This window comes from Phoxinus phoxinus (genome assembly GCF_949152265.1).
Source record: "Phoxinus phoxinus genome assembly, chromosome: 6".
In the NCBI taxonomy this organism is placed as follows: domain Eukaryota; kingdom Metazoa; phylum Chordata; class Actinopteri; order Cypriniformes; family Leuciscidae; genus Phoxinus; species Phoxinus phoxinus.
The window spans coordinates 40,057,533-40,201,711 of record NC_136881.1 but is presented as its reverse complement, the minus strand read 5'-3'; the positions used below and the strand labels follow the sequence as shown (position 1 = coordinate 40,201,711).

Here is a 144,179-nt window from a genome sequence, read left to right as displayed (position 1 = left end):
CTGTATTTTTCTAATCCCCTTCTTCTCTTCTTTCTCAGGCACTTTGTGGTTGCACAGTTATCGTTCCAACACTGGATAGTCGCACGGTCAACATAACAACTCAAGACATTGTTCGTCCCGGGATGAAACGGCGTGTCACCGGGGAGGGTCTTCCACTCCCGAAATCCCCAGATCGTCGTGGGGACTTGATTGTCGAATATGAGGTCAAGTTTCCCGAAAGATTGAGTCAGAGTGCCAAGGACACTATCGCAAATGTTTTGCTGGCTTCTTGAGCCGTGTAAACTGCAATGCTGGAGCCGTTGCCATTGGGAAATTTTGGTTTCATAGTATTTAAAGGATGAATATGAGGGGCTGCGGGAAGTGTCGAACTGTTATTCTGTAATGTATTGCCAATGAGAGACTATCTGAACCAAAACATTGCTGGACTAGACTGGTTTATGTGTTTATGTCATGTACATTTTGAACCTATGTTTCCTTTGGGTCAAGTCCAGCAGAAAGTCTCTAACCGTGTTTTGTTTACTTATTCCAAAGGTGGACAGTAGAGCATGTTGTGATGTGCGGGGCTACAGTAATATAGTTTTTTATCAGCAGTCTGATCCTTTGGACACCTCAGGGAAGTCTTTCTGTGAAAGCAGCCTGTACTTTTTCTTCTAATATGGTCTAATGTGACCATTCACTTAAAGTCATTTCCAATATAGTGGTGGCTCAAAGTGATGCTTGGATCCTCCCACTTCTAAGCATGTGAAACAACACTTGATGCAGAAGTTATATGGTCAGAAACTCAAAAGCTTAAGTCAGCTAGATGACAAATGTGTAACAAATACTAGATTTATTTTAAATAAATGATTCAAACTACTGATATTGTGGTTCATTTCTTATGCAAAATTATATGGTACCTTTTTATGTTTTATTACAGGTAATTGATGTTATTAATTGTTTTGAATTGTGAAATAGATTTTGTTTATTCACAAATTCTGTGGGATATTTTTGGGTTGTGAGATTATGGGCTGTTTTGAAGAGTTTTGAACAGATTGTTTAAAAGAAAATAAGATTTGAAATGTTACAGATATCACATTGCTTTAATAAAACACTTTAAATATAAAACAATTGCTTTATCTTAATTTTTAAGCGTATTGAAAGTGTAAAACAGTACAAGCCTCTAAAAATCATGTTAGTTCCTCTACCAAAGAAATGTTGCACTTAAAGAAATGTATAGATTCACATAAGTGTGTTGACAGCTGTAAATATATAGCATGTTAACCAGTGAAATTTGTAGCTGAGATGGTCATATAATATCTAAATCATGACAGAATCACGTTTATAATAATGGCACTTCCTTTGCTGAATATGGATGCTATAGTCTTCAGCGTTTCTTGATGGTGTTGGGTTTGAGTCCACAGCAAAGACATCTGAAGAACTTCCTGTACTGCTGCCTGACCTGGACAAGAATGAGACGAGAGAGATTGTTTTAAACTCTGGTTAAACAAAAAACAGAACATGTCCAGCTTATTTTTCAAGAATTTAATTTTAGAAGATGAGAAATGAAAAATTAACTTAACGGGTTAGTTCACCCAAAAATGAAAATTAGCCCATGATTTACTCACTCTCGGGTCATGGTGTATATGCCATTCTTCTTTCAGACGAATACCATCGGTGTTATATTAAAAAATGTCCTGGCTCTTCCAAGCTTTATAATGAATGGCTGTTTCTGTTTTGAAGTCCATCAAAGTGCATCGATCCGTGATAAAAATGCTTCAAAAAGTGGATAAAAATATCCATATTTAAAATTTTATCGACTAAAATAACTAGTTTCCGGCAGACGGCCGTACGCATTGATTTACGGTGGAAGACTAACCCCGACCCAACACACAACGTAATGACGAACACGGAAGCACAGAGGATAGAGCAAAACAAAACACCAGTCACAAATTAGAAGTCTAAAATAATTTTTTTTTTAGAGAAATATCGGAGGAGCTTGAGTTTGTTTTCCAGCCCCGTTTGTTTGAACCGGGAGAGGCGTTAAAGCTCCAACGTCATACATGCGTCACTGGTTACTCTTGTGGCGTAAGTCGACTTGCGCACGGCCGTCTGCCGGAAGCTAGTTATTTTTGTCGATAAAGTTTTATATATGGATATTTTTCTTACACAAACACATCGATTCACTTCAGAAGGCCTTTATTAACCCTCTAGAGCCGTTTCAAGCCCTTTAATCAAGATTAGATGGGCTTTGATGGACTTCAAAACAGAAACGGCCATTCACTTCCATTATAAAGCTTGGAAGAGCCTGGACATTTTTTTATATAACTCCGATTGTATTCGTCTGAAGGAAGAATGCCATATACACCTAGGATGACATGAGCATTAGGATATCATGGGCTAATTTTTGTCATTTTTGGGTGAATAACCCTTTAATATAAAGTAGGTGAGAATGATTTTCTGGTAGACTGTCTGTACTGATGTCTGACCTCATCATTGAGGACACAGTAGACCAGGAAGATGAAGGTTCCCTGCTGGGAGTTCAAGATCAGGAAGAGGATCTCCAGCTCCTCAATGTCATTAGTGAAGAAACCCAGAATCCAGGAGCAACCAAGAACCACAAACTGAGCCAGTGTTTTAAATGTCATAATCCTGCAGAGAAAGACGGAGAGTTAATATATATTTATTGATTATATTGTTGTGGAAAATATGCAATTGTCCTGTTATAAGTATGCCTCTTTATCTGTAGAACACTTCTGTATTGTAATCAACCACACTTGAAACTTATTTATTAAGAAAATGGTTTATGAAGAAAAACTCTGCAATTGTTATTGTAAAATGGTTTATTGAGAAAGTGGTTTATGAAGAACTTAATGTTTTAAGCATTAATTAAAAAGCCTAGAGAGGAACAAAACATGTATTAGAAAGAGCTTTGCTAAAGAAAGAAGAAAAATGCAAGCATTACCGTCGGATGTGTTGCGGACGAAACGCAGAATGCAACAAAGAAGAAAAGTCTGAAGAAGGAAGACTAAGAGGCGAAAGGCTTTATATAGACAGGCCCGAAAGGAATTCCCAGAACTCATGACACCCCAAGACTCAGGATTGGAGAAATTGGATAAATCTGTAAGAGACTGATAATTATGAGGAGGTTTCCAAAGATGACGACCTCAAGAATCAGACGGTCTATAAAAGGCTGAAAGGAGAAGATGAAGTCAGACGCTGAATCTTAGGAATGGCCTCTCCCATTGAAGCCTCTGACCGACAACGCTTGTAAACGATTTAATGTTGTTTTTTATATATTAGTACTTTATATGTAAACTAATTAACCTATAAGTAATAAATCGATATTTAATTGAAACTAAGAAGCTCGCCTGCCAAAAGTCTTTGATTTCTAAAAAAGTGAGCTGAACAGACCACGAAGAAGTCTTCTGACCTATTAATTGTGAGTATGAAAATTCAGATGCTTATGATTTAGGACACATTTGACTTACTTTACCTAACCAGTGAATAATCAAAATAAGGTTAAAGGTGTCTAAATACGCACCAAAAAGCAATATATATACACATTTCATGGAGTGTTCAAATCATATAGTTTGTTACTTGGTTCGTTTCATCTGTGAAACTTCAGCGTTCAGGTTTTTCAAGGTCAAGATCAGATTGATGATGATGATGATGAAGAGAATCATGTTTAACTGCACAGTAAGAGAAACAACAGAAATGAATCTTTAATCACTATTTTCCTTTTAATACAAAGTCATGATGAGAAATGTGCTTACTGCTAGTATGACACAAACAGGTCCCAGAAAACTCCAAATAAAACCTTCATCCATTTTAATCCAACACCTGTTAAGATACAGACCAAAAAAAAAATACAAAATCAATGAACAAACATGAAGGATGAAGGTGTTGATCTCTTGAGTCGCTCAAACTAAACTCACTGTTCACTTCCGTAGCCTTTAGGATCCACCGCAGTAGATACTCCCACCACAACCAGAGCAACCATATAGCCAATCACACACAGGAATCCACTGTTAAGCGCCTCCCACTTTTTGGAGCTGATCTGTGATAGGTTCTTCACACGGATGAAGAGCAGCACAGCTTCAATGAACATCCACACAAAGCCGGAGAGAAAGAGGAAGTGCAGCACACCGGATATCACGGCACACAACACCTGGAGATCATGAGAGAGGGTTATGATGATTCTCAGTGAGACTGTGCTGAGCTGTAGGACTCCTTCATCATTCTCACCTGACGAGGGCGTATGAGGCTCAGGAACTCTTGTGTGAGCAGGAACAGAAGGTGAGCACACAGAAGACTGATGCAGAGGTTGATTCGAGCCACATTATTCACTCCAGGACTCCACTGACAAAGGGCAAAGGTCAACAGGGCCAAACTGAAGAACACCAGCCCCACGGGCACACACACCATATTCAACAGCTCCAGCAGTGAGTCACTCTGAGAAAACATGTCAGAGTACATGAGTGCCAAATCTGTGCTGTTCTTCAATGCTTACTATAAATGTTCTCGTACCTCTGATGGGCGGCTGGTTTGCATGATGAGAGCGAATGTGGACAGATGAACACAGGAACACACAGTGTAGTTGATGTTGGTCTCTAAAACAGAACAACCATCTACAATCCACTCGCTGATATTCCAGTATACACAGGACAGGGAACCACTGGGCTCAAACTCCTGCAAAAAGATGAAAGAACATGAAGAAAATATTACAAAACTGAATATTAGATGTGTTCAGATGTTCATCAGTTCTCAGGTTGGACAAAAACACATGTCAGTCTCTCACTCTGATGTGTTTGAGGGTGAAGTTGACTGGTTTGGTGAGTTTAGTGTTGGTGGTTTTGGGAAGAGTAGCTGAGATCACAGTGGACATCATGGTTTTAATCGTGGCATTTGGTGTGTTGAAGAAGTCTGGCTTCAGTAGATTCTCCATTGTGTTATAACTCATGAAAGCCACAGCAGCTGATCCTGTGTGACAGAAACAGAAGAAACTTGTATTCAACACAATAAAAACCTTTAGTTAAATGTGGTTTAGTGATATGTCTTTGAAAAATGTTTTATTAAAAATGTTGTATTAAAACACATCTCACATACTTGTTTCATTGTTGTTCTTGGCGATCCCAATGAGATCAATGTCCACAGAAGAATTTGTCGTGTCAAGTCGTGGGATTTTATCTAAGGTGACATTGCGTCCAACCATGAAGACTTCAGCCTCTGATTTTGAAAATAAGCAGTTATGCTTTTTTAAATGATTATATTATAATTATAATTCAATCTGCACAAATGTGCAAAAAACAATGAAAAGACAAAAAAACATACTATCTAATAACTAGTTCGAACTAATCAGTTTACTTTGTACACAGCAAAATCCCCAGAGTTAAATTAACTCAGAGCACACATGGTCCACTCTAAAGGGTGTTAAAGTAACTCTGAATCAGAGTTAAAGTTAAATAGATAATTAAGGGATTAATTAAGAGATGATTGAGCATTAGTGATGAACACCTGCTGTTAACAAGCAGAATCACTGAAAGAAAGAGAAACACAAGAACTACAACTGACTTCAGACACAGCCTTAAATGAAATCCACTGAAGAGAAAAGAAGACATTAAATCTGTGAAGATCTCAGCAGAGGAGGAATAAACAACTCCACAAACAGCATTACCAGCTTCACTTATTACTAACCAGACTGACTTTATTTCTGTCAGACGTCTACAGAAGTTCTTATTGAGAAATAACAGAGGTTTAGATGTTGATGTTTTATTGAAAATGTTTGTGTCAGGGTCCTGCCCTGGCAGCTTTGTCTTTGTTTCATGCATCTATGTTTGTGTTGTGCTCAAACATGTGGTTTTGTCTTTGTTTGTGTTGGCCATGTGCTCCTCTGTTCCTGTCTCCTTGTTTCCCTGTACCACACCCCTTTGTCTAGTTTGTCTGAGTATTGTCACCTGTTCCTCATGTTCTCTGCTCCCTTGTTTGGATTCTCGTTTACCTGAGTGTGTTCACCTGTCCCTTGTCTAAGTGTGCTCTCCTGTTCCTCTTGTTCTCTGCTCCCTTTATATGTCTTGTGTTTCTGTCTTGTGCTGCGTCTTACTCAGCTAGTGTCTCTTTAGTTGCATGTTCATGTCTTGTTCTGTGTAAGCTCATGGCTAGCAATTGGTTATTGTTGGTCATGTGCTTGTGTGTGATTTTCATGTTTGATGTGAGCACATGGCTTGTCTCGTTATGCTGCCATGTGCTCTCTTATCTAATGTCTGACCCCGCCCATCTTATCTTATTATTGGTTCAGTTTCCCCACCTGTCCTCCCTCGTTACCTTGTTTGCTGTCCCATTTATTCCCCTTGTGTTTGCTGTCCTGTGCGAGATCGTTGTCACACATTGTCGCATACTATTGTTACCCTGCCTGTCTGATGAGTCCTGTCGTATGTGTTTCCTACCAAGTGTAGTCTATTGTGTTTTCCCTCACGGGGTAGTTTCTGTTTTGTTTTACTTTAATAAAGCTCATATTCCTCTGCATCCTTGAGTCCTCACTTCAACCCTACCTCAACCCGTGACAGTATGGTCACCATTGTGGAGATCAGTGTTTACTTTAGTTGTACAGTTTGACTTAATTTTTTAGATGAGTATAATGTGTTTGTAACAGTGTTTACGAAAACCCATAATTTAATGTAAAGGAAGCCAAATCTAAAGTTGACGAGGTGGTGTAGTTTTCAGAATCAATTCCTAATAATATCCCTGACTAAATGTGGTTGTTTATTGGTGGTCACCAGAAACGATTTACTTTCCTCTTGCGTCTGTTTAATGTAGTTCAGGTTCTATTTTCCTTTTTCATGGTTTATGAGGATCACGGTGTCACACAACCTACAGTATCCAAGTTGACATCAACAACAAAAGTTTTGATAAAAGTTGATAACGATACACAATATAGTTACTGTAGCTGCATTTATCATCATCGCCATCTGTCACCTGTGATCCACCGCTGCTCTATAGACTATATCAACTCCCTGATATCCAATCTCAGATCTATTTCGACCTCACTCAGACCATCACCACGGTCTTACCTTGAATGACGCCATTCTTCCGTCAATCCTCGAGACCTAATATCAACAATGTCAGGTGACTGACTTAGGGGTTGGCTATATAACATCCAGGTGAACCAACCAGTTCCTCTTGCCTTTCTCGCCTCATCTGAGACCGACGCGGTAGAGCGCATTTTTTGATTACAGGAAACACTTGGTGCTTCACGTCCCTGAGGATTGAGGTGGTTTTCTCCTCATTTAAATTTCTCAGCGCGTCGTTGGAACGCACGTCGGTGAATGTTTCTTTATTTATTTATTTTCAGCTTGTTTTCAGGTATTTATTGTTGGTTCTCGGGTCAGCTGTTCGCAGCAGACGAGAGTTTTTCCATTGTATTTACTGCGTGTGCGCACGTAGAGTGATGGATATATAATTTCTAATAGACTATATGATTTTCAAGGAGTTCTGTTCGCAGACTTATTTTGAAAGATGAGTATGAAGAGTGATTCGTCACAATCTATATATTAAGGATATCTGGTTAACTGTGTTTAACTAATACCAGCAGTTTAATTTGAAAGAATTACAGTTTAAGGAAGTGTTTGATTTGATTAATGAATGATGTGATTCGTCACAATCTATGTTAATGGCATTGTTGCTTGTGTTTTTCAACTAAATGCCAGGTAGTTTATTTTAAAATCTTGCAGTTCAACTCCAAGAATTAATAAAAATTCTGTGATTCGTTACAGTTAATCTTTTGTTTATTTATTTTTTCTTATCATAGACTGACTTGACCTCTGGCTTGTTGTCATGAGTCACTCAAAATGTCGGTTTTGCCAAACTGGCATACAGCCAAGAGATGGGCAACGCGAATGTCCCTCCTGTTTGGGTATGCAACATCTGTTAGATGATATTGAAAACCCCTGTGCAGCTGCAATAAAGCTATCTTTGCAGGAAAGAGTGCAGAGAGCCAAACATTTAACTGGTAGCAAAGAAATGACTCCCAGTAGTTCCTCTAACAAACGCAAGAGGCCTGATGAGTCCATCAGGTCTCCAAGTTCTGACATGCCTCAAGATAAACGGGAGAGGGCCACGGTAGTGCAAGAACCCAAAGACGACACTCAGTTACAAATATTGGCAGCATTACGTGACTTAGCTGGTAAGCTTGAAACACGTAACCCTTCAATAAGCACACAGCCATCTGCACTCCCTGCTGCACCCTCTCCTGGAGATGAGTTAACATCACGTCAGGGAGAGAGGAATGATTCTATGGATGCCGTATCACTGCATGCAAATAATTCCCTTTATGGTAGTGAGGAGAATACTGATGAGAATGAGGAAGATGAATCCAAGTCTGAAGTTTCAGATGGAAGCCTGCATTCTGACATTCTTTCACGCATTTTAAGTGCAGCAAGGATCCTGGGCCTTGATGCTTAGGAAGAAGCTACACCTCCAAACCCCACACAAGGTGTATGGACGAGTATTTCCCGTGCACAGCCTACTGTGTCTATTCCTGTGGCTGAGAATTATTCCCAGATGCTGAGGAAAGCCTGGATTAATCCAAAAGCTGCACCCCAGTTTAATACAGGTTGCAGGCGGTTTGTTAAGTCAGATTGTCCCCCGGAGAGTGGTATGGGGAACATGCCATCAGTGGAGCGAGAGATCACAGCCTTAACCACTTTGGGACCTGATAAGGTTACAGACAACCCTCGTTGTCCTGGTAAAGAGTGCCAGAAGACCGATCGGTTAATGAGCCAAGCGTACCCAAGCAGCTCGGGTAAATGCTTTAGCAATAGTTCTGGCTGCTTTAAGGAAAGTTGTTAATAAAGAAGAGCGTGATATGATGAATTTAATTGACACAGCACTCATCACACACTCACAGCTTACTAGAGATATTGGAGCATCTATGTCTTCAGCAATTTTAGCCAGAAGACAAATATGGTTGGCTCAGACATCTTTGCCTGACGCTATTAGGAAGGACCTGACTAATATGCCAGGGGTTCCAGGTCGGATATTTCACACTGATTCACAGTCTCTGCTGGATACTGCTGATCAAGCAAGACGCAGAAGAGAATCAGTTCAGCAAACATTTGGTGGACCTTCCAAATATGGCCATAGAGCTGCTTATTCCTTTCAGCCCCCACACTTTCCTCGTTCAGAACCTTGGGGGTATGACAGAAGCCGAACTAGGGGTTACCAATTCCATGATCGAGGCACCAGACCATTTTACAAGGCTCCCCAAACTGACCAGTCTCATACTCCAGTCAGGGGAGGATCACTTAAGAGGCGTACTACCAGGGGTTTCAAACCCCGGGGAGGCCAGGCATAGCGGTCTCGGAGTCGCCGGAGAATGCTCCCAACTATGCCTGGACAGTTGGGAGAAGGTAACATCAGATCCTTGGGTTCTAGATACCATCAAGACAGGATACAGGATACAGTTCCGGCGGCGCCCTCCTACTTTTTCAGGGGTTGACCATAGTCAGAAACCCAGTCCAGGCACAAATTTTGGCCAACGAAATCACAGTCTTAGTACAGAAAAAAGCAATTGTACAGATAAGCACCAGCAAACAGCTCACTGGGTTCTATTCGAAGTATTTCCTAGTACCAAAGAAAGACGGGGGACTTCGACCCATTCTGGACTTACGACAGCTGAACAGATTCATAAAAGTATTGCCCTTCAAAATGCTGACTACAGCACAAATTCTGGAATCTATAGAACCGGGAGAATGGTTCACTTCCATAGACTTAAAGGATGCATATTTCCACATAACCATCTGTCAGGATCATTGCCCGTTTCTTCGCTTTGCCTTTCAAGATTGGGTTTATTAGTTCAGGGTCCTTCCATTTGGCCTGTCTTCACCAGAGTTGTTTCAGCAGCCCTTCGTCCTCTTCAGTGTGCAGGTTTGAAAATTCTATCATACCTGGACGACTGGCTAATTTGTGCTCCTTCTCGCAGTAAAGTACTGAAGGACACAGAAATGGTCCTTCAAACATGTCCAGTCACTGGGTTTCAAGGTGAACTGGGAAAAGAGCAATCTAAGTCCCAGACAACAGACAGTGTTTGTGGGAATTTCGCTGGACTCCCAACTGATGACTGCATCTTTGTCACCCCAGAGGTTGGTACAGTTGGTCAATCTAGCTCAGTCATTCCGTCTGAACAAGAGAATGAAGTTAATTCAATTTCAGCGATTATTGGGCATGATTGCAGCGGCAGTGACTGTGGTCCCACTCTGCCTTCTCAGAACCCGTCCACTACAACGTTGGTTGAACGACTTTCACTTGCATCCCAAATTACACAGACATGTAAAGATAAAAGTTACACGAAGATGTATCCAAATGTTACACCCTTGGAAAACGAAGACGTTACCATCACAGGGGGTTCCTCTAGGCAACATCCCAGCAAGGCGAACTGTAATAACGACAGATGCTTCTCTAACGGGGTGGGGAGCAGTTTGGGAAGGCAGGTCCATCAGGGGACTCTGGAAATCCCCTTGGACCTCGAAGCACATCAATGTGCTGGAACTCAAGGCGGTCCATCTCTCCCTGAGGGCTTTTCTCCCGTTGTTGCAGAACAAACATGTTTTGGTGAAAACAGACAACATGTCTGCAGTGTACCACATCAATCACCAAGGCGGCACCAGATCAGCGCGATGTCTCCAGGTGACAAAGGAACTACTTTCTTGGGCATTTCTGAAGCTCTCATCACTCAGAGCAGTATACATACCGGGAGTAGCAAACAGAGCAGCAGACCTGCTGTCTCCATCCCGAAGTGGTAAGAATAATATGGAGTCAGTTCGGAATGGCGAAGGTCGATCTGTTTGCGACTACCGAGACAACTCATTGCAATCTATGGTATTCCCTGAACAACCAGGGAGGTCCCTTGGGAATAGATGCACTATCTCAAGAATGGCCAGAAGAGTTGTTATACGCTTTCTCTCCCCTACCCTTGATTCACCTGGTGCTCAACAGGGTAGCGTTGGGCCATCACAAGGTTTTACTTGTGGCCCCGAGGTGGCCAAAAAAACATTGGTTTCCGACCCTTGTACGTTTGGTCCAAGGTTACCCTTGGCAATTACCAAAGAGAGCCGATCTCCTCTCCCAAGCAGAGGGCCAAATCTGGCACCCAAAACCAGAGATACTACAACTGTGGGTATGGCCCTTGCTCAGTCCTTCTCTAAAGACTTAGATGAAGCTGTATTGAGGACAATAAATAGTTCTAAGGCACCATCTACGTGGAGTAACTATTATAGCAAGTGGCGAATATTCTCAACGTGGTGTCAAGACCAACAACTAGATCCAGCCAAGTGTGACACCAGTTTGTTTCTTCGATTTCTTCAATCATTGATGTATTCAGGGAAATCAGTTAATACCATAAAGGTCTACATTGCAGACATCTCCCACTTTCATGCGTCAGTGGATGGTGCAAATATTGGCAAACACCCTTTGGTGTCTCAATTTCTTAAGGGTGCACACCGTTTACGCCCAGGGAGAGTAATGAGATCACCTGCTTGGGACCATTCTATTGTCTTACACTCACTGGCCAAAGCACCTTTTGAACCTTTGGAGCAAGCCGATCACAAGTTCTTGACATGGAAGACAGTCTTCCTCCTTGCGATATGTTCAGCCAAGAGAGTTGGTGAATTACACTCTTTATCAGTCAGTGGAAGAATGTTTGAGATGGAAGGCAGAAAAAGCAGGGGGTTTTCTCTGGCCAAACCCGTCATTCCTACCCAAGGTCCTTAAACCTAGTACAATAAATCAGGTAATTGAGCTTGATGCTTTCCATCCAGATCCCCTTTGTTCAGGTGCAGGGTTAGATAATTCTTCTCTATGTCCTATTAGAGCATTACACACATACATTAAGCGTACTTATCAATTGCGGCAGTGGCACATGCAACTACTCATATGCTTTGACAAGAAGTGTGCAAACCTGTGTCTAAGCAACGATTGTCTACAATTTCACAAGCTTATGTCAACCAAAATCTACCTATCCCTGGTGATCTGGTGGCTCACTCTACCAGGAGCATGGCTACTTCCTGGGCGGCACTCAAGGGGGTAGCACTCTCAGACATCTGTGCGGCAGCCTCTTGGAGCAACCCATGCACGTTCACTAGATTTTATAGGATTAATGTGGCAAATCCGAATTCTTTGGGGTCTGCTGTATCTGTGACTAAATAGACAGGGCAGGGAAAAGATACAAATCCCTCGTGACCCTGGTGGTATAAGTCATCCAAGGTAAGACCGTGGTGTCGGTCTGAGTGAGGTCGAAATAGATCGTAAGTTATGACCGTAACTATGGTTCTATGAGACCGAACGATGACCGTCACCATCCCTTGTCACTCGGGACGAACTGGGGAGTTCCAGGCAAGAGGAAGTGGTTGGTTCACCTGGATGTTATATAGCCAACCCCTAAGGTCAGTCACCTGACATTGTTGATATTAGGTCTCGAGGATAGGCAGAAGAATGTCGTCATTCAGGGTAAGACCGTGGTGACGGTCATCGTTCGGTCTCATAGATCCATAGTTATGGTCATAACTTACGTTTTATCATCAATAATAACAGTTTCTCCACTCACCAATAGCAGCAAGAGTAAAACTGACACTGTCATTTGTGTCTGTCGGCTTCACCAATGTAGAGATGAGTTTCTCGTTGGCTTTTAAGATACGATTTCCATAGGAGGCTAGTTCAGCTTGGCTGACTGATGAAGATGATGATGATGACTCTAAAATCTTTCCTGAAGCGTTGAAGACCATATTCAAAATACTGGTCACAGTCTAATTTGTTGATCAGAAAAAATACAATTACTGTACATGTAAATATTATGAGAGCCAATTAATCAAAACTGCGATGTAAATCATGTAACTGACAATTACATTTAATTAGATTATTTATAAATGTTTGAAGACTTACAATCAAAGGTAGCACTTCATCTGTAATGTTCTCGATCTGCTCTAGAAGATTTTCAAGGCATTCAGTGAGACTCTGAAATCAAAATTGAGAAGACAGAATTTGACGATGTGTGAGCGGTGCTGAGTGCCTCTGAAATGAGACACAGACAGTGTTTTTGAACTCATTTCTTTAATGAATGATTCAATGACACGTAATTTTTTTTTAAATGTGTCGCCACCTACTGGCGTAAGTAAAAATACTGCTTTTCTGTATTTTGCTCACTACCGTGGACAGTGTTTGTATCCAAACTAACAAACTTTTGTCACAGAAGTACTGGGAAAAAAAAGTTTACGTTTGTAAAAGAAGTAATGAGAATGTGTGGTTGAAATGGACAGCTTTGTGGAAAGCTTTCTCTGCGCATTAAATCCCCCATATTGCCAGCAAACCAATGAGAACGCAGAACAATGATGGCGACTCATACAGACAGTGTATGCTTTGAAGAATAACACATTTTACGAATCTATTTCATTTGAGGTATAAATAATGATTATTGAGTTTCCAGCATTTTCCTGGATTCCTGGCAGTTCTGTTCTCTCTATTGTGAGTTAAATGAGTCAGATTACTTAAATATATGCTTCAAAGCTGTTGTGGACCCGCTTACCCGAAACCCTCCGTAACTGGAATAAATTACAGGGGTTTGGCAAATAAATGAATGACAGTTATATTTTCAACATTTTATTATGTAAGCCTCAAATAACAAGGGAAGAATTTGTAGTAATTTATAGTGTTAATTAATTAGCGAGTCCACAAGCTCATTCTTTCAAATTCCCACACCCCTATAAACCACCAGATATGATTAGAAAAGCACATTCATATTTCAGATTACACACATAAATGCACATGTTATTGCACTGCTTCATTTTGGACTATTATTGATAGGAGCTGTGATTCTCTACAACTTCAGAAACTCAACTTACGGTGCCTTCCTGCGGCGTTATATTTATACCTGCAATGACATAAATCAGCATGAAGACAATAATACAATAATCTGCAAAACTTTGAAAAATAACTAGGGGAGGAGGGGGGTGCAGTTGTGGACTAATGGTTAGAGCAGAGCAAACTTTTTAGACTCATCCTGCGTACCCCCTCTTTTCCAGTTAGACTGCAGTCATCTTCTCCATAAAGGGACAATATTTGCCACCTACATTTATTTTCCAGTGCATTTTTTTACCTTTATGAATAACTATAAAATATATATTTTTTTTAGATAAAAACGTGTTCAATAGATCAATATGCAAGGACAGAAAAAAACAAGTGATACTTTGAAATATTAAACTAAAACCGCTAAGTCACTGTCTTAGTCATGAGCGAGTCATTGAGTCATTCTTACATTCAGGAACAAAGCATCTAGCTGTATTTATAATGAATCATTGAATGATTGACTCACGGTTCGTTTAAAGCTGCAGAATTGTTTACGAAACACAGATGTGTGCTGTAGTTCTGCTGTGTCCTTCGTTGAAACTTTTATTTCGTTGCAAAATACAGTAAGTACTGAAAGCCCAGTCAACATGTGAGATCATGTGATGGTCACAGTGACATCACACCATTCTCATCCGATACTCACAGTGTCAGTAATATATATGAGCTCATTGTGAATTCATAATGTTGAGCAGGTTGAGAGACGGTTCAAATATCAGTCACTGGGGGAGATTCTACTTCCTGTTTCTCACTGTCACAGTGATGTTACAGTGATGTCACACAGAGGTGTATAGTCCAGGGGTCAGAAAGTAGAAGTCCTGCCATAGTTTATTCCACCCATGACCTCAGTCAGCTGATTTCACTAATTAGTTCTCTCTCCTAGCCTGGGAAAATCCAGACCACAAATTTAGATTTGCTCTGCAAGTGGGTCTGGCAAAGAGCCCATTGAAACCCATTTCCAATCCGTCGAAATCGCGGCACCAATCAGAAACGTTGGGGCGGGCTTTACACGATGACGACAGAGCAGAGACGGTGACTGACGCAGATTTTGTACATTACAAAGATGGATGCCGCCGTGGAACATCACAACATCACTCGTTCGAATCAGCTATCGCGTCTGTTTCAAGCGATTTAAAATTGTAATTTTCGTTAACACAAACAGAGAATTGCTGAGAGTCTCGAGATGTTTCTCCGTCGCTCTGCATACGGCATGTCATTCATCGCTCTGATTGGTTTTAGATCTATCTCGCGATGCAGCAGCGTGACGTGACGTGAAACGACCAATTGCGCCCAGAGCCATTTGAGCGACGTCCATCGGTGACGCCCCTGTGGAAATGAATTGTCTATGGAGCTTTGCCAGACCCTTACTCAGTTACAACTGAGAGTGGTCTGGGTTTTCCAGGCTATCTCTCTCCTGTCTGAATTAGCAAATCCAGGTGATTGGAACATAATACTGAGGAGGACTTTTACTTTCTGAACCTGGACTTTACACCTCTGGCTACAACTGACTCCAGCCACAGTCTTAGATGAAATCCACTGAAGAGAAAAGAAGACATTAAATCTGTGAAGATCTCAGCAGAGGAGGAATAAACAACTCCACAAACAGCATTACCAGGCTGTGGCTGAAGTCAGTTCTCTTCTTTCCTTCAGTGATTCTGCTTGTTAACAGGCTTATTAAGGCTGAGATGACTCCATATTTAATATACACAGATTTTGTGGCTCAGATAAGGTCCAGTTCTGGTTTATTTATTTGCTCTTGGCTGACATGTGGCATTGCTATGCAGAGGTGTAAAGTCCAGGTTCAGAAACTAAAAGTCCTCCTCAGTATTTTGTTCCAATCACCTGGATTTGCTAATTCAGACAGGAGAGAGAACTAATTAGTGAAATCAGCTGACTGAGTTTATAGGAATAAACATATGGCAAGACTTTTACTTTCTGACCCCTGGACTATACACCTCTTATTATTCCCCGTGAATAATGTGAAAAAATATGAAATAAAGTGACTAAAAGGATTTTGAATTATGAGTGCGTTTCACAGCTGTATCCTATATTGAAACGGTCAAAGATGATTTCTCTTAATAACATGCAGCTTGAGCACAGATGTTCAAGAAAATGTCTGTAATGATGTAAATGCACATTTCAGTCTTTTTTCCTAAGTTTATACTTTGAAACACAAACACAGTCACACATCTGTTCAATTCTACAGATCCACATACATTCAGACAAAACACAATCCAACAGAGGAAACATCCGACTACATTACCAGCTGAGATCGTCTCTGGTGTGTCTGTTGTATCGGTGATGATGATGTTAGTAACGGCTGAAAAAATAATGACTGATGAATACCAATGAATGAATTAACACAAATAACACCAAGAGCTCATGAACACATAACTACCTGCACAGTAAGCTGAAGAACCACGAGTTGGACTGATCAGCTCATAGACATAATAATTGCCTGGACAGGCTTTGACTTTAATGGGAAAAGACCCGTAATAGCAGCAGTAACTCCTACTCTCAGCACCGCAGACATCTCGAGTGACGACTCCTTCTGTTACTGTTGGGTGTCCACCGCGTATCCACAGTGCGATATTAGTGCCACAGCTGTACTGAGGAACACATGTGTCTGGGATATGAGCGCTAGTGCCGTTAATGAAGAGACGATACCAGCCGCTCCAGGAGACAGAGTCGTCACTCTTGTAAGAGTTTGGTGTCTGATTGCTGTTGGCTCTCCATGGATCGTCCAGCTCAGTGTAGTTGTAGCAGGGGTCAACAGAGGGATAAGCTGTTGTGAAAAACATTTTAAAAAAATTATTGCTTAAAAAATAATATAATACTTTTTCATAAAATTGATTGAATTAATTCTACTTCGCAGTGGCTATAATGGCTATAAAACAGTGCTTCTTAACCACAGGCCTCAGCAAACGTCCAGCAAGCTTTAAAATAATATAAAACAACTAAAAATCAATCTGTAAAAACCTTGATATATAAAGCAAAAAAAAAAAGTTTGATTTCTAAACCTGGAAAAGACACAATGTAAAAAAAAATAAAAAAATCCTAATTTTACAGAAAATAACTGATTTTTTGACAATCATTTTCTTTAATTTTAAATGGTACTCAAAATTACAAATAATTTCTGTAAATTAAAAATTCAGCTGTTATTTTTGGTATTGTGACATTAATGACAAATTCCAGTAATTCACATTTCAATAAAGGAGTTTGATCATAATGATTCAGGAAGTATCTGTGAAAATAACAGTGTTTTTCTGTAAAACATTTAAGGAACATTTCTGTAAAAGTTTTTTGCACTTTATTTAAATTATGATATTTTATTTCTTTTTTACGTTTTTTGTTTGGCAGTCGTAGCTGACAAAATACTTGAATCAACAAATTACAAAAGATGCAATATTTGAACCAGAACACTCTAGGTGAACTCTATTAAACTCTTGGCTGTCCAGCACATAATGTCACAGCTCAGTCTTCTGAAAGAAAGAAGTGTGTGTCACATATTAAGGCTGCGTTCAAGTCCAAAATTGTCATGCCCTTCACTCGCTAACTTCCCTCCGTCTCGTTCACTCGGATGTACGTCATTGCTTACGATGCACGAGTGCCACTACTGGCGGAAACTGCAATGGGCTGAACTGGAACGTCTTAACCCATGATCACTTGGAGTCAGCTGTGGAGTTGATTTATTATTGACAAATCTTTTCCCTTTAAGAATTTGTTTAATGCAGCATCCAAATGTATATAGGTGTGTTTGGTTTGTTTTAAATAAATAAAAAATTAATCAATATATCATAGAGTTGTTTGTGGTGGTGATTAGACGAGATCTGTGGTGATCACAACCGTACTGCAGTGTGGGACATTAGGTGTGTGAAGTGTACATATGAAGTAGACTCGCTCCCTCGGTCAAAATCGAGGGAACGAGGGTCTGTCCATATAGGCCCTGTCCCAAATGGCACACTCCGGACTTGTGGACTTCCTCAGAGTCCACACTTTGGTGACGTCATGTAGTGCAGACCTATAGGGCCCTTGGCGCGAGTGCACGAGGGCGCATTGAGAGGTATTTTTGGGACAGACTCGATCGTCACGCCGGAAATAGGAAGACTGTCCGGTTGTTGTTTAAATATTATATTTCTACATTTACATATGACTCAGTAAAGCCCTGATATTCGGTTCTATTTATTTAATGAATCATAATGCGATCGTAGCCTATTATTCAGCAAGCTATTTATAAAATATAAATATATATTTATATTTATGTTTGAGATATCAACCACTGGTTGATGACCATAATGTTTGTATAAACTGTAGGTAATAACTGGTAAAATGTACACATAGGTCATAAAAACCATAATGATATTTACACTTAAATATTTTTTTCTCATCCATGTTAACGTGAGCGAAAGCTCCTCCCATTCGTTGTCTGATTGGCCTTTCGCAAATTCGCAAGGATTCCTGGGTAGTTAAAGTGCGTGAAGCCTGCATCTATGCGGGCTTCGCGGAAGACCGCTTCAAGGGTACAAAGGGGGCGCTGCTGAGCACACTTCAGAGCGTTAAAGTGATGAATGGGACAGCCTACGGACTCGTAGACTCCGCGAGCACGCGCAATTTAAGTCCACGAGACCGAAAGTCCACATCAAGTGCGCCATTTGGGACAGGGCCTAAACTTCCCTCGTCCACTTCACGAAGTGGAACGCACTTCAAAATGGCGGCAGGGATTCCCCCGAGGGGAAGTGCTTAGGGAAGTTCGCAAGTGCGTGTCTAAAAGTGGACTGGGACGCAGCCTAGAGGGATTCATTTTAAGTGTCTGCTCTCCAAAGATCCTCAAACACACACCATTAGATTAATGACGGCCCAATCTTCAAATAAGTCTTATTTAGCTTAATTATTCTGTGTTGACAGTCATTGACCGTTTTTTTTAAAGATTTTATTTTTGACAGTGCATGTAAATAAATAAATAAATGTATTACATGTCTCTCTGAAATGCTTGATTCTGATTGGTCAGTGCAGTTCCTTTAACCAAAACACAGCCCACTCACTAGATATTTTTTGTTTTTAATGGAGCTCTTCCAAAGCTGGAGTCGGCAATGTTTGCACAGAAATCACACGTCATCAGTGTCGTCAGAATTAGACCAAACTGTAAATGTGAATGTGTTCTGTTGGGCTGTGCAGAGTTGTAGACAGACTTAACAATGAGCTTATGCTGCGTTCACTCCATGTATTCATGTTAAAAGGGGCTCAAAGCATTCACTTGTGAAGTGTTAACATTATTTATTATCTACGGTATTAAATGTTAAATGCTAACCTAGCTAGTTCATTTTATAGGTGGTGTTTTATTCAAGTTTAATATTCAAATGTTAGTGAGAAGAAGAAAAAACAAAAAAACTTTAAGATATCAATCTGCCTACATGGACATGTTATGCTCGTCTGTTTTCACGCCTTTGAATGAATCTTGAATAATAAATATTTTAATATTCAATATTTATGCTCAGTATTTAACAAAGCACAAAAGACAGAGCCGGACAGAGGCGCGGGAACGTATTTTATCTAGGGGGTGCTGGGGGCGGGGCTTAATGGGGCGGGGCTTGATAATGCGGGGTGGTGATGGTAGAGAATTTTTTTAACAAAATCATAATATTAAAAAGCCCAAACAAAAAGATGACCATACAAAAGAATGAGGACAGAGTTATGTGAGAACGCTCAGAACTCATGATACATTTTAAAAACACAGCACAAAAAGCTGCATCTTACCTTATGATACATGCTCAGTTGAGTTATGTGCCGGTTCACACAGAATGCATAATCTTTCAAAGCGAAAATGCAAGATGCCAAACGCGGGCAGTGGAAGAGGGAAAAACGCAAGGTCTCGAGGCGCGTTTTAGTTTAACTTATTTTAAGTGCTGCGTTTTGAGAACGCTGTGTCATGCGCGAGACGCGAGCGCAACCAAAAAGTGGGTAAACTATAAATTATGGTGGTGGTCACCAGGTAAGGATGGCCACTGCCTACCGGTGTGTGTATCCTGATGACATCGCTATAGGCTATCATTTGATACTACCAAGGGTATCATGATTCTTCCCTCATCATAGGTCACAAAATCACTATTCAATTCATACATTAATCTAAGTTCTTGTTAAAGAGACTCAAGAAGGAATAATATGGTTGAAATCTATAAAGTTTACTAAATGACAAAACAGAGAGAACAAAAATATTTAAGAGAGATAGAGAGGTAGGCTTATATCCAGGGCACTTATCCAAAACGAAAACGGTTGTTGTATTTTTAAAACGCTAAGTTGACCAACACAATTTTAATTTAAACTGTAGGCTAGACCGAATGCTGCGCAAAAAAAATAAATATAGACGAATTTTTGTTTATGACTTATTGTCCCTTTATTAAACATTTAAAATATTCACAAATTAATATAGCCTAGATTTTTTTTTTGATTTTACTATTTTTCTAAGACAAAATTAGAACCTGGAAATTATATTTTTCCGCAGTGCTGAATGAGAAGAGTCTATGTCTCTGCAACCACAGAAAGGCGATTTATAGGCTAATGATAATAAATGTGTCAGAAAAAATAACGAGGCATTTGAATTGTTTATTAATAAACTATTGTTTTCTAAATCAGTGTCGGCTAAAAACAAATCTCCACACAGCAAAATCCCCAGTGTTAAATTAACACTGCTCAGTGTTTATATGAGTCCACACTCAGAGAGTGTTAAATGAACACTGAAGCAGTGTTAAAGTTAATGAGATAATTAAGTGATTAATTGAGTTATGATTGAGCATTATTGAAGACACCTGATGTTAACAAGCAGAATCACTGAAGGAGAAAATCGTAATTGGTATGTTACCATTATGGAGATCAGTGTTTAGTTTAGTTGGGCTCTTGACCCTTAAACCATTAACTTTAGATTTTGTTTGACTGCTATGCGTGAGTTATAACAGCCAGATGATCAAAGAGAAAAGGTGATATGATGGTATTTATTGTGTTGTAATATTATCATTACTTAACAATCATTTGACCTGAATCACTGAACTCATACAGCGCCCTGTTAATGAGTTACTTCTACTATATTGATTATAGCTGCACTCTCCTTGAAAAGCATAACGTTTTTAATTTTATGATGTAATCCAAATTATTTCTTAAACCTTAATCACATAAAAAAAACAATAAAAAACAACAACAACACAGACATCAAGATACACAGAGATACAGGCTGATCTGTGTATCTCAATAATGGTGACAATTATAAAGCATTTTGCAGTGCATTCTGGACGCCACCAATCAAATCTCATTCATGGCTCCCATCATACATTGCTGCATGAATAAATAATGAGCTTATGTTCAGAGGTGATCTGTTTGTCACCATTGTTGAGATTCATACGCTAATTATTGATATCTGTGTGTGCCTACCTTAAATACTTTAAAGTTTTTTTTATAACTGATTTGATCAATTGGACTTAATTGAAAAGACAAAAATGCATGCTGCTATAATCCAATAGATTAACTTAACTCAGAAGCTTTGCTCTCAATGGGTTCAGTGCTTCTGGCCAGCTATTGATTATGTTAATACACAATCAGATCACATATTCTATTTATTCATCTGACTGATATAACTGAAATACAACAGCCGAATAAAATCTAAAGATAAAAATGTAAGGGTCAAGAGCCCAATTAAACTAAACACTGATCTCCATAATGGTGATAATTTACATTAATTTTCTCTTTCAGTGATTCTGCTTGTTATCATCAGGTGTCTTCAATAATGCTCAATCATAACTCAATTAATCACTTAATTATCTCATTAACTTTAACACTGCTTCAGTGTTCATTTAACACTCTCGGAGTGTGGACTCATATAAACACTGAGCGGTGTTAATTTAACACTGGGGATTTTGCTGTGCATCTCCGCTGTTAAGTGGATGCGCCTTAAGAGAAATGCACCTTTCATACGGATTACATAATCAGAACAAAATGTATTAGCTTTCGATTCGAATTTGTTCGTTTTAAAGTGGATATTTCAAGCTTTAGCCTACATAGGCATAGGCTATATTTTATTTCAGTTCTCGCGCTCCAGTTCACGGACATCATGAAAGCGCGGCATGATTGTTTTATTTTATTTTACAAACGCACAACGTTTTCTTGTTATTATGAGTTTACACAAATAAAAGTAGTTACGAATAATGTGTTATTATTTTCTGTATGACCAGAAATTATAGAGTATTTTCACGGTTAAAAACAACTATAGAAGTTGTTTCACTGTTGATAGGAGTTCGCGCCCGCGCCTCCGTGCCATGCAGTGCGCGCTCCATACTCCACACAAACCCTTGGATATGCGTCAAATCTTGTGTTTATTTGTGATAATCTTAGCCCTGTATTACTATTGTCTAATCCGTATTATGAATGACATTTGACGAATTGCTTTGTTCCTTTTTTGGATAAAAGCGTCTTCTAAATATGTAGCGCAACAGTTAAACACGAGTGCGTTCACACTGAAAAACAATGGAAAAGAGTGGGATGGAAAAACACGTTCTCCTAAAGCCAAAGAATGCTTTAATCAAGACATCTATTAATTTTTTTCACCGACGTCTGAGTGAACAAGATCATGCATTAAATGAGTGTCAAATGAGTTCTGAGATGCTGGTCCTCAGCAGTGTTACTCCATGCGGGATCGGCTTTTGCCTTTTGGTAGGCTATACATTTCTTTTAGTTATAAAACCATATTCGACAACAATATCAAAGCGAAATAATCTTTAGAGTAATTTTATAAAGGTAGAAGGTGTTTTAAAAAACATGTTGAAAGTTATTTAAAGTCATGTCATCTTAAATGCCAATGTAGTGAAACAGCTGTCGTCAGGGGGTGCTGCAGCACCCTCAGCACCCCTACTTCCCGCGGCCATGGAGCCGGAAGCGCTCCTAAAGGGAGAGTTTACAACTTTACTGCATTTCTAACATCTTTACACACACACACGCACACACACACACACACACACACGCACACACACACACACACGCACACACACACGCACCTGAACACACTCACACACAAAAAAAAAAGCACGCGCACGCACGCGCACACACGCGCATTTACATTTATGCATTTGGCAGACGCTTTTATCCAAAGCGACTTACATTGCATTATCCTATACATTTATACAAAGGTATGTGCAATCCCCTGGGATCGAACCCACAACCTTGCGTTGTTAACGCAATGCTCTTACCACTGAGCTACAGGAAAGCCCACACACACACACACACACACACACACGCATCTGAACACACACACACAAACACGCACACACACGCACACGCACACACACACACACACACACGCACACACACACACGCACACGCACGCACGCACACACACAGACACACACGGACACACACACACACGCACGTGCACGCACACACACACACACACAAACACGCACACACACGCACACACACACACACGCACGCACACACACGGACACACACACACAAATACACACACACACAAATACACACACACACACACACACACGCACACACACGGACACACACACACACACACAAATACACACACACACAAACACTCACACACACGCACACACATGCACACACACACACACACACACACACACACACACACGCACACACACGCACACAGACACACACACACACACACACACACACACACACAAATACACAAATACACACACACACACAAATACACGCACGCACGCACGCACACACACACACACACACACACACACACACACACACACACACACACACACACAAATACACACACACACACACATACACATACACGCACACACAAGCACACACACACAAATACACACATACACAAATACACACACGCACACACACACACACACAGACACACACACACACTCACTGACTAAGATCATCACATTCATCAGGCCAGAAAATAAGCCAATAGAGACACAGTGTGTTACATTACCAGTTGAGATGGTCACTGGTGTGACAGTTGTAGAGCTGGTGTTAATGCTGCCAGTGTCTAAAAGTTTGGATGAATAGTGATTAATGAACAGAGACACAAATATCATGAATGTGTAGAAAGAGCTCATGTGAATATTATTACCTGCACAGTATGCAAAATGACAGTGAATTGGTCTGACCAGCTCATAGACATAATAATTGTCTGGACAGGCTTTGACTTTAATGGGAAAAGACCCGTAAGAGCAGCAGTAACTCTCACTGACAGCGTGACCGCAGACATCTCGAGTGACGACTCCTTCTGATACTGTTGGGTGTCCACCACGTATCCACAGTGGGACATTAGTGCCACAGCTGTACGCAGCAACACACGTGTCTGGGATATGAGCGCTAGTGTTGTTAATGAAGAGACGATACCAGCCGCTCCAGGAGACAGACGTGTCACACATGTAGGGTGAAGCATGTGTATTACTGATGGATCTCCATGTATCGTTCAGCACAGTGTAGTTGTAGCAGGGGTCAGACAGATTAGCTGTAGTGAAAATATATTAAGAAATCATGACATGTTATTGTTAATAAAATGTTCTTGCTATAAAATCTACCCAGAAGTGCAGCTTTAGTCATTTCTATCTATTTTAATTTCCAATAAAAAAATTGCTTCATAAAGGAGAACCGCCAATCTTGAGTAACACAGTTATAGCAGCCATTCACACACAGTATCCTTCAAAATTGTAGAAAAATATGACTAATCACCAGAAACACATTGATTTCCAGAGATTTATAAAACCAGTCCAAATTAATATCTGTCTGAGAAAAACTGGTAATTCAGCACAATACATTACCAACGGCGGTCGTCTCTTGTGTGACAGTTATAGAGGCCGAGAGATCTGAAATAAAAAATGATAATGAATATAAATTAATCAACAAATTACAAAAGATGCAATATTTGAACCAGAACATAACTTTATTAAACTCTTGGCTGTCCAGCACATGAATAATGTCACAGCTCAGTCTTCTGAATGAAAGAAGTGTGTGTCACATATTAAGAGGGATTCAATGCAAACATTTTGATTCAATTAGTTGCAAAGAAGTTGCATTGACATATTAAAATCATGTTCAATTTACAAATCAATATTGTACACTGTAAAAATGAAAACATAGATTTTATTTATATCTAATTAATAAAAATGAGGCAACAGATTACAAGCAATATTATTAATTAAATTTAACAAGTTAGATTTGAGTAATAATTAATCAAATTAATTCCTTAAACATTAACCATTTAAAATGAGTAAAAATAACAAAATATATGTTATTGCCAACATTGAAGACACCTGATGTTAACAAGCAGAATCACTGAAGGAGAAAACCATAATTAAAGTCACCATTATGGAGATCGGTGTGTGTTTTAGTTGGGCTCTTCACCCTTAAATTATTAACTTTAGGTTTTGTTTGGCTGCTGTACATGAGTTATAACAGCAGATGAACAAATAGAAACGTTGATCTGATGGTGTTGGTTGTGTTTTATTATGGTTTTCTCCTTCTGTGATTCTGCTTGTTAACATCAGGTGTCTTCAATGTTGGTGTAGTGGCGGTTTTATGATATTCATTGATCCTTAGTAAAATATAGATGATTCAAAGAATGTCACATGTGTGACTCTCACTTGTTAGTGTGAGAAGATTCTTTTTATGTACCTGGGAAGGCAGAAGGGAGAGACACTCCAGAGAACAGACGAACAAGGACCTCTGACCTAGATGTCAGAAGGCCATTTGGTGAAGGAGGGCTTAGGAGTTGGCTCTAGTGACGAATCGAAACTAGTGTTATGGCTTCCTTGTCTATGGAAAACCACTGGATGGAAAACTACTGTGGGAGGAGGGCTCTGAAGAAGAAGACCTTGAATCTTAGATAAAAGCTGGTTCAGTCTGTCTGGGGGTGTGTCACTCTTCTGCACAGGGTAACAACTGTGTATTAGACTGCTCCTTCTTGCAAGAATAAATACTTTTAATTTTATAATTTGACTCTGAGTCTCCCTTACGCAGTGATGTTTGTTTGATGAATTTTTGCCACAACATTGGCAATAACATATATTTTGTTATTTTTACTCATTTTAAATGGTTAATGTTTAAGGAATTAATTTGATTAATTATTACTCAAATCTAACTTGTTAAATTTAATTAATAATATTGCTTGTAATCTGTTGCCTCATTTTTATTAATTAGATATAAATAAAATCTATGTTTTAATTTTTACAGTGCATTCAAATAAAATATTCAAAGCTTACTTGACTTGATTAGATGCATAATGGGTGCTACGATTAAATCATGTTCATTCAACAATTATTTTTTTTGAGTGTACAAATTAATCAACGAATTACAAAAGATGCAATTTGAACCAGAACATTCTGTGAACACTATTAAACTCTTTAATAATTAAACATTACAGTTTTTTACAGTCGCTAGGAGACATTTCTCAATACTTAGAATGAATCAGACATGATGCATATGCTTCAATACATAAATATACAAAAATATATATTTTATGTCTTTTTTTGTAATTCCAAAGTACAAACATTTGTCTACACACCATCCACTGATACGGATACAATAGGAATCAGCTGTTGGTGGTCCAATTGTTTTTATTTGTCTTATGTTCATTTGATTTTTAGGTTTGAAATATATTTCATTATAATATTACTGTAGAAATGTGGCAAAATGCTGTCATATACCGTTTTGTATTATGTTATTGTTTTGAACTTAAGTTTAACAGTTTTGAGAACAGTGTGTAAGCGTGTGCAGATTGGCCTGTAGATACACAGAGTTGTGGCGGTTGTTGTGTTAAAGTGAGAAAATAATTAATGTAATTTGAAAGATGTCGTCATTTAATGCTTTTTGTGCCAAAGCAATGATAAATAATCCACAGTTTAGCCCACATATACTTCTGTTGTGCTCACTGTGAGTTTTGAAAAAGTGCACAGCAAAAACTCCAGTGTTAAATGAGTGTTAAAATATGAGTGTTAAATGAACACTCAAGAGTGTAAAGTGTTAAAATATGAGTGTTAAATGAACACTCAAGAGTGTAAAGTGTTAAAATATGAGTGTTAAATGAACACTCAAGAGTGTTAAAGTTAATGAGATAATTAAGTGATTAACTGAGTGATGATTGAGTATTAGTGATGAACACCTGATGTTAACAAGCAGAATCACTGAAGGAGAAAATCACAAATTGTAAGCCACCATTATGGAGATCAGTGTTTGCTTTAGTTGGGCTCTTGACCCTTATATTATTAACTTTAGATTTTGGTTGTCTGCAGTTACTGATTAATAACAGACAGATGAGCAAAGAATAAATGTGATCTGATGGGTTGGTTATTTCTTGACATTATCTTATTTTTATATGAAAAAAAAACAACTTATTTTGATAGATTGGTTTAACGTGTTAATGCTGCAGCTCTCTAATTCTAAATCTCATGATTTTCAATATTTTTTATATAATACAAAATATTTAATAAACATTGTTGTGATCAAGAGACTTTTAAATACTTTATTTAGAAACACAGACATCAATAATCAGCCTGTGAATCTCAACAATGGTGACAATAATAAAGCATGTTGCAGTGGCTGCCACCAATCAACTCATTAATGGCTCCCATCATGCATTGCGGAATGAATAAATTATGATTTGAATTGTCGAAGTAATTTCCTTTCCCTAATTTAATATTTTGCTCATCACCATTGTTGAGATGCATAGACTGAATCTTCATGTCTGTGTGTGCCTAAAAGAATTAAAATAAATTAATTTAGTTTTTTTCCAAAACCACTTTAAAATGAATTCTTACGTATTTATTTATCAAAAATTCTGGATATTTATGTAGAATCACAGTTATGCTGTAATAAATAACAAAGAGATAAGTCAGAAATTAGGGTTCAGTGATCAAGTTCAAATTACGATTGTCATAACATAACCAACAGATCACTTTTTTCCTTATTCATCTATCTGTTATAAATTAATAACAGCAGACAACCAAAATCTTGAGTGTCTGCTCTCCAAAGATCATCAAACACACATCATTAGATCAATGACGGCCCAATCTTCAAATAAGTCTTATTTAGCATCTTCTGTGTCGAGTTTGTGGAGGATTTAAACGTGGTGAAATGTTTTAATCAGATTGAAAACTTGAAAAAAAATTAGCACAAATATTTCTTAAACACACATGTGGGCCTGCGTGTGTGTTATTATCACAACACAAAATAAATGAGCAAAAAACACTGCTTACTGACTTACACAGCATAACAGAGATGATGGTCTGTGCTCTTATAAAACCTGTCATGAAATACCAAGAAGAAAAAATCAATAAAAGCTAATGGAAATGTATTTGATTACTGTAATTTGCAATTTTGAGTTTGAGAATCATTTGTCATAAAAATTATTTTTTTGCAGCAGCAGTGAGATGCACTTTTATAATATTCACCTTTATGAAGAGAGGAAGCCATTGTCAGTTTGGTCATTCCAGTGTATTTCTCTTTATATACAAACAGTTCAGATGAAGAGTTTCCTTTACAGTTTAGAGAGAGAGAGAGAGAGAGAGATAGAGAGAGAGAGAAAACAAACAAATTACCCAAGACATTTATGCACGACTTTGTTGCATGACTTTAGTCAAACACACTTGGAAATCTCACTGTACTGATGAGTTTAGAGTAGCCTACATGTTGCAACAGTTATAAATGAGGAAAGTCTGTAATCATTTAGAGACACAAGGTGGCGCCATTAAGCTACTCTCTCTTAGTTTTTATTGTGAACAGAGAGAATGAAGAGGTTTGTGTGTGTTTATTGCAGGGCCATCGCTAGACTCTTTTTACAGGGAACGAGTCCCAGTGAAATACTGCTGTCCCCGCAGTAACATTACTGATATAAATCTTAGGTTGATGGTGGAGATTAAATTATACCGTCCTGCTCATAATTTCACTGATAGGCCTATTTTAACTATCGTGTAACTTGTGGGGTTTTTTTCGGAACTAGCCATTCGAGAATAAATCACTGTTGATCTAATTGGGTCCGTTTCCACAACACCGTTTTCAACAAAAAAAAAAAAAAAAAAAAAAAGGAGCATTTTGGGGGACTTAAAAACAAACTTTTGAAAACAGAGAAATTTTCAAAGAGCAAGTTTTTGAAAACGATATCGTTATCGTCTCCATGATGGTAAACTTCAAAAATGCAAATCTGTGTAACGGTGACGGCGTGCACATGCGTATTACGTGTTAGTGTAGTAAAAGAAAGTGTGTGCAGACGTGTAGGTTGCGTCCTATATTGCATTCTCTCTTGAGTCTTTAACGTGTAAACACCCTAAAAAGCATGATCACTTTAGCCTAAACGAAATCTCGCGGGCAAAAAAAGAAGAAAGTCCATTGTCTTGTCAATGGTGTAGCGACGAAACTCACTTTCAAACGCGGGTTTGTATTGAAATGACTGGATTTCATCTGGGAAAATTCGCCAAGCAACGGTAAATATCCAAAAACAGTAACAAAAAAAGATGCTAAAAATATTGAGAGACTTTTTGATAAGAGTTTGTTTCTCAGTAGCCTACTACATGACAGACTAAAAAAGCTCCTAGTTTATAGCTTTGGGAATTTTAGCGTATTTTCTGAAAACAGACTTTTAAAGAGATGTGGCTTAATGACCATAATGAAAAGGTGATGATGTTGTGTGATGTACAGTGCAGTTGTTGTAATCAATTGAGCTGTTTTAACATCAATTGAGTTTTTTTTTAAATAAATAAATGTAGAGACTAGCCTAAGTGAAACTAAAGACTGATGGTGAGAGCTGTTCATGATCTGTGTTACTGTTATTTCCACCAGAGATATTCAACACAGCCTGAAAACTGCGATTTAAGTGCTAAAAAAGTGATTTAGTTTTCACTTGAACACTGATGTCTATATCAATTTAACTTCATGTCTGTCTGTAACCCTTGCAATATTAAACAGTCCTTTGAAATTATGAACAATTACTCAATAACACACAGATCACAGTTCAGATATGATGCAGAACAGTTGTTTTGAAAAGGCTGACGGTTCATCGTCATCATGAATATCAGAGATATGATCTAAAGCTGAGGATTTCCCTGCACAACATGTTAATGTTACTTAAATAACTTGAAACACATATCACAAACAACTAATAAACACAAAACAACTGTGAGATTGACAGTAACACGACAGCATTTTATTCTCATCTGATTTATAAAGTATTTCAAGAGTGTCTTACCTGATGCGAGTTTATCTTTAAATGATCTTCGGTGAAGACACGTACATATTTGTGAGTCAGAAGTGTAAATGACAATGATCTGCTCATCTACCTGAGGAAACTGTTATCTCCTCCTGCTCACATTCAAATTTATATTCAAATTCATACACAAAGACAGAACACATGCCAAGATGCTTTTATACTTATTAAACCAACATCAATACAAAGGTCACGTCTAACAACATTTTCTTTGACCTAGACTTTTTAAAGATTTCTCCAAAAGCTGCTCTTCATAAAAATAAGTCAAATGTCAAATATCTGTGCCCAGAGTGAACAGTTTCATATATGAACCTATTCTTGCTATATTGTAAAATCTTATTAGCAGAAAATTCTAGGAGGGGTTTGAAAAGGCCCAGAGTCTACTGTGATCCTATAGTTGGGATCTTATATATTATTTGAACTGTTTATGATTTGAGTGTGAATTTCACTTATAAGTGAATATGTTGTACACAGCAAAATCCCCAGTGTTAAATCAACACTGCTCGGAGCATATATGGTCCCACTCTACAGAGTGTTCAAATAACACTGAAGCAGAGTTAAAGTTAATGAGATAATTAAGTGATTAATTAAGTTATGATTGAGCATTAGTGATGAACACCTGATGTTAACAAGCATAATCATTGAAGGAAAGAGAAACTCAAGAACTACAACTGACTTTTAGTCACAGCTTTAAATTAAATCAGCTGAAGATAAAAAGAAGACATTAAATCTCTGAAGATCTCAGCAGAGGAGAAATAAACAACTCCACAAACAGCATTACCAGCTTTACTTATTACTAACCAGACTGACTTTGTTTCTGTCAGACGTCTACAGAAGTTTTATTGAGAATTAACAGAGGTTTAGATGTTGATGTTTTAAAGTCACCATTTAAAAATCACCATTATGGTGAACAGTGTTGCCTTTAGTTGGGCAATCTTTTCTTATGTGTTTTCATGATCATTGCAACAGTGTTTACCAAAAAACACAATGGTTGCAAAGAAAAGATGGTCAGGTGATAGGCCTATAGTTATCAACAGCACAAAGTATGAAAAATAATTAGATTAATAATTTACTGAAAATGGTTGCAAAGTATTAATAGGTTATTTTTGATAATATTAATTTCTTACTACGGATCAGTCAGAAAGCAGAATCTTTATTTTTTAATTATTGGGAAAATAATCTTTTGACAAACACTCAGACATCAAGAATCCCCATATGAATCTCAACAATGGTGATATGATTTATGCCGCAATGCATTCTGGGAGGCACCATAGTATAAAGCTCATAGTTCCCAGCATGCATTGCAGCATGAAGCATGTCACCATTGTTGAGATTCATACTCTGATTCTTGATGTCTGTTGTTTCTGAAATAAAACAAGCAATTAAAAAAAAAAATTCAATGTATATAAAAATGTTAATTCTGGATGGCCGCTCCGTATTAAAACAAGTGATATTTATTAATAACAAATGACATGTCAGGGATAAGATTGGTGAATAATTTAACTTTATAATAATGAAAACTATGACACCTGGATATTTCATATTTTTGGCTTCCTTTGTAACATATTATGTGTTTTGGTAAATATTGTTATAAAGACCAAAAAATTGTACTTTAAACGCCATGAGTCAAACTGCCCAACCGAATGAAATACTGATCACCATAATGGTGACAAACATTCTAAACATCGACATCTAAACCTTTGTCCATAGACATAACAAAAATAAAGTCAGTCTGGTTAGTAATAATTGAAGCTGATAATGCTGTTTGTGGAGTTGTTTAATCCTCCTCTGCTGAAATCTTTAGAGATTTAATGTCTTCTTTTTATCTTCAGCTGATTTAATTTAAAGCTGTGACTAAAAGTCAGTTGTAGTTCTTGAGTTTCTCTTTCCTTCAATGATTATGCTTGTTAACAGCTGGTGTTCATCACCAATGCTCAATCATCTCTTAATTAATCACTTAATTATCTCATTAACTTTAACACTGCTTCAGTGTTATTTTAACACTCTGTAGAGTGGGACCATATATGCTCCGAGCAGTGTTGATTTAACACTGGGGATTTTGCTGTGTATGTATTACTTTCACAACACGTTTATGTCCATTTTGGTGCATGAAACCTTTGAACCCAGTTTATATTCACCCTATCTCTTTATTTCCATTCTGCTGTGACAAGATAAACACAGATCTTCCCACTACTTTACATCTTGCATCAAAGATGCAAATCCACCAAGGAATGGGTGACGTCATTTGAGCTAATATTTAATCATTTCATTTTATTTTTTGCTGATGTATAGCTTATGAGAATTGATGATAAGTTATGACAAGATACGTTTTTGCATTGCTTTAAACGAACAGGCTGACTCAGGATGTGGAGGTGGGTGAGGGAGGTGGCATCAGTCGACGAAACAAGACTTATGGGAGGTAATGGGAGATTCAGCAAGAATGTCCAAATCTTCATTATAACTATATTACACAGAGTCCAATTTTAGCTCACCCTCAGGTTCAGGATTTTGGTTAGGATTTTCCTTCGAACCCTCAAACTCCACCATACGTCTCATGGTGATACGTGCCGGCTCACACACCTGCTCAGACTCACATCGGGGCTTGTTCTCCGGGGCAATGGCAGGTCCGTCATCCTTCATCGTTCTTCATTTCTGTATAGCTGTTGATGGGCTCTGGATGCAGCGACGATGGATGATGGGTGGGCGATGCGAAGTTGATGTACTCCTGTACACTTCAGGTATCCCTATTCGGCATAATGAAGCGAATTTCCTCATCCAGCCCACTCCAAAAACCGTCCATGAGGGTGACGTGATCGCACGTCGCTTGGTGGCAGATGTTAAGAGACTCATTCACATAGGACACATGAGGATAAGGATAGTTAAATCTATAGGAATAATATAGAAGACTCTCCTGTGGTTGTTCTTTTTTGAGGCTCAGTTTGTACACAGCAAAATCCCCAGTGTTAAATCAACACTGCTCAGAGCATATATGGTCCCACTCTACAGAGTGTTAAAATAACACTGAATCAGTGTTAAAGTTAATGAGATAATTAAGTGATTAATTAAGTGATGATTGAACATTAATGATGAACACCTGCTGTCAACAAGCACAATCACTGAAGGAAAGAGAAACACAAGAACTACAACTGACTTTTAGTCACAGCTTTAAATTAAATCAGCTGAAGATAAAAAGAAGACATTGAATCTCTAAAGATTTCTGCAGAGGAGGATTAAACAACTCCACAAACAGCATTACCAGCTTCACTTATTACTATCCAGACTTACTTTATTTCTGGTATATGTCTATGGACAAAAGTTTAGATGTCGAGGTTTTAAAAAAAAGGTCACCATTATGGTGATCAGTTTTCCCTTCAGTTGGGCAGTTTGACTCATGGCATTTTAAGTACAATTTTGGTCTTTGTAACAATATTTACCAAAACTCAAAATATGTTACAAAAGAAGCTAAAAATATTAAATGTCCAGGTGTTATCGTTTTTCATTATTATAAAGATGAAAGATTCACTAATCTTATCCCTGACAAAAAACAAAAGTTGTTATTAATAAAAATCACTTTTTTTTGACACAGAGGAGTCATCCTGAATTAAAAATTTGATACACATTTCAGATTTTTTTTGAATATTACTATTTTTATATTAGAAACAACAGACATCAAGAATCAGAGTATGAATCTCAACAATGGTGACATGCTTCATGCTGCAATGCATGCTGGGAGCCATGATTTTTATACTATGGTGCCTCCCATAATGCATTGCGGCATAAAGCATGTCACCATTAATGAGATTCATATGGGGATTCTTGATGTCTGTGTTTTTGTCCAAAGATTACTTTCCCAATAATTAAAAAATAAAGATTCAGCTTAATGACTGCTCTATAAAACTAAATGAATGTTATTGAAAATCTATTAATACCAAATAACCATTTTCAGTAAATGATAAACGTTTTTGATTTTTGTACTTGTTGAACACTATAGGCCTATCACCTGACCATCTTTGTTGCTGGCTTTCTTTGCAACCTTTGTGTGTTTTGGTAAACACTGTTACAATGACAATGAAATCGAATAATAAAAAAGAATCAAATTGTACAACTAAAGGCAACACTGTTCACCATAATGGTGATTTTTAAATGGTGACTAAAACATCAACATCTAAACCTCTGTTAATCCTCAATAAAACTTCTGTAGACGTCTGACAGAAATAAAGTCAGTCTGGTTAGTAATAAGTGAAGCTGGTAATGCTGTTTGTGGAGTTGTTTAATCGTTCACTGTTGAGATCTTCACAGATTGAATGTCTTATTTTTATCTTCAGCTGATTTAATTTAAAGCTGTGATTAAAAGTCAGTTGTAGTTCTTGTGTTTCTCTTTCCTTCAGTGATTCTGCTTGTTAACAGCAGGTGTCCATCATAATGTTCAATCATCACTTAATTAATCACTTAATTATCTCATTAACTTTAACACTGCTTCAGTGTTATTTTAACACTCTGTAGAGTGGGACCATATATGCTCCGAGCAGTGTTGATTTAACACTGGGGATTTTGCTGTGTAGTCATAAATAAAGTTTCACAGGAGCCGATCGAAACAACAAAAATACGTATTTTATTAGTTACAATACAAAGCAGTTAATGCAAAAAGTAAAACTTCAAATCAGTTTAAGAAAGAAAGTTCAATTGTAATATCATTCTCTTTTGCAGGTACTTTACAAGCAAATAGCATTCAAGCATCTTTACCTAACATTAACCCAAAAGCAAGCAAAATAACTTATTTGAAACAGGTATAATTACAATCCAAAATCACCAAAAATGTTAATGAATGTTCATGGCAACTAATAATTCTCGAGAAACTAGAACAAGGGAAACATAACTGACGAGATATAGAATAAAACCCTGACACCAGTAGAGCATATGAAGATACACTGTAAAAAAAATCCCGTATTTTTTACGGAATAATGCTGGCAACTTTGGTTGCCAGAACAATTCTGTAAAAAATACATTAAAACTGTAATCACCTTTACGGAGCAGCATGTAAGTTTTACATTTTAAACTGGTATATTTAACAATGGATTTCAGCAATATTGACATGGCCATAAAGTTATTGAACAAATTCCTTCAGTAAGAATTGAAGACACCTGATGTTAACAAGCAGAATCACTGAAGGAGAAAACCATAATTAAAGTCACCATTATGGAGATCAGTGTGTGTTTTAGTTGGGCTCTTTACCCTTAAATTATTACTTTAAGTTTTTGTTTGGCTGTTGTACATGAGTTATAACAGCAGATGAACAAATAGAAAAGGTGATCTGATGGTGTTGGTTGTGTTTTAACATAATCATCATTTCACAATCATTTAACCTGAATCACTGAACTCATATGAGTTAGGTTTATTTTATTAATTTTAGCTGCATAATATGTTTAGCCTTTTCAATGAAATTCAAATAATCAAATCAATAAAAATACAAATAAAAAAAAATGTATTCATATTAAAAAATGTTTTGGCAACACAGACATATCAAGATTTAGCGTATGAATCTCAGCAATGGTGACAAACAGATCACCTCTGATCATAAGCTCATTATTTATTCATGCAGCAATGCATGATGGGAGCCATGAATGAGTTTTGATTGGTAAAACCCAGAATGCACTGCAACATGCTTTATAAATGTCACCATTGTTGAGATCCACAGGCTGATTATTGATGTCTGTGTGTCTCTTTTTTGAACAAGAGAAACTTTTTAGAAATTATTTGGATTACATTGTAAAAGTTAATAGTATTATGGTGTTCAATGACGGTACCACTATAGATAATAAAGTAACCTAACTCATGAATTGGACTCTATATGAGTTCAGTGATTCAGGTCAAATGATTGTGAAATAATGATTATGTTAGAACACAAACAACACCATCAGATCACATTTTCTCTTTGTTCATCATCTGCTATTATAACTCATGTACAACAGCCAAACAAAACTTAATGTTAATAATTTAAGGGTAAAGAGCCCAACTAAAACACACACTGATCTCCATAATGGTGACTTTAATTATGGTTTTCTCCTTCAGTGATTCTGCTTGTTAACATCAGGTGTTTTCAATTCTTACTGAAGGAATTTGTTCAATAACTTTATGGCCATGTCAATATTGCTGAAATCCATTGTTAAATATACCAGTTTAAAATGTAAAACTTACATGCTGCTCCGTAAAGGTGATTACAGTTTTAATGTATTTTTTACAGAATTGTTCTGGCAACCAAAGTTGCCAGCATTATTCCGTAAAAAATACGGGATTTTTTTTACAGTGTACATAAAACATCTGTTGTAAAAGAGTAAAATCTTTACAGTAAATCTTAAGTTTCTTAATATTTACTAAAGCTGAAAATATAATAAAAGGGAAACATAAATACGTTATATAATAATAATAATATCAATAAGCAAAAAATTACAATCATTTACTGTCTTTGTCACACTAAATATTCTTAAAGTTAACTTAGGGTGCTTTTACACTGGGCTCGTTTGCTGCGGTCCGAGCGCGATTGTTCCCGGCGCCCCCGCAGCGTTGGTCTGGTTTCACGCTCGACTTGATTCTATCGGACCCTGGTGCGTTTGCGTGCATTACGTCATCGCAAACGTGCACGGCGCATGAACGCGGGTCAATATATTGTGTTTTTTATTAATTCGGTGCTATTATGCGCAGATGAGTGAACACAGGTTTACTGTGTGTGTGTCGCATAAGATGGGCTTCCTTCTGCTGCTTGCAAACAAACTTTTTTGAGGAGACAGTGGATTTCCAAATGTGTTGCCCTGATTCCACGCGCTATGCGCGAATACACTCCAGACTCACTCTCGCTCGTATCCAAGGTAAATCATCAACACTATCATCCCTTACATGTGTTTTATTTAACTGAATACATAATAATCCGCTAAAACACATGCGCAGGTCACTTTACTTCCTGAAGCGTGCACCCGAGTCTGTGTTGCTTTCACATTCACGCGAACTGCGGCACGGTTCGGGAGCAACCGAACTCATAGCGCCACCTACAGGTAGTCTCGGGTTCGGGATCCCAGTGCGCACCCGGCTCCGCATGACAACGTTCACATTAGCGATTTTTCATGTGAACCGTGCCCCGTTCAGAACCACCAGTGTGAAAGCCCCCTAAAGAATTAAAGTGCAATAAAGGAAACACAAATCACTTTAGGGGTCTCCAGTCAAATAAATCACACACGTGTCTAAAAGAATGAGGCAACAAACCCTCCACCGAGAAACTAATAGTAAAAAAAAGTAGTAATAGTATTAAGTAGTAATAAAAAGTTAAAAGATTTATAGAAAAATTTATGACATCTAAAAAATAAGACCTGTATAATGTTAGGCTGATTGCTAATTTGCAGGCATAAGCTGAGACTGGCGTTAATATCTGAAATCTTTGATTCTGTTGCATTCATCTCTTGAATATGGATGTACTCCTCAGGATTTTTTCTGGACACTTTTGATGTTGTTGGGTTTGAGTCCACAGCAGAGACATCTGAAGCACTTCCTGTACTGCTGTCTGACCTGGACAAGAATGAGACGAGAGGAGATGTGTGACTTCATGACATACAACCTCGAAAACTCATGAACCACAGTGGAATTTCTTTATAAAAAACAGGCAAGGAAATGTGTTTTGTGAGACTATAGTTGCTCTTTCAAATGTTCTACTTTTCTTTCTTATTTGTCTCTGGAGAGAGTGAAACATTTTCCTATGGAGCGGGATGATAAAATTGCTGAACTTGAGGACAAAACAAAAAATAAAAAAACTTAAGAAAGCTGAGCCTTCAAAGTTTAAAAGTTTGAATTTCTGACAGTTGGAGTTTGAATAGTTTTGGATCATTTGAACATTTCGTCACAGGAAGGAAATGGAAAAATAGTAACAGATTAAACAACTGCCTCTGACATTTCTAAAAGTCATGGATTGCCAAAATAAGAACAGGACTCGCATGAAAACAACTGTAATAGTCTTTTATGTTTTAAATGGAATATGGTGGTAAATTGAGTGATGTCTGACCTCTTTATTGAGGACACAATAGACCAGGAAGATGAAGGTTCCCTGCTGGGAGTTCAAGATCAGGAAGAGGATCTCCAGCTCCTTACTGCCATTAGTGAAGAAACCCAGAATCCAGGAGCAACCAAGAACCACAAACTGAGCCAGTGTTTTAAATACCATAATCCTGCAGAGAAAGAGAAAGAAATATTGAATGTGTCTCTGTTGTCTATTTTGTTCTATTCTACAGTGTCAGAGCAACAAACAATGCATATTACTTGGTTTGTTTCATTTGAGAAACTTCAGCATTCAGTTTGGTCAGAGTTAAAAACAGACTGATGGCGATGCTCATGAAGAGAATCATGTTTAACTGCAGAAAAATAAGACATTATCAGATTAGTTTTCTTGACTTCAACAGCCAATGTGAAATATGTCTAACTAGAACTTACTGCTAGTATGATGCAAACAGGACCCAAAAAACTCCAGATAAAACCGTTATCCATTTGAATCCAGCAGCTGTTTATAGGAAAACACAATATAAGAACTGAATCAATAAGTAAAAAAAAAAAAAAAAAAAAAACATTTTAGGTGTTGACGGTTGAAATACTGATATATAAAAAGTGCATTTTAAAAGTGCAAAAATGAATTTTTATCTTCTGGGTGATTTTGATACATACTGAATAAAAATGACCTATAGCTGTGAGCTGTCAGTCATAAACATAAAATCTTTATTTTATCTAATCCACGGGTCCTCAACACTGGACCGGGAGATCCACTTTCCTGAAGAGTTTAGCTCCAACCCTAATCAAACACACCTGAACAAGCTAATCAAGCTCTTCATACTACAACGTTACATGCACACAGCCACATCCCCTAAATCAACACTGATCAGTACATATTGTCCCAATCTAAAGAGTGCAAAAATTGTTAATGAGAGTTATTGAAAGTAAATTAGGTGATTAATTAAGAGATGATTGAGCATTAGTGATGAACACCTGCTGTTAACAAGCAGAATTACTGAATGAAAGAGAAACACAAGAACTACAACTGACTTCAACCACAGCCTTAAAGGGCACCTATTATGGAATTTTGAAATGTACCTTTCATGTAGTGTGTAACATAGATCTAAGTGAACAAAAACATCCTGCAAAGTTTGAAATATGAAAGTGCACCGTATATAAAGTTATTGTCTTTCAAAAGTAAGAGTCGACTCTGAGTCATTTTTATGAATCGTTAGAAGACCGAAGCTTTTTCTCTGACTAGATGACGTCAACTTGTCAAGTTATTTGAATACGATACGCCCACTTATTGCGCTCCAAGCCCAGGGAAAATATCATGGCGACGAGACACTGTGTTCTGAAGTGCGACAAACTTTTTCATCTGCCCAAGGAGGAGCATTTGAAGACTAAGTGGCTACAATTCATATATACAACTATACCACAGAAGTATAGTCCGAGCCTTGTGCTTTGTTCGCGCCATTTTGAAGACGATTGCTTTACCAACTTAAATGCACTCAAACTTGGATTCGCGAGCCGGCTGATATTGAAGGAAGGTTCAGTTCCAAGTGTATTTGCATCAGCTTCCTCCTCCGTATCACAACCTGTAAGTGTTATTAATAATTGTTGCTTTTATGTTTTATGTAGCATGCTTAAAGGGGGGGGTAAAATACTTAGTTTCAGTCAATCTCATGTTAATCTTGAGTACCTATAGAGTAATAGTGCGTCCTTCATATCTCCAAAAAGTCTTTAGTTTCATCATATTTATAAAATAAAAATACAGCTTTCCGATTCTATCCGGAAAAAGCCGAGGTCCTTGATTCTGGGCGTGGGCGGAGCTATAGAGTCAAGCGGGAGCATCCACAGAACATACAAACTGCATCCACTGCTCCAGTAACACTGGGTTCTCTGGGAAGCTGAACAAGGTAAACTTTCCCTCACATCCCAAAACACACTTTTTTGGAGACATTCTTGACATCAACCATTCCTATTTAGCGCTGTTGATGATGATTTCCGGTAGTAGCGCGTCGATGAGCGCGGTCTTTCTCTCCTCTGGTCGACGTGTGCGTGAACGCGCTTTTCCGAGAGCAATGCTCATATAAGGAGTTCCACTCTGGTCTACGTCATTAGATCTACGATAGAAAAAAACCAGCCGAAACGTGTTGCAACCCGGAAGTATGATTTTCAGCACAGAAATTCTCTGTTATTCGTTCAAAATAACTTTTCAAACTTTGGCCATTATTAGCATGAGAATCCATCTCTTTAACACTGTAAACAACTCTGAATACATGAAACACCATTGTACCCCCCCTTTAATAATTATTTTGTTTGTTGTGTAAGCACCGTTTAGCTTCTAGGTCTTCAATGACAATTGTATTGAGATATGTGAAGTGTCTGTCGTTGTTTTCGGAGTTGTCTTAAAGAATAGAGTAATACCTCGTAGTAACGTCCGTAAGTTCTGCATTTTTTTTATTTTTTTGTAAAAACGTTATGTTTATGCATCGGGCTAACGCAAACAAAGACTGATTGTGCTTTTACAATATGAACTCTAGGCTATGCTCGCTAACATAACATTAAATTCTTTATCTTATTTTTATTTTTTTACTACAAACTACAAAGCAGTGGACTATAATCATTATTATAACACAATTTAATGGATAAAAGCATCATTGTACTCCATGTTAAACAATATAGTATACCAATCACAAATGACTGGGTCATCTAACCAATCAACGCAGATTAGCGTCGCGCAAAGGAGGGGTTTGGAAAAATGAGTCGTTGAACGAATCATTTGGGAGTCGGTGAGCAAATCAGGTAAAAATAAATGCATATTATACGACAACGAAAGTGTTTTTTTGTCATTGCATGCACGTAAAACTGTTGTTGGGGACTCCCTAAACAACATTAGGAACATTTTAAATGTCATAATAGGTGCCCTTTAAATGAAATCAACTCAAGATAAAAGAAGACATTAAATCTCTGAAGACTTTGCACTAATAAATGTTCTGTCATTAATACATTTGAGGGTTTTGCGTTATCAAACCTGTGAAACTAGATCATGAGAAATACGTTTTTCACCAAATACTTATCATGTCACTGTGTAGTGCATAAAATGATTTTGAGTAGTGGTTTCCAAAAGCTGCTTTAGTTCCCCATTAACTTACAAAAAAACAACAACAACAACAACAACAACTCACTGTTCACTTCCATATCCTTCAGGAAACAGCCCGACAGACACGGCCACCACAACCAGAGCAACCGTATAGCCAATCACACACAGGAATCCACTGCTAAGCACCTCCCTCTTTTTGGAGCTGATCTGTGATAGGTTCTTCACACAGATGAAGAGCAGCACAGCTTCAATGAACATCCACACAAAGCCGGAGAGAAAGAGGAAGTGCAGCACACCGGATATCACGGCACACAACACCTGGAGATCATGAGAGATGGTTATGATGATTCTCAGTGAGACTGTGCTGAGCTGTAGGACTCCTTCATCATTCTCACCTGATGAGGGCGTATGAGGCTCAGGAACTGTTGTGTGAGCAGGAACAGAAGGTGAGCACACAGAAGACTGATGCAGAGGTTGATTCGAGCCACATTATTCACTCCAGGACTCCACTGACAAAGGGCAAAGGTCAACAGGGCCAAACTGAAGAACACCAGCCCAACAGGCACACACACCAAATTCAACAGCTTCAGCAGTGAGTTGCTCTGAGATGCATCAAAACAAACATGTTTTAGACAAATTAACTGACATTTCCAATTGTCCAAAATAACAAAAAGCTCCTTGGTTTGAAAATGAGCTGTGAGCTGTGCTTAAAACATCACTACAATGGACACTAGTCACAATGTAATGTACCACTCTTTTACACAAAACTATCATGGTCCTCACAAATGTACATAACAGAATCATCCCACACGGCAGGTGAGCTGAAGTTTGTCTTTAATTGCCTTTAAAGCATTACTTGAATAACCAATGAATAGCTTTCAGGGCTGTAGAGGATATTTTAAAGGGAGTTCATTTGGAGAACTTCTCTGAGGGTTTAGGTACACTGTTAGCCCTTACTGTAGAAAAAGCCCACATTCTTACAATATCATATCATTTTCCATTAAAACAGTAATATACAGGAATATACCTACAGGAATATACTGTGAATTAACAGCACTCAAAGTCGACACTCAGAGGCTGTGTTCCCAATCACACCCTATACCCTCATTCACTATTCCCTACACTAGTTCACTAATATAGTCCACTTGACTGAGTGAATGAAAAGAAGTGAGTGAATTGAGACACTGATGAACTCCTGATAAGCAGAATCACTGAAGGACAGAGAAACAAGAACAGAAAAAAGAGAAACACAAGAACTACAACTGACTTCCAGCCACACTGAGTGTGAAACCAGTTTAACATTATTTATTTCAAGTTCTTGTTGAGAATGAACAGGGATTTAGTTAATAATAAAGTTTGTTGTCACCATGATGGAGATCCGTATTTGCTTTAGTTGGTCTCTTGTACCTTGACTTCAAAACTTCTTACATTCTTCTCTCTCTGGCTGTTGTAACATTGAGTTTATAAAGCACATTTGTTACAGCAAGAAAAAGTCAAGGGGAAGTTGATCAGGAGTTTTTGGTTTTGTGATTTCAAAATTATACATGATTTATTACTTTTTTAATTTATGTGAGCTGTGAATTTCTGGTTTAATACCATATATCTGATAATCTACAACATGAAATACAGCAATATTTCTGTAATCAGGTCAACTGAAAATTTTTGAAATCATATAGTGCATTAAAATTGAATTAACTCCTGCTTGACTCTGACACACACAGACATCAACAATCATCATATGAATCTCAACAATGGTGATGATCAGAAGTTTCATGTCGCAATGCATGCTGGGTACCAGGATAGTATAAAACTCCCAGCATGCTCTGCTGCATGAATAATAATTAAAAATATATATATTCCTACCATTGTTGAGATGCATGTTCTAATATGTGATATTTCTGTGTTTCTACAAGACAGTGTAGCCCTTTTATTTTTGGTTATGCATGTGTTAAATAAATTAGTCATTGTTGCTGTTGTTTCACAGTGGTGGTAATGTAACACTTTTGATTGAGAATTAAACTCTGAATGAGTGAGAACTAATTTCTTAGTGAATGGACAGGCCACATAATGATTTTGTCATGACAGTGAATATAACCACAATCATTCACGAACTGTGTGTGTGCACAAGTGTGACTTGCAAAAACACAGCTCAAGCAGTAAGAGAAAAAAATAATGTGTTGGCATCAGCGACCCAACTAAAGCCAACACTGATCTCTATAATGGTAACTTCAAATCAAACATTTTCAATTAAACATCTCAATAACTACTTCAGTAGATATATGACAGAAATAAAGTCAAACTGGTTAATAATACGTGTAATAATGTGTAATGGCTGGAAGTCAGTTGTAGTTCTTGTGTTTCTCTATTTTCTGTTCTTGTGTTCCTCTTTCCTTCAGTGATTCTGCTTGTTAACAGCAGGTGTTCATCACTAATGCTCAACAATCACTTACATATTCACTTCATTATCTCACTGCAACACTGCGTCAATGTTACTTTTACTCTTTGTAGTGTGGATGTTCCTGTGGGGTTGAAAGGGTTAACAGTGTAAGATAAAAAGACACACCCACAAAATGTATTTTAACAGTAATAAACTGTAAGTTATAAAACAGGTTTATACTGGCAACACTGTTGCCAGTAGTTTACTGTAAAATTTTGTTTTTTGGGTCACCATTGTGCTGAAGAGTAGAGCCTGTGCTTCAGTGCAGGAGAAGATCTAGACACATCGATGATATGCTGCATGTTGCTTTATTTAACAGAGTGTAATTGCTGGTTCAGTGGAAATCTTTTTATGTACTTAAGTTTTTTAATGGTTTCTAATGGAAGTTCTTAACTCTTATCTCACATTATTAATGCATTACACATTTTAGTTTTACACATTTAAATTACAGTTGGTCAATTTAAGGCAGTCGGTTTCTGCAAGAGAAATTAGTTTTAAGTCAAATTTTAATTTAGTGCATTTTACAGTAACAAACTGTATAATACAGTAAATAACTGTACAAATAACAGTAAATTACTGGCAACAGTGTTGCCAGTATTTTACTGTAAAAAAACCCGGTAAGGTCTAACAGTGTAGGGTTCTGACTGTAGTAGGACATAACAGTTTTCTCTCCAAGAAGTTATACCTTTTAATTAATTCATTAATTAATTAATCTCCATCTTGCAAAATATTACAGATAAATCAAAAACTAATATAGAAAAAAATATGTTTTATCATAGAAAGATAAAACAAATATCTACTTTCAAATCAAGTCTGTTGGTAAATATCTAGTCCACCAGACTTCTGACACACAGCATCATAAATCCTACCCGTCTGACATGTTCTTTCACATCTGGTGGGCGGCTGGTTTGCATGATGAGAGCGAATGTGGACAGATGGACACAGGAACACACAGTGTAGTTGATGTTGGACTTTAAAACAGAACAACCATCTACAATCCACTCGCTGATATTCCAGTACACACAGGACAGAGAACCGCTAGGGTCAAACTCCTGCAAAAAATTAATAAAATAAAATTCAGAAACCTGTGCAAGTATCACAGTTCTCTCAGTAATGAATCTCTGCATGGGTACACAATTAAAAAAAGTAAATTTGCACACAATAGAAATAGCTTCCTAAGATAACTGCACGTTCACAACACCTGCTCCCTATAAATGATCTGTATAATTATAATTGCTGTGTTGAATAAAATAGGGAAGAGCAGAAATAGACAAAAAAACAAAAATAAATGTATGGCCCTACAGAACTCTTCAATATTCATTTCCATCAAGTTTCTATTTCTATTTAGTCTAAACAGTCTATGTCAGTCTCTCACTCTGATGTGTTTGAGGGTGAAGTTGACTGGTTTGGTGAGTTTAGTGTTGGTGGTTTTGGGAAGAGTAGCTGAGATCACAGTGGACATCATGGTTTTATTCGTGTCATTTGATGTGTTGAAGAAGTCGGGCTTCAGTAGATTCTCCATTGTGTTATAACTCATGAAAGCCACAGCAGCTAATTTTGTGAAACATGAAAAAGCAATATTAGTGGTTGTATAAATGTTTCTATGATTCTAAAATATCTTAGAAATATCTTATTTTTCAAGTTGTACTGAAACTTTGACCTGTAAATTTACTTTTAATTGTACAGTTCTTTACCGTAATCTACAGTCAGTTACACTGTAAAAATGATCAGAGTGATTCAGGGTAAATGATTGTGAAAGAATGATTATGTAAACACACAATCAACACCATCAGATCACTTTTTCTATTTGTTCATCTGCTGTTATAACTCATGTACAGCAGCTGAACAAAACTTAAAGTTAATAATTTAAGGGCGAAGAGCCCAACTAAAACACACACTGATCTCCATAATGGTGACTTTAATTATGGTTCTCTTACGTAGAGTTCTCTCGTACTGTGTCGAAAGAACGCTACGGGAAAGATATTTCTTTGTCGAGATTGAAGCCTAAAATTAATCCTTAATTTTGTAATATTGTAAAACGCTTTTCTGAAGCATACAACCTAGGCGGAGCAATACAGCTCACCCATTGGCTGCTCTGCCAGAAAAGCACAGCCTATGCGAGGCCAGAGACGCTGACCAATGAGGACGCTTCGCGCCCTTCTGCGTCACCTCCCGCCCAAACAGGCGTGGCCTAGGCCTATAAATACGAGCATAGCTGTCTAACACACCGATTTTCTTTACTTCACGAAGCTACACGCATCGTAGGACCGGATTCGAGCCACCACAGCCGTCTGATACAGCACCTCAGCAGGACGAGCCCTTACCTGAAGCCGCTGGTCATCGCCGCCTTCAGCCGCCGTTCCCTGCTGCGCTTCTCCGGCGTGGAATATCCTTTACATTATGTGTGTGTGTTTTGTGTGTGTGTTCGCCGTCGCGTCACACAGTTTTTCCACACTAAAAGAGCCGAGCGTCTTTTTCAAGATGTCTCGCACCTCCTGTGGCTCGTGTAGAGCCCCGCTCAGCGACGGGGACCACGTGCTTGTGTTTCCTGCCTGTGAGTATCACGCAGCTTCAGCTCTCGTCGATGGCGGCTGCCATCACTGTGATTTGATGCCTACGGTGACTCTGCGGACTCGCCTGGCGTTCATTTACTGAAGCTGCATCTTTTCCGCCCGCTGCAGTGCCGCGCCGTGAAAAGCGCCGTGCTTAGCAGAGCCCGGAACCTCCCTTCACCACGAGGTGCTCGCCGCTGCTGCCGCCAGCTTCTCCGCCCGCTTCGCTGGACTCTATGATCGACGGACAAGGGCCGCTGTGTGCCGCCGCGTCCGTCATGAACGAGGAAGGTGAAGCCGCGTCTGTGGAGGACAACTGCTTTTCTCTCCCGCTTCGGATGGGCGAGCTCCGAGGATCTCCCCTCCCCCGCCGCTCATGAGCGTCGACGGAGAAAGACCAGCATCGATGCGCTTACCGGCTGGATGGCTGTTTTTCTGCAGAGGAACGTACGTTACCGTCCTCACGACCCGCGCCCTTTTCTTCCTGAATTCACGAAGAAAGCGCGGAGTCCCGGAAAGCCCCGTCTTTAGCCAGGATGCGCACTTCTGCTTCGAGGGAAGCTACAGTGTTAAAATCCCGCCGCGGCCGGATTTCACTAAAATGTCTCGCTCGCACAGTCCCAACATACGCGACCGTGCCAGTGTATTTTGCAGTCACCAAATCAGCATCAATGCTCGTTTGCCTGCACACAAACGCCGTTTTCACGACGCCCCAGGTAAATCTGAAAATGTATTTTCTGGTGTCCCGGCCACGGCCGATGATGTGATGTGTGTATCCGTAATGCCCACGACCCAGTGCACATTCGTACACACAAGCACAGCCCTACACAATACAGGGCTTGCACACATAAAATCGACTCGTGTCGATTGTGCAATACATGTAAGTTAGTGAACGTGCCCGCTTTTCAGTGCCCACAATCACTACACACTGCATGTCCCGTGGTTTCTGTAAAAACGAAACGAATGCACGGTCAGTCGGTTCTGATAGACAGTACTCTCTGTGCTACACGGTGTCCCGGCCACAGCCGATGATGTAATGTGTGTAACTGTATGCCCACGACCCAGTGCCCATTCATACACACAAGCACAGCCCCACACAATACAGGGCTTGCACACATAAAATCGACTCAATGTCGATTGTGCATTATATGTAGTGAGCGTGCCCGCTTTCAAGTGCCCACAATCACTACAAGCTACATGTCAACATGGTTTCTACGGAGCTCGCACCGCGTGCTCTCTCTCTCTCAGCTGAGAGAGCTGAGCGCACGCGCGGGCTGCCCGCTCGATAAGCGCGCCCCCACATCACGCCATGTTACAGCACACGACTGCTCTTGTGTCGCCGCCATTTCACGACCAGAGCCCGGTTTTTCAACCCGTGCAAGCACAGCCCCGTACAACACAGGGTCTGCACACATAAAATCGACTCAGGTCGATTGTACTTTACATGTAGTGAGCGTGCCCACTGTCCAGTGCCCACAACCACTACACACTGCACGTTCCGCGGTTTTTCTGTAAAAACGAAACCAACGGACGATCAGTCAGTTCACAAACACAGTATTCCCGGTGTTATAAATGTGCCCGCTACCACGCGCCCACATTTATTCACAAATATACGAGCCCTACGGGCAGCCCCGTTCAACACAGGGTTTGCACACTTAAAATCGACTCAGATCGATTGTGCTTTACATGTAGTAAGCGTGCCCACTGCCAAGTGCCCACAACCACTACACACTGCACGTTCCGCGGTTTCTGTAAAAACGAAACTAACGAACGGTCAGTCAGTACACAAACACAGTGTCCCCGGTGTTATAAATGTGCCCGCCACCAAGCGCCCACGTTTATTCACAAGCATAACGAGCCCTACGGGACTCGTCCCGCGCGCTCTCTCTCAACACAGAGAGCCGAGCGCGCGCGGGATGCATACTGTGTTAAACATGCCCCCCGCCTCACACGCCACGGCGTCCATGTCACAGCACACGGTTGCTCTCGTGTCGCCGCCATTTCGCGACCAGGGCCCAGATTACATTCAACCCCTAGTCACACGTGCAGATGCATGGGAAAGACTTCCCGGGGTCTCAGAATGGGTGCTAGAGACTATAAAAAGAGGCTATTCGCTACAGTTTCATCGACGCCCTCCCCGTTTCACGGAGAAAGTCGAAACCACGGTGAAAACAGAAGTAGCACATCTACTTCGAGCCGAAATAGCGAAGCTATTGAGCAAAGGGGCCATAGAGCCTTTATCTCAGAGCGAAGGGGGTCTGTACAGCAGATATTTTCTGGTACCGAAAAAAGACGGGGGTCTCAGACCCATTTTAGATCTCAGGCATCTGAACAAAGCGCTGACAAAGCGAAAGTTCAGAATGCTCACGACCAGAAGAATCCTCGCGCAAATTCGCCGAGGAGACTGGTTTATGGCGATAGATCTGAAAGACGCGTATTTCACATACAAATTGCGTCACGTCACAGGCGATTTTTGAGATTCGCCTTCGAGGGCCGGGCATATCAGTACACAGTCCTGCCATTCGGCCTGTCTCTAGCACCTCGTACATTTACAGTGTGCATGGACGCGGCGCTGGCACCCCTGAGACTCCGAGGCGTTCGAATTCTGAACTATTTGGACGATTGGCTAATTCTGGCTCAATCGCCGTCAGAACTCGCTCACCACAAGACACTAATACTCGATCACCTCGAGTGCTTAGGTCTGAGAGTCAATTGGGAGAAAAGTTCACTGTTTCCCAGTCAAAGGATCTCCTTTTTAGGACTGGATCTGAACTCACTGTCTATGACAGCACAGCTGTCATCACAGCGCAGGCGAAATACCCTGCAAATGGCGAAATCCTTCCGCAGCGGCCACATAGTGCCACTCAGGAGATTTCAGAAAATGCTGGGCCTCATGGCCTCAGCCTCAACAGTGCTGCAGTTGGGCCTGCTGCGCATGCGCCCACTACAGTTCTGGTTGAGAGCGCGCGTACCGCGCCGAGCATGGTTACACGGTCGTTATCGCCTCAAGGTCACTCAGGAATGCATTTCAGCCCTGACACCATGGAGAGCGTCAGACTGGTACCGGTCAGGTGTAAGCCTGGGGACTTCCTCGAGCCTGAAGGTGGTGTCCACGGACGCGTCCACCTCAGGCTGGGGAGCACTGCTCGACGGCAGACCGCTCTTTGGCCAGTGGGCAGAGCGGGCCAAACTACCGCACATAAACTGCCTGGAAATGATGGCGGTGGACTTTGCGCTGAGGCGCTTCTGTCCCCGGATAAAAGGACACCACGTCCTGGTCCGCTCGGACAACATGTCGGTAGTAGCCTACATAAACCGCCAGGGTGGCGTGAGATCCCGGAACCTATTCAGGTTAGCGGAACGCATACTGGTGTGGGCCCAGCACAACCTGCGCTCGTTAAGAGCAATGCACGTGCCAGGCCACTTGAACGTAGGCCCGGACAGACTCTCACGGAACAACGTTCCTACGGGAGAGTGGTCCCTACACACACAGACAGTGCGTCTGCTGTGGAAAACGTTCGGCAGAGCGGAAATAGACCTGTTTGCAAACCAGGAAAACGCTCACTGCCCAGAATTCTTTTCGAAGAGCACGAACGCGCTGGCCAGAGTCTGGCCCCGCCGTCCGCTCTATGCTTTTCCTCCTGTCTCACTCCTGCCTCAAGTGCTGGAGCGTATCAAGGAGAGCGGATGCTCAGTACTACTGGTTGCTCCATACTGGACGAATCAGACCTGGTTCCCAGCTTTGATGCGACTGAAAAGTACTGCCCCGTGGCCGATTCCAGTGAGGAGAGACCTCCTCTCACAGGCCAAGGGCTCGATTCTGCATCCTCACCCCGAGCTTTGGTCCCTACACGTATGGGCCATAAACGGGTACCCGCTAACCTCCCAAGAGGAGTGTTAGACACGATCGAACAAGCTAGGGCTCCGTCTACTAGACGACTCTACGCTTCCAAATGGTCGGTGTTCTCTGGATGGTGTTCAGATCAAGGTCTGTCACCACTTCAGTGTGGAGAACCGGAGATTCTCTCCTTCTTGCAAGAGCTATTGGATAAGGGAAGAACCCCATCCACGCTCAAAGTCTATGTGGCTGCCATATCAGCGTTCGTTAATCCAACGCTTGGCCGTTCACTAGGCAGGAACGACCTGGTGGTCCGCTTCCTTAGAGGCGCCAGGAGGTTAAACCCTCCAAGGCCTCCTTCAGTCCCCGTTTGGGACCTTTCTACAGTGTTGAACGCTATGAAAGGGGCCCCTTTCGAGCCTATTCACTCAGTTGACATGAAACAACTGTCTTTCAAGACCGTGTTTCTTTTGGCTCTCGCTTCAGTGAAGCGTGTGGGAGACTTGCAAGCGCTCTCAGTGAGAGCTTCTTGTATGGAGTTCGGGCCAAACGACTCTGTAGTCGTATTGAAACCGAAGCATGGGTACGTGCCTAAGTCCCTCAACACACCGTTCAGGGCTCAGGTCATCTCCCTGTCGGCCCTGCCGGCCTCAGAGGACGGAAATAGCTCCCTTTGCCCGGTCAGGGCATTAAGAGCTTACGTGTCCCGCTCCGCTGTTTTTCGACAGACGGAGCAGCTCTTTGTTTCGTTCAGCGGGCGCTCCAAAGGGCGAGCCGCAACGAAACAGAGTCTGTCTCGATGGGTAGTGGACGCCATTGCGCTAGCCTACGCATCTAGAGGTTTGGAATGCCCTTTGGGCATCAGTGCACATTCCACAAGAGGCATGGCCTCTTCATGGGCTTGGTATAGCGGAATCTCGTTACAAGATATCTGTATGGCGGCAGGCTGGGCCTCCCCGTCTACATTTATTAGGTTCTATAACCTAGAGGTTCCTGCGTTGCAGGCTAAACTGCTCTCGGTCTAGAAGACTATGTATAAGTGTTCCTGCCCCGCGCTGCGGCCCAGGTCACTTCAATGTTTAATATGAATAAGTGTTCCTGCCCCGCGCTGCGGCCCAGGTCACTTCAATGTTTAATATGTATAAGTGTTCCTGCCCCGCGCTGCGGCCCAGGTCACTTCAATGTTTAAGCATCACTCACTGACAATGTGTCCCATGAGCATGCTATTACCCCTCATATATATCTATATTTACATATATATGCTATTATGCCTTAAGAGGCACTACTATAAAGGGATGATGCCATTTTAGCCGCTCTCCCTATACTTCTTGGGGTAGGCACTTGTATACCAGGGCGCGCGCGCCCTTAGGTGTCTGTGTCGGTCCAAGAGCACGCACGGCGGTTTACATAGGGTTCCCGTAGCGTTCTTTCGACGCAGTACGAGAGAACTTTACGTAAGAGAACGTACTCGGTTACTAACGTAACCTCGGTTCTCTCTAGGAGAGGGAACGAGTACTGCGTCTCATGGCCGTGCGTGCCCACGCTGCGTCGCTTCATTGACGAAAATCAGTGTGTTAGACAGCTATGCTCGTATTTATAGGCCTAGGCCACGCCTGTTTGGGCGGGAGGTGACGCAGAAGGGCGCGAAGCGTCCTCATTGGTCAGCGTCTCTGGCCTCGCATAGGCTGTGCTTTTCTGGCAGAGCAGCCAATGGGTGAGCTGTATTGCTCCGCCTAGGTTGTATGCTTCAGAAAAGCGTTTTACAATATTACAAAATTAAGGATTAATTTTAGGCTTCAATCTCGACAAAGAAATATCTTTCCCGTAGCGTTCTTTCGACGCAGTACTCGTTCCCTCTCCTAGAGAGAACCGAGGTTACGTTAGTAACCGAGTACGTTTTCTCCTTCAGTGATTCTGCTTGTTACTGCAAAAATAATTAAAACCTGTATACAGTATTTATGTATAAACACATGTATATCAAAAATCAACACATAAATCTCAATAATGGTGGCAAAAAAACAAAGACCATTCAGCTGCATAATTTATTCATGCTTTATTTCCATCAGATGTCTACAGAACCTCTTATTGAGAATTAACAGATGTTTAGATGTTGAAGATTTGAGAATTAACAGATGTTTAGATGTTGAAGATTTGAGCGATTATGGCGATTAGTGTTTGCTTTAGTTGGCCTTTTAACCCTAAACTCTTCAACATTCATTTTATTTGCCTGTTTTGATTGTGGTCAAAAAAATAGTCAATTATGGTCAAAAGGCCAAGAGAAAATGTGATCAGAAGGTTTGTTTAGTTAGTGATCACCATCAAGGGATCTCAGCATCCAGTGTCTAAACATTGGTCATATTTGTTATTAATTTTGTATGTTTCTGGACTTGTCCATGTCTATTGGGAAACTTTCCGCTATAAACTTTATAAGAATGTCAGGGGGCAATGTTGATGTCATCTCTAAACATTTTTTTTCCCTCATTAAAACCAAAGATGTGCAGGCACACGTTTGTCTGCATTTTGTTTTGTGATTTCATCAGTGAAATGCAGTTCATTTTAGAAAGTGTACAGTATGTCTGCTCACTGTCAGTAATTGTGGTGAATGTCAGTTTTTTTTATTAAATAAGTTTTACATACTTGTTCCGTTGTTACTCTTTGCAATCCCAACGAGATCAATGTCCAAAGATGCATTTTTTGTGCCCAGCTGAGGGATTTGGTCGGAAGTGAATTTTGGTCCAATCATGAAGATTTGTACCTCTAAAGAAAATAATGTGAATGGATCTGAACCCTTGTGTCTCCTTTGATTTACTTTTTCATTTACCATAACAAGAAATGCATGAGGAAATATCTGCAAAAAGTCAGATTCTATACAGATTACTAAATATACAGATAAATTCAATTCTATATTGTAGCTAAAATAATTGATTCTTTGATTAGTTCACAAAACCTTTAGAGCATATTCAATTTGTAAAATTGTGTGTAGTTCTAGATTGCGTCTTCACTTACCTACGGTGTCAAGAGTAAAATTGACACTGTCATTGGTGTCTGTTGGCTTCACCAGTGTAGATACGAGCTTCTCACTGGCTTTTATTACACCATTTCCAAATGTCACTAGTTCCTTTGAGTCAGCTGATTGAATCTTTGAAGTGTTAAGAGCCACATCCAAAATTGTAGTCACAACCTAATTGGTTATGATTCAAAAACACTTATGATTGTATATACACACAAGCAGCATTAAATGTTCTGTTATCGTAAATTACTGATATTTGCTTATTTTATGATTTCTCTCTTAAAAAACTTACATCCAAAGGAAGCACTTGATCTGTAATGTTCTCTATGTTGTCAAGAAGACTTTGAAAACATCCTGCAGAGTTCTGACTCTGGAATCACAATTGAGCTTTATAAATGAAACTGAAAGACTGTGCATTTCGAAAATTAAAACATTCAGCTTACCCTGCATTGATCCGGCAGTATGCTATCCAGCACTGCAATGAGGGAATTCATCATTACAACATGAATACAGTAAAATCAAACACCACATTCAAGTCTACATATGCTCACCTGTAGTAGTTGGACTGAGTGTGGTCGGGGGGGAGATATTATACTCGCAGAAGCAGGAGGAGAAAGTGCTTCTATAGCAGGAACAGGTGTCATTATTACCAATACAGTAACAGTTACTACTCCTGCATTCGTATTGATAATGGTTTTGGTTCTGATATCTCCAGTAGAAGAAACTATGCATTCTTCTGTTGCAGTGCATGCGGTATTGATTACCAGTGCAGATATACGTATCATTATAAAGCACACAGCCATAGACTGGAGTAACTGCTGCTGGGATACTATTACTGTGATCAGTACAGAAGCAGGAGGATGAAGTATTGTAGGAACATGTACAGGTGTCCTTATTACCAATGCAGTCACAGTTATAACTCAAACAGTGGTAATGGTTTATAGCATAATGGAAATCATGTACACTTGTGTTGCAGTACATGTGATACTGAGCACCAGTGCAGATGTACATGTCATTATAAAGCCCACAGTCATAGACTGGAGTAACTGCTGTAGTGAGAGCAATGATATTACCGTAAGTCTCACAGAAGCAGGAGGAGAAAGTGCTACTAGAGCACGTGCATGTGTCATTATAACCAACACAGTTACTGTTATTACTTCTACAACGGCGCTCATTTTGGTTGTAATAGAAATCTTGCACTGTTGTGTTGCAGTACATGCGGTACTGAGCACCAGTGCAGATGTACGTGTCATTATAAAGCACACAGTCATAGACTGGAGTAACTGCTGTAGTGAGAGCAATGATATTACCGTAAGTCTCACAGAAGCAGGAGGAGAAAGTAGTAGTTGAGCAGGTACAGGTGTCATTATAGCCAATACAGTTACAGCCATAACCATGTGCATATGTGTTGATACCATTCCAGCATTGGTACTGGTCTTGGTTTTGATATCTCTGGTATGAGAAATCATGCACTGTTGTGTTGCAGTGCATACGGTACTGAGCACCAGTGCAGATGTACGTGTCATTATAAAGCCCACAGTCAGGGTCTGTGACTGGAGTAACTGCTGTGGGGTTAGTGATGTTATTGATGTAAGTCTCACAGAAGCAGGAGGACAAAGTGCTACTAGAGCAGTTACAGGTGTCTATATTACTGACACAGGTACAGTTATTATTCAAACACTGGTATTGGTCGTGGTTTTGGGATCTCTGGTAGTAGAAACGATGCATTGTTGTGTTGCAGTGCATGCGGTATTGAGCACCAGTGCAGATGTACGTGTCTTTATCAAGATCACAGTCCAAAACTGGACTAACTTCTGCTCTAGATTCAGCGTCACTGATGGATATTAAACCTGAAGGCGAGAAAGATGTGATCAAAGTCAGAATACACAAATACCAAACCGGGTGAATTTATCTTCAGCATGTTTAGCACATTTAACTTGAAACGCATGAGTCTACACTGTTTAACAAAACTGAGAAATGTCCTTTTCAATCAACAGTTAGCAACAGTTACGTGACGGAAATCATTAACTCTTGACACTTAAACTCACTTTGTTTATTTGATTTGTGCTCTTATAGAGCGAAGCGGCCATTTTACGTTTCACTCGGCCTCAAGTTGTTGTTTTTTCCAATTGGTGAATGATAGAATGGTTTTAATACTATGTGATTCATTGATTATATTATTACAGGGTTACAGTTTGTATTTTTGATTGAAACTGAAGTTTGTTTACGTTTATTTCTGTACTGAGTTTTCATACCAGAATTACATGGTATAGCTGGTTTACACTAAGCGAAGACAAATTTGTACTTTGTGTAACATAAGTAAATGTTAATTTAAAGAGTGATTAATTTGATGGAAATGTATAAGGTTAACCCTTTAAGTGCCTGTTGTTGTGCACAGATGAGTCAATCTAACACTGTTTTGAAAATACCAGTTTATTCAAAAGTTGGCTGACCAGATTTTATTCATATTTCATTTTAATCGGGTTTGTTAATTCTTTGTTTATTTTCTTTTAAATAAATCCATTGTGTATTTCAGTTATATAGTGTGGTCACTTTATGAACAGATAGGTAGCTGCAATTGGTTAAAAGTGGTTTTGCTGAGATCTGAGTTGCAATTTGTTCAAAGTAGAACCAAGGGTCACAGATTGATTATAAGATCACGCCGAGAGACAAATAAACGAATCTGGGTTCAAACATCCAACATTTCAAAGGGTAGATACACCTAGGACAGTAGGGGGCGCTACATATATATATATATATAGTAATCATCCTTTAAAATGTATAAAATATTTTTATTTATGAGAGTGGCAACCCTATTCTAAAGCCAAATTAATCCCTAAACAAATTAAATACAAATAAAAAAACACAAATTCTGTAGTTTCTTCCAACAGCCCAAATACTGAGGCTTGTAGGAATGTAGATGAACTGGGAATTAGTTACATAGACAATGTAGCGTATTTGACAATGACTAAATACTGAGAAATGAATGTAATCAATTGTATAAAAATAAATACAGTTCACAGGGTCAGCCGAGAGTTTGAAGCAAACACTGACACTTACACAGGATTAAAGTGATGATAGTCAACAGTGACCGTACAACACCTGGCATGAAAAAAAAAGATGACACATATTACAACGTTTAATGACTTAAACATCAGCACAATGCCATGAGAGTTTTCTCATAAAACAAATATTTTGCCTTTTTATGTTTAGACTACAAACAACTAAATAAATTCAAGTCAGATGTTTGCTCTCTCTCTGAACAAAACCAAACACAATAAAATCCAACTTTCAAAACAACAACTATAAGACAGATTGAGGTTTCACCATGTACTCATATAAACTGTCTGACACAGTTATGATTTGAATACACAAGTACTTATCTATGCATTTGCTAATTTTTCCAGTGATTGATCACCCTAGAAATCCTCGCGATTTCTAGAGTTCTCGCGAGAGCACAATTTGAATTTGCTCAGCGAGTTGCTCAGGTGTCGAGTAATAATGCTCATTAAATATGCCCCTGTATCTGAGCTGCACCAATCACATCGGGTTATCTGGTATCGGCGGGCCAGAGGCGAGATGACATTAGTCATTAGTAAACATTGCAAGATGGCTGTGGATGAACACCAGTTGTTTGAAACGGCTCTGGGCGCTTCAATGAAAGATTTAGACTTGCCTTTTTCTCTAAAAGAGGAACAGAAGACGGCGCTCGAATCGTTCCTTTGCAAGAAGGAAGTTTTTGCTGTTTTGCCGACCAGATACGGCAAAAGTACAGCTCCACTCGAGCTAATGATATAATACACATTCATTCATGAATATGAGTGCTATTTTTTAACGTTTAATCTTCAGTGATGCTGAACTTGCTCAGCCAGCTACCCATCGAGTTGTGTGTGTCATCATCTTACCCAAACATTGGGGTGTCCGTGCTCAACTAAGGCAGAGGCGGCATCTATCTAGGTCAGTGGTTCTCAAACCTGTCCTGGAGGACCACCAACACTGCACGTTTTCTTTGTCTCCCTAATCAAACACACCTGATTCAGCTCATCAGCTCCTTATTATATGGGTTATCCAGGACAGGTTTGAGAACCACTGATAGGTGAACCGAAGAATGGTGTAATGATTCAGTTCGACTCCCAACCGACTGGCCAATAGGAACGTGGCCCCGCCCATGACACAATTTTCACAGCGAAAGCAAAATCCTGACACGAGAGCAAGAAATTGCATCGAGAGAAAAGAAAAAAGTTTTGAGAGAAACAATTTTTTTGTGAAAATGTTTTCACACTGATAGCAAAAATATATATATTTAAGTATTTTGAGAGAGATTTTTTTTCTCAGAAATCATTTTAAAAATGTCAAATTTATATTGTTTTATGTTCTATGAGAAAATACTTTCTTTCAAAACTTTTTTTAGTCTCAAATATGATTATTTTTTGCTATTGGTATGAAAACTTTTTCTCTCAAATATTCTTTTTTTCTCTCTCATGAAATGCTTTTTTGCTATTAGTGTGATAACTTCTTCTCTGAAACTTTTTTTTCTTTTCTCAGATCATTTATTTTCTCACATGTAATAAAGACACAATTCTAGCTCCATACAGGAGCAGCGCTATTTATATAAATCACTATTTTTATTATCAGCATCTTTTATAAAAGAATATAAAAAATCGTTTCAGCATTTCGATTCTATTTGTACACAGTTAGTTATAGGTCTACAGACGTGTTCACGTTTAAACTCAATAGATTTAAAACATATATTATTCAATACATTAGGCTACTTCTAGTCTATATAGATTTATGTATTAAGTTGCTCAAGCAAGTGACAAAACATTTAAACATGTACTTATGTTATCATTGCAAACATTTTAAATGAAAACATACAATTGACAAAAACAGCCGTCTCTCATACCTTTTCTTTAGCATTTAAATATTTTCTACAAGAAATATTGTGGTAGATGCCATGTTAACTGACTGAATAACTAAATGCAATTTGTAAGTTTTCTAAAGTAACCTCATCACTTGAAGGAACACTCATGGGAAGTCGAACTGGAAGCCGTGTTAATCTTGGAACAATACAGCCACCGTAGGAGTTAAAACGCCCTCGGAATGGAAGGGGCTTGAAATTAATATTCAGTTGGTAGTCATATACCACTTCACCGCTAGATGGGAGTAAATCCTACACACTGTATCTTTAAACAACCATGTGCGATGATGAACCCTGTGGTTGTGAGAAAGACTATTGGCCTGCATCAGGCAAAGAAAAACACCAAAGTAGACTGTTGAAATCACTAGAATCGGGTTAAGAACAGGGTGGAAAGAGGGGTAGGCCTACAGTGAGAATCCTAGGGTGTCACACTAAAATGAACTAAATGAAAAAAGTGGTAACATGCAACTGTTTTTTAAGGATCTGTTTCTAATGTATCTAGGTTGATGTAGTGAGATTAAATTACAGTTTTTACTTGCTTTTTTATGAAATGTCAATGTTACCACATAGAGGGACCTTTGCAAAAATAAAAACCAAAAAGTAAAACCAACAAAGTTGTGAAGTTGTTGGTCAAACCAAATTTGCTTCAGATGCTCAATTACTCTGTGTGATAATAAAAGATAATTTGGTCTTAGTATGGAACCATTAAGAGTGAAGTACACAGCAAAATCCCCAGTGTTAAATCAACACTGCTCGGAGCATATATGGTCCCACTCTGCAGAGTGTTAAAATAACACTGAAGCAGTGTTAAAGTTAATGAGATAATTAAGTGATTAATTAAGTGATGATTGAACATTAATGATGAACACCTGCTGTCAACAAGCACAATCACTGAAGAACAGAGAAACACAAGAACTACAACTGACTTTTAGTCACAGCTTTAAATTAAATCAGCTGAAGATAAAAATAAGACATTCAATCTCTAAAGATTTCAGCAGAGGAGGAATATACAACTCCACAAACAGCATTACCAGCTTCACTTATTACTAACCAGACTGACTTTATTTCTGGTATATGTCTATGGACAAAAGTTTAGATGTCGATGTTTTTAAAAAAAGGTCACCATTATGGTGATCAGTTTTCCCTTCAGTTGTGCAGTTTGACTCATGGCATTTTAAGTACAATTTTGGTCTTTGTAACAATATTTACCAAAACTCATAATATGTTACAAAAGAAGCTAAAAATATTAAATGTCCAGGTGTTATCGTTTTCATTATTATAAAGATGAAAGATTCACTAATCTTATCCCTGACAAAAAACAAAAGTTGTTATTAGTTATTAATAAAAGTCGCTTTTTTTGACACAGAGCAGTCATCCTGAATTAAAAATGTGATATACATTTCAGATTTTGTTTGAAAATTATAATTATTAAATTAGAAACAACAGACATCAAGAATCAGAGTATGAATCTCAACAATGGTGACATGCTTCATGCTGCAATGCATGCTGGGAGACATGATTTTTATACTATGGTGCCTCCCATAATGCATTGCGGCATAAAGCATGTCACCATTAATGAGATTCATATGGGGATTCTTGATGTCTGTGTGTTTGTCCAAAGAATACTTTACCAATAATTAAAAAATAAAGATTCAGCTTGATGACTGATTTATAGAACGAAATGAATGTTATTCAAAATCTATTAATACCAAATATTTTCAGTAAATGATAAACTTTTTTGATTTTTGTACTTGTTGAAAACTATAGGCCTATCACATGACCATCTTTGTTGCTGTTTTTTTTTTGCAACCTTTGTGTGTTTTGGTAAACACTGTTACAATGACCATGATATCAAATAATAAAAAAAGAATCAAATTGCACAACTAAAGGCAACACTGTTCACCATAATGGTGATTTTTAAATGGTGACTAAAACATCAACATCTAAACCTCTGTTAATTCTAAATAAAACTTCTGTAGACGTCTGACAGAAATAAAGTCAGTCTGGTTAGTAATAAGTGAAGCTGGTAATGCTGTTTGTGGAGTTGTTTAATCGTTCACTGTTGAGATCTTTACAGATTGAATGTCTTATTTTTATCTTCAGCTGATTTAATTTAAAGCTGTGATTAAAAGTCAGTTGTAGTTCTTGTGTTTCTCTTTCCTTCAGTGATTGTGCTTGTTAACAGCAGGTGTCCATCATAATGTTCAATCATCACTTAATTAATCACTTAATTATTTCAATAACTTTAACACTGCTTCAGTGTTATTTTAACACTCTGTAGAGTGGGACCATATATGCTCCGAGCAGTGTTGATTTAACACTGGGGATTTTGCTGTGTAGCTGATTGTAAAATCGAATTAATTAGAAAAATCATGCAAACCGATTGCCTTAAAAACAAGTAAAGTGAAATAGGAGTAGGGTTGTATTGACTAGTTAGTAAAGTTCACTTACACATGAGTTCTAGTAACTAAAAAAGAACAGAGTACTTGATAATTTACTTTAGATTTACTCTTGACTTAGTTTAGCTTCCATTGTTGTGTTTTGCATGTTGAATGTAGAAGTCTGTGTGTGACTCAAGCTTGGTCAATTGCAAGATATTGTCACAAATATATGGGATTTATATCAGCCCAATTAAAACTTTCACCTTTGTAAAGATGCTGATTGTTAGAAGGTAGACTGAGATGGCGAAGGGGAACATGGTTTGTGTAACATCAGCAACACATTATTAGCAGTTTGATAACATAATCAAGCAGAAGGCTGATCATATTAATTACCGTTATGAGCCTTATACGCTGTAGAGAGTGATACATAAAACACATTACCATTCCGATACATCGACTTGTAGACGAGCCTAATTCACTCTTCCACTTCTTCCGAATCAGTTTCTGGATTAAATATATATGGCTGAACTAACCAGTAAAACGACATCCAGCGATCTGAGCTGGAGCGAGTGAGTGGAGGCGGGGCTCATTTATATATTCAAATATGCTGCGTATACGAAATGAAGCAAGGGTGTAGAGTTATATTCAAGCTATTTTAATGCATGAATAATACATAACAAGCACAGGAAAAAAATGTCATTTTTAAGGGATAAAATTGTATAGCAGTGTATAATCAGTTCTGCAGATTTTATTTAAATATGGTTAAATGTTTTAATTGGATTGTACGGTACTACACTCTTATTAACACCCGAAAGAATAACCAGACTGGACAGAATATTAAGACTATTATTAAGCAAATAAATGATGTGTCTGCTTGTGTGTAATATTAACTTCAAAAAAAAAAAAAAGACAAACAAAAATCACAGTTTATACTTTCACAGCAAGAGATCGGTGCTCTTATAAAACCTGACTTTTAATATGAAGGGGAAAAAATGAAAATAAATGAAAATGTGCATGTTTAAAAAAATGTTGCATTAAATTGAGATTCATAATTCGACAATTTTTCTCATAAATGTTTTTGAGGCAGTGTAAACCAACCTGTAAATGCTAAAAAAAAGAGGACAAAATACTCACCTTTTTGAGGAGAGGACGTCATCGTCAATTCTGACAGTCCGATTTATTTCTCTTTATCCAAAAGCAGTTCAGAGGACGAGTTTCCTGAACAGTTGGAGAAAAACAAATGAGCTTTGTCACTGACGCATTCCTGCTGTTTGTTTCCCCTTTGTGTCAAACATTATAAAATTGCCCTGCATTTATGAATTTAAATATTATAAAAAGTTTGAATTATTGTCAAAGAATAATTCAATAAAGCATGAAAGGATTCTAAGATTTTAAATGTTTTCAGGGTAACTGTATAAAATCATAGTAAGCCTAAACAGGTGACAGAAATTCTAAATGAATCATCAAACATGCAGTTTACAAAAACATCACACCTGAAAATTTGAGAAATTCATAAAGATTTATCTCTGAAAAACTGTAAACGGCTTAAGAGTGCTGACCTTGCCAATTTACTGAAAACTCCCCACAAATCACCGTCAGTCCATGATCACATCAACACATGCTGCAGTGTGTTTGATTTAAAGAGACTGATGAGAATCATTATGAGCAGAACTAAGATCTTACCTCATATACAGTGATCCTCACCCAACATGACTGACTGAAGATGATATTTGTGTGTGTTTACTATAGATGTTTATAGAGAAGTTTTATGTTCATCTATCTGATGAGGAAATATGAACCCAAGTCTGTTTCCTCTTCAAATTCAAATTCAAATACAAATATATACCTAAAAATAGCTTAGATGTCCAGTTCATACAATGCATGTTCAGTGACCTTATATAGCATCTTAATGGTAATTCAATTTGAGTTTTAACTCAAGGACTGTGATATTTCTGTAACATTGGCAGCAACTGGTAATTGATCATTCGATTGACGCAACCCTTAATGACTAATCCCAACATTCCCTTCTTAACTTCCTCATTAAGATGGACATTTCAAGTCTCATCCATCCCTCAGACTCTGATTATTAACTCAGGATGTAAAAATAACAGAAAAAGTGTTTACACACACACACACACACACACACACACACACACACACACACACACACACACACACACACACACACACACACACACACACACACACACACAGTACAAAGTACAGAGATAGTAATTAAACAAAATCGATTTAAATAATATATTTAGAGGATTCTCAAATGTGAGATGATCAGGTAAGGAGCCGTATAAGTTGAGTCGTAGTGATCAACAAGACCAGACGATTGTGAAGTGAGGGGTGACTGCTGATATAGTGAGTGCTGAAGAGTGATGACGAGGGTGACGGCTTGCAAATACAGGTGATGGAGGAGTGTGTGCAGGTGATGGAGGAGTGTGTGCAGGTGATGAAGGAGTGTGTCCATGTGATGGATGAGTGTGAGCAGGTGATGAAGGAGTGTGTCCATGTGATGATGAGTGTGCGCAGGTGATGGAGGAGTGTGTGCAGGTGATGGATGAGTGTGAGCAGGTGATGGAGGAGTGTGAGCAGGTGATGGAGGAGTGTGTGCAGGTGATGGATGAGTGTGTGCAGGTGATGGAGGAGTGTGTGCAGGTGATGGAGGAGTGTGAGCAGGTGATGGAGGAGTGTGTGCAGGTGATGGAGGAGTGTGAGCAGGTGATGGAGGAGTGTGTGCAGGTGATGGATGAGTGTGAGCAGGTGATGGAGGAGTGTGAGCAGGTGATGGAGGAGTGTGAGCAGGTGATGGAGGAGTGTGTGCAGGTGATGGAGGAGTGTGAGCAGGTGATGGAGGAGTGTGTGCAGGTGATGGAGGAGTGTGTGCAGGTGATGGATGAGTGTGAGCAGGTGATGGAGGAGTGTGAGCAGGTGATGGATGAGTGTGCGCAGGTGATGGATGAGTGTGAGCAGGTGATGGAGGAGTGTGAGCAGGTGATGGAGGAGTGTGTGCAGGTGATGGAGGAGTGTGTGCAGGTGATGGAGGAGTGTGTGCAGGTGATGGAGGAGTGTGAGCAGGTGATGGAGGAGTGTGTGCAGGTGATGGATGAGTGTGAGCAGGTGATGGAGGAGTGTGAGCAGGTGATGGAGGAGTGTGAGCAGGTGATGGAGGAGTGTGTGCAGGTGATGGATGAGTGTGAGCAGGTGATGGAGGAGTGTGTGCAGGTGATGGAGGAGTGTGAGCAGGTGATGGAGGAGTGTGAGCAGGTGATGGAGGAGTGTGTGCAGGTGATGGATGAGTGTGAGCAGGTGATGGAGGAGTGTGAGCAGGTGATGGAGGAGTGTGAGCAGGTGATGGAGGAGTGTGTGCAGGTGATGGAGGAGTGTGAGCAGGTGATGGAGGAGTGTGAGCAGGTGATGGAGGAGTGTGTGCAGGTGATGGAGGAGTATGCGCAGGTGATGGAGGAGTGTGTGCAGGTGATGGAGGAGTGTGTGCAGGTGATGGAGGAGTGTGTGCAGGTGATGGAGGAGTGTGAGCAGGTGATGGAGGAGTATGCGCAGGTGATGGAGGAGTGTGAGCAGGTGATGGAGGAGTGTGAGCAGGTGATGGAGGAGTGTGTGCAGGTGATGGAGGAGTGTGTGCAGGTGATGGAGGAGTATGCGCAGGTGATGGAGGAGTATGCGCAGGTGATGGAGGAGTGTGAGCAGGTGATGGAGGAGTGTGTGCAGGTAATTAGAGGAGTGTGTGCAGGTGATGGAGGAGTATGCGCAGGTGATGGAGGATTGTGAGCAGGTGATGGAGGAGTGTGTGCAGGTGATGGAGGAGTGTGAGCAGGTGATGGAGGAGTATGCGCAGGTGATGGAGGAGTGTGAGCAGGTGATGGAGGAGTGTGAGCAGGTGATGGAGGAGTGTGTGCAGGTGATGGAGGAGTGTGAGCAGGTGATGGAGGAGTGTGTGCAGGTGATGGAGGAGTGTGAGCAGGTGATGGAGGAGTGTGAGCAGGTGATGGAGGAGTGTGAGCAGGTGATGGAGGAGTGTGTGCAGGTGATGGAGGAGTGTGAGCAGGTGATGGAGGAGTGTGTGCAGGTGATGGAGGAGTGTGAGCAGGTGATGGAGGAGTGTGAGCAGGTGATGGAGGAGTGTGAGCAGGTGATGGAGGAGTGTGTGCAGGTGATGGAGGAGTGTGAGCAGGTGATGGAGGAGTGTGAGCAGGTGATGGAGGAGTGTGTGCAGGTGATGGAGGAGTGTGAGCAGGTGATGGAGGAGTGTGTGCAGGTGATGGATGAGTGTGAGCAGGTGATGGAGGAGTGTGTGCAGGTGATGGAGGAGTGTGAGCAGGGAATGGAGGAGTGTGAGCAGGTGATGGAGGAGTGTGTGCAGGTGATGGATGAGTGTGAGCAGGTGATGGAGGAGTGTGAGCAGGTGATGGAGGAGTGTGAGCAGGTGATGGAGGAGTGTGTGCAGGTGATGGAGGAGTGTGAGCAGGTGATGGAGGAGTGTGAGCAGGTGATGGAGGAGTGTGTGCAGGTGATGGAGGAGTATGCGCAGGTGATGGAGGAGTATGCGCAGGTGATGGAGGAGTGTGAGCAGGTGATGGAGGAGTGTGAGCAGGTGATGGAGGAGTGTGTGCAGGTGATGGAGGAGTGTGTGCAGGTGATGGAGGAGTATGCGCAGGTGATGGAGGAGTATGCGCAGAAGATGGAGGAGTGTGAGCAGGTGATGGAGGAGTGTGAGCAGGTGATGGAGGAGTGTGTGCAGGTGATGGAGGAGTATGCGCAGGTGATGGACGAGTGTGAGCAGGTGATGGAGGAGTGTGTGCAGGTGATGGAGGAGTGTGAGCAGGTGATGGAGGAGTGTGTGCAGATGATGGAGGAGTATGCGCAGGTGATGGAGGAGTATGCACAGGTGATGGAGGAGTGTGAGCAGGTGATGGAGGAGTGTGAGCAGGTGATGGAGGAGTGTGTGCAGGTGATGGAGGAGTATGTGCAGGTGATGGAGGATTGTGAGCAGGTGATGGAGGAGTGTGAGCAGGTGATGGAGGAGTGTGAACAGGTGATGGAGGAGTATGCGCAGGTGATGGAGGAGTGTGAGCAGGTGATGGAGGAGTGTGAGCAGGTGATGGAGGAGTGTGAGCAGGTGATGGAGGAGTGTGTGCAGGTGATGGAGCAGTGTGAGCAGGTGATGGAGGAGTGTGAGCAGGTGATGGAGGAGTGTGAGCAGGTGATGGAGGAGTGTGTGCAGGTGATGGAGGAGTGTGAGCAGGTGATGGAGGAGTGTGAGCAGGTGATGGAGGAGTGTGAGCAGGTGATGGAGGAGTGTGTGCAGGTGATGGAGGAGTGTGAGCAGGTGATGGAGGAGTGTGTGCAGGTGATGGAGGAGTATGCGCAGGTGATGGACGAGTGTGAGCAGGTGATGGAGGAGTGTGTGCAGGTGATGGAGGAGTGTGAGCAGGTGATGGAGGAGTGTGTGCAGGTGATGGAGGAGTATGCGCAGGTGATGGAGGAGTATGCGCAGGTGATGGAGGAGTATGCACAGGTGATGGAGGAGTGTGAGCAGGTGATGGAGGAGTGTGAGCAGGTGATGGAGGAGTGTGTGCAGGTGATGGAGGAGTATGTGCAGGTGATGGAGGATTGTGAGCAGGTGATGGAGGAGTGTGAGCAGGTGATGGAGGAGTGTGAGCAGGTGATGGAGGAGTATGCGCAGGTGATGGAGGAGTGTGAGCAGGTGATGGAGGAGTGTGAGCAGGTGATGGAGGAGTGTGAGCAGGTGATGGAGGAGTGTGAGCAGGTGATGGAGGAGTGTGAGCAGGTGATGGAGTAGTGTGTGCAGGTGATGGAGCAGTGTGAGCAGGTGATGGAGGAGTGTGAGCAGGTGATGGAGGAGTGTGAGCAGGTGATGGAGGAGTGTGAGCAGGTGATGGAGGAGTGTGAGCAGGTGATGGAGGAGTGTGTGCAGGTGATGGAGGAGTGTGAGCAGGTGATGGAGGAGTGTGAGCAGGTGATGGAGGAGTGTGAGCAGGTGATGGAGGAGTGTGTGCAGGTGATGGAGGAGTGTGAGCAGGTGATGGAGGAGTGTGAGCAGGTGATGGAGGAGTGTGAGCAGGTGATGGAGGAGTGTGAGCAGGTGATGGAGGAGTGTGAGCAGGTGATGGAGGAGTGTGTGCAGGTGATGGAGGAGTGTGAGCAGGTGATGGAGGAGTGTGAGCAGGTGATGGAGGAGTGTGTGCAGGTGATGGAGGAGTGTGAGCAGGTGATGGAGGAGTGTGAGCAGGTGATGGAGGAGTGTGAGCAGGTGATGGAGGAGTGTGCGCAGGTGATGGAGGAGTGTGAGCAGGTGATGGAGGAGTGTGTGCAGGTGATGGAGGAGTGTGTGCAGGTGATGGAGGAGTGTGTGCAGGTGATGGAGGAGTGTGTGCAGGTGATGGAGGAGTGTGCACAGGTGATGGAGGAGTGTGAGCAGGTGATGGAGGAGTGTGAGCAGGTGATGGAGGAGTGTGTGCAGGTGATGGAGGAGTGTGTGCAGGTGATGGAGGAGTGTGAGCAGGTGATGGAGGAGTGTGTGCAGGTGATGGAGGAGTGTGTGCAGGTGATGGAGGAGTGTGTGCAGGTGATCGAGGAGTGTGAGCAGGTGATGGAGGAGTGTGAGCAGGTGATGGAGGAGTGTGAGCAGGTGATGGAGGAGTGTGAGCAGGTGATGGAGGAGTGTGTGCAGGTGATGGAGGAGTGTGAGCAGGTGATGGAGGAGTGTGAGCAGGTGATGGAGGAGTGTGTGCAGGTGATGGAGGAGTGTGAGCAGGTGATGGAGGAGTGTGAGCAGGTGATGGAGGAGTGTGAGCAGGTGATGGAGGAGTGTGAGCAGGTGATGAAGGAGTGTGCGCAGGTGATGGAGGAGTGTGAGCAGGTGATGGAGGAGTGTGTGCAGGTGATGGAGGAGTGTGTGCAGGTGATGGAGGAGTGTGTGCAGGTGATGGAGGAGTGTGCGCAGGTGATGGAGGAGTGTGAGCAGGTGATGGAGGAGTGTGAGCAGGTGATGGAGGAGTGTGTGCAGGTGATGGAGGAGTGTGTGCAGGTGATGGAGGAGTGTGAGCAGGTGATGGAGGAGTGTGTGCAGGTGATGGAGGAGTGTGTGCAGGTGATGGAGGAGTGTGTGCAGGTGATGGAGGAGTGTGTGCAGGTGATGGAGGAGTGTGTGCAGGTGATGGAGGAGTGTGAGCAGGTGATGGAGGAGTGTGTGCAGGTGATGGAGGAGTGTGTGCAGGTGATGGAGGAGTGTGTGCAGGTGATGGAGGAGTGTGTGCAGGTGATGGAGGAGTGTGCGCAGGTGATGGAGGAGTGTGAGCAGGTGATGGAGGAGTGTGAGCAGGTGGTGAGCAGGAATGATACTGGGAAGTGTGTGCTGAGGGTGACTGAGCTGGTGACTTTGACAATCATTTTGTAAATTAAGATATTTTGTAACAAAAATGCATTCGAATAATACAAGAAAGCTGGAATGTGACCTGAACAATATCAAAAACTTTCACATGTTTTAATATAAAAACTCAAGACACATATTTACTTTGAATGAGACATTAGTTGCACATTTAATAATTTTTTACAGATCAGTTTTTAAATTTATATCACTATACCGATAAATCCTGGCCCTCCCTCTTGAAAATACATTTATGTAGTGACAATTAAAGTAGTGTACTGTAAAATGGGTCCTTTCAAAAAGAAACAGCTTTCTGAACTTCACAAACAAAAATATAATTTTGCAAGATTAACAAATTTATAACTTTACAACTGTAAATGTAAATTACAATTTAACTCAAATGTAAATTCATTTATTTCCCTTCACCATGCACAAATGCACAAAATCTGTAAAAATATACTTTTCACCCTCCACCAAAAAAATCCTGTTTACAAAAGACAAAATAAAATGTAAGAGCTTCACATCAATAACATTAACAGCAAAATAAGACACAGCTAAATATCATTCAAGTTGAGATTATGACTTCATTATGAATTTAAAATTCCAAAAACATTCACTCTCTTATATAAAATACCCATATAATAATGGCACTTTTTATTTCCTGAGGATGATGCGGTAGTCCTCAGTGTTGTTTGCATCCACAGCAAAGACATCTGAAGAACTTCCTGTACTGCTGTCTGACCTGGACAAGAATGAGACGAGAGGAGATGAGTGACTTCATGACATCCAACCTCGAAAACTCAAGAACCACAATGAAATTTCCTTTTAATAAACACGTAAGAAAACATGTTTAAAGAGACTATTTGCATTTTCAGAAGTTAATATAGATACTTTACTTTTATATACTGTCTCTGAAGACAGTGAAACGGTTTTGGAGTGTGTTGATAAAATGGCTGAACTAATTACGGAGGACAAAAATGATTTTAAACACTGAGGTTTGAAGTAAATGTTTGAGAGGAGTAATGCTATGCATGAAGACAGACAACAGATCCAAGACATTCTGTATTTATATTCTGACAGTTGGAGTTTGAATCATTTTGGCTCATTTAAACATTCCGTATTCCAAATGGAAGAATAGTAACAGATTAAACAACTGCCTCTGACATTTCTCTCTATCATGGATTGCCAAGACAAGAACAGGACCAGCATGAAAATCAGATAATATTCAGAACAGTAATATTCTGAATATTCAGTTTTGAATGGAATATGTTGGTAAATTGAGTGATGTCTGACCTCATCATTGAGGACACAATAGACCAGGAAGATGAAGGTTCCCTGCTGGGAGTTCAAGATCAGGAAGAGGATCTCCAGCTCCTCACTGCCATTAATGAAGAAACCCAGAATCCAGGAGCAACCAAGAATCACGAACTGAGCCAGTGTTTTAAATACCATAATCCTGCAGAGAAAGAGTTAAAGTGTCTTTATTGACTACTTTTTTTCTATGGAGTGTTTGAATCTGAATGTTTATTACTTGGTTTGTTTCATCTGTGAAACTTCAGCGTTCAGATTTTTGAGAGCTGAGTTCAGATTGATGATGATGTTGATGAAGAGAATCATGTTTAACTGAAAAATAGGAAATAATAATTAATCATCTTGTTTTCCCTTTAATATAAATTAAAATAATGAGAAATAAGAAATGTGCTTACTGCTAGTATGACACAAACAGGACCCAGAAAACTCCAGATAAAACCTTTATCCATTTTAATCCAGCAGCTGTTTTAGAGGAAACATAATATAATAATGAATTTGTCAAAAATGTGTTACTACACTCAAAAAAATAAATTGTTGAATGAACATGATTTAATCGTATCACCCATTATGCATCTAAGCAAGATTTGAATATTTTATTTGAACACAATATTGGTTTGTAAATTGAACATGATTGTAATATGTCAATGCAACTTCTTTGCAACTAATTGAATCAACATGTTTGTATTGTGTTAGACTAATCAAATGTATTCTCATTCACTCAAAGCACAGGAAAGCAGAATCACCAAAGGAGAAAATAAAAAATTTAAGTCACCATTATGGAGATCAGTGTGTGTTTTAGTTGGGCTCTTCACCCTTAAATTATAAACTTTAAGTTTTGTTTGACTGCTGTACATAAGTTATAACAGCCAGATGAACAAATAGGAACGGTGATCTGATGGTGTTGGTTGTGTATTAACATAACCATTATTTCACAATCATTTAACCTGAATCACTGAACTCATATAGAGTCCAATTTATGATTTAGGTTTATTTTATTAATTTCAGCTGCATAATATGTTTAGCCTTTTCAATGAAATTAAACGATCAAATCAATAAAAAAAAAAATATATATATACACATTTCTTTTTTAGGCACACACAGACATCAAGATTTCACGTATGAATCTCAGCAGTGGTGAGAAACAAATCACCTCTGATCATAAGCTCATTATTTATTCATGCAGCAATGCATGATGGGAGCTATGAATGAGTTTTGATTGGTGCAACACAGAATGCACTGCAACATGCTTTATAAATGTCACCGTTGTTGAGATTCATACATTGATTATTGATGTCTGTGTGTGCCTAAAAAATAAATGTGTATACATATATATATTTTTTTTTATTGATTTGATCGTTTTAATTTCATTGAAAAGGCTAAACCTATTATGCAGCTAAAATTAATAAATTAAACCTAACTCTATATGAGTTCAGTGATTCAGGTTACATGATTGTGAAATAATGGTAATGTTAATACACAACCAACACCATCAGATCACCGTTCCTATTTGTTCATCTGGCTGATATAACTTATGTACAGCAGCCAGACAAAACTTAGTTAATAATTTAAGGATGAAGAGCCCAACTAAAACACACACTGATCTCCATAATGGTGACTTAAAAATTAGATTTTCTCCTTTGGTGATTCTGCTTTCCTGTGCTTTGAGTGAATGAGAATACATTTGATTAGTCTAACACAATACAAACATGTTGATTCAATTAGTTGCAAAGAAGTTGCATTGACATATTACAATCATGTTCAATTTACAAACCAATATTGTGTTCAAATAAAATATTCAAATCTTGCTTAGATGCATAATGGGTGATACGATTAAATCATGTTCATTCAACAATTTATTTTTTTGAGTGTATTATCTGCAAGAGGATTGAGTTGAATTGATGTTTTGTTAACTCAGTTAAATTCATTTTATTTTTTAGAAACGTTCTTTTTTTATTGTACTAAGAAAATAAATAAGATCACAGTATAAATATGAAATGGCAATTGGCCAATTGACCAATTTAAGATAATCAGTTTCCTCAAATGAAACGAGCTTACACAGTCTTTAATTCATACTGCAGTGATTACAGTAAATAACTGTAAATGCACAGCTGTTCTTGTTTTGCTGCTTTTACAGGTGTGCTGTATTTTTTACAGTTCAATTGTAGTTGATGATTTACGGTAAACTTGTAAAATTTACAGGCTTATTGGCAATCCAAATTGCGGTAAATTTTACAGTATTTTTTTACAGCACACACATGCATGAGATGAAGTTAACAAAAAGATAATCAATGCATCAGCAAATACACAATCACTGCCTTCAAATAAAGAAACATTCAGCATAACATCTATGTTTCTCTGCTCATCCTGGACTGAAGCACAGGCTCTACTCTTCAGCACAATGGTGACACACAACTCAACAGAAACGCTTTAAATCCCAACAGATCATTAAACACTAACATATCTTCACTATATCATTTAGATGCTATAACAGCTGCTCTTGTTTTGCTGCTTTTACAGGTGTGCTGTATAATTTTAGAGGATAATTGTAATTTATGATTTACGGTAATCTTGTAAAATTTACAGGCTTAAATTTACAGCAATTTGTTGTGAAACATTTTTTTTTATCAGATAAGAAATGTCACATAAGACCCTGGCTGCTTTATTTCCTTCTAATCAAATGTACTTAAATTAATAACAACAACAACTCACTGTTCGCTGCCGTATCCTTCAGGAAGCAGCCCGACAGACACGGCCACCACAACCAGAGCAACCGTATAGCCAATCACACACAGGAATCCACTGCTAAGCACCTCCCTCTTTTTGGAGCTGATCTGTGATAGGTTCTTCACACAGATGAAGAGCAGCACAGCTTCAATGAACATCCACACAAAGCCGGAGAGAAAGAGGAAGTGCAGCACACCGGATATCACGGCACACAACACCTGGAGATCATGAGAGAGGGTTATGATGATTCTCAGTGAGACTGTGCTGAGCTGTAGGACTCCATCATCATTCTCACCTGAGCAGGGCGTATGAGGCTCAGGAACTGTTGTGTGAGCAGGAACAGAAGGTGAGCACACAGAAGACTGATGCAGATGTTGATTCGAGCCACATTATTCACTCCAGGACTCCACTGACAAAGGGCAAAGGTCAACAGGGCCAAACTGAAGAACACCAGCCCCGTGATCACACACACCAAATTCAACAGCTCCAGCAGCTTCTGCTTCTGCTGGTCCAGCAGTGAGTCACTCTGAGAAAACATGTCAGAGTACATGACTACCAAATCTGTGCTGTCCTTTAATGCTCACTATAAATGTTCTCGTACCTCTGGTGGGCGGCTGGTTTGCATGATGAGAGCGAATGTGGACAGATGAACACAGGAACACACAGTGTAGTTGATGTTGGTCTCTAAAACAGAACAACCATCTACAATCCACTCGCTGATATTCCAGTACACACAGGACAGGGAACCGCTGGGGTCAAACTCCTGTAAAAAGAAGAAGAAAGAACATGCAGAAAGTATTACAACACTAAATATTAGATGTTTTCAGATGTTCATCAGTTCTCATGTTGGACAAAAACACATGTCAGTCTCTCACTCTGATGTGTTTGAGGGTGAAGTTGACTGGTTTGGTGAGTTTAGTGTTGGTGGTTTTGGGAAGAGTAGCTGAGATCACAGTGGACATCATGGTTTTATTCGTGTCATTTGATGTGTTGAAGAAGTCGGGCTTCAGTAGATTCTCCATTGTGTTATAACTCATGAAAGCCACAGCAGCTGATCATGTGTGACAGAAACAGAAACTTGTATTCAAAACAATATAAAAACCTTTGGTAAATGTGGTTTACTTATATATCTTACCTTACACTTACCATTTTCATTGTTGTTCTTGACGATCCCAATGAGATCAATGTCCACAGAAGAGTTTGTCGTGTCAAGTCGAGGGATTTCATCTAAGGTGACATTGCGTCCAACCATGAAGACTTTAACCTCTGATTAAAAACAGACAAACAGTTATGTGATATATTAATTTATTTACAATATTTATCTTTTTTTATGAAAGTCCAATTCCATTGACTATTCACTATATTTGGGGTTTCATCTCTGATGTATTTTGAACCCTTCAGGTTTACTTATATTTATATTTATTCAGTAAGCAGATTCAATTATCCTCACAATTATCATCACTATTAAAACGGTAAGGTCATCAGGAGGTCAAAGGTTAGATCCTACAATACACTCTATACTCAAGTACTCAAGTACTTCAGTTCCCAACTGGTTTTGCTTCCAAACCCAAATGTCCAAAATGTCCTTAAAATCAAACATTTTTCATGGTTTTTCATTACAAAACCTGTCCATCTGGCATCTGTCTAATTTGATGAGCTTCTACCAAATGATGAATGACTTTGAACCAAAATACTGACCTTTGACATCAATAACAAATGACACATACAGTGTTTTTTGCTCTTTTTAAAACATGTTTAACTCTTCGCAATTATATAGTTACTGTACACTGAAAAGAAAAAAAGAAAAAAACGTGTAGGATTTACTTAATAAAATTCTTGTAACAATTTGCACTAACACATTTTGATGAACATTTTATTGCTACTGCTCTGTACAACTCTTGTTATTATCAAGAAACATCAACTTATTATTTAACTTAACATTCACTTGACATTTAATCCTAAGTAATTAAGTAAATAAATATTACTTAATTATATTTCTCATATAACATCCACTGAACTAAGTTCAGTAAATTTAACAAAAATCCACTTTTTAATCAAACAACTTAACACTGAATTAAATCACAATTTTAAGGTTTATGCTTTACTTCATAACATCGACATAATTAATACAAAAGTTATTGTATAGATTCCAAACTGTTTCTACTCAAAAAAATTATATGTTGGCTTTAATTAACTTTTTCATGTCAACAGGTCCCACATAACTGGATTACTTAAATACAATTTGTTCATGTAACTTCAACATCATGTAATTAAATCATTTTAAGCAACCCAATGTAAATAACCTCAAAAATTGTAAGATTTCCAATTTATTTTCGTGACACATAATTAAATTGATAGACTATAGATAGATAATTGCTATCAGTAGCACATAATATTAGCATGTTAAATGCTAATATTTAAATGCTTTTTCAACAAATGATATTGATAATAATTAAATCAGTCCAAACCCAAACAAAATGCTCCACTCTTCTCCACAATGGTAACCCACTGTAATTTAAATGGTTCTAATAATTCCATTGTAATGAACATTAAACACAATTACACACTATCAAGTCTTCCCCTTTTCTAATTTTCAAAAAAAAAAAAATATATACTAAATTTGAACATTTATTCTATCTTAATTCAACCATATGCAAAGCATTCTGGGAACTAACAAGCACCGCCCAGTTTCAGTTAATGCAACACAAACAGATTAAGTAAACTTAAATTTTACATATATTTAAGCAGATTGAACACAATCAAATTAAATAAAAATTGCATAATGGCAGTCAGCATAATTACAATTATTATAGGAACACTAAATATAAATATATTATGTAAAGTGCACAACCTTCCTAGTTAATTTTTTTTTGAGTGGGACTACATGATACCTGAACACAGAGACCCCAATACTTGGTATACAATAACACTGACTGTAACATTCGATAGATTGTTTTTGAGATTCATTTTGAGTAGAAAATTAATCCAGATGTCATAAAATGGTAAGTTACCAAACCTAACAACAAAAGCAATTATAAAACGGTGTAAATACAGCTGTAAAACTGTGAAAAAATCAAACCTCATTAATTATTCATGCCCCAGTGCATGATGGGAACACAAGTATCAGAAAAGTTGAGTAGAATTTACTTAATTTTATATCGTTAAGATTTATGGTTTAATTTCTACAAGCTTGAATTGAGTACTAATATAGGATTTATTCTACAAGCTTGAATTGAGTACTACTATAGGATTTACTTTGTTTTTGTAATTTTTTGTATTATTGCCTACTAACTTTTTCATGTAGAAATAAAACAATCTAAAAAAAAAATCTGTAGCATTTACTACAGCACAGAATAATTTTTATATATCTGCATTTATCATCATCGGCATCTGACACCTGCGATCCACCGCTGCTCTCTGTTCTAGACTAAATAAAGTCCCTAATATCATACACTATTAATTTCCATAAAATTTTACAATTTTCCATTAAAACAGTAATATACCGTAGAAAACAAAAGTAGCCTACAGGAATATACTGTGAATTAACAGTGCTCAAAATCGACACTCAAAGGCGGTTTTCCCAATCACACCCTATATGTCTGATTCTCTGATCTCATTCTGTATATGAGCTTTGAATTGATGGGTATTTATTAACTGTCATATATCTATTAATCAATTCCATAAACTCCAGCAATATTTCTAGAGGTAGTAGGGGACACCATCTGCACCGCAATCCGGGAGTCTAAACATCAAGTCCCAGTGAGGCACAATATCTCCTTTGTTAGGGCAGGGGAGAAACCTCAGGGAGAACGTAAGGCCTCAACAGGACTGCCTCGGCTTGAGACTGGCAGTTACGGACCTTGGGAGGCAGTTAAAGTTCCCAGAGTACATAGCAAGGACATCACTGAGGCCAGATCTGGTCTTAACATCTGATATAACAAAGCAAGTTGTGCTAGTGGAGCTTACTGTCCCCTGGGAGGACAGGATGCAGGAGGCTTTCGAAAGGAAGAAGGCCAAATATCTTGAGCTGGTTGAGGCATGCAGAGGGAGTGGATGGAGGGCCCCCTGTGAGCCGATAGAAGTGGGATGCAGGGGCTTTCTAAGACAATCTGCGCATCGGGCATTCGGGCTCATTGGCATCAGAGGGTTGCGTGAAAGAAGAACCACTAAAAACATCAGTGAGGCCGCTGAAAAAGCCTCTAGGTGGTTGTGGATCAAAAGGGGAGAAGTATGGAGTAGCGTGCTGCTTGGACACAAACCGGGGCCTGATCAACCCCGGTTGGGTCGCCCAGGTGAGGGTGTCTGAAGATCAAAGACCCTCAACACCCTATGACCCTGGGTCCTTCACTGAAGATGTGTCCAAGTTGCACCTTTAAGGTGTTTCAAAATCTATAATCAGCTATTCTGAAGGATATTAAAATAATATAGTGCATAAAAACATTTGGGTTTAACACATCAACTCTAGCTTGCCTCAGACACACACAGACATCAACAATCCGCATATGAATCTCAACAATGGTGACAATCAAAAGATTAATGCCGCAATGCATGCTGGGTTCCAGAATAGCATGCACTGGTGCATCAATCAAAACATTAATTTTGAGATTCATGTGGTATTTTTTGACATCTCTGTTTTTCTACAAGACAGCATAGCTCTGTTTTTTTGGGTTGTGCATGGAGTGTTAAAAAAAATTGTCAATGAAACTCATTACTATAGTTTCACATTGGTGGGAATGAGATTAGTTAATGAACAAGCTATATGATGATTTTGCCATCAAAATCAATATAAACACAATCATTCACAAACCATGTGTGGCTTGCAAAAGCACAGTTCAAGCAGTCCCAGATCAACTCTTTCCTTCAGTAATTCTGCTTGTTAACAGCAGGTGTTCATCACTAATGCTCAATAATCACTTACATATTCACTTAATTATCTCACTGCAACACTGTCAATGTTACTTTTACTCTTTGTAGTGTGGATTTCCCTGTGGGGTTTGAAAGGGTTAACAGTGTAAGATAAAAAGACAACCATGAAATGTATTTTAACAGTAATAAACTGTAAGATGTACAACAGGTATATTCTGGCAACACTGTTGCCAGTAGTTCACTGTAAAATGTAGATTTGGGTCACCGTTGTGCAGAAGAGTAGAGCCTGTGCTTCAGTCCAGGAGAAGGGCTATAAACTATGACTGTGTAGTTGCTGGTCCAGTTGAAATCTCTTTATTTACAATATTTTTTTTTTATCTCAAATGAAATATGTTCACAGTATTACTTAACTCACATTATTAATGCATTATACATTTAAATGACATTAGTTAACTGAAGTTTTAATTTAGTGCATTATTACAATATCATGCTGTAGATTACAGTAAAGAACTGTTCAATTACAGTAAATTTTACTGTAAAAACCTGGTAAGGTCTAACAGTGTATATAATATCAGTTTCATTAGTTTCTCCACTCACCTACAACAGCAAGAGTAAAACTGACACTGTCATTTGTGTCTGTCTGCTTCACTAATGTAGAGATGAGTTTCTCACTGGTTTTTAAGATACGGTTTCCATAGGAGGCGAGTTCAGCTGGGCTGACTGATGATGATGACTCTAAAATCTTTGCTGAAGCGTTGAAGACCACAGTCAAAATGTTGGTCACAGTCTAATTTATTGATCAGATAAACAGTGTCACAGTCAATGTCAAGAGAGCAAAAAAGATAGCACTGTTTTGTCAATCATATATTATCTACAGTGTGTAACTGACAAATATTTGAATATTTTATTATTTTTCTCTAGAAGACTTACAGTCACCGAGAGCACTTGAGATGTGATGTTCTCAATCTGCTCGAGAAGATTTTGGAAACAGTTCTTACTCTGAAATCACAATTGTGAAAGCAGTAGGCTGTTGATTTTGATCATGATTTTCAATATTAACAGAGACCCAAACATGTGTTGTTACTGCACTGAGGGTCACTGTGAAGGTTCAGTGATGTTAGTACAGACACTTAGCCTGGGAAAACCCAGACCACTTCCGGCAAATTTAGATTTGCTCTGCAAGTGGGTCTGGCAAAGAGCCCATTGAAACCCATTTCCAATCCGCCGAAATCGCGGCACCAATCAGAAACGTTTTACACGATGACGACAGAGCAGAGACGGTGACGCAGATTTTGTACATTACAGAGATGGATGCCGCCGTGGAACATCACAACATCACTCGTTCGAATCAGCTATCGCGTCTGTTTCAAGCGATTTAAAATGGTCATTTTCGTTAACACAAACAGAGAATTGCTGAGAGTCTCGAGATGTTTCTCCGTCGCTCTGCATACACTGTAAAAAATAAAACATAGATTTCATTTATATTTAATTAATTAAAATGAGGCAACAGATTACAAGCAATATTATTAATTAAATTTTACAAATTAGAATTGAGTAATAATTAATCAAATTAATTCCTTAAATGTTACACTGTAAAAAATAAAACATAGATGTTATTTATATTTAATTAATAAAAATGAGGCAACAGATTACAAGCAATATTATTAATTAAATTTAACAAATTAGAATTGAGTAATAATTAATCAAATTAATTCCTTAAATGTTACACTGTAAAAAATAAAACATAGATTTAATTTAAATTTAATTAATTAAAATGAGGCAACAGATTACAAGCAATATTATTAATTAAATTTTACAAATTAGAATTGAGTAATAATTAATCAAATTAATTCCTTAAATGTTAACCATTTAAAATGAGTAAATTTTACAAAATATATGTTATTGCCAACATTGAAGACACCTGATGTTAACAAGCAGAATCACTGAAAGAGAAAACCATAATTAAAGTCACCATTATGGAGATGAGTGTGTGTTTTAGTTGGGCTCTTCACCCTTAAACTATTAACTTTAAGGTTTTGTTTGGCTGCTGTACATGAGTTATAACAGCCAGATGAACAAACGGTGATCTGATGATGTTGGTTGTGTTTTAACATAATCATTATTTCACAATCATTTGACCTGAATCACTGAACTCAAATGGAGTACAATTTGTGACTTAAGTTAACTTTATTAACTATAGAAGTACTGACCTTGTACACCATAATATTTTTATCTTTTACAATGTAATTCAAATAATTTCTAAAAAGTTTCTCTTGTACAAAAAACAAACAAACAGACATCATGAATCTGCCTGTGCAGTGCATTCTGGTTTGTACCAATCACAACTCATTCATGGCTCCCATCATGTATTGCTGCATGAATAAATAATGAGCTCAGATGTTATCACCATTGCTGAGATTCATACGCTAAATCTTGATGTCTGTGTGCGCCTAAAAAAAAAAACAGATATATTTTTTATTATTATTAATTTGATCATTTGGATTCCATTGAAAAGGATAATAATATTATGCAGCTAGAATTAATAAAATAAATTTAACTCATAAATTGGACTCTACATGAGATCAGTGATTCAAGTCAAATGATTGTGAAATTATGAAACACAACCAACACCATCAGTGTTGTCAACATTTCTTTTTGTTCATCTGGCTGTTATAACTCATGTACAGCAGCCACACAAAACTTAAAGTTATTATTTTAAGGGTCAAGAGCCCAACTAAAACACACACTCATCTCCATAATGGTGACTTTAATTATGGTTTTCTCCTTTAGTGATTCTGCTTGTTAACATCAGGTGTCTTCAATGTTGGCAATAACATATATTTTGTAAATTTTACTCATTTTAAATGGTTAACATTTAAGGAATTAATTTGATTAATTATTACTCAATTCTAATTTGTAAAATTTAATTAATAATATTGCTTGTAATCTGTTGCCTCATTTTAATTAATTAAATTTAAATGAAATCTATGTTTTATTTTTTACAGTGTACGTCATGTCATTCATCGCTCTGATTGGTTTTAGATCTTTCCGACGTCCGTTGGTGACGCCCCTGTGGAAATGAATTGTCTATGGAGCTTTGCCAGACCCTTACTCAGTTACAACTGAGAGGGTCTGGGTTTTCCCAGGCTAACAGACACTACTCACAACACAAATATAGCAACAATAAATAGAACAGCACATTCATATTTCACATAATAGATATCTATACATTTTTTGCACTTTGAACTAATTAACCATTTCCAATCCAAAGTTGTTAATTGAGCAAAAAAAAAAAAAAAAAAAAAAAAATATTGGATAAAATATCACCATTTCCATTCCATGTGTTCAAGAGAACAAATTCGCCACTTACTGAAAAACATCAGTAATAAAATGGAAGCTGCTGCAAAGTGAGAATCCTGTGGCTGGCTCTTTTTCGTGCATAAAAATGATTTGCTCCACAAAGCGCAGATGAAACCCAATAATAACCCAGTCAACACATGATCACAGTGACATCACACCATACGATGATTCTCACCATAGACAGTATATAAGATGGACACAGCGACCCCATAGATTTCAACGGAGAAAAGTGAAGCCCATTTGAAGCACTCACTTCCTGATCGCCAGGCGTACTGTGCAGGCTCAAACTGAGCTTGAACACGTGAGCAACGTGTCTGACAGCTGTCAGTCTTCTAGTAGCTGTGCGGAGAGAAATCTGAATCATTCCCTTCCGAATCTCGCAGAGACGGAGAGCGTGAGCATTAGCTGTCCATGAGCTAGCAGCAGGATCAACTTTATCACTCTCTGTGGGCTACTCCCTTGACTTTATCGGACTATATGCCTCAACGTCCCCCCGATTGCCCGCGAGCTTCTCCGCCTGTCCATACGGTAATTTCTCTACAGTGCGACAGAGAGTCGCGTGATTATGACGCAATCGTTAGCCTATTTTTTTTACAAAAACGGCTTCTACGGGGCCATAACGTAAGGTACAAGGTAATGGAGCCTTTTACACATTGTCGAGTTTCTTTAGAAATAAATAATGGACAAATGGAGTCTTTGGACGCCTCAGATGTAGTTATTCGCTGTCAAAGTGACGCCAAAATGAATCGGAGTCAATGGACTGCTAACAGCAGGTGAAGTTCTGCTACAATGGCGGCGCCCGGGGAGGCTTCAGTTTCCGGCGGATGGATTACCCCCTTGATTCTCACAGTGTGAGTAATATATGAGCTCATTGTGAATTCAAAATGTTGAGAAGGTTGAGATGAGGCAGTTCAAATATCGGTCACTGGGGGGAGATTCTTCTTTCTGCTTCTCAACACTATCACTACAGTTGTTGGTTGTCCTGCATCCTCAATAAACAAGCTACAGTTAGTCCAAAATGCAGCTGCTAGAGTTCTGACTAGGTCAAGAAAATATGATCATATAACACCAAGTTGATCATCTCTACACTGGTTACCAATTAAGTTCCGTTTCAATTACAAAGTATTGCTACTGACCTATAAAGCCCTAAATGGTTTAGCTCCTGTGTATTTAAGGGATCTTCTATCGCCCTACAATCCATCGCGTTCTTTAAGATCGCTAAATTCAAGGCTTCTGGTCATTCCTAGGATATCTAAGTCCGCTAAAGGAGGGAGGGCGTTTTCACATTTAACTCCTAAACTCTGGAATGGCCTTCCTGATATTGTTTGAGGCTAGATTAAAGATGCATCTCTTTAGCCAAGCATTCACATAATGCTTATTTTTTATACTACAGTTGAATCAGATCAAATGCATTAATATTATGAACAGCAGCTATGCTAATTATTTCCCATCCGACTTTGTGTAAAGCTGCTTTGAAACAATATGTATTGTGAAAAGTGCTATTCAAATAAATTTGAATTGTATTTGAATTGATGTCACATGGTCAGCTCACAGTATGCACACAACCAGATAAAAGATCTCAGCGGAGGACGACTAAACAACTCCACAAAGAACATGTGATGCATGCTGGGTATATAGTCTTGGTACACTTTGATCTCACACTGAGATCATAGTATGAACACACAGTGAGTGTGGTGTGAGGTTACACATTTGACTCACTGTTACCTCAAATTACTGGAGCAATCTTCTCTTGGACTGAAGCACTCTTCAGCACAACGGTGACCCAAAACAACTACATTTTACAGTAAACTACTGGCAACAGTTTTATAACTTACAGATTATTATTGTTAAAATACATTTTGTGGGTGTGTCTTTTTATCCTACACTGTTAACCCTTTCAACCCCACAGGAAAATCCACACTACAAAGAGTAAAAAGTAACATTGACAGTGAGATAATTAAGTGAATATGTAAGTGATTGTTGAGCATTAGTGATGAACACCTGCTGTTAACAAGCATAATCACTGAAGGAAAGAGAAACACAAGAACAGAAAATAGAGAAACACAAGAACTACAACTGACTTCCAGCCATTACACATTATTACACATATTATTAACCAGTATGACTTTATTTCTGTCATACATCTACTGAAGTTGTTATTGAGATGTTTGATTGTCACCATTGTTGAGATTCATATGCTGATTGTTGATGTCTGTGTGTGTCTAAATATTTTTGTTTTCTACGGTATTTTACTGTTTTAATGGAAAATGGTATAATATTATCCAAATTTGACCTTTTTCTACAGCAAGTGTTAACAGTGTAGAAAAAGGACTAAGTTTACTGTAAAATTTATTTTTTTGGGTCACCATTGTGCTGAGGAGTAGAGTCTGTGCCTCAGTCGAGGAGAAGATCCAAAAACATTGATGATTTGCTGCATGTTGCTTTGTGTAGCTGTTGGTCCAATGGAAATCTTTTTTATGTACAAACATTTTTTAGTAGGCTCAAATGAAATAAGTTCATAATAATACTCTGCTCATGTTATTAATGCATTCCATCCATCCATCTTCTTCGCTTATCCGGGGCCGGGCCGCGGGGGCAGCAGTCCAAGCAAAGATGCCCGGACTTCCCTCTCCCTAGACACTTCCTCTAGCTCTTCCGGGGGGACACCGAGGCGTTCCCAGGCCAGCCGGGAGACATAGTCTCTCCAGCATGTCCTAGGTCTTCCCCGGGGTCTCCTTCCGGTGGGACGTGCCCGGAACATCTTCCCGGGAAGGCGTCCAGGAGGCATCCGGAACAGATGCCCGAGCCACCTCAGCTGACCCCTCTCGATGTGGAGGAGCAGCGGCTCTACTCTGAGCACCTCCCGAGTGACCGAGCTTCTCACCCTATCTCTAAGGGATCGCCCAGCCACCCTGCGGAGAAAGCTCATTTCGGCCGCCTCTATCCAGGATCTTGTCCTTTCGGTCATGACCATAGGTGAGAGTAGGAACGTAGATTGACCGGTAAATCGAGAGCTTCGCCTTGCAGCTCAGCTCTTTCTTCACCACGACAGACCGGTACATCGACCGCATTACTGCAGAAGCTGCACCGATCCGTCTGTCAATCTCCCGTTCCATCCTTCCCTCACTCGTGAACAAAACCCCAAGATACTTAAACTCCTCCACTTGAGGCAGGAACTCTCCACCAACCTGAAGTAGGCAAGCCACCTTTTTTCGACTGAGGACCATTTATAATGCATTATAAATGTTAGTTAATACATTTAAATGACAGTTGGTCAATTTAAGGCAGTCGGATAAGCAGACCCTTAAATTATTAACTTTAAGTTTTGTTTGGCTACTGTACATGAGTTATAACAGCCAAATGAACAAATAGAAAAGGTGATCTGATGGTGTTGGTTGTGTTTTGACATTATCATATTTCACAATCATGTACCACAGTAACATCTACAGTACCATGCAATGAACCATGGTACCATGGTAATATCTGAGGTACTATATAAGCCGTGTGTAGTGGCTATTTTATGATATTCATTGATCTTTAGTAAAATATAGATGATTCAAAGAATGTCACATGTGTGACTCTCACTTGTTAGTGTGAGAAGATTCTGTTTATGTACCTGGGAAGGCAGAAGGGAGAGACACTCCAGAGAACAGACGAACAAGGACCTCTGACCTAGATGTCAGAAGGCCATTTGATGCAGGGGGGGGCTTAGTGACGAATCTAAACTAGTGTTATGGCTTCCTTGTCTATGGAAAATTACTGAATGGAAGACCTAGGAGATAAAAGCTGGTTCAGTCTGTCTGGGGGTGTGTCAATCTTCTGCACAGGGTAACAGCTGTGTATTAGACTGCTCCTATTCTTGCAAGAATAAATACTTCTATTTTATAATTTGACTCTGAGTCTCCCTTACGCAGTGATGTTTGTTTGATGAATTTTTGCCACAACACGTGTTTCCACCGCAATTACCCGGAACAATTTGTCCCAGGAACTTTTTTTGCCCCAGACCGGTTGCTTTCTGCGTTTACACCGCGGCCTAAAGTACCGGGAAGATTATGTAAACTTCGCTCGACTGCTCCTGCCAGTCTGCGACGGACAGTAAAGTTTTAAGCGCCGAATTTATAATAAGTATGGAGGAGATTCAAACTGTACTGCAGTTGTTTGTGATGTATTGGTTTACTAACGAGGAAATTAACAAAACGGCAGAAAAGAGACGAGCACTGATACTAAAGCGTGTTCAGAAAGCTCGTAATGCTAACGTTAGATATAAAATCAGCGTATGTTATTAGCTATTGCGGACATTGACCGTGAGATGGCTGGGACGAACGCGCAGAAAATTTTCTCTTCCGCAAATACGCTTAATAAAGCCTGAACCTGTAAAAAACGCAGAGCGCTCAACGCTTGAGTGTTAAATACTCGCTCAGCGCCTCGTTACGCTCCTGGCGTTCTAAAAACGTGGCGTTCCCATTGAAAATAATTGAAAAAACGCCAGCCGCGTGAAAAAACGCTTCAGTGGACACACAGCCTTACTGCATGAAGCCATGAACCGCAATAGATTTTTAAAAATGCAGGTTAAAATAGAATGATGCGTGGAGTCATCCAATCAAAATGCGGCTTGAACACAACCAATCAGCATGTTCAGCGCACAAGTCCCACCCGCTAAAGTTCCTGAACTTTGAAAAAGTACTACCTCGCCAGCAGGGACTTTCCGAGGGGGAAATATTTACCCGGAAGTTCATTTAGACCCTGTTTCGTGCGGTGTAAACACACCGAGTACCAGCCCAAAGTTCCTAGTTCCTGGGGAAAGTTCCTGGGTTGGAATTGCGGCTATAGTATGTACCATGGCTAATTGTAAGGTACCATGGTACTACTCTGGTATACCATGGTAAGTACTATACTTTATCATGGTAAACTTTCTTATGGGACACGAACAGATCCGTTTCCTCGCTAGAGAAAAGTTCAGACTTTCCACTTCCATGTAAATAGCGAATCAGCGCGAGCGCAACTGACCTTTAAAGATAATGGGAAATGAGACCGCGGTTGGTTTGTTGCATGTTACGCCCAAAACACACACACTACTCATTAAGAGAATAGGGACAACTCTTTTAGACTAGCACCGTGCGCACCGACCATTTATCCCGTCGTTAAACTAGCAAAATTGGATTCAGACACACACTGCTGTGCGCTTTAGACCATGTGTTAATATTGTTAAAATAGGGCCCTAAAACTTTAATCTCAGAAACTCAACTTACGGTGCATCCTTCCTCCAGCGTTATATTAATAACTGCAATGACAGAAACCAGCATTAAGACAATAATAAAATACAACAGCTGCGAATGATAATTCAGAAGGGTCAGACAAAACTTTAGAAAATAATCTCATAAAGTCCTATCCATTTATATTGTTTTATTCATTTTGAACTGAGTCCAGATCGAGTGGAAGTCAGTGTCTCACTTTAAGCCGTTATGATGTTGCTCCATTAGAAGCAGAACTCATGTTACCAGCACATAAAACCATAGAAATCACTGTGCTAAACAATATTAATAGATTAGAAGTAGTCAGAATTAAAGAAAGCAATGATCAAAAATAAAATTATGGATGCAACCATAATTGACCATTCAACACCATATGTGGGAATGCCTGTGGAATTCAATTTTTTCTTCATATATGGACATAACATCTTAATCTATCGTCTAAGTAAAAAAAAAAAAAAAAAAAAAACTCTTTCATTCTTAATATGCAGTATCTTGTGTGCAGACATTAATTTAATGTTATAAAAAAATATATATGCAATGTTCTGCAAATTTACATTTCACACACTCTTTTATATATCTAGAGACACATTCACACACCAATCTTCAGCCAAAACACACTCCAACATATGAAACATCAGACTACATTACCAGCTGTGGTCGTCTCTGGTGTGACTGAAAACAAAAGAGATGAATATTAATACATTTACAAATGCAGAGGAGGATTAAACAACTCCACAAACAGCATTACAGAAGAGATGCTTCCAGATGTCATAGATCCTCTTCTTAATATCATTAATTCATCTTTGTCTCTAGGATACGTACCAAAAACCTTTAAGCTAGCTATGATTAAACCGCTTGTTAAAAAACAGCAACTTGATCCTACAAAACTAGTCAATTACAGGCCGATCTCTAATCTGCCATTTCTGTCAAAGATATTAGAAAAAGCAGTATCCTCACAACTGTGTTCCTTTCTTGAAAGAAATGATATCTGCGAGGATTTTCAGTCCGGATTTAGACCGTACCATAGTACCGAGACAGCTCTCGTTAGAGTCACAAATGATTTGCTCTTATCATCCGATCGTGGTTGTATCTCTCTATTAGTATTACTTGATCTTAGTGCTGCATTTGACACCATTGACCACAACATCCTTTTAAATAGACTCGAACATTATGTTGGCATTAGTGGAATTCGCCTTTGGCTAAGCCACGCCCTAGAATGTAGATTGACCAATCACAGCGCAGCCAAGAACGAGCTCCCACAGAGGCTCCGACACTTTTTCACGGCGCTCCATTGACTTCAACGCAGGAGGCTCATATTTTTGGTCTCGGCAGGCTATTACGTCGTCGTTTTATAAAAAATATGGTTAAACGTTGTGCCTGGGGCATTTGTAACACAGATACGCGTTTCCCAGAGAGGTTGGAGGGGGGTGTCCGTTTTTTCCCCTTCCCAAAACCGAAGTTAAATACTGACAAGTGTCGTCTTTGGATTAAACTGTGTGGACGTCCTCAGTCAGCGAAACCCCTCAAGGATCAACAAGCACACTTTTGTGCTCTAAGATACATTTAGCTTTTAACCTTACTGTGAAGTTATACTACACTGTTAGACCTTACCGGGTTTTTTTACAGTAAAATACTGGCAACACTGTTGCCAGTAATTTACTGTTAATTGTACAGTTCTTTACTGTAATCTACAGTATTTTACTGTAATATACAGTTTGTTACTGTAAAATGCACTAAATTAAAACTCGAGTTAAAACTAATTTCACTTGCAGAAACCGACTGCCTTAAATTGACCAACTGTCATTTAAATGTATTAACTAAAATGTGTAATGCATTAATAATGTCAGAAAAGAGTAAAGAACTTTCATTATACACCACTAAAAAAACTTAAGTACAAAAAAAGATTTCCACTTGACCAGCAATCACCGCCTGTTAAATAAAGCAACATGCAGCATATCATCAATGTTTTTAGATATTCTGCTGGACTGAAGCACAGGCTCTACTCTTCAGCACAATGGTGACCCGAAAAACTACATTTTACAGTAAACTACTGGCAACAGTGTTGCCAGTATGAACCTGTTTTATAACTTACAGTTTACTACTGTTTAAATACTCTTCGTGGGTGTGTCTTTTTATCTTACACCGTTAACCCTTTCAACCCCACAGGAAAATCCACACTACAAAGAGTAAAAAGTAACATTGACGCAGTGTTGCAGTGAGATAATTAAGTGAATATGTAAGTGATTGTTGAGCATTAGTGATGAACACCTGCTGTTAACAAGCAGAATCACTGAAGAAAATAGAGAAACACAAGAACTACAACTGACTTCCAGCCATAACACATCATTCAACGTATTATTAACCAGTATGACTTTATTTCTGTCATACATCTACAGAAGTAGTTATTGAGATGTTTAATTGAAAATGTTTGATTTGAAGTTACCATTATAGAGATCAGTGTTTGCTTTAGTTAGCTTGCTGATGCCAACACATTAATTATTCTCTTGCTACTTGAGCTGAGTTTTTTGCAAGTCACACTTCTGCACACACACAGTTTGTAAATGATTGCGGTTATATTCACTATCATGACAAAATCAAGATATAGCCAGTCACTAAGGAGTTAATTCTCACTCATTCAGAGTTTAATTGTTAATTAAAAGTGTTACGTTACCACCACTGTGAAACAACAGCAATGATGAATTTATTTTTAACACATGCATAACCAAAAAGAAAAGAGCTACACAGTCTTGTAGAAACACAGAGATATCACAAATTAGAACATGCATCTCAACAATGGTGGGAATATTTTTTTTTTAATTATTATGCATGCAGCAGAGCATGCTGGGAGTTTTATACTATCCTGGTACCCAGCATGCATTGTTATATTAAACTTTTGATCATCACCATTGTTGAGATTCATACGCTGATTGTTGATGTCTGTATGTGCCATTGTCAAGCAGGAGTGTATACAATTTTAATGCACTATATGATTTCAAAATTCTTCATTTAACCTGATTAAAGAAATATTGCTTGATTTCATGTTGCATATGACAAGATATATGGTATTAAATCCATAAATTCAAAGCTTACATAAAAAAAAGCAAAAATTCATGAATGATTATGACATCTTCAAAAATCCAACAACACTTGATTAACTTCCCCTTGACTTTTTCTTGCTGTAGCAAATGAGCTTTATAAACTCACTGTTACATCAGCCAGAGAGAGATGAATGAACAAAGTTTTTGTGTCAAGGTACAAGAGACCAAATAAAGCAAATACTGATCTCCATCATGGTGACAACAAACTTTATTATTAACTAAATCCCTGTTCATTCTCAACAATAACTTGAAATAAATAATGTTAAACTGGTTTCACACTCAGTGTGGCTGGAAGTCAGTTGTAGTTCTTGTGTTTCTCTTTTTTCTGTTCTTGTTTCTCTGTCCTTCAGTGATTCTGCTTATCAGGTGATCATCAGTGTCTCAATTCACTCACTTCTTTTCATTCAAGTGGACTATATTAGTGAACTAGTGTAGGGAATAGTGAATGAGGGTATAGGGTGTGATTAGGAAAACAGCCTCTGAGTGTCGACTTTGAGCGCTGTTAATTCACAGTATATTCCTGTCGGTATATTCCTGTATATTACTGTTTTAATGGAAAATGGTATAATATTGTAAGAATTTGGGCTTTTTCTACAGTAAGGGTTAACAGTGTAGTTAGACAGTTTTATGCTGGTTTAGGTCATGATTTCGGTTCTCTGCCCTAATTGTTGATACGCTAGCACACGCTGCTAATAAATAACGTTACAACTTTATACTCGCGTAGTCCGTTTGCTTTGTAAATAATAACGATTATAGAAGTGAATAGAGACCTACCCAGCTTTGCATGAACAGTGTTTCTCCTGATATTGTTAGTCACAGCCTCCGTCTCAATTAGGATATGCGGTGGTTCATTTTTTGACTGTGACCGTTATGCTTTTGCCTCTATTTGGATGCCTTGTTGTTGCTTGCGTTTCACCGTTTGTCTTGAATAAAGCCTTCAAACGCACACTGCGGCCACTTTTGCCTACTTCTATCGAACACTTTATTTGCTGCTTTATAAAAGTTTGATAAAATTTCATTTTGAAGAGCCGTCACAGCATAAGCCATGTTGATACCAAACCAGAGCCCAGATGAAGTTGTCGGAGGTAGCAACAGTAACTAAGGGGGGCGGGGCTTAGCCAAAGGTGAATTGCACTAGTATGGTTTAAATCATACTTATCTGACCGTTATCAGTTTGTAGCAGTAAATGAAGAGATGTCTTATCAATCACAAGTTCAGTATGGCGTACCACAAGGCTCAGTACTAGGACCGCTGCTGTTCACTCTGTATATGCTACCATTAGGAGATATCATTAGGAAACATGGAATTAGCTTTCACTGTTATGCCGACGATACTCAGCTGTATATTTCTTCAAAACCTAACGAAACCTACCAATTCACAAAATTAACGGAATGCATAGCTGATATAAAAAATTGGATGACTTGTAATTTCCTACTACTAAATTCAGAAAAAACAGAGATTCTAATTATTGGACAAAAAACTTCCACACGTAATAACCTAGAGTACTGTCTAACACTTGATGGCTGCTCTGTTAAGTCTTCGTCGTCGGTTAGGAACCTGCACAGCAAAAACTCCAGTGTTAAATTAACACTCCTGGGAGTGTATATGAGTCCGCACTCAAGAGTGTAAAGTGTTAAAATATGAGTGTTAAATGAACACTCAAGAGTGTTAAAGTTAATGAGATAATTAAGTTATTAATTAAGTGATGATTGAGCATTATTAAAGACACCTGATGATAACAAGCAGAATCACTGAAGGAGAAAATCACAAATTGCAAGTCACCATTATGGAGATCAGTGTGTGTTTTAGTTGGGCTCTTGACCCTTACATCATTAACTTTGGATTTTGGTTGTCTGCGTTTTCTGATTAATAACAGTCAGATGAACAAAGAGAAAATGTGATCTGATGGTGTTGGTCATATTATGACAATCATATTGTGATCTGAAATAAACAAAACTTATTTATATAGTTTGGTTTAACTTGTTTATAAAGCAGCTCTCTGATACTAAACCGTATGATTTTCAGTATTTTTAATATAATCCAAAATATTTAATAAACATTGTTCTGATCAAGAGACTTTTAAATACGTTATTTAGAAACACAGACATCAATAATCAGCCTGTGAATCTCAACAATGGTGACAAGAATAAAGCATGTTGCAGCGGCTGCCACCAATCAACTCATTAATGGCTCCCATCATGCATTGCGGAATGAACAAATTATATGAAGTAATTTCATTTTCCTAATTGAATATTTTGCTTGTCACCATTGTTGAGATGCATAGACTGAATCTTGATGTCTGTGTGTGGCTAAAATGAAGATTTTTTTTTTCAAATCAATTTTAAAATAAATTCTTCAATATTTATTTATCAAAAATGCTGGATATTTATGTAGAATCACAGTTATGCTGTAATAAACACAAATTTTAATCAGAAATAAGGGTTCAGTAATCAAGTTCATATTATGATTGTCATAACATAGCCAATAGATCACTTTTTTTCTTTGTTCATCTGTCTGTTATAAATTAATAACAGCAGGCACACAGAATTTAAAGAAAATAATATAAGGGTCAAGAGCCCAACTAAAACACACACTGATCTCCATAATGGTGGCTTACAATTTGAGATTTTCTCCTTCAGTGATTCTGCTTGTTATCATCAGGTGTTCATCACTAATGCTCAATCATCACTCAATTAATCACTTAATTATCTTATTAACTTTAACACTCTTGAGTGTTCATTTAACACTCATATTTTAACACTTTACACTCTTGAGTGTGGACTCATATAAACTCCCAGGAGTGTTAATTTAACACTGGAGTGTTTGCTGTGAACACTGGAGTTTTTGCTGTGTGGGTGTGCTCTTTGATACCAATCTTTCATTTGAAAATCATGTGTCTAGTATCTGTAAAACCGCTTTCTTCCATCTTAAAAATATATCTAAATTACGTCATATGCTCTCAATGAATAATGCAGAACAATTAGTTCATGCGTTTATGACCTCAAGGCTAGATTATTGTAATGCTCTACTGGGTGGTTGCCCTGCACGCTTAATAAACAAACTACAGCTAGTTCAAAACGCAGCAGCTCGAGTTCTTACCAGAACCAGGAAGTATGACCATATTAGCCCCGTTCTGTCAACACTGCATTGGCTGCCTATTAAACATCGTATAAATTTTAAAATATTGCTGATCACTTACAAAGCACTAAATGGTTTAGCTCCGCAGTACTTGAGCGAGCTCTTAACGCATTATAGTCCTTCACGTCTACTGCGATCTCAAAATTCCGGCCAGTTAGTAATACCTAGAATATCAAAATCGACTGCTGGCGGTAGATCCTTTTCCTATTTAGCACCAAAACTTTGGAACAGTCTTCCTAACATCGTCCGGGAAGCAGACACACTCTGTCAGTTCAAATCTAGACTAAAAACACATCTCTTCGGCCTAGCATACACATAACACATTATAGACTTATATAATTAGGCTGCATAGTTTAGAACAGCCGGGACCGGGAACACTTCCCGTAATCCTGATGTACTTGGTACATCATAAGAAGGATGGCGTCTACGCTAATATTAGTCTCTCTGTCTATCCCGAGGTTTACCGCTGTCCACCGGAACCAGGCCGTATCCAGATCTGATGAAGGACCAGCACCAGGACACGACGACGCCGCTGACCTGAAGTGTCAACCGGTCTCTCCTCCTCTCCACTCCGACTTCAACCAACCGGAACTGGACAAATACTCTGATTCATTCTGAACTTCATACACTGTTCACTCATTGGCCAGAGGAGAACTGGCCCCCGACTGAGCCTGGGTTCTCCCAAGGTTTTTTTCTCCATTCTGTCACCTGATGGAGTTTTGGTTCCTTGCCGCTGTTGCCTTACCTTCTGGCTTGCTTAGTTGGGGACATTTAATATTCAACAATATTATAGATCTGCCTTAAAGGTGGACGATGATGGAATTGTTTTTTGTATTATTTTCATGTTATCACTGTGAAGCTGCTTTGATACAATCTGTATTGTAAAAAGCGCTATATAAATAAAGGTGACTTGACTTGACTTGACATTACCAGCTTCACTTATTACTAACCAGACTGACTTTATTTCTGTCAGACGTCTACAGAAGTTCTTATAGAGAATAAACTGAGTTCAGTCAGGACCACTATATGATGGACAATTATAGCAAACAGTTTGGATTGGCGGTGTGGTTCTGTTCTTGGCAAGAACTCCCTGCGCATCCTAGCATGAATGCCTAGCATGAATAAGAGCAGCATAACCCCTTTTAGGGTAAACAGAACAGAACCAACAAGATTGTATTGCAGATATCATTCATTCATTTTAATGTTCAAAATAATTACAGAATTTTAGTCTGATTCAGGGGGAATTGTTTATCAAAACATAATTTGTTGCAAAAGAAAACAAGAAACAAAGATGATCAGGTGATTTAATTTTCAGCATAAAAAAGTAATGATTCACTAATCTCAACACTGACCAAACGTGGTTATTTGTTATTAATAGATTATTTTCACCAACAATCAGTGGTGGCGCTGGACCGAGGCTTACTGAGGCTGTAGCCCGACACATGTGCTTAGCACCGGCGCCCGCCAAGGATTTCCTAATGATTTTCCTGTTTTTTTACTCTCAGGGTCACTTTCATTAAAAGAAAGAAGTCATTAAAAACCTAAAAAAGGGGAGTAATAAATGTTGGAAATGTGGTTTTAATGGTGGAGGAGTCAATTGTACGCACAGGTACAGCGCACGCATTAGCAAACGGTGATCATACTAAGCTCCTCTTCAACAACGATCATATTGGAAAACTTTTGACACATCTCAGAATAGTTCAGAAGATAACAGACAAGGGGTCATATCTCACACCCGGTGCAATGCAGCGCCAGGCTAATTTAGATCAGGGGTGCCCAATCCTGCTCCTGCACAGTTCATCTCCAATCAAACACACCTGCCTTAATTTGTTGCTTCAGGTGTGTTTAATCAGGGTTGGAGATGAACTGTGCAGGACAGTCGATCGGCAGGTGCACCCCTAATTTGGATGCTTGTTTAGTGATGATTTCATCATTATTAACATTAAGCTGATGACACTCAGTCTTTCTGATTTTTGACTTTCTCTGGAACAACAATTGTGTTTCAAACCCACAGTTACCGCAGCCGAAGAAAAAGCTAAAGTAAAATGAAAGGGGTCCAAGAGCCCAGCTAAAGCAAACACTGATCACCACAATGGTGACACTTCAAACTAAATATCAACATCTAAACCTCTGTTAATTCTCACTAAGATCATCTGACAGCAATAGTCAAAGTGATTGGGTCTCATTCATGAAACATTCGTAAATATATGAGTAAATATGTGAGTGATTTGCGCGTAAAGAGACCTTCCCGAAAACTCTTCTCCTGATTCACAAATATTTTGTAAACGTCAGATGTGATAGTGAAATGTGTGTTTGTGTTAATGAATTCCAATCAGTCGTAAATGGGACGCCCGTGCACGCTCATTCTCAATTACCATAAACCCCGCCCAATTAAATCCAACTGACAACCATATATGGGCATCATATTATGACACCAAACGAAGGATTTCAACATGTCTTCTTAAAAGCGAATGAAAAAGAAAAATTTCTCATTATCAGATAATATTTTATTATCAGAAGTTCATTCAAAACGCCACATTTTATTTTCAAGCGTACATAGGTGTATCAGGTCCTAAAAAAAAAGGAAGCTTGGCAGATATTACAGACGCAGTTACTGGAGTTTCATCTGTTAATCGAACAGTCCCAGAAGTGAAAAGAAAATGGTTCGACATGAAGCTCGACTGCAAAAAACGAATTAGTTCACTTCGAAAAAATATAGCCCAGCCCTATTGAAAGCAATTAATTATTTGATTAAAGTGTTCGGTTTGCAGATGCTATCACTGGCTCTCATAATAAAAGTAAAAAGAAAAACCGAATGTAATTACTATATATCATATTTTTTCAAAATGCTGTGTAAATATGTACCCGATTAAGGTGAATTAAAATGCAGCCTTATTAATGAGCAAAACGTTCGGATGTTAAACGCATATTTACGCGTGGCTGAGAGTAGGTGTAGATTTCTTTCGTACCAACTAACATTTGGAAAATACGAACATTTTAATGAATCCGAAGATTTACGCCAGAACCACTTTACACACGATTTACACAAAAATTTTGTTCTGCTCGTGTTTCATGAATGAGACCAATTATGTCTAAATGAGACCATAAATGAGGTTGATAATATGTCCACAATGTCCACATTTGAACTAGTTTTTAATCTTGTACGAAGGTTCGATGAACGTCTAAATCGGACGTGCAGAACACGTCAAAAAAAGACGTCATAAAAACTTTCATTCTGGCTCCTCAGTGGACGTCTTATCAACGTCCGACTTTTGTGACAAAGACGTTAAAAAGACGTGTTTTGGACATCATTTTGCCTGGTGATGAAAAAAAATAAAGAGAACATTTTGTTTTAGATCTAAACATAGAGATGGATGCATTAAACAAGAGTCTTTGGCGTTATTGCATCTCTTTTCTCCTGCTTTTTTCTCGCTCCATTTTTTAAAACGCCTTGTTCAAGTTAAAAGTTCAACTTTTGAGAACACGTCTCGACACCCCCGCTCTTTTCCATAAAGTGCGTTCCTTAATTTACACTGTAAAAAAAAAAATGGTAACACTTTACAATAAGGTTCATTTATTAAACATTAGTTAATGTATTAACGAACATGAACTAACAATGAGCAATACATTTGTTACAGTATTTATTAATCTTTGTTAATGTTAGTTAATATGAATAAAGATGTTCATTGTTTGTTCATGTTAGTTCACAGTGCATTAACTCATGTTGACAAGATTTTAATAAAGTATTAGTAAATGTTGAAGTTAACATTAACAAAGATTAATAAATGCTGTATAAGTGCAGTTCATTATTAGTTAACGTTAACTAATGTAGTTAACTAATGTTAACTAATGAACCTTATTGTAAAGTGTTACCAAAAAAATATATAAAAAAACGGTCAATGACTGTCAGCTACGGCTGCCAAACAAAACCCGTAAAAACAAAGTAAAATATCCTAATTTAAATAAAGTGCCAAAAACTTTTACAGAAATGTTCCTTAAATGTTTTACAGAAAAACAGTTATTTTACAGCTATCTCCTGAATTATTACGATCAAACTCCTAAAAAAAAAACCCATGAAAAACAGTCAAATGTCTGTCAGCAATGCTGCCATTCAAAAACTGCAATTATTGTAAAATATTCTGATTTGCACTCTAAAGTACAAAAGACTTTTACAGAAATCTTCATTAAACTTTTTAACAGATATAGAGTTATTTCACATATTTCCTGAGTTTTTACTAATAAACTGCAGTGTTTGGAATAACGGCGTTTAAAATAACGGCGTTAGGTAACAACGTTATTTTTTTCAGTAACGGGGTAATCTAACTACCCAGTCAACACTTTGATCTCACAGTGATCTCTCCATATGATCACAATGTGAGGTCACAGTGAGTTAAAAGGGTAACCGCACTGTGCACTCACTGTGTGCTCATATTATGGTCACAATATGAGCTCATCCCAGCTAAAAATGTACGGACAAAGAGAAATTGTGATCTGATGGTCTCGGTTATGTTTTGGTATAATCATATTGTGATCTGAAATGTTTAGGTAGTTTGGTTTAACTTGTTATTACAGCAGCTCTGTGTTTCTAAATAATATGATTATCAGTATTTTTAATATAATCCAATAATAGTTGTTCTGATCAGAAACATAGACATCAATAATCAGCCTGTGAATCTGAACAATGGTGACAAGAATAAAGCATGTTGCAGTGGCTGCCACCAATCAACTCATTAATGGCTCCCATCATGCATTGCGGAATTAATAAATTATGATCTGATTTGTCGAAGTAATTTCCTTTTCCTAATTGAAGATTTTGCTCATCACCATTGTTGAGATGCATAGACTGAATCTTCATGTCTGTGTGTGCCTAAAATAAACAGTTTTTTTTTTCAAAACAACTTTAAAATAAATTATTCCGTATTTATTTATCAAAAATTCTGGATATTTATGTAGAATCACAGTTATGCTGTAATAAACAACATACATCTAAATCAGAAATTATGATTGTCATAACCAATAGATCACTTTTTTTCTTTGTTCATCTGTCTGTTATAATAACAGCAGGCACACAACATTTTAAGTAAACAATATAAGGGTCAAGAGGCCAACTAAAGCAAACACTGATCTCCATAATGGTGGCTTACAATTTGTGATTTTCTCTTTCTGTGATTCTGCTTTTTATCATCAGGTGTTCATCACTAATACTCAATCATCACTCAATTATTAACTTAATTATCTCATTAACTTTAACATTCTTGAGTGTTCATTAAACACTCATATTTTAACACTTTACACTCTTGAGTGTGGACTCATATAAACTCCCAGGAGTGTTAATTTAACACTGGAGTGTTTGCTGTGAACACAGTTCTTGCTGTGTATATACTTCACATTTTCTCTTTCTTTGACACACACAACAGCCAAAGAAAAACTAACATCAAATATTCAAGGCCAAAGAGCCCAACTAAAGCAAACACTGACCTCCATAATGGTGACCAAACCAAACAACTACTTTCAAACCAACTTCAACATCTAAACCTCTTTTAAGAGGATCAGTCCTGTGTCTGCTGGGAAACTTCCCGCTAAACCCTTATAATAATGTTAGGGGATAATGTTCTATCAATGTAATCACTAAACATTTTTTAAATGTTTTTAGAGACTGTTATCCTACTTTTTAGGAGAACATTCTGGTAACAAAAATAACCATAACATAATATAATGCTCTCAAAACATTCATAGAACAATAACATTTCTAGCTGGGATGAGCTCATATTGCGGCCATGAGCACACAGTGAGTGCGCTGTGAGGTTACACTTTTAGCTCACTGTGAACTCACATTGCTCACGTTGTGACCACATGATGAGATCACTGTGAGATCACCGTGTTGACTGGGTAATTACTTTTCCCGTCGTTACAACGCCGTTAACGTTACTGGACGTTAAATGCGGTGCGTTATATTGTTGATTGAATAAACTGTGTAATCCGAATTCCGAACGCACCCCTGGCTCACAGCTAGTGAGGAGGTGGGTTAATAACGATGCAAGCGATTATAATTGGCTAAGGCAGAGTCATGTTTCATGGTAGCCAATCAGAGCCAATGTTTTTACACACATGCCAGCACACGCGCCAGACGCCACACAACCGCTAAACAGATTTGACGGAGCAGCAGAGATGGCGAGTCAGGAGCAATCCGATGAAAAGTTGGTGTAGATATAAGCACTACTTCACATTCATTGTGGTTAAAGGCAAGAACGTACATGTAATGTGTACATTATGTCCAGGAGCGAAGACTTTGTCGACATCCGTTGTAAGCAACTCTAATTTAATGAAGCATCTCACATTGACACACGCATCTACAAAGCTAGTGGCAAAAAACACTGATACCTCCACCACAGGTGCTAGTTCGCCAGGTTTTTGTTTTCTTGACCAGTTGTCTCGGGTTGAGAGAGTTTGATTTAATTTGCTAGAGTTAAATGCACTTTATATGGTGTAACTGTTTATTTTTCTTACAAAGATAATACTTGAAAGTGCAGGATAAACCTCTTGCTGTCTGTCGACGTGCAATAAATATTGAAAGTTATGTACAAACACCCGTCTGTTCTACTCATTTCAACCGACTTGTGAAAACTGCTCACAAAAATCCAAATTCTTTGGATTATAGCAACTTTTTTTTTAACAGTAACGCAAATAGTTACTTTTCCTGGTAACTAGTTACTTTTATTATAGAGTAATTCAGTTACTAACTCAGTTACTTTTTGGAACAAGTAGTGAGTAACTATAACTAATTACTTTTTTTAAAGTAACGTTCCCAACACTAATAAACTGAGATATTAAAGTTTACTTTATTTGTGTTACAACAAATTCATTATGAGTGTCTATGAAATATGGTGAAAATCAAGTTAACAGTGTTTCTATGACTGTGTCTATGTGGTAGTTTAATATGTTTTAAGACAAACCAGGTCAACACCATTGCTGAGTATTTTCAAACTGCAGTGAACCAAAGACAGTCTCAAAAACACAGTTAGAAACCAGCCCTGTTTTCCACCGTAACAAACATGTCTCCCATCCCGTCAACATGCGGGATGGGGCTTTTCTCCTCTGACTTTTGATGATGTTCAAAGCGTTTCTAAGGCTACGTTCAGACTGTCAGTCCAAATCCGATATTTGTGCATATCCGATTGAAATCCGATCAGAATTATCAGAATTATTATGTGAACAGCAAAAAATCTAAATCTCCGGTTCTGCCTCTGCCACAGGCGACACACAATCCAGCTAATCGGCTACACATTTCCATGTTGTAAAACTTAAATAAGACAACATCTGTATTGCAAACCCCTGCATGTTGCTGTTGTTGTATTTGGCGTATGCTTACCAACGCAATGTCATTGCCATAGAAACCAATGCAGATATTCCGGAAACAATCAGAACACAGACACATTCTTCTTTAAAGGGGTCATGACATGAGAAACCAAATTTGCCTTGATCTTTTGGTATATAAGAGGTCTTTGTACCATTAAAACGTCCTGCAAGTTTCATAGCTTAAGACTTCCTCCCCATTATAAACGTCTTCTGCTACGCTTTAAGCGCAAGACAGCTACGCTTTAAGCGCAAGACAACTACGCTCATTTCGTATCGTTGTCGCGCCCGCGCGCCTCACAAGTGTTCAGTCGACGGACAGCGAGTGGGTCTGCAGGGAAATGACGATGCCGCAGATGTGCTGTTCCTGGCTGTGGACAAACAACATCTTTGAATACGCTGCGAAAGATCCAGTCGTCAGGGAAAAATGGATGTACTTTATTTTTTTGCGGACGTCTCAGTCACGGCAGTGTTAGTTTAAGCGTTTGTTCTATACATTTGAAGGATGACTGTTTTGAGAACAAACTGTTTTGAGCTTTGCCAGAAAACTGTTGCTCAAAGATAAGTCCGTGCCGACTATTCTGGGCTCAACATCGACGACGCAAACTGTAAGTAATGTATTTAGAACTTTAAACTACTTTTTAAATACGCTGAAAGATCCAGTCGTCAGGGAAAAATGGATGCACTTAATTTTTTGCGGACGTCCCAGTCACGGCAGTGTTCTATACATTTGAAGGATGACTGTTTTGAGGAAAAAATCCCAATATGATGCTTGGCTTTGCCAGAAAACTGTTGCTCAAAGATAAGTCCGTGCCGACTATTCTGCGCTCAATAACGACGACGCAAACTTACTTTTTACCATGGCTAATATAAACACATTTGTATAAGAGAATCTTGAAAATATGTCGCCTTTCTAGTAGGCCTACATGCGATAGAAAATTAAAAATGTTGCCTTTATCAATGCTGCATCTTCTAAGATGGCCTGTGCATTTTTGTCCGTGGTACACCCTATCATTTCATTGGAATTAGTTAAATAATGCTATAGGATAATTATGCAACACTAATCCGTTTTCAAGTGTCTCGGGTTAATTTTTTTTTATTATTTCAAAATAGTTTCACTTTCCACGTGGACACGGGCTGATCCAGTCTTCGTTGTTGTGGTGATGGTTCATTTTCCTCTGATTCCGGCTCAAACATAATAAGGTTTTATCATTGCAAGAGCCATCGCTTCGCATGCATCACCCGCTATTAAACAGTTGCGCCGAATCCGCAAACGTTCTGGCTGGGGGCGTTAATAATTGATGCATAGGCACTGACGTTAGCCAATCATAGCAGTGGGCGTTAACACTGAACTATTAAAAGGGAAACACCCCCAAAACAGACTGTGTGAATCAGAGGATGAGAAACAGGGAAACGGTCATAAATCACTACATTTTAAAAGTTTTTTGTAAAAAAAACTATAGTAATACTATAATTGTACCTAAGGGAACATAATAATAAAATAAAAAAAACCATGTCATGACCCCTTTAAATATAGACCGACATGGAGACACAAATATCACAAATGTGTAGAAATGTACCTGCACAGTATCCTGAATCACAGAGAGTTGGACTAACCAGCTCATAGACATAATAAGTGCCTAGACAGGCTTTGACTTTAATAGGAAAAGACCCGTAATAGCAGCAGTAATTGACCCAGTGACCGCAGACATCTCGAGTGATGACTCCTTTTTTTTTCTTTTTTTTCTGGTAGAGTAAATATTGATAAGCACACATCTATCCAATGGTACAGAGCGGCATTTCCTAAACGTATCATAAGCAGAAGTTGATCAGAGATTGTGTCAGTTGTTCTACAATCTTAGGCTTCTAATGATTTTGGGAAATGCAGCCCTGAAAACATTCAGAAAATAAGCCAACACAGTGTGTTACATTACCAGTTGAGATGGTCACTGGTGTGACAGTTGTAGAGCTGGTGTTAATGCTGCCAGTGTCTGAAAGTGTGGATGAATGATTAATGAACAGAGACACAAATATCATGAATGTGTAGAAAGAGCTCATGTGAATATTATTACCTGCACAGTATGCAAAATAACACTGAGTTGGACTGACCAGCTCATAGACATAATAATTGTCTAGACAGGCTTTGACTTTAATGGGAAAAGACCCGTAAAAGCAGCAGTAACTCCCAGCATAACTGCAGACATCTCGAGTGACGACTCCTTCTGATACTGTTGGGTGTCCACCGCGTATCCACAGTGCGATATTAGAGCCACAGCTGAACACAGCAACACATGTGTCTGGGATATGAGCGCTAGTGTTGTTAATGAAGAGACGATACCAGCCGCTCCAGGAGACAGACGTGTCACACATGTAGGATGAGGGATGTGTATTACTGATGGATCTCCATGTATCGTTCAGCACAGTGTAGTTGTAGCAGGGGTCTGCAGAGAGATTAACTTATGAAAACACCAATGTGAAGTCATGGTCTAAATATAAATACACTCAAAAAAATAAATTGTTGAATGAACATGATTTAATCGTATCACCCATTATGCATCTAAGCAAGATTTGAATATTTTATTTGAACACAATATTGGTTTGTAAATTGAACATGATTGTAATATGTCAATGCAACTTCTTTGCAACTAATTGAATCAACATGTTTGTATTGTGTTAGACTAATCAAATGTATTCTCATTCACTCAAAGCACAGGAAAGCAGAATCACCAAAGGAGAAAATCAAATTTTTAAGTCACCATTATGGAGATCAGTGTGTGTTTTAGTTGGGCTCTTCACCCTTATATTATTAATTAAGTTTTGTTTGGCTGCTGTACATAAGTTATAACAGCCAGATGAACAAATAGGAATGGTGATCTGATGGTATTGGTTGTGTATTAAAATAAACATTATTTCACAATCATTTAACCTGAATCACTGAACTCATATAGAGTCCAATTTATGAGTTAGGTTTATTTTATTAATTTTAGCTGCATAATAGGTTTAGCCTTTTCAATGAAATTAAAACAATCAAATCAATAAAAATTAAATATATATATACACATTTCTTTTTTGGGCACACACAGACATCAAGAATCAGTGTATGTATCTCAACCATGGTGACATTTATAAAGCATGTTGCAGTGCATTCTGTGTTGCACCAATCAAAACTCATTCATAGCTCCCCATCATGCATTGCTGCATGAATAAATAATGAGCTTATGATCAGAGGTGATCTGTTTCTCACCATTGCTGAGATTCATACGTTAAATCTTGATGTCTGTGAGTGCCCCAAAAAAAAAGTGTATATATATTTTTTATTTTTATTGATTTGATTGTTTAATTTCATTGATAAGGCTAAACATATTATGCAGCTAAAATTAATAAATTAAACCTAACTCATAAATTGGACTCCATATGAGTTCAGTGATTCAGGTTAAATGATTGTGAAGTAATGGTTATGTTAACCTGTTAACCTTCACCAGAGCGAGGACGCTCTGAAGCGTTTTTTTTTTTTAATAGTTCAAAGTTACTATCAGATTTAATGTTATTACCTTGACAAACTATACATCATTAAAAATATATAAGTCTCACGTTTCAGTATTTGACCACTATTGTATTCTGAGAAACTTATAGTGACAGTTATGTCTTAATTTGTGTCAGGATTTATGTAATGAAAAAATGAGTCGATACCTTTAATATGAATTATGAGCGTCAGCTGCTCCATTCAGAAAAAAACTCCGGTGCTGTTGTCTTGAGAACGCGTGACAAAACAACGTTCCTCAGGGCTTTTGGCTCAAAAATGTGCAGATTTGGAGAAATATTGATATATTATCATATGTTTACATCATATTTCTATAGACAGGAATAATATTTATTGAATTTATATCCAAATGCGTCGATGTATACATAAAGAGCGCTGGATACTCTGATGTACTGTGTTTTCAATCCATACAGCAGGCTGAGGGCGCCATTTGCACAGTTTTTTCCAAATATGAAAGCTCACGAAGAAGAAATAACCTGTGACCTTCCAGGACGTCACTGACATAAACACAGCTAACGTTAGCTTTCAGAGATCGCTATAACATGCAGATAAAGATGTTTTGAAGACAATAAACATGATTGCAATGATATTTGATTTACCTGTGTTCTTCGAGCCATGTCAGGTATTTTTATAATAATAGATTATATGTATAATGTAATGCTAATCGGTATAGACTTTACAATAGTGCAGAATAATATCAAATCATATATTTTCTGTCTGATTTTCTTTTCTGAAGCCAAATAAGCTCATAGAAGATTATTTAAAACACTCGACTTGCACTATAAAGTAAGTTTGGAGCACAAAAAGGGTTTTAATCTCATAAATTGTCGTGTATTGATGGTGTGCTAAGCTAACATGCTAGCTAGCTCTCTAGTTGCACCTGCCATCTAGCTGTTATTTTTTATGATTTTTTTTCTAAATCGGAATGCTTACTGAAATATTTCTTTATTTACGAAAGGCATTTGATACAGTTTCAAATGTGAAGTGAAGATTATGAAAGAAATTAGGGGGTGAAACACCGTGATTAGCCAGTCGTTAGCGATTATAATGGAGACAAAGGAAAAGAATATTTAGGGCCATAAGCCGGCTGGAAAGGTGTAAATGTGTGCAGGAGAGACTGACACTGAATGGGGCTCGTTTGCACCACAAAACAATAGAGACAATAGACTGAATAGATGCTAATAGATGACAATAAACACAAGTTTGCATTTTAGAGTCAATTCAAAATAAAGTCATTTGAGATGATCTTGAAAAACATTTAACAAAAAACAGAGTTTTAGACTTATCACCTTCAAATTTTAAATATAACATGATCAGACATGTGTCTTTAGCTGGAGTGCATTTCTAGAGTGCTGACGGGCCAACTTCAATTTAATTTTCATGAAGATGTTTCATAAAAATAAATTTCTAATAACTTACACAACTTTGAAGCTATTCATAATTTTTTTTTCATTATGACAATAATTCATTCTACATTTCCAATAAAGTGCCAGGTGTCAGCTTTCAAATGAGACCGTACTTGAGCTTTTAGGACAAAGGGTCAATTAATTGAATCTTTTTTAGGTTGGGTATGCTATTTCTGGGGATTTTTCAAAAGTGGCGCTGAAGGCTAACAGGTTAATACACAACCAACACCATCAGATCACCGTTCCTATTTGTTCATCTGGCTGTCATAACTTATGTACAGCAGCCAAACAAAACTTAAAGTTAATAATTTAAGGGTGAAGAGCCCAACTAAAACACACACTCCTCTCCATAATGGTGACTTAAAAATTAGATTTTCTCCTTTGGTGATTCTGCTTTCCTGTGCTTTGAGTGAATGAGAATACATTTGATTAGTCTAACACAATACAAACATGTTGATTCAATTAGTTGCAAACAAGTTGCATTGACATATTACAATCATGTTCAATTTACAAACCAATATTGTGTTCAAATAAAATATTCAAATCTTGCTTAGATGCATAATGGGTGATACGATTAAATCATGTTCATTCAACAATTTATTTTTTTGAGTGTATGTTCATGAAAACACATCATATATACACCAAAGTTATAGTCTCACAATGAGGGATGATGAGAGATGAATGAGGGATGAATGAGGGATGAATGAGGGATGAATGAGAGATGAATGAGAGATGAATGAGAGATGAATGAGGGATGAATGAGGGATGAATGAGAGATGAATGAGGGATGAATGAGGGATGAATTGAGGGTATGAATGAGGGATGAATGAGGGATGAATGAGGGATGAATTGAGGGATGAATGAGGGATGAATGAGGGATAAATGAGAGATGAATGAGAGATGAATGAGGGATGAATGAGGGATGAATGAGAGATGAATGAGGGATGAATGAGAGATGAATGAGAGATGAATGAGGGATGAATGAGAGATGAATGAGGGATGAATGAGAGATGAATGAGAGATGAATGAGGGATGAATGAGGGATGAATGAGGGATGAATGAGAGATGAATGAGGGATGAATGAGGGATGAATCAGAGATGAATGAGGGATGAAGGAGAGATGAATGAGGGATGAATGAGAGATGAATGAGGGATGAATGAGGGATGAATGAGGATGAATGAGGGATGAATGAGAGATGAATGAGAGATGAATGAGGGATGAATGAGAGATGAATGAGAGATGAATCAGAGATGAATGAGGGATGAATGAGGGATGAAGGAGAGATGAATGAGAGATGAATGAGAGATGAATGAGAGATGAATGAGAGATGAATGAGGGATGAATGAGAGATGAATGAGGGATGAATGAGAGATGAATCAGAGATGAATGAGGGATGAATGAGGGATGAAGGAGAGATGAATGAGGGATGAATGAGAGATGAATGAGGGATGAATGAGAGATGAATGAGAGATGAATCAGAGATGAATGAGGGATGAATGAGAGATGAATCAGAGATGAATGAGGGATGAATGAGAGATGAATGAGGGATGAATGAGAGATGAATGAGGGATGAATGAGAGATGAATGAGAGATGAATCAGAGATGAATGAGAGATGAATGAGAGATGAATCAGAGATGAATGAGAGATGAATCAGAGATGAATGAGGGATGAATGAGGGATGAAGGAGAGATGAATGAGGGATGAATGAGAGATGAATGAGGGATGAATGAGAGATGAATGAGAGATGAATGAGAGATGAATCAGAGATGAATCAGAGATGAATGAGGGATGAAGGAGAGATGAATGAGGGATGAATGAGGGATGAATTGAGGGATGAATGAGGGATGAATGAGGGATGAATGAGGGATGAATGAGAGATGAATGAGGGATGAATGAGGGATGAATGAGAGATGAATGAGCGATGAATGAGAGATGATTGAGGGATGAATGAGGGATGAATGAGAGATGAATGAGAGATGAATGAGAGATGAATGAGAGATGAATGAGGGATGAATGAGAGATGAATGAGAGATGAATGAGGGATGAATGAGGGATGAATGAGGGATGAATGAGGGATGAATGAGAGATGAATGAGAGATGAATGAGAGATGAATGAGAGATGAATGAGAGATGAATGAGGGATGAATGAGAGATGAATGAGAGATGAATGAGGGATGAATGAGGGATGAATGAGAGATGAATGAGCGATGAATGAGAGATGATTGAGGGATGAATGAGGGATGAATGAGAGATGAATGAGAGATGAATGAGGGATGAATGAGAGATGAATGAGGGATGAATGAGAGATGAATGAGAGATGAATGAGGGATGAATGAGAGATGAATGAGAGATGAATGAGGGATGAATGAGAGATGAATGAGGGATGAAGGAGAGATGAATGAGAGATGAATGAGGGATGAATGAGGGATGAATGAGAGATGAATGAGGGATGAATGAGAGATGAATGAGAGATGAATGAGGGATGAATGAGGGATGAATGAGAGATGAATGAGAGATGAATGAGAGATGAATGAGGGATGAATGAGGGATGAATGAGAGATGAATGAGGGATGAATGAGGGATGAATGAGAGATGAATGAGAGATGAATGAGGGATGAATGAGAGATGAATGAGGGATGAATGAGAGATGAATGAGAGATGAATGAGGGATGAATGAGGGATGAATGAGAGATGAATGAGAGATTGAATGAGGGATGAATGAGGGATGAATGAGGGATGAATGAGAGATGAATGAGGGATGAATGAGGGATGAATGAGAGATGAATGAGAGATGAATGAGGGATGAATGAGAGATGAATGAGGGATGAATGAGAGATGATGAGGGATGAATGAGGATGAATGAGAGATGAATGAGGGATGAATGAGGATGAATGAGAGATGAATGTGAGTTGAATGAGGGATGAATGTGAGATGAATGAGGGATGATTGAGAGATGAATGAGAGATGAATGAGGGATGAATGAGGGATGAATGAGAGATGAATGAGAGATGAATGAGGGATGAATGAGGGATGAATGAGGGATGAATGAGAGATGAATGAGGGATGATATGAGGATGAATGTGAGATGAATGAGGGATGAATGAGGATGAATGAGAGATGAATGAGGGATGAATGAGGGATGAATGAGAGATGAATGAGAGATGAATGAGGATGAATGAGGGATGAATGAGAGATGAATGAGGGATGAATGAGAGATGAATGAGGATGAATGAGAGATGAATCAGAGATGAATGAGAGATGAATGAGAGATGAATGAGAGATGAATGAGGGATGAATGAGGGATGAATGAGAGATGAATCAGAGATGAATGAGGATGAATGAGAGATGAATGAGAGATGAATGAGGGATGAATGAGAGATGAATGAGGGATGAATGAGGGATGAATGAGAGATGAATGAGGGATGAATGAGAGATGAATGAGGGATGAATGAGGGATGAATGAGGGATGAATGAGAGATGAATGAGAGATGAATGAGGGATGAATGAGAGATGAATGAGAGATGAATGAGGGATGAATGAGATGAAATGAGGGATGAATGAGAGATGAATGAGAGATGAATGAGGGATGAATGAGGGATGAATGAGAGATGAATGAGAGATGAATGAGGATGAATGAGAGATGAGTGAGAGATGAATGAGAGATGAATCAGAGATGAATGAGGGATGAATGAGGGATGAATGAGAGATGAATGAGGGATGAATGAGAGATGAATGAGGGATGAATGAGAGATGAGTGAGAGATGAATGAGAGATGAATCAGAGATGAATGAGGGATGAATGAGGGATGAAGGAGAGATGAATGTGGGATGAATGAGAGATGAATGAGGGATGAATGAGAGATGAATGAGAGATGAATGAGAGATGAATGAGAGATGAATGAGGGATGAATGAGGGATGAATGAGAGATGAATGAGGGTTGAATGAGGGATGAATGAGAGATGAATGAGGGATGATGAGAGATGAATGAGAGATGAATGAGAGATGAATGAGGGATGAATGAGAGATGAATAAGAGATGAATGAGAGATGAATGAGAGATGAATGAGGGATGAATGAGAGATGAATGAGGGATGAATGAGGGATGAATGAGGGATGAATGAGAGATGAATGAGAGATGAATGAGGGATGAATGAGAGATGAATGAGAGATGAATGAGAGATGAATGAGAGATGAATGAGAGATGAATGAGAGATGAATGAGGGATGAATGAGAGATGAATGAGAGATGAATGAGGATGAATGAGGGATGAATGAGAGATGAATGAGGGATGAATGAGAGATGAATGAGGGATGAATGAGGGATGAATGAGAGATGAATGAGAAAATAAGCCAATAGAGACACAGTGTGTTACATTACCAGTTGAGATGGTCACTGGTGTGACAGTTGTAGAGCTGGTGTTAATGCTGCCAGTGTCTGAAAGTGTGGATGAATGATTAATGAACAGAAACACAAATATCATGAATGTGTAGAAAGAGCTCATGTGAATATTATTACCTGCACAGTATGCAAGATTGCAGGTTAGTTGGACTGACCAGCTCATAGACATAATAATTATCTGGACAGGCTTTGACTTTAATGGGAAAAGACCCGTAAAAGCAGCAGTAATTGTTCCAGTGACCGCAGACATCTCGAGTGACGACTCCTTCTGTTACTGTTGGGTGTCCACCGCGTATCCACAGTGCGATATTAGAGCCACAGCTGGACAGAGCAACACATGTGTCTGGGATATGAGCGCTAGTGTTGTTAATGAAGAGACGATACCAGCCGCTCCAGGAGACAGACGTGTCACACATGTAGGATGAGGGATGTGTATTACTGATGGATCTCCATGTATCGTTCAGCACAGTGTAGTTGTAGCAGGGGTCTGCAGAGAGATTAACTGTTATGAAAATATATTAAGAAATTAACAAGTTTCTGAAAACCATATTTTATTACAAAATGTATCCAAAAGTGCAGCTTTAGACATTACTTTCTTCTTCTTCTTTTGCTAATTCGAAACGATTCATTTCGATCCACAATATTTTTTCAAATGCATTTATAGGATTTTTTAAACATCAATGCATCTTAAAGAAAAATACAATCTTTTAAATTGGAAGTAAACACGTTACATACCAGTATAATCATGTACATATTATTATTAGTATGATTATGATTATTAATATTTAAAGATTTTAGGGAATACCATTGCTAGGTTTTCAGCAGCAATCCTGGTCCATAAACTAATATTAAAGTAACAATCTGGTATTCAGTTTCCTTAATATTTCATATGCAAATAATGATAACTAAATAATTTAACTAAAACAGCAGTATTTTATTTTACAGAAAATAATGACGTTTCTACGCAGCATATGAAGTGTTTTATACTTGTGAAGAGAGAGAGGGGGGGGGGGGGGGGATGAGTTCCATGAGAAAAGGTCACTTGACTTGAGCTCCAGATAAATTGCAAGAAAAAACAATATATTTTTTGCCAACAAGCGAAAGAAAATAGTGGATTCAGAGAGAGAGAGAGAGAGAGAGAGAGAGAGAGAGAGAGAGAGAGAGAGAGAGAGAGAGAGAGAGAGAGAGAGAGAGAGAGAGAGAGAGAGAATCATGGCCCCGCCCCTTCATCTACCCTCTGAGCACTCCAGGCTGATGCTCAGACACAAGCAGATGAAGGAGAGCCCTAACACACTGTTTGGGAAAACATAGATTTTATTTATATCTAATTAATAAAAATGAGGCAACAGATTACAAGCAATTTCATTAATTAAATTTAACACATTAGAATTGAGTAATAATTAATCAAATTAATGATTAATGAGTTTAAAATGAGTAAAAATTACAAAATATATGTTATTGCCAACATTGAAAGACACCTGATGTTAAAGGGATACTCTACCGTTTTTTCACATTAAACTGTTATTCCCTTAACTAAGACGAGTTGATACACACCTCTCTCGTCTCAGTGTGTGCACTCAATCGCTCTGGCGCGCGGCGACACTTTGATAGCACTTAGCTTAGCCCAGTTCATTCAATAGGGACCAAGCAGAGAAGCTACCAAACACCTCCACGTTTTCCCTATTTAAGCTTTTCTGAGCGTGTAAAATGGATAACTATATTGTATGGCGGAATACCATAGCAAGTGCTTCGGAGCTCTTCGACTTGGCGGAGTAATATCTTCACTCGTGAAAAATCCTCTCACCGGCCCCCGCTCACTCTCCCAAGATATTACTCCGCCAAGTCGAAGTGCTCCCAAGCACTTGCTATGGTATTCCGCCATACAATATAGTTATCCATTTTACACGCTCAGAAAAGCGCAACGTTTTGTTTTGTGTCACCGTCCTAGGTCGAGTTACACTACTCGAGTAACTGTATTTAAATAGGGAAAACGTGGAGGTGTTTGGTAGCTTCTCTGCTTGGCCCCTATTGAATGAACTGGGCTAAGCTAAGTGCTATCAAAGTGTCGCGGCGCGCCAGAGTGATTGAGTGCACACACTGAGACGAGAGGGGTATGTATCAACTCGTCTTAGTTAAGGGAACAACAGTTTAATATATATAGGCCTATTTCCTGTCCAATTTGTCGTTAATTTAAAAAAATAATTAATATTCATTAAATTATTGAACTTAATTAAAAAGTTTAATAATAATACAATTCTATAAAAAAACAGAAGTGTAATAAATAATGTAAATTAAATTGTGTGTTAATTTCTTTAACTCAATTAGGTTAGGGTAATTTTTTTTTTTTTTTTTTTTTAGTGCATTTACATCAAGGTTGGAAAAGACTCTGTTTATAACAAATAAACCAAAAAAGAGTATATCATGCTTGGTAAGTAATTTTAACTTTCTGAATAAATCAGGTTATATCTACTGACAGTTATGCTTCAATAAAACCTTTTTTTAGGTTGGTTGAAATCAGTTATAATCAGTAAATATTTAATTTCAACATTTAAACCAGTTATTGTAGATGTTACCACGTGAAGTACATTTTCTAAGTTGAACTGACAAAACGTGTTTTTCAGTGTACATTACCAATTTCAGTTTTCGCCGGTGAGACAGTTGAAAAGGCCAAGTGCAGTCTTAAGACATCTAAAAAATAATTATAAATACAAATAATAAACATGTTAAGGACACAATAAAATAGTCAAATAAACATAAATGTAAGCTTGTACTTAAAGTAATAGTTCACCCAAAATTGAAGGTTCTGTCATAATTACTTTTTCTTTCACAGAATAATGTATTATCTGTCCTAGAAATTATTAATATCCTCATCCATATTTTCCACATAATAAAACTCTCAAGCCTTTTCTGATCAAACTTACAAAAAAGCACCATTGCAGCACTACAGTATCTATAGGAAGTATAATGTGTGTGTCATATTCCCAATCTTCTGAAGTTAAATAGTAGCTTGAAGCCAAAACATTTTCCTTAATTTTGCAATAATGTAACACTCATTGCAGCAGCATGCAGACCAAGGCGAGACAGCTCGCACGCCCATAGGCTTTCCTGCGGCAAATGCAACAGCCTATCGACAGAGGCCTCTCGTGACGTCAGATCCAATGAGGGCGATTCGCGCCCGCTGCGTCACGTCCCGCCGAAACAGGCGTGGCTTAGGCCTATAAATAGGCTCGAGAGGTTGTTACAGACTTATTTTTCATCTCTTCAGCGAAGCTCTCGCATCGCTGGATCCTGAGAGGAAGAAGTATAAAAATAAATACAAATAGCATCACGTCACAGGCGATTTTTGAGATTCGCCTTCGAGGGCCAGGCATATCAATACTCAGTTCTCCTCCCATTCGGCCTGTCACTAGCGCCACGTACATTTACAATGTGCATGGACGCGGCGCTGGTACCCCTGAAACTTCGGGGCATGCGGGTTCTGCATTACTTGGACAATTGGCTGATTTTAGCCCAATCGTGCAAAAATTAAGGATAATTTTTTGGCTTCAGTATCTCGAGAAATTAATCTTTTCCCGTAACGTCAGAATTGACGCAGTACTCGTTCCCTCTTCTAGAGAGAACCGAGGTTACGTTAGTAACCGAGTATGTTTTACACAACCATTGAGGAATTTTAACCAAATTGTTACATGAAGACCATAAAGAATCATACCAACTTGTGGAAAATGGGCATCCGATGACACCTGAAGTGTTAGGCCATGTCCACACGGACACGGGTATTTTTATAACCGGAGTTTTTCCTCCTGCGTTTTTGAAAAAATCTCCGTCTACATGAAAACGCAAAAACACGGAATCAAGCGCCGTCAAGAGCATTCCACACCAGCAGTCGGCGATATAACCCTAACCGTAAAGCCACGTTGGCCAATCAGAAGCCGTCAGCGACGCACAATCTGACGTCAAACACAGCGGATAACGGCGCGCACTTTGACGTCGCAAGGCAAAAACTCCGGTTTTACTGTCTACACGACAACACTGCAACCGGCGTTTCTGAAAATCCTCACCCTGGCAGGGGTTTTCAAAAATGTTCGGTTTCAGTGACCTGATACTGCGTTTCCGTGTGGACGAACGGGCGAACCGCGTAAAAAAAGTCACGGTTATAAAAATACCCGTGTTCGTGTGGACAAGGCCTTAGAGTTAATTAGATAATTAAGTGATTGTTTGATTATTGAAGAAAGAGGATGATAACGAGCAGAATCACTGAAAAAAAGAAAAACACAAGAACTACAACTGACTTCCAGCCACAGCTTTAGATGAAATCAACTGAATAGACACAAAATCTCTCTTATTACAAACCAGCAGAGTTGGGCAGTAGCGTTGCAACAAGTAGTAGCCTAACATTAGTTCAACTACATTTCTCAGTAGCGTGTTGGTAGCGTCGCTGTTTATTTAATCAAATAGCTTTTCAGTAGCGTGGCTCTTTTGCTGATCAAGTATTGTGGTAGCGTTCACACAAGCTACATTTTCCCAAGCATTTCTGAAGCTCAAGCTCCAATCGGAAATACCACTGATCCTGATCCTCCATACGGACCTGTAGCCGGCAGAAGAAAAGGTCAGTCTCAGATGAAATTCTAAAAAGAAACCGTGTTGTTGCTGTTTAATGTGGCGACAGAACGCATGAGAAGCGGCATGTGAACGGATAATTTCCGCTTTAATACCAGAACATGAATGAACAAAATTTGTTCTAGAGAGGAGTCTTTTGTTAAATATATACACCATTATATTCATTATCATTTTTAATGTTCTTCAATTTGGTCAGGTAGCCTAGTACACCTATTCTTAACCATAGGGCCGCGGCCCACGCCACCTGGAGGGCCGCAAAAAACTTTACGTTTTTCACCTGTGGGCCGCGAGGGCCGCGGGACCAAACAAGTTATCAATTGAAGACACCAGAATGACCACTGTTATCCACGAGACAGTTACAATTGGCTAGTTGGACGTGGCCGCGATGTTTGATTTCTGAACAGCGAGTGTGCGGTTAGACACTTCCGGTTTCGCATTACGCCCGGTGCAGGAAGCCGGAGAAAGCCGAAAATGATCTCTAAATGGTTATTTATATAATCAATTATTGTATCACTTTAAATACTAAGAATCCATATTACTATCACACGAGCCAATGGCAAATAAATGCACGGATGCATAGTCAGATTAATGAATGAAATACAACTGTTCACGAACAGAATTATTGTATTGGACTCATGCTGCGTATGCAATGACAATTATGCCAGCTGTAAATATAGTTACAACTACGATTAGAGTTGTTAAATAAAATACCCCGTGAACATTCACACGTTTGCCTTGTGATAGACTACAATTGATCATAAATACTATTTTCTCAATTCTGCGCATATATTTCCACTTACTTGCATGCTCGATCAATATTATCCTCACATATTTTACATTTACATTTTTAACTGAAGGTACCACAAACAATTTAATATAAGTTTGTGTATATTTTACACGTAGTAAAATACTGTATGCGCTGCTTATAAACACCAGGCAGATAATGATGTATGAAACAGTATGCTCTTTACTCATCTCACTTGCACAAAATAAATGCAGCAATAGAAAGCATAGAAACGCACACTCAGGGTTCGAACGTCAATGGAGCACGGAGCAATAACCATCCCACCACTAGTGGCAGTAATGCCTCAGTTAGTTGTTTAAAAATGTAGACTGCTGAAACAACTATCACATTTTTAGCAGATTATAAAGCTATATATTGTTAGCTATATATACTTTTAAAGCTTCACTCGCACTTTATTTAAATTTTCGTTTACAACTTATTTATTATTTATTTAATTTGAAAAATATTATTTTGAATTTATTTATTTTAGCAATGCATTTTATTGTTTTTATTTTATTTATTTTTATACATTTTCTATTTTTTTTGTAAGTAAAATTTTTTCAAATGAAATCTAACTGATTTTTGTGTTAATATACCTGACTTGAGCCTTTAAATTTGTTCTTGATGCAGATTGATTTGTTCCATGAATTGTTGTGTGTTTGGCATCTTGTTGTATGTGCAGGTTTACATACACACGAATAATAAACTGTTAAACTGCAACTGGATTTCATTTAGTTATTGAATACAAATCAAACCAAGGGTGAGATCAATAAACCAATACAGTGCTAATATTTGGATGGGCCCTGGGCCACTTTGTACTGTAAAATTTGGGCCCCGACATCAAAAAGGTTAAGAACCCCTGGCCTACATCCATCATGATAAATAAAAAAATAACTGTCATCACTGTCCAAAAGTGGTTACTTTTTATTGATAGACTTTCACCAACAATGCTTACCTGCCAGAAATCAAACATTTTTAGATGCATCTTAAAAATTGTCTTAATATATGTAAAAAAAATGTTTTGGGAATATCTAATCTGTTGCAAGAAAGTAAATGCAAATCTATTAACAACCAATATCTAGGTTTGGTCAGTTATAGTTTAGTCAGACATTTCTTTATAATATATCACTTGATAATTTTTCTATATTGTTTCCTTTGCAACAAAGTATGTTTTGTCAAAGGATAATTCCGGTATTTAACACCTTGAGTCTATATTGTAGTTTGTTTTGGATGAACAAGAGTGGTGGACAACATTTTTTTGACAATGGTTCCTCTCTCGAGTTTTTGACTATAAAAGAATTGGCCATGGACCCATTTAACATGGAGTCAATGTGCATGTCCGAAAATGTCAATAAAACAGCCAATAATGTTCGTTTACAAAACTGTGCAACTAACCGAGTGATTAGTGATGTTAGTTGATGTTCCAGAAACAAAAAGTGTTGCGAAATACAGTTTCTGTCGTGTTTTATTCGTCATTTTGTAAAATCCCATTGAATTCTGTTGAAGGACTGAGTGCTCGTTAATATAAATGCGCTACCGGAAACGGAAAGGGGGCTGTTTACATTTGGTCATGTAGTCTTTTTGCTCGCTTCCGTTTCTCATAAGGCTAGCGAGCAGAGGAACTGTGCTCCGGGAGAGTAAGTGAAATAAACAAACAAAACCTTGTTATATTGAAAGACGTGACCACTGACCAGTGCAATATGAAGTTGAACTCGACTGTGACCGTGAGTGTCCCGCGAGACATAAACATCAGTTATCGCCATCAAGTGGTCGGGAGTGTGCTAACGCTTCAGATTCAAATATTGAGCGGAAGTTACACGGTTGTGAAGTGTCTGAAAAAATAGTTCCACTATAGCAAAATAAACGGATTGGAATCATATATTGCGACGATATATTGTTTATAATCATCAACGAACACCACTAACCACTCGGTGAGTTTAACAGTTTTGTAAACGAACATTATTGGCTGTTTTAATGACATTTTCGGACATGCCCATTGACTCCAATGTTAAATGGGTCCATGGCCAATTCTATTATAGTCAAAAACTCGAGTGAGGAACCATTGTCAAAAAAATGTTGTCCACCACTCTTGTTCATCCAAAACAAACTACAATATAGACTCAAGGTGTTAAATACCGGAATTATCCTTTAACACTGTTACAAAAAACACAAACTGATATAAAAAGCAAAGCTTGCACAACTAAAAGAAACACTGATTCAATAAAAAACAAATATTTCAGTAAATCATTAACATCTAAACCTCTGCTAATTCTCAAAAAGAGCTTCTGCAGATCAATGACAGAAAAATAAGTTAGTCTGGATTGTAATAAGAGAGATTTTGTGTCTTTTCAGTTGATTTTATCTAAAGCTGCAGGCTGGAAGTCAGTTGTAGTTCTTGTGTTTCTCTTTTCTTCTGCTTGTTATCATCAGGTGTCTTCAATAATCAAACAATCATCACTCATTTAATCACTTAGTTATTGAATTAACTCTAACACAGCATCTGTGTTTCTTTGAACACTGGTGTTTCCCTTATGAACACCAAGCGATGGTAGGGGAGCGCGGGGCACAACCTAACGCGGGGCTAAATGTAACACGGACCTTTTACATAGTTACTCAGGGTCACGCGGGTTGTGTTTACGATCTTTTTCTCTCGCTGCCAGAAGACGGTCTCCCGTGGATTTGTGAATAGTTTTGGGAATATTTTGTAAAGATACGGGACAAAGAGTGTTTTGACACCATTTAAGTATTTTTTTTCATCATACGTATTTTTCTGTTTCTGAGTTGTGTGTGTATGTCACCAAATCTAACTTTATATTGCCTTAATCACTGTCTTGTTGGCTAAAACATGGCATCATTTTGAAACATGTCAGCAACTCCTAGCAACTGTTAGCTAGGTTAAAATATTTTTTACACAGCGGGGTTAGTTGTAGCACAGTGTTACAACTAAGCCGCCAAGTGTTCACAATATTGTAGGCTATGGGATTTGTTTACTATATTGATCACTTGTTTATTTATTAAAAATATTGCCTGTTTTCATGTAATAAAGACTTTAAAATGTGATTTTAAGCTTGTTTTTATTATTATTACTGTTACTATTAATAATAATAATAATTTTGCATGCAAAACTGTGCAGCCCTTTCCTATATCTCTATCCATGATATTGATCCATAATAGAAGGATGATTGGATGAGGGATGGATGTATGGATATCTATCTATACAGATGTACAAACAATATCAAACTATACAGATAAAATAGTACTGAATTATGTGTGTTACACACAAGTGTTACAACTAACCCCGCATATGGGGTAAGTTGTAACATTTGCACTTCTGTCACTTTCAGTGCAACTGTACGAAAATGGAAGGTCCTAGAAAAAAACTTTAAGTGTTCATTTGTAGCAGAGATGTGTATGTTTCTTGTGTAAAAAAAAGATTCATCTAACCTAATTATTTTTTAAATAATTGAGCCAAAACCAAAATGCGTTAGGTTGTGCCCCGCTCTCCCCTAGTTCAACACTGGGGAATTTACTGTGTGAAGTGATGTGAAGGATAAACCAGATCTGATTCAGTTGTCATTACATCAGCATACAGACAAAAAGCAAAAAACACTGTTTAGACTTACACAGAATAACAGAGATGAGAGGATGAGTTTTTATACAACCTGAAATATGAAGAAAAAGTCAATAAACAACTGAAATTGTATTGGATTGAGTCTGAGAAAACTACATTCATCATACGTTCACAGTTAATGTTTTTGGGGCAGAGAGAGCCAACCTTTAAACACAAGAAGAATAGGCTACTCACCTTTATGAAAGGAAGCCATTATCAGTTTATTTCTGTTCATCCACAAACCAGTTCAGAGGACGAGTTTCCTTTAGAGTTAGAGAATAAACAAATTAGCCATTGCATTTATGCCAAAAAAGCTTTTTTTTTTTTTCTTTTTTTTTAACCACACATGTAAAACATTCCACAGCATTTGATTTTGGATTAGAGTTAAAATTGAGACTTTTAAAACCGTTATTGTCAAGCATAATGCAGTAAAGGATGAAACAATTAGATCAATTCCTCATATTTTATGAGGTGGCTGTTGGCTTATTCGTACGAATGACCTACTCCTGACCTACTCCTGACCCACCCCTAAATCTATCCGTCACTGGGGTTTAGACAAATCGGTCGTGAGATAGTGTCGGATGAAATAATGCTCATCCTAGAAATTCACAAATCATCTTAGAATCACAAGCTGTTTCCCAAAAATATCAGACCTGAAAATGGTTGTAGATCTACAAGTGCTCTTCCTTAGTTTCATTCTTGTTAGTAAGAGTCCTGACCTGGTTAATTAAAGCCCAAATTACTCAACTACAACTACACACAAATCAATTATAACTGTAACTACACACACATCAATACATGTTTTTGAAATAAAGAGACTGACGAGGATCATTATGAGCAGAAAGAAGATTGCCTGATGTAATCTGATATAGGCCTACAGTGATCATCACCCAACACGACAGAAGAAAATGTTTGTGTGTGCTGAGATGTTTAAAGATAAGTTATCTGTCAATCATTCTAATGAGGAAATATGAAACCAAGTCCACTGTTTCCTTCCTCAAATTCAAATACATCTTTCCCCAAAAATATGTGTAATTTCCTCAGTTCCCCCATCTCCCTATTTTTCTCAGATCAACGCAACCCTTCATGGATAATCCCAACAGTCTCGTCCATCCCTCAAACTCTGATCATTGACTTGTGTCATCATAAATATAATTTGTGCATAAACATTGTGATCAGATTCTCCGATTATTTCACAGTTAGTAAGAGTCGTATCTACAGTTAAGACTTTTGTATGTTACATTTTAAATATGTTGCAGAAGCTTAACTTCATTTTTTATTTTATAAATTAGGATATTCTTCTCAAATTAGAGTAAGTCTTTTTTACACACACACACACACACACACACACACACACACACACACACACACACACACACACACACACACACACACACACACACACACGCACGCACACACACACACACACACACACACACACACACACACACACACACACACACACACACACACACACACACACACACACACACACACACAGTGTATATAACGGCTGAAGACGCATCTTTTTCGGCAGCACTTTCTCCAGTACTAACTCTTTCTCTTCTATTCTATAACCCCAAAAATTAAAATAAATAAATAATACATGTACTGCGTTAGATTGAACTGAGAGGGATCATATGAACTTACATAATGATAAACCTATTTTCTTTATTGGCTTTTATTTGTGCTTTTGTTGTGATTTTTAGTCTGTTTTGTACGGAGCCCCTGGGGAACGTCGGTCCTGGAGGGCCACAGAGTTTGGCTCCAACCCTGATAAACTCCTGTCTGTAGCTTTCTAGTAATCCTGAAGACATTGATCAGCTGGTTCAGGTGTGTTTGATTAGAGTCCCAGATAGACAGCAACCATTAAAACAATGTCAATGTGTCAATATGATCTCTTTTACTCCCACAATTAATGTTGTTGTTTTTTTGTTTGCACTCTCAGAATATAAAACACAACAATTATAACTGACTTAAAACCACACAGAATCAAAAGTGGATATTGCTTTCTTGCAACCAAATCAAATATTCAGAATTTTGATCTATAAATACATAGTAGGATTTTTTTTTTTTTTGACACACAGACATGAAGAATCAGTATACAAATCTCAACAATGGTGACATGCTTCATGCCAATGCCTGCTGGTTTTATACTATGGTGGCTCCCAGCATGCATTGCAGTATGAAGCATGTCACCATTGTCGAGATTCATACGCTGATTCTTGATGTCTGGATTTGTATCTAAAAACAGTTTTCCTTTAACCTGTTAGCCTTCACCAGAGCGAGGACGCTCTGAAGCGTTTTTTTTTTTAAATAGTTCAAAGTTACTATCAGATTTAATGTTATTACCTTGACAAACTATACATCATTAAAAATATATAAGTCTCACGTTTCAGTATTTGACCACTATTGTATTCTGAGAAACTTATAGTGACAGTTATGTCTTAATTTGTGTCAGGATTTATGTAATGAAAAAATGAGTCGATACCTTTAATGTGAATTATGAGCATCAGCGCGTCCATTCATAAAAAAACTCCGGTGGTGTTGTCATGAGAACGCGTGACAAAACAACGTTCCTCAGGGCTTTTGGCTCAAAAATGTGCAGATTTGGAGAAATATTGATATATTCTCATAGGTTTACATCAGATTTCTATAGACAGGAATAATATTTATTGAATTTATATCAAAATGCGTCCATGTAATCATATGCGCGCTGGATACTCTGATGTACTGTGTTTTCAAACCATACAGAAGACTGAGGGCGCCAGAGATACACAGAATAATCCATATACGGATGCACTGCACATGAAGAAGAGCCCTACCATGTGACCTTCCAGGACGTCACTTACATAAACACAGCTAGCTTTCAGAGATCGTTGTAACATGCAGATAAAGATGTTTTGAAGACAATAAACATGATTGCAATGATATTTGATTTACCTGTGTTCTTCGAGCCATGTCAGGTATTTTTATAATAATAGATTATATGTATAATGTAATGCTAATCTATATAGACTTTACAATAGTGCAGAATAACATAAACTCATTTATTTTCTGTCTGATTTTCTTTTCTGAAGCCAAATAAGCTCATAGAAGATTATTTAAAACACTCGACTTGCGCTTTAAAGTAAGTTTGGAGCACAAACACGGTTTTAATCTCATAAATTGTCGTGTATTGATGGTGTGCTAAGCTAACATGCTAGCTAGCTCTCTAGTTGCACCTGCTGTTATTTTTTATGATTTTTTTCTAAATCGGAATGCTTACTGAAATATTTATTTATTTAAGAAAGGCATTTGATACAGTTATAAATGTGAAAGGTGAGAACTATGAAAGAAATTAGGGGGTGAAACGGCGTGAATAGCCAGATCGTTAGCCATTATAATGGAGACAAGGGAAAAGCATATTTATGGCCATAAGCCGGCTGGAGAGGTGTGAATGAGTGCAGGAGAGACTGACACTGAATGGGGCTCGTTTGCACCACAAAAAAATAGAGACAATAGACTGAATAGATGCTAATAGATGACAATAAACACAAGTTTGCATTTTAGAGTCAATTCAAAATAAAGTAATTTGAGATGATCTTGAAAAACATTTAACAAAATACAGAGTTTTAGACTTATCACCTTCAAATTTTAAATATAACATGGTCAGACATGTGGCTTTAGCTGGAGTGCATTTCTAGAGTGCTGACGGGCCAACTTCAATTTAATTTTCATGAAGATGTTTCATAAAAATAAATTTCTAATAACTTACACAACTTTGAAGCTATTCATAATTTTTTTTTCATTATGACAATAATTCATTCTACATTTCCAATAAAGTGCCAGGTGAAAGCTTTCAAATGAGATCATGCTTGTGCTTTTAGGACAAAGGGTCAATTAACTGAATCTGTTTTAGGTTCAGAATGCAATTTCTGGGGATTTTTCAAAAATGGCGCTGAAGGCTAACAGGTTAATGTATTTTAAAAATAAAAAATCAGAACTCATCAGATTTTCCTCACCACTGAACTCATTCACAACTGATTCCTGTAATATGCTTTAATAATATAACACACTTTCTATATGAAATTAAACATAGTCTCTCCTTCATTAGCATAGAAATAAAGTAAGATTTGCTTTATTTATTTAAGATCCCTTTTTACATAAAGTAAGATTGATTTGTTATTGTTTCACTGTTGATTCGATGTAAAATAAATTATTTCATTTTAATGTCGATCTTGATCTATTCTTTATAATTTAAATATCATTATTTAATTGTGCAAACTTGATTTTTTATCAAGCTTCCTATTTAAATTTCAATCTTGATTCAATGTTGGTCTGTTATCAGCGTTTTTAAAAAGTGCCTCATAGTCCAACACAACTCTCCATAATGGAGACCAGAATATGAGACCATGTTAAAAGCAGAGCATTAATCTAATAGCAGCAAAACTTTCACTGAATTTTAAATTTGCTTTTACTAAATTTCTCCCATAAATACTGTGAAACATGTAGTCTGCAGTCACAAACAGCTATTAATGACAAAACGGCAAAAACGTGTAGATTGATAGAAACACTAAAGCATTTAATTCTCATTTATGTAAAGAGAGACTCACCAGCTATTAGTTTCTTCACCCAACTACCGACTACACACACATATTTGTGTCAGAAGATTATATGACAGTTATCTGTTCATCCAATGAGGGGAAATAACATTTTGTCAACCTTTCCTGATAAAATTCAAATGAATATTCAAATTTAGCCGAATGAATACAAAGATCTCATTTCTAAAAACATGGTACATTTTCTCTTGCTGTTCTAAACATAACAATCAGATACAACTGAGCAGAATAAAACAAATGGTAAAAAGTCAAGAGCCCAACTAAAGCAAACACTGATCACCATAATGGTGGCATCAAACCAAACTATTATTTTCAATAAATCATCAACATCTTAACCTCTGTTAATTCTCAATAATAACTTATGTAGATGTCTGATAGAACTACACTGTGAGATCAATGTGTTGACAGGAACCTGAACACTTTAATTGTTTGTAATTTGTGCAAATTGAACGATTGAATTTGACTTTAATTAAAAAAAGTTAAATATTGTAAATACATTTATATATAACATAACTGTTGTTTTTTTATCAGAGGTTGAAGTCTTCATGGTTGGACCCAATGTCACCTTATCTCCATATGAACACAATGTGAGTTCACAGTGAGCTAAAAGTGTAACCGCACAGCGCACTCACTGTGTGATCATATAATGGCCACATTGTGAGTCACCCCAGCTAGAAATGTTATTGGACATGGACTCCATGCCCAGATAGCAACATTGTTTCGGCCCAGAGCTGGCCCCCATCTGGCACTTGTGGAATACTGATCTGGCCCACATGCAGCGTGGAATGACGGCCCTTGGGCGACTCACTCCTGTTGAGTCCAGGGGCCTCATTTATAAAGCTTGCGTACGCACAAAACGGGGCTGAAAACATGCGTACGCCAGTTCCTGCGCAAAAGGTGGGATTTATAAAGAAAAACTTGACGTGAAAATATGCGCACCTCCACGCAAACTCTGACCCATGCGTACGCACATTTTGAAGACAAAGCAGTTTGGCGACACTGATGGTGAGTTGAGGAATTGTGTCACAGGTCGAGGTGGGCCAAGCCAGACTGCACCCACCCCTAGACCAGGATCACCCTGAGGAGCGTGTCAAAGGAGGAGGCAGGAGACAGGAATAAAAAGAATGACAGGCTTTATTAAATATAAAAACAATTTGAAAATCCTAATCTAAAATTCCTCTTCCTTCCTCTTCCCAGGAATCCAAGGCAAGTGGGGGGTCAGGCTCACTTCCTTCTGGCGCTGGTGCCAACTCGCAGTGGCAGGTACTGAACAGGTGGGTATCGCAGGTGAGTAAATGAGTCAGGCTTACTTCCTTCTGGCGCTGGTGCCAACTCACAGTGGTAGGTACTGAACAGGTGGGTATCACAGGTGAGTGGGGGGTCAGACTTACTTCCTTCTGGCGCTGGTGCCAACTCACTGAACAGGTGAGTATCACAGGTGAGTATCGCAGGTGAGTAGGTGGATCAGGGCTCACAGGAGTTGTAAAGGGCGGGCACTTCGCACCATACAGGTGGGTTTCAGGGCTACAGCAGACTCAAGTCGCAAGCGGAGCGGGGCTTTGGCTGGCCCAGACAGAATCAACACTTCAAATAGAGGTGAATAGCTCTCACATGGGTGGCAGGAGACAGAGTCAATAGCTGAACAGGGCTTTCACTGGGACAGACAGCATTCAAACTTCAAGCAGAGGTAAACAGTTCTCACGTGTGTTGCAGGGGACAAAGTCACAAGCTGAGCGGGCGTTCACTGGAACAGACGGAGTCAACACTTCAAATAGAGGTGAACAGCTCTCACGTTGGTGGCAGGAGACAGAGTCATAAGCTGAGCAGGGCTTTCACTGGGGCAGACAGCACACAGTCTTCAAGCAGAGGTAAACAGTTCTCACGTGTGTTGCAGGGGACAAAGTCACAAGCTGAGCGACGTTCGCTGGAACAGACGGAATCAACACTTCAAAATAGAGGTGAACAGCTCTCACATTGGTGGTAGGAGACAGAGTCATAAGCTGAGCAGGGCTTTCACTGGGACAGACAGCACACAAACTTCAAGCAGAGGTAAATAATTCTCACGTGTGTTGCAGGGGACACAGTCACAAGCTGAGCGACGTTCACTGGAACAGACGGAATCAACACTTCGAATGGAGGTGGACAGCTCTCACAAGGGTGGCAGGAGACAGAGTCATAAGCTGAGCCGGGCTCTCACTGGGACAGGCAGCATAAACTTCAAACAGAGGTAAACAGTTCTCACGTGTGTGGCAGGGGACAAAGTCACAAGCTGAGCGACATTCGCTGGAACAGACGGAATCAACACTTCAAATAGAGGTGAACAGCTCTCACATGGGTGGCAGGAGACAAAGTCATAAGCTGAGCAGGGTTCTCACTGGGACAGACAGCATAAACTTCAAGCAGAGGAAAACAGTTCTCACGTGTAGTGTGCGCACGGGGGCTTTTCCTTCTGACATCCAACAGGTGACTGCAATCGATCTTGCTAGACTCTTATGATGGACGGTAGACCAGCATAACACATGGGGAGTGCACGGCGATAAAAGGTAAATCTTCCACACACACACGACAGTCCAATTCCAAACATGCAACGTGATGGGAAACGTCAATTTCAGCACTACAAATCCACTCTTCAAGTGCAAAGTAAGGCCAACACTCACCCAGAGGTCTCGATCTAAAGAGCCGATGATAGTCAGAGTTGGGACAGATGCGGTGAATAATTTCCCCACCACTACAAGCGGCTTCCCTTCGCTGGTTTCAATGGCCGAGGGGGAGGCTAGAGATCGACAAGGAATCAGTCTATTTCACTCAGTGCGATGCATACAACGTGATCCAAGCACTTCAAACCAGTATCCAATTTAGTAAAAACATGCGTTTATGAGATTCAATTTGTCAATCACTCATCTCACTCTTTCCCAGTCCAGACGACGAATTCCACTCTTCAAAACTGCCCTCGGATCCCACAAGCAACACTCCGCTTCTTTCACGATGGTCCTTCAGCAGCAACACTCCACAAACATTTCCCAACAGGAGAGAACCACACCAGATCGCCGGGGGAAGACAAAGAAACAATCACACAACGCGGAGGGAGAACACACCGCAGCCTTCTCTTCCTCTTGTGTTTTATCCTCTCCAAACACTGGCGCCACCTCAATCAGGCACTCAAAGTGAAATCCCCGCACCTGTTGCCAATCTGCCGTTTAGTTGTCATGACGACAGACGCACACACCAGCCCGGGGACAGTGTTACACTAAAAGTGTCCCGGCGGGAACACTTCTCTGATGGGATTAGTTCCGGGGATTATTTGTCACCCCGTGACATACCCCCCTGCCAAACCGTTCTAGTCCCGAGAACGGTCTCCAGACACCCAGTCTCCATACCTGGCTGGAGGCTGACCCCGATTCTCTCGTTGCGAACGCCGGGGTGGAGAGATGGGTGCTTCAGGTCGTGGTCCTTGGCCTAGGCCCCTCGGGATCACTGCCCATCCTACCAGCGGGGGCATCCAAGGCGTCTCGGCCGGTGGGTCCTCTACCACTGGCTTTGGGTAATTCGGGCAAGGGCGGATCAGGTTACGGTGTAACACCCGTTCGGGGCCCGTCTTCCCTTCGGGCCGTAGGGCATATACAGGTTGGTCCGGATGGGGTTGTCGCTGAACGACATAGGGCTGGGCCTCCCATCGGTTGCTCAATTTTCCCTTCCCTTGTCGACGATTATCCCGTAGCAGCACCCTCTCCCCGGGCAGTAGCGGGGCTTCTCGGGCCGTCCTATCATACAATCTCTTGTTCTTTACCGCCGCCTGATTAATCCGGCCAGCGACCTGTTCGTATGCGGACTGGAGGCGTCGGTGATGGTTCGCTACCCAGTCGGACAGACTACTTCCCTCTTCTCCCCCAGTGGTTCCCATAAGCATATCCATTGGGAGCCTCACATGTCGGCCGAACATCAGGTAGGTAGGGGCATAACCGGTGGTACTGTGTATGCTATTGTTGTACGCCTGCATCACGGCTGGGAGCCGATCAGCCCAGTGGCCCTGCTGCTCTTCCTCCAAGGTTCCCAACAAGCCCAGCAAGGTTTGATTGAATCGTTCACACCCCCCGTTCCCTTGAGGATGATAAGGGGTCGTATGGGTCTTCTTACATCCGTACAGTTGGCATAATTCATGAATCACCTTTGACTCGAAGTTGGCCCCTTGGTCCGAATGGAGGATTTCAGGGCATCCGAATGGCTGGATCACGTACTTCCAGAGGGCGTTAGCAGTGGTCAGGGCAGTTTGGTCCATAGTGGGGATGGCCCAAGCATGTTTGGTGAACAGATCGGTGACAACGAGAATATTCTGGATCTGGTCCACCGGCCGTCCCAGGGTGAGGAAGTCCATTGCCACCATATGCAGAGGTGCCCTGGCCTGAATCGGGACCAGCGGTGCCCGTTTCTCCCTCCTGGACTTGAACAAGGTGCAACGTGGGCATCTCTGAAGGTAAGTCCTGGTGGTACCCTCCATCCCAGGCCAGTAGAAATGTCGTCTCAACAAAGCCAATGTCCTCTCCTGCCCTTGATGTCCCATCCTAGCATGGTACGCCTCCAGTAACGCCTGCCAATGACCTGCAGGGACCACGATCTGACAAACCTCCTCTCCTCGGCCGGGGTCCTGGAGCGTCCTACAGAGCACCCCATCCCTCAAGTAGAGCCTTTCCCTCTGTCCCAGCAGGCCTCGCACACTTCGGGTCTGAGTTCGACGTTCCGCCCCCTCGGGCCAGGTCTTCTGTTCCAACCATGTCCGTACCCGCAACACATCTCCATCTTCGCCCTGCCACAGTCTCCATCGTTGTGGGTCCCACCCCCAACACGGAGGGGGGTCCTCAGGCGTCTGCCCTGGGGCCTCTACAACTCCCACCATCAATCCCTCGTCGGACCCCAGTCCTGAGGCCGGTGTATGGCCTGCCGATCCTTCACCCGGTAACCTGGATAGCACGTCAGCGTTGGTGTGCTCTCTCCCTGGCCGGTACTGGATCTGATAGTCAAAGTTGGCCAGTTGCGCCACCCAGCGTTGCTCCACTGCCCCTAGTTTGGCCGTTTGTAGATGCACCAACGGGTTATTGTCCGTGACAACTCGTACCTTGGCTCCCCACAAGTAATCTTTAAATTTTTCACCCAGCGCCCACTTCATGGCCAGTAGCTCGAGTTTAAAGGAGCTGTAGTTCGAGTCATTCTTCTCTGCGGGGTGTAAGCTTCGGCTTGCATAGGCGATGACTTTCTCCTCTCCTTGTTGTTTCTGCGCCAACACGGCTCCCAACCCCAGTTGACTAGCATCGGTGTACAGGATGAATGGTTGAGTAAAGTCGGCATAGGCCAGTATCGGGGCCTGCAAGAGTTCCTGCTTGAGCTGCTGGAAAGCGGCTTCGCAGGCGGGGTCCCATTGAATGGAAGGGGACCCTCGACCCCGTGCTCGACCCGTGCCTCCCAACAGCTGGTTAATGGGTTTGGCAATTTTGGAGAAGCCCTTAATGAATCGCCTATAGTAGCCCACGAAGCCCAGGAATGACCGAACTTGGCGCACTGTCTGGGGAGCTGTCCACTCTTGCACCGCCCTCACTTTTTCTGGGTCGACGGAGATCCCCGCCGCACTGACCACGTGCCCCAGAAACTTAACCTCCTTTCGGAAGAGCTGACACTTGTCCGGCTGTAACTTCAGCCCATAGCGCTCTAGGGAGCTGAAGACTTGCCCAAGATGTTCCAGATGGGACTTGAAATCGGGAGAGTAAGTTATGATGTCATCCAGGTAGACGAGGGTGGTATCCATCACTTGGCTGCCCAAACAACGCTGCATCAGCCGCTGGAATGTGGCTGGAGCGTTGCAGAGGCCGAACGGCATACGGTCCCACTCATAGAGACCGAAAGGGGTGGTAAAGGCCGTCTTCTCCCGGTCACGCTCGTCCATTTGTACCTGCCAATAACCGCTGGCCAAATCGAGGGTGGAGTACCAGGCAGCTTGAGTGAGGCTCGTAAGCGAATCTTCAACCCGCGGCAACGGGAAAGCATCCTTCTTGGTTACCTGGTTCAACCGGCGGTAATCTACACAAAACCTCCAGGAACCCGTCTTCTTACGGACCAACACTATTGGTGCGGCCCAAGGGCTGCTGCTCTCACGGATAATCCCTCTGTCAAGCATTCCTCGCAACAGGGTACGGACCTCCGTGTACAAGGTCGGGGGTACAGGTCGGTAGCGCTCTCGGCTCGGTGCAGCGTCCCCAGTGGGAATCTGGTGTTTTACCACATCCGTGCGGCCATAGTCCTCTTCGTGAGTAGAGAACAGGTGTTGCCATCCCCTCAAGAATTCTTGCAGTTGTCCCACTTGTTCTTCCTCCAGCCCGTCACCCCGTAAAGACTCTCCCTTCAAGTGAGCAGGCAATCCTCCTATCTCCTCCACTCCTGGACCGGCCCGCGCTAAAGCCACTTCGACCACTGTAGGACTCACCCGCTTAAAGTTGACTTCGCCCTGCTCACGAACCTGCTGCGGTCTTACTGAGGTCACCCGGGCCAAACATTGGTGATGATACAAGTGGACCAGGAAGGGGTTCGTGTTCCTCACCCTTACTGAGACTCGGCCTCCCTGAACAGTTGCCAGTCCTCGAGCTATCTCCACCTTGGGACCCTCTTCGTGGGGCTCCACCATCACCCACTCTTGCGGATGGTAACGTCGAGGGGGCAGCCTGGCCCAGACTACAGCCTCACTTCGAGCTGGGATAGACAGGGCGTAGCGGCAGGCCACTCTTCCCGTGCTCTCCCGGTCATGCTGTTTTTCAGCCAGACATATCCGGCGGCAATCGGCCCTGATACGGTCCCACTCCTGTCCGGCCGGGGTTACAGCTGTTCGCGCCGGTCTACCTCGGAATAGCTCCTCCCAGCAATCCGAGATGACATTCATCCCAATCAGGGCACGATGGGACCCTAGACACGGGTCTCGGACAACTACCACCCCCTTCTGAGGCACTACAACTCCATGGATCTCCAAATCGGTCACAAGGTATCCTACGTATGGTATGTCCAGTCCATTTGCCCCACGCAGCGTCAACCAGGGAGCATCCACAGGCGATCTACCGTTGGTGCCAAACAGCTCATGGGCCAAACTCTCAGAGAATAAGGTCACTTGGGAGCCTGTATCCAAGAGACAATGTATCTCCTGACCATTAACTTGGGCCACCACCACTGGGCAGCGGCCTATCAAGCGACCCTGAGGGGATGTGGAAGAAGAGGGGTCTAATACGGGGGTCCCGACCACTTGACCCACAGTGGCCGGAGACTCTAAAAACCCCCTTGTGATGCCCGTCGGGCAGAGCATTGGCGAAAGTAATGCCCCGACTCTCCACAGCCATTACAAATGGGCCGCCCATGTTCGTCCCACTGGAATCGGGAGCCCGCTGGCCGGGGAGGACGGCGTTCGGAAGGGCGATTCCCGTCGGAGTAAGCCCGTTCCCGAGAGTGAAAAGGTGGCTGCAGGCGCTCCCGACGAAGCTCTTCCATGACAGACTTGGACAACTCGGACATTTGTTCCTGAACATCTCGCCTCAGTTCTTCCCGGAGGGCCTGCTTCCAGTCGGGTGCCGCAATGGCCAAGGGGGATTCGACGACATTGGTAGCCAAACAGCTGGGGGTTTCCACATGCTCCGCCTGGTCGCGCTCAAGAGCCAGGGCTTCTTGCCTCAGCTCTTCGAAAGTCATGTCTGGCCCTCTCCGAAGCTGCACCCGCAGGCTCTGTCGTACGGGACCCTCTCGCAGCCCCAACAGGAATTGATCTCGCAACAACACCTCTCCTTCCCCCAAGCCATGGTCCGGCCTTCCCGTGAGCCTGGAAAACTGCTCCCGCAGTTGCAAGGCGAATGCCCGAACGGATTGTCGGGGACCCTGGCGAGAATTGAAAAACTTCGTCCTCAGAGCAGCTACCGGAGTGGTATCTCCATTCTGCCCCGTAAGAAACTCAAAGATAGCCTGGACCGTCGCACGGTTGGCTTCTGGTGCTGCCTGAACTTCTCTTCTCGCCTCCCCCTCCAGAGAGTTCAAAACGAACTGGACCTTCTGCAGAGCACTCAGACCTTGAAGCCCCGCCAGGTATTCCACCTGGGTCTTCCACAGGGACAGACTTACTTCGGACCCCGGGCCTCCGTACCTCGAGGCCCATGGGGCACCCATGAAAATCGGCATGACAGGTTGCCGAGCTCCAGGCTCTTCCTCCTCCGCCATCTCAACCTCTGATCGCTCAACTCAAGGTGAACCCTGCCGACTACGCCAAAATATGTCACAGGTCGAGGTGGGCCAAGCCAGACTGCACCCACCCCTAGACCAGGATCACCCTGAGGAGCGTGTCAAAGGAGGAGGCAGGAGACAGGAATAAAAAGAATGACAGGCTTTATTAAATATAAAAACAATTTGAAAATCCTAATCTAAAATTCCTCTTCCTTCCTCTTCCCAGGAATCCAAGGCAAGTGGGGGGTCAGGCTCACTTCCTTCTGGCGCTGGTGCCAACTCGCAGTGGCAGGTACTGAACAGGTGGGTATCGCAGGTGAGTAAATGAGTCAGGCTTACTTCCTTCTGGCGCTGGTGCCAACTCACAGTGGTAGGTACTGAACAGGTGGGTATCACAGGTGAGTGGGGGGTCAGACTTACTTCCTTCTGGCGCTGGTGCCAACTCACTGAACAGGTGAGTATCACAGGTGAGTATCGCAGGTGAGTAGGTGGATCAGGGCTCACAGGAGTTGTAAAGGGCGGGCACTTCGCACCATACAGGTGGGTTTCAGGGCTACAGCAGACTCAAGTCGCAAGCGGAGCGGGGCTTTGGCTGGCCCAGACAGAATCAACACTTCAAATAGAGGTGAATAGCTCTCACATGGGTGGCAGGAGACAGAGTCAATAGCTGAACAGAGCTTTCACTGGGACAGACAGCATTCAAACTTCAAGCAGAGGTAAACAGTTCTCACGTGTGTTGCAGGGGACAAAGTCACAAGCTGAGCGGGCGTTCACTGGAACAGACGGAGTCAACACTTCAAATAGAGGTGAACAGCTCTCACGTTGGTGGCAGGAGACAGAGTCATAAGCTGAGCAGGGCTTTCACTGGGGCAGACAGCACACAGTCTTCAAGCAGAGGTAAACAGTTCTCACGTGTGTTGCAGGGGACAAAGTCACAAGCTGAGCGACGTTCGCTGGAACAGACGGAATCAACACTTCAAAATAGAGGTGAACAGCTCTCACATTGGTGGTAGGAGACAGAGTCATAAGCTGAGCAGGGCTTTCACTGGGACAGACAGCACACAAACTTCAAGCAGAGGTAAATAATTCTCACGTGTGTTGCAGGGGACACAGTCACAAGCTGAGCGACGTTCACTGGAACAGACGGAATCAACACTTCGAATGGAGGTGGACAGCTCTCACAAGGGTGGCAGGAGACAGAGTCATAAGCTGAGCCGGGCTCTCACTGGGACAGGCAGCATAAACTTCAAACAGAGGTAAACAGTTCTCACGTGTGTGGCAGGGGACAAAGTCACAAGCTGAGCGACATTCGCTGGAACAGACGGAATCAACACTTCAAATAGAGGTGAACAGCTCTCACATGGGTGGCAGGAGACAAAGTCATAAGCTGAGCAGGGTTCTCACTGGGACAGACAGCATAAACTTCAAGCAGAGGAAAACAGTTCTCACGTGTAGTGTGCGCACGGGGGCTTTTCCTTCTGACATCCAACAGGTGACTGCAATCGATCTTGCTAGACTCTTATGATGGACGGTAGACCAGCATAACACATGGGGAGTGCACGGCGATAAAAGGTAAATCTTCCACACACACACGACAGTCCAATTCCAAACATGCAACGTGATGGGAAACGTCAATTTCAGCACTACAAATCCACTCTTCAAGTGCAAAGTAAGGCCAACACTCACCCAGAGGTCTCGATCTAAAGAGCCGATGATAGTCAGAGTTGGGACAGATGCGGTGAATAATTTCCCCACCACTACAAGCGGCTTCCCTTCGCTGGTTTCAATGGCCGAGGGGGAGGCTAGAGATCGACAAGGAATCAGTCTATTTCACTCAGTGCGATGCATACAACGTGATCCAAGCACTTCAAACCAGTATCCAATTTAGTGTAGAAAACATGCGTTTATGAGATTCAATTTGTCAATCACTCATCTCACTCTTTCCCAGTCCAGACGACGAATTCCACTCTTCAAAACTGCCCTCGGATCCCACAAGCAACACTCCGCTTCTTTCACGATGGTCCTTCAGCAGCAACACTCCACAAACATTTCCCAACAGGAGAGAACCACACCAGATCGCCGGGGGAAGACAAAGAAACAATCACACAACGCGGAGGGAGAACACACCGCAGCCTTCTCTTCCTCTTGTGTTTTATCCTCTCCAAACACTGGCGCCACCTCAATCAGGCACTCAAAGTGAAATCCCCGCACCTGTTGCCAATCTGCCGTTTAGTTGTCATGACGACAGACGCACACACCAGCCCGGGGACAGTGTTACACTAAAAGTGTCCCGGCGGGAACACTTCTCTGATGGGATTAGTTCCGGGGATTATTTGTCACCCCGTGACAATTGACTGCGGATAAAGGGAATTAACCCTTTGCAAAATGGCAAAATTAAGTTTGACATATTTCAATATTTACAAGTTGCTCATAAGTCCCAGTTACAACAAAAAATGTTGAGACAAACTTTAAGCTGGCTTGAGAAAGCCGGACCAGAGAGTTTGAAGAAGTTTAAAGTAGTTTGATGTGTAAAGTAGGTTAAAGTTTGATAGATAGATAGATAGATTAGTAAGAAAGAAAGATAAGTTAGTTTGAAAGATAGATAGATAGATAGATAGATAGATAGATAGATAGATAGATAGATAGATAGATAGATAGATAGATAGATAGATAGATAGATAGATAGATAGATAGATAGATAGATAGATAGATAGATAGATTTAGAATGGTAGTTTAATTGAGTCTAGGGATTCAGGGAGTTTAGATTTGAGTTTTTGGCTTGTACACTAATGGCCCAACCTTGTCTTGGCTCAATTTGAGCACTCTGCAATGTAAGTCTATGGGATTTTTATGATTTTTTATATACATTTTTAAGAAAACTGAAAGTCAAAACAGTTTGAAAAGATATAACACACCAAGTCAGAACAATCTGAAGGTCTGACCCGAGTTTGTAGAGTTAAAGCTCTTGGAGGAGTTACAGTTGAAATTTTTTGGGTCAGAAGAATAACATTAAATCACCATTATGGGTGCTAAAGATACATACATGCATGTTTAATTTAAAGACATAAAAGGAACTATATGCTGAAAGTACGTAAATTTAATTTCTTTCACTTCCATTCTTAAATGGATGTAGGCCTATCACTCATTATGGTTTAAAAAACACAAATTTCCTTGCTCCTTTAATATATGCATGGCTAATGAGGTAATTTGCATTGTCTATATATGGTTGAATGTGGGCGGAGAAAGGGCGGTAAATGTTTTTTTTTTGCGTACGCAAATTATCAGGTAGGCTGTGATTTATAAAGTGAAAATTGCGTGCAGGTGTGCGTACGCACGGTTTTATAAATCTGATTTTTTTTTTGCGTACGCCATTTTTGGCTTTTGTGCGTACGTACACTTTTAGTAAGGTTCCTACGCACAGTTTTATAAATGAGGCCCCTGGACTTTACACCTCTGCATAGCAATGCCACATGTCAGCCAAGAGCAAATAAATAAACCTGAACTGGATATTATCGTAGCCACAAAATGTGTATATTAAACATATGGCAGGACTTTTACTCTTTGGCCCCTGGATTACCCACCTCTGCTTCTAGCAGACATTCTGATTTTTATACTATACAGCAGCTGTCCTCAACTCTGATCAGTCTTCATGATTACTACAACGTTACAGGTACACAACAAAATCCCCAGTGTTAAATCAACACAGCTCAAAGTCCATATTGTCCCAATCGACAGAGTGTTAAAAGTGTTAAAGTTAATGAGATAATTAAGTGATTAATTAAGAGATGATTGAGCATTATTGATGAACACCTGATGTTAACAAGCAGAATCACTGAAGGAAAGAGAAACACAAGAACTACAACTGATTTCAACCACAGCCTTAGTTGAAATCAAATGAAGATAAAAGAAGACATTAAATCTCTCAAGTTCTCAGCAGAGGAGGAGTACACAACTCAAACAGCATTACCAGCTTCACTTATTACTAACCAGATTTACCGATTTGATGAAATCATATTTTGTATTTTACAGTTACCATGATGGTGGATAGCGTTTGCTTTAGTTGGGCTCTTGACCCTTGACTCTTAAATATTAAATATACTTTGGCTGTATATTATATATATCAGGTGATGTTGGTTGTTTGTTTATTGGTGATGATTTAATCATGCATTTGCCAGACTCCTTGTTCTTTCTTATGCTGTCTCTGTCTTATGCTTTGATTATATTGGACTTGTGTGTTTAATATTGTTTTATTCACAATAGAAGTTAGTTGATAGTACAGCATTTTAAGCAGTGTTGTTTGTAAATTAATTTTTGTGTTTATAAAAAATTTTTTTTAGTACAGAAATACTTTAATCTATTGCATTACTTAGATGCACACAGACATCAAGAAACAGCGTATGAATCTCAACAATGGTGACAATCAAACAAAATATCCAGATAATCAGATCAACTCTACAAAAAACGACAACAAATCCAGCTGCATAATGTCTCAATGCTGCAGTGCATGCTGGGAGAATGGGTGAGTTTTGATTGGTAGTACCCAGCATGCACTGCAGCATGTAGCATTTCATTGATTGTCACCATTGTTGAGAATCATACACTGATTCTTGATGTCTAAGTAACATCATAACAGAAAAAGTTTATTTTTAAATGTTTTAAAAATCCTTTATTTAATAAAAAGCATTACTCTCATGCTGTAAAATGCAATGACTTTTACTATAAAATAATATTAAAAAGCGTTAGACACTGAATAAGTTCAGGGATTCAAGCAATTACATTATGATGACTTTGTCTTTACCAATAATCAGTCAATATCAGGTGATCTCATTTTCTCTATAACGTTTTAATTTTTGTATATCAAATGTGCTTTATAAACACACATTTACAGCAGACAGAGAAAACATTACACTAAAAAGACAAGGTCCAAGAGCCCAACTAAAGCAAACGCTATCCACCATCATGGTGACTTTTAAATACAAATATTGATTTCATTAAACCGGAAATTAAATAAAGTCTGTCTGGTTAGTAATAAGTGAAGCTGGTAATGCTGTTTGTGGAGTTGTTTAATCCTCCTCTGCTGAGATCTTCACATATTTAATGTCTTCTTTTATCTTTAGTTGATTTCATCTAAGGCTGTGTCTGAAGTCAGTTGTAGTTCTTGTGTTTCTCTGTTCTTCAGTGATTCTGCTTGTTAACAGCAGGTGTTCATAATTAATGCTCAATCTCCTCTTAATTATCTCATTAACTCCAACACTGCTTCAATGGTACTTTAACTCTGTAGTGTGCACACATATGAACACTGAGCAGTGCTAACTTAACATGGGCGTTTTTCTGTGTACTATTACATAAATCTTACCCATTTCATTTACATATGACTGACAAATATGAATCACATTCAGTTTATTAATAAAATTACATAAATCTTATCTGTTTCATTTATATATTACTTAAAAATATGAATCACGTTCAGATTATTAATTAGTTTATGTTAAAACTATGTAATCCAAATGGATGGAAATTCTACATGCAATTCAAATACATAAATCTTATGTTTAGACATAATAAAAGAATTTGAGTGTGTGTGTCCGGTTAAAACTTCAGACCAAAATTTTGTATGCACTTCACAGTTTTAAAATTCCACACATTCAATTATTGTAGTTTCACTGTTAAAAATTGCTGTAAAAATACAGCCAATTTCCAACAGTAAAATACTGTTATTTCAATAAACAGTTTAATCCTGTAAATTTACAGTCTATGTTCCATAAATTAATTACTTGTGGTAAATTTACAGCATTTATATGTAAACCCATTTCTTTCTGGTCCATGTCGTGGACTGTAAAAAATAGTACACAATAATACACAACCACGTCCCAAGTGATCTGAGGGCGCGCGCGCTTCCTGGTGTGTGACGTGTGCACGCGTTCTGGCTTACGCTGGGTTCACACCGGACGCGGGAGCGGCGCGGAACGGATAATCACGCGCGGCCCGGCGCGTGCCTGTTCACACAGACGCGTATTCTTCGCCGAGGTCGACAAGCGCTTCTGCTCAGTTGTTGTTTATTTAGAGCTATTTTTTACATCATGGTTAAGTAAATAACCTCATAAAATGAATACACCATGTTTCTGTAACCAATAAGTTTGTACACTTCTTTTATTAATCCGTTGTCGAGACACACATGCAGCCAGAGAGAGAATATGGTAGACAGTAGTAGGCTAGTGTAGATATACCGTTGAAATATACATCCTCTCTTCAAATTGATTAAATCTATTTTCCTCTTCCTGTTTCCCAGTGCGAGTAATTTGACATCATCCATTTCGCTTATCAACTCCTACCTGCCTCTCTCTCTCTCTGTTTCCCTGTTTGTTTGTGTTTTCTCGCGGTATTTTAATTAGAAAATTGACGCGGATCACTCGCGGCTCGCGCAAAAAATAGACCAGACGCCGAAACTGGCACTTCACGGCGCGGGCTGGCAGCGGCATGCCGCGGCGTTCCGCGTCTGGTGTGAACGACACCATAGGTTAACATGGGCGCCGAAAGGAAGCGGCCTCCGTTCCGCGCCGCTTCCGCGTCGCTTCTGCGTGCGGTGTGAACCCGGCGTTAGTCTGCGCAAGCGCCGGAAAGAAAACATACACAATTGTTTTCTTTTACGTTGGTTTAAACATCCCAGATAAGCGCAAATTAGTACCAATTCTATTACTACAATCTCTGTTCTGTGTAAACAATGAGTGACGAACACGCACAAGAGATCACTTCCGGCGCACACGTCACACACCAGGAAGCGTGTGCGCCCTCAGATCACTTGGACGTGGTTGTGTACAAGAGGTAAAACTAAAATACTGTTCGTTTTCTCACACAAACCACTCGTTTCGTGTCTTAGGCCATCAATGTGTACTTACGATGGGGAATTGTTTAATTTGGACTTATCTCTGCATGCTTTTGGAGACAGTGACCATAGACCTGCATTATATGACTGACAGACAAGAACGGTTTGACCTAAAAATATAAAAATTGAAACTACTGCGGAAACAAAGACACCTACATCTTGGAAGTTGAGGTAAGCTAAAACATACCAAAATTGAATTTCAAAGTGAACTATCCCTTTAACAGAAAGATTATGTTTTTTATATTTTTCCTCTATGCTGTAACAAACATACACCCTCATTTGCTCTCTAAGATTAGTTAAATACATTAACATGATCATTTTATGTCTCTTTTAAAAGTGTTCGTAGAATATGTGATCACTAGTTTTTGCCAATGTTTATTTTACCACTAAGATTATTCTTGATTTTCTTTCCTCTCAGATCTGGATTTCCTCTCAGACCAGATGTGTCAAAAGCTGATGTGGGACGTGTTGGCTGTTTTTTGCCTCTTGACTTCCTACGTTTTTTCACCCATTGGGTCTCTTGATTATCCTCTCAGATCCGGACTTCCTCTCAGGCCAGATCTTTCAAAAGCAGGTTTGGGATGTTTTGGCAGTTTTTTGCCTCTATCAAGGATTTTTCATCGATTGGTTCTCAATGGTTTCCTCTCAGACCCAGAATTCCTCTCCGACCTGGATGCTGATGTGACATGTTGGCTGTTTTTAGTTTTTTGTTTGTTCGTTTTTTTCCCCTCTTTGTAAGTTTTCTGTTTTTGCCCACTGGTTCCTCTCATTGAATTTTAAAATGAATTTTCTGTGACTTTTTTTCATGTATTGTTAAAACCTGTGACCTGTTTTAAATAAATGGCAAATACTGTACCATAATCTATTTTTTCTTTTTCTTTTTTCATTGAGTAAAAAGTCTGTTGAGTCTGTAAAGTCTGGAATGTCTGTATACATTATTTATAATGTACAGACAATAGAGTAAATAGAAAACAGTATTTATATTCTAACTTTTTTATACTGTAGAATTATAGCTTGAACTATTGCTGCCAGTACTTTGTGAAATTACAGCTCAGCCGTAAAAATTTAAAACTGTAGAATTACGGTAAATGGCTGGAACCACAGCTGCCAGTACTTTACTGTGAAATTACAGCATTGTTGAAACCGTAAAATTGCGGTAAATGGCTGGAACCACAGCTGCAGTACTTTACTGTGAAATTACAGCATTATTGAAACCGTAAAATTGCGGTAAAGGGCAGGAACCATAACTGCCAGTATTTTACTATAAATATACAGGTGAATTTTTTACAGTGTAGGCAATGTAAAACCCTCAAATGTATTAATGACATAACATTGATCAGTGACTTGATTCAATAAGGTCAGGTTCCAATGACATGTTACCATCTTGTAGTTTTACTGCTTTACAAACATTAAATGCATTGTTGCAGAGAATATCTAACATAAGAAAGTGACGGGTCAACAGCACAAAGCAAACACTGATCTCCATAATGGTGGCATTGTATTTTTACCAATAAAACATCAACATCCAAACCTCTGTTGATTCTTAAAAATAACTTCTGTAGAAGCATGGCAGAAATCAAATCAATCTGGTTAGTAATAAGTGAAGCTGGTAATGCTGTTTGTGGAGTTGTTTAATCCTCCTCTGCTGAGATCTTCAGAGATTTACCCCCGGTTTCACAGACAAGGCTTAAGCCTAGTCCCAGATTCATGTTTGAGCTGTTTCAACTGAAAGCAACTTGCACTGGCACATCTTAAAATATGTCAATGCCATTGTTTTGTCTCAAGATGCACACAGTAATGTTTTTTTTTCTAAGGCATGTTTATAAAAGATATTTAAATGTCCTAATTGAACTAAGGCCTAATCCTGGCTTAATCGAAGCCCTGTCTGTGAAACCAGGCCTTTAAGTCTTATTTTATCTTCGGTTGATTTCATTTAAGACTGTGGCTGAAGTCAGTTGTAGTTCTTGTGTTTCTCAATAATGCTCAATCATCTCTGAATGAATCACTTAATTATCTCATTAACTTTTTTTAACTCATTAACAATTTTAATACTCTGTAGATTGGGACAATATGTACTCTGAGCTGTGTTGATTTAACACTGGGGATTTTGTTGTGTACCTGTAACGTTGTAGTAATCATGAAGAGCTTGATTTGTTTGATTAGGGTTGGAGCTAAACTCAGCAGGAAAGTGGATCTCGCGGTCCAGAGTTGAGGACTCCTGTCCTACACCGTTCACCTGATTTGGATGTAAATACCCTCAAATTAAAGCTGAAAGTCTGCAGTTAAAGCACGTCTTGTTCGTTTAATTTCAAATCCATTGTGGTGGTGTATAGAGCCAAAAAGATTAGAATTGTGTCGATGTCCCAATATTTATGGACCTGACTGTATGCACAATAATAGAGGTGATTAAAAGAAAAGCCATAATATAAGGGTCTCAAGTATAATATATCACACACTAAATATTTATGCACAATAATAGAAGCGATTCAAAGAAAAGCAATAACAACTTACGGGTCTCAAATATAATAAATCACACACTAATTATGTATGCACAATAATAGAAGCGCTTAATAGAAAAGCAATAACAACTTAAGGGTCTCAAATATAATAAATCACACACGGGTCTAAAAAATAAAGAAAGACCAATTACAATAACAAAAAGAAGAAACTAATAGTTAAAGATAACAGATCAAAATTAATTAATTAATGACAGCTATAAAATAAGACCAGTATAACATTAGGCTATAGCTAATATTTACAGACAAAATTTGAGACTGTCGTTAATCTGAAAGTGTTGATTCTGTTGTATAGTGGTAATTTGCTGTATGATAATGGCAGTTCATTTATTTCCTGAATCTGGATGCTGTAGTCCTCAATATTTTTACTGGACACTTTTGATGTGTTTGGGTTTGAGTCCATAGTAAAGACATCTGAAGAACTTCTTGTACTGCTGTCTGACCTGGACAAGAATGAGACGAGAGGAACTGAGTGACTTCATGACATCAATTTCAAGGGGTCATGACACAAGGAATCACATTTTTCTTAGATCTTTCGACATTTAAGAGGTCATTGTTTTATAAAAGCGTACTGCATGTTTCAGACCGAAAAATCATCATCGCTGCAAAAATAACATTTGTTAAAACCAAGCTGCCAAAATTACCCGAGTTGTTCTTGTGTTTCTGCTCGTCTCTTTTTCTGTTATCTTCTTTAATTCAGTGATTCTGCTTGTTAACAGGCTTATTAAGGCTGAAATGACTCCATATTTAATATATATACAGATTTTGTGGCTCAGATGTGGCATTGTTATGGCCTGCTTGTGGTTCAAATCTGTCAAACAGAAGTGAGCCACCCAAAGGCTGTCATTCCACGCTGCATGTGGGCCAGCTCATCTTTCCACGTGTGCCAGATGTGGGCCGGATCTGGGCCGTCACAATGTTGCTATCTTAATTTATGACACTTGCAATTTGAATAGTTTTGGCTAATTTTAACATTCCGTCACAGGAAGGAAATGGAAGAATAGTAACAGATTAAAATATAGCTGCAAGCAGCAATTATCAGGACCAAGTGCAAGAAGACGATGCCTGGGAGTGTCAGCACAACTGCAGCAAGGAGCAGTTAAAGACATTTTCAGAGTTTTTTGGGCTAATGGCTGAAAAAATATATATATACAGTAACTTGTATACAAGATGATTTAATGGTTTATCACTTTTGACCAAGAGGTGGCGCAGTTACGAAATTGATGTTATGTGGTCAGATTGAAGTGACAAAGACACATACAAAGTTTGGTGTCAATATGCATTGCAGATATAAAGCCTAAATAGTCATTTTGGCAGCATGCCTCAACTTTGCTGCTGCGGTATACAAAAACTGTTTCGTCTATCGACACAAAATCCATAACCTTTAGTCAGCACGGTCTGGAGATGATACGATTTGATTTTGGTGAAAATTGGACGAATGGTCTAGGAGGAGTTAGAAAAAGTAGGTATTGAATGAAAATCAAGAAGGCGGACAGAAAGTTTGGGCAAAAAACTTGGTATCTGTTCTCGGAGTGGAGATCTATTAAGACCAGAGTCATTGCAATAGGCTAATTTATTTCAAATTTATTAGCATTTTTGGAAATTCCATTATAACTTTTGACTAAAAGGTGGTGCTGTCACAAAATCTTTTGAGTACCTCTGATGGCACAGACTGAGTTTCGTAACGTTACACCAATGTATTCTTTAAGCATAGCATACTTATAGGTTTAGGTTAAGTATAGGTTTTCAGACAATTCAAAATGGCGGAAAGATTGATGGAAAAATTAAGTCATACGGTGACTGTTCAGACTGTTCTCTATCAGTGTGCCTAGTTTCATAACTTTCCCACAAGCGGTTTTATGGGCTGCCATAGACTTCCATACGGAGGAAGAAGAAACGTAATGATAATAATAATAAGATGAAGAAGAAGAAGAACGCCAACGATTTCAAGAGGTGCCTAAACGTACATTCTGTGCTTGGTCCCAAACAACTGCCTTTAAGACTGGGGATTTTGTTGTGTTCCTCTGACATTTCTCTCTAAAATTAACAGGTTGCCAGGACCTTCATGAAAACAACTGTAATGTTCTTTCATGTTCAGTTTTGAATGGAATATGTTGGTAAATTGAGTGATATCTGACCTCATCATTGAGGACACAATAGACCAGGAAGATGAAGGTTCCCTGCTGGGAGTTCAAGATCAGGAAGAGGATCTCCAGCACCTTACTGTCATTAGTGAAGAAACCCAGAATCCAGGAGCAACCAAGAACCACAAACTGAGCCAGTGTTTTAAATGCCATAATCCTGCAGAGAAATAAATAAAATTAATATATATATATGTATTATTGAGTGTTCAAATCTGAATGTTTGTTACTTGGTTTGTTTCATCTGTGAAACTTCAGCGTTCAGTTTTTTGAGAGCTGAGTTCAGATTGATGATGATTTTGATGAAGAGAATCATGTTTAACTGAAAAGTAGAAACAGAATAATTAATCATCTTGTTTTCCCTTTAATATAAATTAAAATAATGAGAAATAAGAAATGTGCTTACTGCTAGTATGACACAAACAGGACCCAGAAAACTCCAGATAAAACCTTTATCCATTTTAATCCAGCAGCTATTAAGAGGAAACATAATATAATACCTGAATGAATTTGTCTGGTGTTGACTTTTAATTTTTTTATGTGCTTATATAGTGTGAAATGTATTTTTATCAGATAAGAAATGTCGCAAAAGACCCAAGCTGCTTTATTTCCTTCTAATCAAATGAACTTAAGACTACTACAACAACAACAACAACAACAACTCACTGTTCGCTGCCATATCCTTCAGGAAACAGCCCGACAGACACGCCCACCACAACCAGAGCAACCGAATAGCCAATCACACACATGAATCCACTGTTAAGCGCCTCCCTCTTTTTGGAGCTGATCTGTGATAGGTTCTTCACACAGATGAAGAGCAGCGCAGCTTCAATGAACATCCACACAAAGCCGGAGAGAAAGAGGAAGTGCAGCACACCGGATATCACGGCACACAACACCTGGAGATCATGAGAGACGGTTATGATGATTCTCAGTGAGACTGTCCTGAGCTGTAGGACTCCATCATTCTCACCTGATCAGGGCGTATGAGTCTCAGGAACTGTTGTGTGAGCAGGAACAGAAGGTGAGCACACAGAAGACTGATGCAGATGTTGATTCGAGCCACATTATTCACTCCAGGACTCCACTGACAAAGGGCAAAGGTCAACAGGGCCAAACTGAAGAACACCAGCCCCACGATCACACACACCAAATTTAACAGGTCCAGTGAGTCGCTCTGAGAAAACATGTCAGAGTACATGACTACCAAATCTGTGCTGTTCTTCAATGGCCCTGTTTACACCTGGTATTGCGGATCACTATAGACGATAGAGACACATACCCGTTTATACCTTATTCTGCCTCTTTTGTTCACTTTCAACCACTTCTGTCTTGATTTATTTGAGGGGAAGGTCTTGGGTGGGTAAATGTATAGGCTTTTTCAGATCTTTTGATCTTGATGAAATAAGCTTACACAATTTACATATGGTGAGGGATGGTGAGAGAACATTATGATTGGTAAGTTTTTCTGTCTTCAATTCAAACTTGAGTCTTCAGCCGAAAAAGTTTAGTGCGTTTCCCATAATATTTTTTTTGTGGCTGTTCAAACCATTCGAGCATTTACGCTACAAAATCAATCATGTTGAATGCATTTTCAACTACCTCTAAAAGTGGTAGAAAGTGAACAAGCACAAAACATTTTAGACAGTGTTTACACCTGTATTTATAGCATTGTCCACTTGTGATCGGATTAACAAAAACGCTTCTTAACACCAGGAGTAAACAGGGCCTAAATGTTGACTATCTACTGTAGACTGCATTTGAATTCTGCTACAAAGCAAAATCCCCAGAGTTAAATTAACTCTGCTCAGAGCACACAAGGTCCCTCTCATAAGAGTGTTAAAGGAATCTGGATCAGAGTTAAAGTTCATGAGATAATTAAGTGATGATTGAGCATGAGTGATAAACACCTGCGGTTAACAAGCAGAATCACTGAAGGAAAGAGAAACAAAAGAACTACATCTGACTTTCAGCCTTAAGCCGGGTGCACACTGTGCGATTTATAATAGTCCTTTACGATTGTTCCTTGTCAGACTGTATAAACATGATCATCGCTGTAAGCCATGTCACACTGTAAGATCTCAGTTGTCATTCATTTCAGACTGTACGACAGTCAAGACTAGGAATGGGTATCGCTTGGGGTTTTTTCGATACCGGTGCTAAAAAAATGTAATTGTACCGTGTTGACGTTAAAGAACGGCTTTTTATTGAATTTTTTTATTTTGAAATTGAACAATATATTCAACTTTTAAAGTATACTGAAACATATAAATATAAGTTAATAAGTAACCTTATTATATACCGTGAAAAACTGTAATGGCTCTCACGGGACATTTCATGTAGTTTTACAGTAAAATACTAGCCTGGGAAAAATTTAGATTTGCTCTGCAAGTGGGTCTGGCAAAGAGCCCATTGAAACCCATTTCCAATCCGTCGAAATCGCGGCACCAATCAGAAACGTTGGGGCGTGCTTTACACGATGACGACAAAGCAGAGACGGTGACGCAGATTTTGTACATTACAAAGATGGATGCCGCCGTGGAACATC

At 39.5% G+C, this 144,179-nt stretch overlaps 4 protein-coding genes and 1 long non-coding RNA gene across 8 annotated transcripts in view; 1 reads left to right on the top strand and 4 right to left on the bottom strand.

Annotated features, from left to right (window-relative positions):
- Positions 1–1,101, top strand: part of dnajb1b (DnaJ heat shock protein family (Hsp40) member B1b) — a 5,802-nt gene extending 4,701 nt beyond the window's left edge. For both annotated transcript variants that reach the window (XM_079614562.1, XM_079614561.1), the window contains one exon: positions 39–1,101. In XM_079614562.1, coding sequence (XP_079470688.1) covers positions 39–272 — 234 coding nt within the window. In that variant the 3' untranslated portion in view covers positions 273–1,101. The remainder of the gene's footprint in view (positions 1–38) is intronic.
- Positions 1,057–13,006, bottom strand: LOC306999673 (adhesion G protein-coupled receptor E3-like). Of its 2 annotated transcripts, XM_079614548.1 has the most exons (11): positions 12,910–13,006; positions 12,575–12,773; positions 5,086–5,205; positions 4,778–4,959; positions 4,507–4,668; positions 4,225–4,431; positions 3,915–4,147; positions 3,753–3,819; positions 3,577–3,668; positions 2,466–2,628; positions 1,057–1,438 (listed from the first exon to the last, which is right to left on the bottom strand). In XM_079614548.1, the coding sequence occupies exons 2-11, from the start codon at positions 12,750–12,752 to the stop codon at positions 1,364–1,366; spliced, it is 1,479 nt and encodes a 492-aa protein (XP_079470674.1). In that variant the 5' UTR covers positions 12,753–12,773; positions 12,910–13,006; the 3' UTR covers positions 1,057–1,363. The 2 variants fall into 2 exon arrangements, with proteins under 2 accessions (XP_079470674.1, XP_079470675.1); XM_079614549.1 differs by lacking the exons at positions 12,575–12,773; positions 12,910–13,006 and adding an exon at positions 5,978–6,078 and having other exon boundaries at positions 1,058–1,438.
- A 21,700-nt stretch (positions 13,007–34,706) lies between these two features.
- On the bottom strand, positions 34,707–121,898 carry LOC306999668 (adhesion G protein-coupled receptor E3-like). Of its 2 annotated transcripts, XM_079614543.1 has the most exons (22): positions 121,851–121,892; positions 117,451–117,518; positions 117,269–117,307; positions 110,876–110,932; positions 108,362–108,731; positions 108,224–108,280; positions 100,971–101,339; positions 100,833–100,889; positions 85,958–85,981; positions 85,307–85,338; positions 77,628–77,696; positions 77,295–77,484; positions 72,978–73,097; positions 72,707–72,882; positions 72,433–72,594; positions 72,127–72,357; positions 71,817–72,049; positions 69,503–69,569; positions 69,328–69,419; positions 38,160–38,322; positions 36,425–37,669; positions 34,707–35,043 (listed from the first exon to the last, which is right to left on the bottom strand). In XM_079614543.1, the coding sequence occupies exons 5-21, from the start codon at positions 108,492–108,494 to the stop codon at positions 37,583–37,585; spliced, it is 2,262 nt and encodes a 753-aa protein (XP_079470669.1). In that variant the 5' UTR covers positions 108,495–108,731; positions 110,876–110,932; positions 117,269–117,307; positions 117,451–117,518; positions 121,851–121,892; the 3' UTR covers positions 34,707–35,043; positions 36,425–37,582. The 2 variants fall into 2 exon arrangements, with proteins under 2 accessions (XP_079470669.1, XP_079470670.1); XM_079614544.1 differs by lacking the exons at positions 34,707–35,043; positions 36,425–37,669; positions 38,160–38,322 and adding exons at positions 67,897–68,538; positions 69,090–69,252 and having other exon boundaries at positions 121,851–121,898.
- LOC306999694 lies at positions 53,115–53,616 on the bottom strand. The gene is made up of 3 exons (XR_013797904.1): positions 53,524–53,616; positions 53,373–53,450; positions 53,115–53,251 (listed from the first exon to the last, which is right to left on the bottom strand). It is a non-coding gene; the product is annotated as an uncharacterized lncRNA (long non-coding RNA).
- A 17,503-nt stretch (positions 121,899–139,401) lies between the features above and the next one.
- The window catches only part of LOC307000551 (adhesion G protein-coupled receptor E3-like), a gene marked incomplete at its 5' end in the record, with an annotated part of 11,793 nt that continues 7,015 nt past the window's right edge, over positions 139,402–144,179 (bottom strand). Inside the window, 6 exons of the mRNA XM_079616193.1 lie at positions 139,402–139,933; positions 141,629–141,791; positions 141,862–141,953; positions 142,038–142,104; positions 142,298–142,530; positions 142,605–142,808. Of these exons, the coding sequence (XP_079472319.1) occupies positions 139,856–139,933; positions 141,629–141,791; positions 141,862–141,953; positions 142,038–142,104; positions 142,298–142,530; positions 142,605–142,808 (837 nt within the window). The 3' untranslated portion in view covers positions 139,402–139,855. The remainder of the gene's footprint in view (positions 139,934–141,628; positions 141,792–141,861; positions 141,954–142,037; positions 142,105–142,297; positions 142,531–142,604; positions 142,809–144,179) is intronic.

Bases quoted from the DNA above. Each gene is read 5' to 3' on its own strand.
- LOC306999673 (XM_079614548.1), bottom strand. From the start codon at position 12,752: ATGGTCTTCAACGCTTCAGGAAAGATTTTAGAGTCATCATCATCATCT. The intron at 4,960-5,085 runs GTATGTGAGATG...TCTGTCACACAG, and splicing joins CAAGAACAACAATGAAACAA to GATCAGCTGCTGTGGCTTTC. The intron at 4,148-4,224 runs GTGAGAATGATG...CATGATCTCCAG, and splicing joins GCCTCATACGCCCTCGTCAG to GTGTTGTGTGCCGTGATATC.
- LOC306999668 (XM_079614543.1), bottom strand. From the start codon at position 108,494: ATGTCTGCGGTCACTGGAACAATTACTGCTGCTTTTACGGGTCTTTTC. The intron at 72,050-72,126 runs GTGAGAATGATG...CATGATCTCCAG, and splicing joins GCCTCATACGCCCTGCTCAG to GTGTTGTGTGCCGTGATATC. The intron at 69,420-69,502 runs GTAAGCACATTT...CCTATTTTTCAG, and splicing joins CTGTTTGTGTCATACTAGCA to TTAAACATGATTCTCTTCAT.